General features: G+C 33.4%; 1 protein-coding gene across 1 annotated transcript; it reads left to right on the forward strand.

Moving 5' to 3' along the window:
• Window positions 1-28,090: 28,090 nt before the first annotated feature.
• LOC123536655 (ephrin-B2-like) lies at window positions 28,091-93,430 on the forward strand. The gene is made up of 6 exons (XM_045319995.2): window positions 28,091-28,452; window positions 82,685-82,790; window positions 84,855-85,023; window positions 85,338-85,451; window positions 85,962-86,108; window positions 86,469-93,430. Exons 1-6 carry the CDS (start codon window positions 28,304-28,306, stop codon window positions 86,645-86,647), a joined length of 864 nt encoding a protein of 287 aa, XP_045175930.2. The 5' UTR covers window positions 28,091-28,303; the 3' UTR covers window positions 86,648-93,430.
• The last annotated feature ends 12,918 nt before the right edge of the window (window positions 93,431-106,348 follow it).

Here is a 106,348-nt window from a genome sequence, read left to right on the forward strand (position 1 = left end):
TATGCGCTTTAAATCAGGAGCAGTGTTATAACGCAGTTTACGGGATTTCTGTACGATATTAATGCTACAGTACAAAGTATGCACTTTTGCATATTGCACTTATAGATACATAATTATTATAACGTAATTATTATAAATTATTGTTGGCGAAGATTCATCTATAGGAAATGAATAATAACAGTGCATTTTTAAATAATCTAATTTTGAAACCAGCTGTTTACTTGCAATTTAGACAGGCACCCAGTTACTTTCCCTTAGTCTTTAAGTACTGTCGATCTTGCAAGATCTCCCTGAAAGATATATATTTAATTAAGACTTTTCATTATTTATATACTTTCAAGTGTAAATGAAAATATTGTATGCCAACAGACTTGATTACAATTTTGGATTCTCTACAAATTGGACCAATAAGGCTGATGGAGATGCCTTTGAGAACTGAGATAATCTGATGGAAAACAATGAAGATTATAAGACTCTCAAAGGAATAAAGACTGGTGCAAAGAAGAGATGACATTTTAAAAAAGTTAAATCTGATTCATTTTTGACATGTTGTTTTATCTAAATGTTGATTTGTGGGAATAAATCAATATAAAATTCACTGTTTCAGAATGCTTTGAGAAAAGAGCATGTCTCCCACAACTGCCTAATCATCTAGATTGGCATTTCTTCTCCATTATGTATCCGAGTCAACCATGCACCAAGACCTGTATCACTGGCATCAGTATTTCTGGTTCATAATTCTGAAGTGCCTTTGACGATTTGGCTTGTTTTCGAACTTGGCCAAGGACTTATTGGCAAACACTTTTTGTTCAGGACAAAATTTGTGACAGACTGACGGACACACACACACAGACAGGAGTAAATTAATATGTCTCCCACCACAGTGGTGTGGGAGACATAATTCTATGACATGAATGTTGTAAAAATCCTGAACTAATTATATTTTAATCATTGTTGCCATACAGCATGAACTACAGTCAAATATGTGTGTTTATGACCACCTACAAATGAAAACCATGAGTACAATAAAATCTATTTTTGCCTCTTATTGTAACCTTTAACCTGCTAGCGGCAAGTGCAAATCCAATGCAAGCCGTGATCAGCTTGCGTGTCCAAGCAGGCTGATCATGATCATACACTGTTCACTGTTCAGTCTGTAAATTTTCAGTGAACACCCCTTTGAATAAAAAGTGGCACTGCCCATATTGAATGATGGAACAGCCCAATTTAGAAATTTAGAAGGGTACAGGTTAATCATAAAATAATGTAAATTTACCTGTGTTGAGATACCATCTGTCAACAAAAACCACCTTTTTCATTTCCCAGTGGTGGTTGTAAGCACAGGTTTGACTGTAATCAGTTTAAAATAGATTACCTTTGATCTAACACCACCTTAATTAATTAATTAATGACACAAGGAATGTGGTCAGTAGCTTTCTGTACATCAACAACTACCATTTAAACATCAGTGCATGATTATGTTTACTGTTGCAGCATTAATTTGGTGTTTAATTGCTGTAACATAAAGCCTGATTGAAACATTTACACTAATTAGAAGATCAGAAAGCATTCATTTAGGACTTGTAACCACTTCCTTATGGCTAATTAATCCAAAGTAAATGCTTCTATTAACTGTTTCTTTGAAGCACTTAATTACTGGTGACTTATGCAGGTCCTATTATTCATTAGAACTTTGATTAGGGTAACTTATGTCTTTGATGCATTAATTAAGGGCACCAGGTGATTTGATATGGTAGAGATTGTTTGCTTAATATGCATGGTTATGAAATGTTTTGTTTGAGTGCGGGTATTGTTACCATTATTGGTGTTAATTATTCCTTGAAAGTTATTCATGGAAATGTAACACATGCAGTCACCCCTGCTGTAATTTGCCATTATTGCAACCATGTGTCACAGTATATGTAAGTTGTAATTATTCCCCTACCTGAGCTGTATTATTGCTCACCTGCCGGGGTTTCCGTAAGGGCCTGGTAGAAGGTTGGTGATGCGATTTTCCCCCTGCTGTAGCTGTCTGAAGCCCCGCCTACTTTTCCTGCAGCAAATAAAGTTCTATTATGGGTCGACTCCCAGACCCCCCTTTACCTTCTACTTCATAATCAGTGACAGAACTTCCTATTTTGTGGACTCGTGGCTTCCTATTAAAAAATTTATTCCACAAACCACAAATTCATGTTGTTTTAGCCAAAACCACACAATTTTTTGATATTCATTTACAGTGGTGTATAGATTTACAATTTTCTCATTTATATTTGTGTCAGAGAAACCTATTTTGTCTGACTTTTTTGAAGGTATGTGTTTCGTTTTGTTTACCAGGGTAACTGTTAGAACTGAAGGCAACAGGTTCTTTCACTTCATGTTCAATTATTCTTGCAATTGCAGTGCTTGGCATTCATGTCACCAGACCTTTGTATATCTAACACAACTAACGAGGCTGATAAGTGAAATGTGTATCTGGATAATGAGTAATAATTGTGTAATTTATGGTACATTTATTTTACACTGTCCTGTTTCAAGATTTTATATTTTTCTCTGCAGCTACTGTAGAGTGAGTAATTTTTGTGTCATATTTATTTCAAGATTTGAAAGACAGCAAACAGTTTTATTCATGTTATTTGTCTTAAATAATATATCCCAGTGATTTTGTCATGGAATGAAATCATTGTTTGAAGTTCAGAATGATGTAAAGGAATAATCATGAGGGCTGTGCCAATATGATATAAACTCATGCACAATCTGAACAACAAACTGATTTATTCAGTTTGAAATACAATATTTTACTTAAACAAAATATAAAAGATTACTAGTCTATCTATACACCCTGACAACATCGGCAAAATATTTTCCTGTTTGTTATGCCCCCAAACATTTATGTTGGGGGCATATATGGTTGCTGCAGTCCGTCCTTCCATATGTCCTGAAATCTTGTATGTCCAACTACTCCTACACTATTAGCCTGATTTGCTTCAAACTTTCACAGATGAACAAACTTGATGTACAGATGACCATAAAGGAAGGTTTTTTTCTGTGAATATTTTTACTGCAGTTATGGCTCTTTTATTGTTTTTGCTATATGGAATATAGAGAAAAATCTTGTGTGTCCTGTTGAAGTTGAACTCCTCTCACACTATTAGCCTGATTTGCTTCAAACTTTTACAAATGAACAAGCTTGATGTGCAGATGTCCATGCATAAAGGAAGGGATTTTTTCTGTGAATATTTTTACTGCAGTTATGGCCCTTTGATAGTTTTTGCTATATTAAAGGATTAACACAGTATTTGGGGGCATCCATATCCTATGGACACAATTCTAGTTTCAAATGAGTTTTCAGCGCCCTTCTGTGAGTTTGACGCTATGATGTAATAATCAGTTATGTACAGACAGTGATTTTGTTGTATAGTAATGTCACACTTTCACCTTTGTTTCAGAGGAAAACAAATTTGGTTGTGTCAGAATAAGAATTTGCTCTTGAAAATTTACAACTGATTTTTCTTTGAATGTAATGTGTGTTTTGGATTAGTGAGCTACTTTGTTTTGCAAAAACTAGCAACATATTGTTATTATTATTATCATTATTATTATTATACCAGATTTACAGGTGCCCTTTTCCTGATAAACATGTTCAAAGGCGCTTTACATAGCGCAAACGCAGCCATTTAGGACGGGAAATTCATCCTCTGATAGTACAGACACAGATTCATCTGACCAGAGGGACAGAATAAGATAAAGCCGCCAGAGTAGAGAGAGAGAAATCCTTTTTAGATACAGGCCTGTCTGGCTAACTTAGCCTAAGCTCTTTAACGTGCCTGGTGTATAGCACTGATACCAGTACAGGCCTCTTAGTTAGGTGGGAGACACTCTAGAACATCTCAGAAATTTCCAGTGCCTGGACCGGGATTTGAACCCCGGCCCTTTGGTGTGACATTGACAGCAAGCATGTTACCACTAGACCACCATCTCATATATTATGTAACCTACAGTACTTACCATGCAATAGTTTAATGCAAAACTGTCTTACTTTTTTGCAACCTTGCATTTTATTGCGTTGCTTTTCCGAAGAACAAGTGCAATACAAGTATTTCCCAGGAACCAGTCTGGAAGTTTATACAAGTGTTTCCCAGGAACCAGTCTGGTAGGTTAACTCAATAAGCTTGACATCCTTTCTGTTACAATTGAGCTAAAATAAATACATATAGGTATAAAGTTAATTTAGAACGCAATCATATCTCAGAAGAATATTCCCAGTAGTTTACATGAATATGGAATACCCCATTTTGCATAATTGTCGAAGCTGTTTCACACCATGCAGTCTGGTGCCTTTTTGTGACCATTGCATCTTGTATCTGGATTATTCAGAAATTTTACAGTCTGCAGACATTAGTCTTATGGAGAGAACCATTATTTTTATTTATTTTGTATGATTAGGAGGCAATGTGCAAAATCTGCCAGAGATTTCAAATAAATCATGCAGTTTTAGTTAAAAGGTTCTTGCATAGTTTTGCAAAATATCTTAAAAAATGAGCAGCTTACTTGGCATTTTGTCTTCCATGCCTGCCAGAGTTCAAGGTGAATTTGACTATAGTAGGTTGTCATGATTTTCAAATATTGTAACATGTTAGCTGAGACCCCTTTTTGCAATAATTATCAAATTTTTTACAATATTTGCTGAAATCAGACATGGAATAGAATAGACTGAAGGTTTTTGTCTAGAAAGTACTGCACCTCACCTGTCTCCACAAATGGATGAGTGGTAGGTCTGGTGGAACAAACAACAAATACTTAATTTACAGAATAATGAAGAATTTCAGTTCTGAGAGAAAGTAATAAAAAATCTACTTATACCCTTAGCATGCTTATTTTAAAGTCATTTACTGAAGTAGTCTCTGTAGAGAAGTCTGAGAGATTCTCATTTTATACGCTGGAAAAGAATGTTACAAGAGCGCTTTCAGCCAAGATACATGCAGTGTTATTGTTTGCATATCTTCATTAATGCCTCATTCAGTCAGTTTCGGGTTTATTAAACTATGTCAGACTCAAAAGTTCTGGGTACATTAGGTTATAAGCATGAGTTTAAATAACAGAATGCATCAAAAGGATTTAGAATTACCAGGACAACACATTCTTACTAGTTTCGACTTTTATGTCTTCGTCAGAAATGAAAACGTACAATACAAATGACTTCACATCTGTTTGGACGCCAACGTCAACGTGACAAAAAGCACAAATAAAGAATATATTTGTATTATTGTACATATAGACAGGGATGCTTGATTCTAAGCTGAGTACAGTTCAGTGTTATGGGACTGATCAGGTCTCCAAGCACAGTTTTTGCAAAACTGTATTGTTTCTTGGTGGCATTTTGGTACCATTACCGTAGATACCCATGTATAATGCGCAGTTTTTTGACCCCCGGGACCACCCCCGAATCGTGGGTGCGCATAATACACAGGTATAGACAATTTTCCAACTTCAAAACAAGTTTGTTACCGATGTTCGCCATTTTGGTAAAGGGAAACTACTCCCCGCGCTTACTGTCTCTGCTAAAATCTAAGATCGCCGTTACGTTCCGTAAAAGATCGAATTGTTTATTTTTCTTTCAAACGAAATTAATTTCATATAAATTTAAAAGTATTTTGACGAAAGAAATGTTTATAAATCACAAAAATTATGTTACTAATTAAAGATCGAGAATTATCTTTAACCGAGATCAAACTGTGAACAACATAATTGACACGAGGTGACACGTTGATTGCCGGTAATTACTGGCTTTATGATCGTGACAAAAAGACTATCACACCTTTTGTTATCAGTTTAAATTGAGAAGCTCATGTCATTTTGAAAGGTACCATTCCGAAATATTGAATCAGCTGCTATTTATTTATTCAAAATAGTGAATTAAAAAAGGTAAAACAACAAATATAACAATAATTTACTGGTTTTATTTTCGAGAAAACAAAAATCGATAGTACCGTGAGACCGATGCTGCTCTCCGCCGTGGAGATAAAATTTATTACCGGTGTCGATGTAAACTCTACTTTCGTTTTCCATCCACCTCAAAATTGACCAAAATTTTTTTTTTTTTTTTCCCAGGATTTTGGACTAAGATCGGGGGTGCGCATTATACACGGGTGCGCATTATACACGGGTATCTACGGTATTACACTTTTATCTTGATAATCTAATTTTGACATTATTTCATGTTTTATATTGTACCTGTCTGGCTTTGGCTTCCCAAATGTGGAATCGCTTATACAATCTAATACATCTATCTGTGGTCAATATATTTTTTCTTAACATCTAATATAGACTGTATCCAGTCTGACTTGAACTTTGTCTCAAGTGATTTCATAGCTTTTCACCATGACTTATAAGTTTACCCAGTATAACATATTGTTAGTATTATATTTCTATCAAATATGACAGGTCTGCCGATAGAGGTTCCAAAACTCTTCAGTCCGTATAGTCTGCGAGACACTTGTCTTGGAAGGAATTCTTTTTTTTTCGAGATTATTTGTGTCCATGATTCATCATGGATATATTGTAAACAGCTTCATTTAAGAGCAATAATTATTCTCAGACTCAGTTATGTCACTCCTCGAGCATACTGCTCAAGCTCCATCAATTATCTTACTTGAGCCGAAGCTCAATCATCCAATTTCAAATATTTTTCATGCTATTTTTGGCACAATCATGCCTTTAATGAAGCTCAATCAAGGGCTTTAAGATTTGTTTCCTTGCACTGAATTTGTTGTTTTCTTCATGGAAATGTCTTAGAACTGTTTGACTGACTTCATTCGGCTGTCTTAAATCAGACTGGCCGAGATAAAGGGCATAGATATTGAAGTAAATAAAGCATAAAAGATCCAACGGTGCTTCAGAATAATTTGATCACGGAGGAATCTGAGCAGAAATTCAGCATCTCGTGGGGAATCTCCTGTTTGGGACGTAATTAAATTTTTTATGCCTTACGAGAACAAGTGTCACTGTAAAAGAAGTTTTTGTGGCATATAAGGTCACCCTGGAGTAATAGCAATTGTGTATGTTTTATGTATGATGCCGCATGCTTTTTTTCAGAAGAAAATCTATCACAAGTCAACTGTCTGTGACTTTTGGTCTTAAGATATTGCACATATAATTGTCCTATAGGGAAGAATTGTCAGAATCGCTTACAACAGATTGTATGCTTATGGTATATAGCCATGTCCAATTTGTTTGCCTATGACATTTTCTTCTTGCAGGAAATTTGTGATTAACTTTTTTGTCTGTAAGATATTTTTCTGCAGTCTCAAAGATACATACTGTCAAACCTTGTTCCTCGGACTCAAAGATACATACTGTCAAACCTTGTTCCTCGGACTCAAAGATGCATACTGTCAAACCTTGTTCCTCGGACTCAAAGACACATACTGTCAAACCTTGTTCCTCGGACTCAAAGATACATACTGTCAAACCTTGTTCCTCGGATTCAAAGATACATACTGTCAAACCTTGTTCCTCGGACTCAAAGATACATACTGTCAAACCTTGTTCCTCGGACTCGGATTTCCGTGGACGTATGGAGTTTAAGTGAACAAAGTTTGATTGTAATGTAGTTTTTTTTTCAGAGAAGATTTAGACATGGTATATGTTACCTCAAGCATCATGAAACACTGTTACAGCAAACATGGCTTCTGCAAGTTCCCAGGCTCATTCAAGCAGTACATTACATGAAATTAGACAATTAACTGAGTTTTCAGGATCCAGTTATGTTAAAAACAGGTTGATTACTATTCAGTTCGCACAATTTGGAAAAATAATCATCAGAAAAAAACGTAACTGCAATAATCATAGGATTGTATATTTATATTAAATAGAAATCCAATTTCACACTAATTATCATCTGTAGAAAATGCCCTGAAAATTATTTTCATTATAATTATTAATGAATGGAGAACAAATCATATGCTTCAGTAGAAATGACCCCTCTTGGGGTCTGGTGGGAGTGGCCTCTGATATTTAGATGGCAGAAAATGTATAATGAATTTAATCATGGTTAGATTGGAATGAGGGGGTCAAAGAGTGCTGCAAGAAGATTTTCCAGGAAGATAGTAGACAGGAATGATATTGCAGAGCTGCAAGAAATAGTTGTATGTCAGTTAGCCAGGCCCCTCCCCCACCTCCCACCAGAGTATGTCATAATTTGTGTAATTGTGTGTAATAACCAAATGAAAAAAAAAGATGAAAAACATAAATGAAAGTAAATTGGAAATTACATACTTTGCAAAATAAATGAATTAAGTAAATATGAGCCACGCCATGAGAAAACTAACATAGTGGCTTTGCGACCAGCATGGATCCAGACCAGCCTGCGCATCCGCGCAGTCTGGTCAGGATCCATGCTGGTCGCTTTCAAAGCCTATTGCAATAAGAATATTATGTTTAGACCAGAAATTATGCGGCAAATAATTACATGTACCGGTATGTTATAATGTCAACTTAGCTTATACCTTTACCTAGAAGCAGCATGATTTAGGAATATATTTATTGCTAAAGGTTTAACATATTTAACTTACATAATGATCTTGGTACAAAAATGAAACTGACAACAAAAATAGAGTCCACTTGTGAAGTAAACATCAACCACCTGTCATTTCATTAATTTATATACTTATCTCCAAGTGAAGAGCTGCCTAAGGGGAGATCATTTGTATTCATGTTGAAAATACAACATTGTTTGATTATTTTACTGATAATCAGTCTGAAAAATTAAATTAATAACTGTTATTGCATCTTAAACTAATGATATCAAAGATTATGCACATACATTGTAACTATACCTGAATGAGAAGTTCTCGGAATTCTAGAAACATGGTGCTGAACATAATTATCTTAACTTTTTCTCTAATTTAAAAATGCGTGTTTGGTGACAAGGCATCTTTTCTTTGTTGCTAAAATCAGTTTTTACTTCTCAAATTAAGCTCTATGGTCACTGTGTAAAAATAATTACTTCTTCCAGGGGTAACTTTGGTTTTTAATCTGTTCACTGTTGCTTCCTTTGTGTCTGCAAAAGTACATCTTGTCGTCATTTTCAAACTTATATAATGACAACAATAGCTATTACTTACTCTGGTGTCGGTGTGACGTTAAACCCAACAAAATAAAATACTTAGGGTCATTAAACTTAAAGTCTTATATAGTATAATTTCCTGCTGTCAGATCTGCCCATTCAAGTTAATAATAGATTAAAAAATATAAACTGTCTAAAACTTTAAAGTTGTGTTTTCTTTAGTGAAAATCAGGTAATAAATTACGCTTGGTATTACTTAATCCAATGGTACAATAGACAATTTATTTTTTCTAAAAGCAGTAAGCTAAGTTACAAAGTTCACAAAAGATTCTTTATCGTAAGTTGTCACTGGTGCCCTGGGGTTTGAAATCGGAGAAATAGCTGGATGTAAAAGTTGCTAGAAATTTGATCATATGAAAAGATAGGCAAATATTTTCTTTTTATTGAATTTGATGATTTGATGGAAATTTGATTATGTTGGAAGGGTAAAGTTTCATTTTTACAGTGATTTTAAATTACTGCTCATGTCTTTTCAATGAATCATTTTCCATAAAAGCTGTCACAGTTTGAACTGCCAGGGAGAAATTGTTGTAAAATAAAACCGGTGCAGTATATTTTTTTTTTAAGTTAAGATAACATGTGGAAAAGAAAACAACACCATGTAATTAGTTTAACCCTGAGCCTTCTGGTGGCAAGTGATTCTGCTTTTCAGTCAGTAAATTTTCCGTCAACACCCCTCTGAATAAGAAGTGGTACTGCACAAATTGAATGATAGACCAGTCGATTTTAGAAATTTAGCAGGGTATGGGTTAATGTAGTTTTACAGTTCTTTTTTCGACAACAGTTACTGTTTTTCAAGAATTCAATCTTTTTGTGGCTTTATAAATGTTAAATGCCCCTTTTTTTACAGTTTTTCTGTTAATTCAATTTATCTAGTCTTCCTGAGTTATCCTTTCAAGAACTAACTTGTTTTGCACAAGTACTGCATAAATTGAGCTCTGAAAATCTGATATTCTAGAAAGTGTTGCAATAAGTTAAATTGTATTTTATTTATATGAAATAAAGAAGAGCCAGATTTAGTGGTGTTCAGCCGGTACTAAAGTGGAGATGGAATCACCTGTAGCCTGAGATAAGTAATGAATGAAGAATAATGGCACATACACAGTCTATTAGAAGAAATAGATAAGGAAAGAAAATATCTGGAAGAGTTTTGCAATTTACATCTAAAACCTTGTGGACAGTGGTTATCAGTTGGTCATATTGTGACAAATTTCTGATATCAAGGGGTTTAAGTGCGAAACACCTCCTTTGCAGAGTGCTCTAACTTGATGCTAAACAAAGATGATACTTTAATAAGTAGTCATAAATATTCACAAACTGAAAAAAAGGAAACATTTTGTATGTGTGCAACTGAGTTTAATGAAAAAATTCTTCTTCTCATTTTTAGATGTAATTTAACTCCATGTCAGTTTTGCTTTCATTGTTTAACAGATGATTGAGTTTGGACTCTAGATCAGCAGTGAATGGAGGGAAAACAAACAAACAGCAGAGAGAGAATCAATTTATTTTTTATATGTATACAATCCAGATATGATTATAATTGATTATAAATTCTGGTATTTCCCAAAGGATATATTAGTTACCCTGATTTGCATACTAAACTGAGCTCTTTGTCTGCTATTGCTTCTTTAATTGACTGTGAGAAAGAAAATTTGTCTGTAAAGTATCAGAAAATGGTCTCGATTGTTTTTCTGAGGAATAAATTTATAAGTTAAATAGCTGTTTGTACGGGAGTTTTTTTAAGTGCCCAAGCCATGACCAAACTTTAATTAAGAATGGAAATAAAAAAAAAACATGTATTGCTACTGAATTGAATTTTATGACCTTTTTACAGCTCCCAAGAATCATTAAAATAGCTGCGTTTTTGTGGTCTATTTGGTGTGATTAAAATGTCTTGGGGCTCCAATACTCTGTACTGTGGACTATTATTTTCTTGTAGAAATTATAGTTCTACAGTTTGTACTAGCCAGCTGGCAAAAATGTTATCATTTGCATATTGATATTGTAGCCCTATTGTTATTAAGACATTTATCTGGTTCCAGTAAGATTTAACAGAATCGAAACAACGTCATGATCGCTATAGAGCTTTCTGAAACATACAGTCAAACTTTGTATCGCTCGAACTCAGATAATTCGAGCACCACCCCTAAATCAAACTCATCGTCATGGCCAGGCAAAGTCTCTGTATAATGTTTATTGTTCCATGACACAAACTACTGATAACTCGAACAAATTTTGCCGGTCCCATCGAATTTGAGAGAACGAAGTATGACTGTAAATGGAAGAGAAAAAAGTAAGATCTGTCTAAAAATGCTGATTACAGATAATTAAAAATCCTATTTCTAAAGCTATGATGAGCATTTTTAGACCCTATGACATCACTCTTCTTACTTATGGCCATTGCCATCTATGGTAAATTAATGAATACCAACTTCAATAACAATAAGTAGCAAAAGCAATGTTGCAAATTTTAATATATGGGCCGTTCCATGAGAAAACCTGGTATTATTATTGCATATATTATAATTAAGTAGTTTAAAATACTGGAAAATCATTGTTTTTCTTATGTTCAGGCAGAAACAAGAAGCAAGTATATTGTAATACAGTTATCTCTTGCAAATCAAATTCTACTATATTTTACTAATATTCAATGTTACTAATTGTGTTGTCTTGACAACAGAAATTCCAAAGGGCCCGGGCATCATGAAAATATATATAGGTGTGTAGATAAAAGGCCAGTGATGAAAGCAAAAATATACACTTAAGTTATGTTTCAGTTAAATCATTTTAAACTATAACTGAAAAAAGTATGATATTTAGTTGCATGGCAAGGTTATATTGCTTTCATGATGTTCTTAACATCATGTCGCAAAATGCCTTCAGTGCCTTACTTAAAATCATTTTAACTCTTAAAAATAGTGAAGATAATTACTTCAAATTTTCAGATTTGAAAGGTTAAAGAATGTTCTTTATGAATATTTTCTACCTAATATTTATGAAACCTGGTCTCAGATCAGGTGAGCAACTAGTGGAAATTGTGGCCCGCTTGTAATTCTTAATTTACTTTTGTGCAGCCAACAACTTTAAAACCCCAGAAGGTGAAAGTTAATAAATAATTGAGTGTTGCTACTGTCACTAATCAAAGCGCTGACAGCATAGAAAGGTTGGAACCCACACAAACCACTCAGCTGAAACAGTTCAAGTCACTTCCATGAAACAGTATAGCATTCAAACCATTTGCATCCATGTTACATTATATACTAGAAATTCTGCTCTGACTAAAACCATCAAGTGCCACACTGAAGAGCTGGGTAAGGCAACCCTTCATCGGCTTAATTAAAATTTACTATAATGATACCAATGAGAAATACAGTGTCTGTTACATTAAAAACACAAATATTCACAAATGTCATTTTTATTCAAATTAACATTTAACCCTTTACCACATCGATACGATTATCACCGTATCTATCGATTACCGAACAGAAACGTATTGACCCGAGTCTATCGGTTCCCCGATAGAAACGTATTATACCGATTAACGGCCATTTGAACAGAATCGTTTTATCCCGTGTCTCATAATCAATCGCTTTATTTTCGTTCTTTTCCTAAAGAAACAAATTCCGGATGTTTACTAACTCAAAATATGGGATTTCGTCATCATTATTTACGTACAAGATCATGTGGTTACTATTTAAATTTATCGAGTACTTTGCAAAGAAAGACACCGGGGTTTTTTCCTACATGTGCACGACGCTACGTCATGGAAAATTACTGAGAAAACTGCTTGCAACTGGCCGGTTCGCGGGCTTTCCTCGTTCTAAAAATAACAACCATTTAACATCAAAGTATTTTTAAATGTGTTAGGTCATGAAGGTCACGCGTGATACATGCAGATTTCCCCTAAACAACAATTTGTGTATATGATGGCTTGGAATTTATGGCCTTACATAACGGGAAGTGTTAATCAAAACAGAAGGACCGCGGCTTTCAAATATTTTATGACACCCCAAGAGTTAATTGCAGCGGAAGTCACCCGTGATGTACCGACGTTTGATCATCAAAATATTACGTAATATTATCTTAAAAACATTTTAATTTTTAGCACAAGAATATTGTAGTCGGTTACGAGTCTCGATCTCAGCGATCTTTTTGCACTTTCAGAAATTTTACGATCCGTTATTTTTGTAGTGTTATTCAGTTTGAGGGTTGTTTTTTTTTATATAAATACTTACCGATTCCGATTCGGAAGATAAGTCTATTAACTATAAATCAAACTTTCAAACATCAAAATGAAATTGTATATGAATTTCAATGTGAAAGTAATCGAAAACAGAATTTTATGCCTAAAAAAATATATTCCCGTACTTTAACACTTTATATCTTCGAAACTCAAAGAGAAACTACAATAAATTTTGTATCATCGGAAAGAGAATTTAAATTGCTATAAACTTTATATTGACAAAAATAATGTCAAACTTACAGAAAATATTAAAATAATGACATTTTTAACATAGGTGTGTGTAATCACAAAATAATGCCAACACCTCTGTTCAGATAAGACAGTCACCTTTATCAGCCATATACCGATTATTGATTATTGATTATCACTTATCAGTGTTATGTAAAAGAGGTTACTCCGGCTTCTGTTCTGTGTGGTAAAGGGTTAACAGTTAACAGAATTGAAAGATATAAACGTTACTTTATGCCAAAAATCTATAGAAAATGTTGTTTTTAAACTGCCAGTGTGTAAGTTTTTCCTTCGATTTTCTAAAGTTATACACCATTAGAAAGCTTGCGGTCTGAGATTTTCAAAGATGTATAATTTGATATAATTTCTTTTATCTTGTGCATTGAAATGATTGTTAAACCTGACCAGGAACTTTTATATAGAAATTATGTAGAGAGTCTAGCAGTCTGTATACTCGTAAATAATAAATAAAAAGTAGTGCGGAAATAGAACAGCGGATTAATCTGCTTCAGTGGAAACTGTCATTATTGGATTCTTGCAGTCTCCAGAATACGGTTGAAATAGGTTTCAACCACTACGTGGTTTCAACCTAAAAATCACTGTAATATTCATGAATGAAGCATACTTCCTTGGCAGAGCAAATTGAGTGGGGTGACTTTTTGAATATCAATAACAGTATTAGCTTAAATTAACAAAAATTCATAATCATTAAACCATGATCTAGTTGAAAAGATTTTTCTTCTGTTTTACTTAATTTTCAATGCCAGAGCAAACTGATTAAATTATGTATCAGAACACTGATGTAAAAAATGTGAAATCTCAGTTTCGCAAAATTTATTTCGTGTTCATTTGTAACAGTTTATTCTCCATTTCATATGTAAATAGATTTTTGAATGTTATATTTTATTTACAAAAAACTCATGTTTTAAATCCTTCTTCTATTTCATATGCTGATTTGGTTTCCTGTTGACATTTTAACAGGTAGGTGAACTTCACTTTTTATGTGAAAAATAATTGAAACAAGACGTGTTAGACAATTACGTAAATTTTATTTGAAAACTATGTAATTTATAACTTTTTTGCCTTTAAAGTACTTTTTCGCATTTTTGAAGACAACATCAGTCAGAAATCTTACACTGAACGCCTGTAAAATACTATTTCATAGTTACATGATGCTTCAGTTTCATTTGTGACGCTTTTATTGTGTTAATGTTGACTGGTCTCTGTGAAAAATGAGCATGGGCTGCGAACCATAGTTTGGTTATTCAGTCTCAAGCCATGGAACATAGCATAGAATAGTTTGGCGATGGTGCCTATTGTAATATATGTTAAAATCATGGTTGAGTATTGTCAACCTTAGTTCATAAAACAATGGTTAAATGATAATGATAGACCAGGCTCACTTTTTGCAGGGGAGACCACTCATATAAAATCTTTTTTCCTCCACTGTGTTACATAAAAGCTGCTCTGATGATTTTTTATTCAAAGAAGACTGGTAGTGCATCTGGTTGGTTAAAATAAAAATTCCTTCTGCTAGTACTGCAGACAAAAAAAACATACCATGTTTGACCATGGTTTGGCAGTGGTTTGATATGGTAACCATGGTTTATCCGTGGTTGATTACAGTAGACATGATCATGATGTTCAGTTTTCATAGGGAAATAGCCAATAAATTTGTTTTAGATGAAACTTTTAAAAAGGTTAACTACAGCATGGTGAATTTAGTTACTGGTATGTCATTGAATTGGAGGTACATAGAAAGTAGGTAACATAATATCGAAGAGCATAAAAGATACTTTCAAGTGCTTAGAAAGTAAGTTAATATCAAGATCATTAAGGGTACTTCCAGTGCTTTGATATTTGAATAATTTAATTAAAAATTTTATGTCCTAGAGGTGCTTGTTTTTTTGGAATACTTTGATATTTTGATCATTGTCTTAGCTTGATGTTGTGATAAGTTAAAAGTTATTGTTGATAAAAAAAATTAATGTTCTTTTGTACTTGGATACATGAATTTCTTGGAAACGCAACAAGTGCTTGATAATTCTTTAAGTTGCTTTTAACCAAATATACCCCATTATTTAAAGTACACTAGCTGATTTGGTACTAGACTCGACTAATGCAAATGTTACGATATTTGATTTACATCTGAAATTTTGCAAACAGTAGTACATCAGTTTTGAAATTACTCATACATTCATAACAACATACTTGTGATTTTTCTAATGAATGTTTTCTGGTACATGGAAAGTGCTGCCCAATTTGTAGTAATACTTTATTAAAATAGTGTTTTGAGTACTTTGATTATTAAAAACAGTGTTTTGAGTACTTTGATACTATTTTTGAGTACTTTGATTTGCTGTAAAGATAGATCACAAAACTAGACAGTGGCCAAAGGGCATGCCAGTATCAACATGTCCATCTTGGATATAAATGTCAGTAATTGTGATATATATGTCACCTGTTGTTGAATTAATTAATCCCAATAACCTGTTTGAACATAAAGAGTCTGTGGTAACAAGACACTTAGACCTTTCTTAGATTGTCTGACCATAGACCTAGTAGATAGCTACTGAGGAGTTTGACTATAAGCCAATAAAATTACTATTTCTGCATGGGTTTAGATTAAGAGCAAGTGAAAACTGGACAGATCACATTTTGGGGCTTAGCTGAAACCCACGTATTTCAGAATTTGTCGGCATAAGCCCCGTATCATACTGTTCTATTGCTGGAATAGACAAACAACTTTTATCACAAAGTTACAACAAAACTTTTCTGTGAGAAAGAATATCATGAAGAAAAAAGGTAATATAGAGCAGAGAGAGCAAATGAATTGAATAACCTTGACCTTGGCCCTTGAAATCTATGTGTTTAATTATGTTTAACTTTTTTTTTTTTCTGTAATAAATGCCTGCGCATAGAATAATTATTTCCTATTACAACAACAACACATTCCCAAATCATGTCCAATTCCGCAGTTTCAGAATGAACTGTTTGCCTTCCTGCTGACTTCTTTAGGTTTTGAAAAAACGTGATTATGTAATAGGGAAAAAAATGTACTATAATGACCTTTTAAAACAGATGTTCACTTTCAGTCACATGGTTAAATTCTATCCTGACATAATTATGTATTATGATGAATTATGATGTAGGAGCCTACATGGTCCATTTTCACTCCCATTTTGCTGTGTAATTCAGCCTGTGACATGTTGAAATGCTTTTAAGATAATGAGTTTGGTTTGATTGTTTTATGTCTGTATTGTAGACTTTTAAGGTAGCTTCATGCCACTTGCTTATTTTTTAATTAGCAAAAAATACATGATTTTTGTGGCAAAGATTTTCTGTATAAACCAGAGAAAGGACAGAAGTATTGAGAATTTCAATTAACAAACGTTTTCTCTTTTGCTTTGTCTGGAGTCAAAGACAGTCACAACTTTCTCTGCATATATGACAAGACAGTCATTACATAGATTTATAGAGTTTTTAAAGTTTGCACCCTTTTCAGCAGTCATCATGTTAACCTTTTTGTACAATACAATACTAGTATTGTAATTATTGTATTATATTGTTAACCAGTAAGTCAGTGACAAAAAAGGTAAAAGAATATTTAAGTTCCACAACTCTAGCTTTCATTGACATTAGTACTGCCCTTAGAGCTTTTTTGGTATGGAGAGTCAGTTAAGTCATCTATGTTACTAACAACTTCTTATCTAATTTGGCAATAACGGAATAATTAACTGATTTATCAGATGTTTTGCACTATGTTTTACCATTTTGACCACAAATATTCAGATTTAGTTACACTGTGACAAAAGTATGATAAATCTATTGTCCTTGATAAAGTTGAAGATGATTTATACCCAGGACTTTTGTAATTATGAATCAGGAACAAACAATACCTTTTTATCATATCTAAAACACAATTGTTAAGCCTTGAATGGACAGTTTTAAATAATCTTGAGGTTTTTTTGTTGTTTGGAAACTCCTTCCTTGGTCATTTTTTATTTAAATTTTATACCTTTTTATCTAATGAATCATTTCTATATTTGATAAAAGTACATAAGTATTCAACTTGCTTTTAAGTTCCGACCAGTTTCTTACTGAAGTTGAAGATTTATCAGGTCTAAAAATAGTGGTATCCTTAAGTATTATTCTTAAACAAGGATGCAGATTGAAATTTATCTTTTTCCTAATATAGCTGCACAAATTTGCTTCAGGATCTTACTCTTTTTCAGAAGGACAAAATTTACTGTTACGTCTTTTTTGAGTTTTTATGAAAATTATCACATAGATCTTCATTTTCTAGAATTACCAATGTTTGATGTATTATTTTTAGATAAAAATCTTTATTATCAAATATTTAATAAGTTTTACAGTTAAATATTAATAATAGGTATCAGTAGCAGTCCCTAAGGGCCAGATTGCCTGATGAGATAACATTTTTGATAAAACAATGAACATTTGAACACTTTAGATGCTAGTTATAACCCCAGGCAGACAGATGAAATTCTTAGATCAAGATGACAAAGATTTGCCACTAGATGACAAGTCATTAACTACTTAGCCCTGTCCTTTCTTATGTAATATTACTTTGTATTTTGTCCATCAAACAGGATGACAAGACTACCTTTTTTCTGTAATATACAATTTTATCTATCAATTTATAGTCAAAGCCGGTTTTAAAGACTTAAAATGTCTAAATACTTCAAGAACATTTAGAAAAAGATATTCTAATATTTTTTTCCTGTCTTTTATCATTGTAGATGATTATACCATTGGCAATAGAGTGGCAATAAAAGTTGTCTGCAGCACAACTGCAGATATTCTAATTTATTTTCAGCATGAGTTTGATATAAAAGGGTTTGGCAGTAGTAAAACATGTGAACAACTTGCTGAATAAGTTCTTCTGTCTTTTAAGTCTCCTGAGCATAGTAACCAGTTGCATAATGATAATCTTTGCATAATAACACTGCAGAAAACATCAAATGTTAAGTCATGTTGGGGATTGTACTCTAATCCCTCATTACTTGGGCTCAGTGTAGAAAATGCTGTAATTTAAGCTTCTCGGAGGTGTATTAATACGAATTATTTACAGTCTTAAAACAGTCAGACACAATCCTTTTGTAGATGAAAGCATTAATAATTCCATATTAATTCCAGCAGAATAAAGTTATTAAAGATAAAGGTTATTAAACAGCCAACAAGGTGATTATAGCTGGTATTGATTTTGTCCATTCTATACTTAACTTATGATAATAGAACATTAGTTTATTATACCTTTTTTCCTGTTTAATGTCCAATATTTTTGTTATTAATCATCATGCAGCAGACCATATAGCGGTATTTTATGACTGGTTCCAGAAAAACATTCAAAAAATTATCTTAGAACAAAGCAAATCTCCTCGGCCTAAAATGCGGGTTGCACAGGGAATAATATAAGATTCTTTCACTGGTTATAGGTGCAGATGGGAATTTCCGGCCTCGAGGGTAACTGTTTAGGCGGTAACGAGGTTCCTACCGAGTTACCGCCTAAACAGTTACCCGAGAACCGGAAATTCCCATCTGCACCTATAACCAGCGACAGAATCTTTTTCTTGCATACCGATATCAAGATATAATAATAAAAATAAAATCAGTGGAACGGCTTTCTTTTAAGAACTATTTCTTATAGCAGCGTATTTAAACAATTTAGCGCGGGAAATCAACGTCCGTAAACAGGAAAGACGTCATGACGTTTCAAAGACAAATAACAATGTTTAGTTCCGGTTTTGTTTTATCAGTTTCAGCGTAACATTATGAATTTTTGATAAAATAACGTGTTTTGAATCGAGAAATACACTATCAGGAACAATGAGGAACTGTCAAGGTATTGGATTTTTATTCCGTTTTTTGAAATAGAATATAAATAACTACACAAATCTTCTACATATATGTAGTTCGTAATACGTCATTTAAAGCACGAGAGTCATGGATTTTTCCAGCACCGGTAAAAATACAGGAAATCCCCATCTGGTATGCAAGAAATTGGTTTTTCTTAATGGGCAGGTTATTTCTGATACCTATTTGCTAAACAGAATTGGGCAGTGGGATCCTAGCTAGGTATTGTCATTGATTCCAAATCACTGCATGCGTGCACACTTACAGGTTCAAAACCTACTTGGTGTGTAGAATTCTAAGCCTGGGGGCCTCCGTGGTTAAAGTCGCTGACTTCGAATCACTTGCCCCTCACCAATGTGGGTTATTCTCAGCCTCACTCTGGCGTTGAATTCTCCATGTGAGGATTATTTGATAATAATCTGCACATTTAAATATTTTACTGTATTTTAAAGTTTACCTCCCTGTCATATTTCATAGTTCTTAAAATGATAAAAAAAAAACTTTGAAAGAAATGACTTTGTTACTATTTGAATATTATGCTGAAAGTACCCTTAGTCAGTTGAAACAAAATATTAAAAGTGCTATTGGGCTTTCAATCTTCATTAATAAGAAGTCATTGCTACTGTTTTCGGTCATTTAAGTCTTTGCAGTGTGCAGTATTTTCACTTTGTATCAAATCTGTCTGCAAGCTTGCCAATTCAAATCCCAGATGCACAAAGTAATGCATTCTGAAACAGAAACAAAAATTACACCATTTTGCTTTTTAAGTGCTTTTGCTTAAAGGAATAATAGAAAACGCCTACAGATTCTTAGGTCCATCTTTGCACGATCAGGGAGAAAAATCACGACAATTATACGAAAAGATACAACAGAGAAATGACTCAGTCTAATGTTGCTTTTCGTGTTAATGTGTAATGCCAGGATTTTCCTTAATCTAGGAATTTTCTTTTATGGAGTTTGACATATTCCACATTTTCTTCATCTTCGTGAAACACCAAAACCTCGGAGGGCAAGGATAAAGGTGTTACTGGAAAATTTTCCCCAGAAAAGATACTTCATCAAATTCTGGCTTTACCTTTAATTGAAACAGAGAGGGAATTGGGTCGTTTGGCGTGACCTTAGATTTATAAATCTTGATGGCTTATGATCGGATTTGTCATACATCATAATTATCGGGATATCTATTTGCAAGTGTCACGGAATCTTATCAAACTATCTCTGTATTTATAGACTTCCTTTATTCAAATATTGGTAACTTGAGAAAATGCATGGAAATTTCTAGTATTTCTTGCCATTATTATGTTTTTCATTGTCAGTTTTTTGTCTAATGATGTTAAACTTTTGTGATCATTAGTACATTTGATGGAAAAATAATTATCATGAAACTTGATTTCGCAAGGATGGTATTTCGAATTTTGACTCCCATTACATTTAATTGTGAAATGAAAAGTCATTTGTACATCAAACATGTGTTAAAAGAATGGTTTGAATATCAGATGAAATGGAATTGCACTTTCGTTTACTCAGTAATTTCCTGAAAAACAGTACTGTTCATCTGTCATTATGTCTTAGATATATAATATATAGGTACTGAGGGACTTGTAATGAAAACTTTCTTGATTTCTCTTTATTTGAAACGTGACTGCCACATTTTTGTTTTGAACATAAAATATATTGAATTCTCATGATATTTAAATTTCTGTTTTCAGTAATCATAAACTAAGTTATCTCAGTTTGAATATTTGATCAACTTAGTAGAATGGTATTAGTGAATCCATTTTTTTTTAATTTACCTCCCTTTATGAGTTTGATTGTTTATAGTGAAGCATTTAAGTATTGTAACTATGTGTATATACTTCCTTAGGTCAGTTTTACATAAAGGCATATTTATTTCTCTTTTTCAATAAAAGTTAATAATAATATTAAACCAATTTTTAATTCTGTTGTTTTTTTGTGATAGTATACTTAACTTTCAGTGCACCTTTTGTAAAAGATTTTGTATAAAAAAGAAAGACTGAAAGATTCTCTTCATTCTCTTATCACAAAAAGGCGCAAGTTTGGTTTTAAAAGGAAGTTGAACCTCATAAAATTTTAATTGTTTTGCAGTTTAAGTGAAACGGTCTTTTTGTTGTGTATGAAAGTCCACAAATAAATAAATCATTAGCAGTTGTTAAAATTTTTGATGAAAGATTTACTGATAGTCCTCTATTGTGTTTTGTGTTTTTATGGCTGTACGCGTTTATATTTCCATCACAAAGAATAGCCAACGTCCAGGTCACGATATATTTAAACACCAGTTCTCACATTATTCACCTTTAATAAACTCCAGTTTGTAAAACCTTAAAGTCATAAAAATGTTTTTTGAACATTGATTTAAAGTTATATGTTTGGCCTACGAATATTAAGCAGCGGACAGTGTCCCATGAATTATTTACCCTCAGAGGTCGCAAAACAGATACACATAACTTATAATGTGCAGTTGACTTGCAGTTCTGGAAGTTTCTCTTGATTTTTGTCCTGCGAGAAGTGCAAACATTCCTTAAGGTTGTACAATGTCACAATGCTTGTTTTCAATGGGCAACATTCAGTAAAATGGATGTTTCTTGTATGACATATTATAATATACAGCAAAACTCTGACTGGTCGCAGTTAGGGTTATTAGTAAAATGCTTATATGATATGTCCAGAGTTTCAAGTAATCCAAAACATGAAAAAAGACAAGGAACAGGTCATAGGACAACACGATTTGCTCAAGTGGACATGTGATTTGAAGTCAACCCTTGGTACATCATCAAAGATTGTATTTTGCATCATTTTACTGTCAGTCTAAATACATGTATTTTTTTTTTTATTTGTAACTTCTTGAAGTTCTCAATATGAACCGAAGAATTGACTTGTGTATCTGGTTCCAGGAGTCATCAGTCTTATTCCTTTTGTTCTCAGGTTACTGTCAGCAGGTGTTATCATCATCCATAATTACAGGTGAGACCATCACTAGTGGTTTATATTAAATCTGTAATGAGGGTCTTCTCATGTTTCAAAAGTCCTGATGGAAGTTTGCATGGCAATAAAATGCAGTTTGATTGTACCTCAGATATGTATTTATTGGTCTTGGATGATACCCTTATGACAGAGACAATGTTATTTGAGCCGCACCATGAGAAACCAACATAGTGGGTTTGCGACCAGCATGGATCCAGACCAGCCTGCGCATCTGCGCAGTCTGGTCAGGATCCATCCTGTTCGCTTTCAGATCCTATTGCAATTAGAGAAACTGTTAGTGAACAGCATGGATCCTGACCAGACTGCGCGGATGCGCAGGCTGGTCTGGATCCATGCTGGTCGCAAACCCACTATGTTGGTTTTCTCATGGCACGGCTCATGTATTTTTTGTTCATGAATATTAGGCTCACAGTAGAGACCATATTGCTCTTAGATAATATACTTATGTTAGAGACAATCTGTGAGCATATCCTATCGAAGAGACATTAATACAAAGCAAGAATTTGCCGATAATGTTAAAAGTCGTAGTCTTAGCATTTTGTCTTTATTTACAAAGCCGTAGGATTAAGAGCAATGTTCTATAAGCTTTCTTTTCCTTCTCTAAAGTGCATCTTCTGCAACGTTAGCAGTGTGATTGCTGCCACGGCAGCATGGTTGTCTTGGTTTTTGACTCTGATTCTCCAGAATGTCTAAGTAGGAGGAGGGAAATAAAGATGGAATAGCTATAGTAAAAACATAGACAGTTTTTTTGTCTTTTTACAGTTTGATGGTTTTTGTTTTAGTTACTTGCAAAATCTGCAAAAAATGATGTAATACAACAACAGTTTGGCATTGAGAATGCTGTAATGGTGATCACTTGTGACTTTGCCCAGACATACCTTTAGTGAAAACAGTTACATGAAGTCAGATAATGCAGTAGAGTCAAGTTATGGGGGACCTAATCATGTTACATGTCCGTCTGCTGTTTGTCAACCATCAGTCCTCCTTCATGTCTGTGACATATCGGTAGATTATGTTGAAATTCCAGTTGATTATGCCAATAAAACAGCAATAATCGCTGATATTGGGTAACCATTTTTATGTGCTGACTTTCATTAGCAGAGATTATAATTAACATGATATAACCCACCTGCCTGGCCACCAGCTTCATTTTCATATTTTATCAAGGTTTTTATCTTAGGAATTCAACATGATTAATGCTGTGATTTTTACTGCTGGGGTTTCAGCAAGTGCAGAAATTTGCATGTTTTTTGTTTATTTTCTGTTCTCTGTATTATGGGAATTTAGTTTGGCTGTGGCTGTTGAATCATCTACGTTTAACCTTGCTGCTGTTTCATCATCTTGTGTTGCATGTATTGGAATGTGACAGGAACTAATCAGTTTTATAAGTCTTTCTTTTTTTTTTTTAAAAGCATGTGTCATATGTTTTTGCTAATTGCGGCTGTGTCCACTTAAAAAACTGTTCTTGGAACTAAACAAAACTGATACAGAAGGTGTATGCCTATGATATCTATATCAGGTCAAAACATCAGCCACATTGAAAAGGTATTTTTAGAGTTGTGGCCCTTGAGAACGTAAAAGTTATAAAAAACTGACAGTGTCCGCTTGATAACTATAGAGTATCTTTTCTTTGAACAGTGGTGTATGTATATAAAGACAGAAAACCAGAGTTTTGGCCCTTGACTTAGTCAAATGCAGTGACAACACAAAACTTGAGTAATTATGTCTCCAACCACACAGTGGTGTGGGAGACATATTGATTTACTCCTGTCTGTGTGTGTGTGTGTGTCTGTCTGTCACAAAGCTTGTCCGCATTCTAAGTCGAACATTTCTCATCTGATCTTCACCAAACTTGAACAAAATGTGTTTGCCAATAAGTCCTCGGCCAAGTTTGATAACTAGCCAGATCGGCCCAGGCACTTCTGAATTATGGCCCTTGAAACTTGGTTTTGATAATCAAAGCACTCATAGTCTGATAAGGCAGTTCAGGTCTCAAAAGCAGCTCTAGTTTCAATTCAGTTTAGTAAAACTTTTACGGAATATAGATCATAGTGTAATATCTAAGACATATTTAATTACCAGTGAGTTTAGACCAGTAACCTGAGAGTTATGGCACTTGAGAATAACTTTGAAACTACATATTGAATTATTTGATACTTGAAATATTGATAGACGACAGTGAGAGTAAGCTCAAGTACAAGAACCATAATTTAATCACACATAATTATTGATTTATCTCCCCTTTTTCACATGTTTGTCTAAATGTGAAATTCTCTTTTATACTGTATACAGTCTTGATTTGATAAATCAGTCTGCACATACTGAAAGGATGTACATATTTTTATAACATTGTTGTGTTCAGTTATAACGTATGTTCTTGTTATTTTAATTTAAGGTTTAGGAGTATATCACCAAAACACAGAAATATTTTATAAACGAATAACATCGTTACCAATATTTTACTTAACCATTACATGTTCTGCCGTACTGTCCCGTACGGAAAATATTCTGGAAAAGTTGTCCCCCTTTGAAAATGAATGCCATTTGTAAAGAAATAAAAATAAACAATTGCTGAAAACTGTGTTCCACTTAATTATGTAAAATTTCAACACTCGCATGCGATTGCAAATGAATCAAAACTAACATGTGTAACAGTTCTTTGAAAATGGTGAGTTTTTGAAGGCGTTTGACTGCCCGGAAGTGGGTCCCATTTAGGAAGTCTTTTTTTCCGGAATTCAATGTTTATTTTAGTATACTGACACTTGTTGTGTTGTTTTTGTAATGATAGTGTATATATTACTTATATTACTCTACAAAACGAGTGGCAGTATACTGATATAAGCATTGAATTCCGAAAAAAGAATTGTTTAAACAGGCTCCACTTCCAGACAGTCAAGCGCTTTTAAAAACTCACCATTTTCAAGGAACTGTTACACATGTTTGTTTTGATGCATTTGTAATAGCATGCGAGTGTTGAAATTTCACATAACTAGGTGGAACACAGTTTTCAGCGATTGTTTATTTTCATTTCTTTACAAATGGCATTCATTTTCAAAGGGGGACAACTTTTTCAGAATATTTTCAGTACGGGACAGTACGGCAGAACATGTAATGGTCAGGTAAAATATTGGTAACGATGTTATTCGTTTATAAAATATTTATGTGTTTTGGTGATATACTCCTAAGCCTTAAAAAAGAATGGTCCTTGTTTAGATGTGCAGCTGGTAACAAGTAAAATTGTACTATTTATATGTCTAAAGGAAGAAAAAACAGTGACCTTTTATTATAACTTATATAACTGTGGTCTTTATTTGGAGGGTGGTCTGTGAGTACAGGTTTGACTGTACTACAGGGACCTGTCAAGTAAATCAGTAGATTATTCAGTACCTAATCTCTGTACAGATCCCTGAGGTTTTCACAGTGTGACAAGATAGCAAGTGTTTTCAACAGTGTCTTGTACTTGTTTGGAAGATTTATGAGTAAATGTCCTCCTATAATCTCTGTGTTGTATCTTTTCTGACTAATTATGCAATAATTAATCACCGGTTATCAGGGCCTGCATGTTTAATCAGGGCTTTCCACCAAATTTATAATAGCAAATGGGAAATATATTGGCAAAGTTGGCCTATTTTCACCTTCGGTATCAGTTCTGTCTGATAAGACAGACTCCTCACATTTTAACATACCTGAAATTCCTTAATTGTTGTCATTTTCTATCATATATACCTGAACAATGTATTAACTTTACTGCAATACTAAGGTCAGATTCATTTTTCCCCTTTTGTCTTCATATCAGATTTTTAAATTATTATTTTTTTTTATATTTTTTTTTTTTTTTTTGGAGGAGCGGGGTGGGGGGTAATAAAAAGTTGATTTCATTTAGTTTGAAGAATAACCCAGTTCGACTTTGATAATAAATTTCTCCACAGAAAAAGTTCCAACAGATTTTTAAATAGAACCATAGCTGTCTAAAGAATAGGAAGACTTTCAGGATTCTTTGCTGTGGAACTTGAAGTTAAAAGTTGGAGTATATTCCACTAGCTTCTATGACATGCCTCCTACCAGTAGCTGTCCTCTCCCTCTCTTTCCTGGTTATAATGTCATTTTAATGGCAGCAAAACTCATTCAGATGCATTAGTTTGAGATTAGGCTGGTGCACTTATGTCTAGCTAATCTTTTGTTTAAGTCTCTTAAGTGGCAGGAAGTTGTTGCTAATTTACCAATTAAAATAATTACCTTCCTTAATTGTAAAATATAATAGTTTTGTATAATGTATAATAATTTAAATACATCAAATAACATTAATCTAAAATATAATGGAAAATAAAGAAGAAATAAATATCTTTGTTAGTATATCATTAGATATTTAAATTAGAAAATGTTGAACAATTTAGGAACATACTTATACCGTGTTCAGACTACGTTTATAATCCTATATTAACTTGGGTTTATTTTTTAAACTCGTTTGCGTCCACACTATATGTGGTTTAAACCGTGAATTATTTAAAGGTCAAGTGGTTTCAGTAATGTAGCATTAAAACAACCTCGGGAGGTGGTTTTAATACCATATTAAAAAGTAATACTACATTATTTTACAAGTGTGAACGCAAATGTGAGTTATAACTGGTTTTACAATCCCAAATCCACAGATCTTACCTTTTGGCGGAAGAATACCATGTGTTTCTCTTTTGTATCAAAAAATTGATGCTATGGCTGGCAAAAGTAATTGGAGTGTTGATGAAATACAAACATTAAATTTCGATATGGTGTCATGCTGATGCTCAAAATGGACTATAGATGGAATGAACAGAAATTCTTAGATGAACACAGAAGTTTAAACATTGATGACTCCTTCTTGTTTCTGTTAGCCTCCTTTTTTGTTACCTTTTTTTGCTTATTGCAAAATATTTGTTAACTTCCAACATTGCATGTATATATTTAAACTACATTTCTTTGCCTAGTGTGGATGCAAACTAGATTATATTTTGATGGGTTTTAAATGTCAAATACCAACTATAGCCAATTAGTGCCTGATAAAAATAAAACAGATCTGCTAGTGTGAACACGGTATTATAGATATTTTTTTTTTTTAATTTTACTTTGCCTCAATGTTTTACAAAATGTCTAGACACAAAATAAAAAATATTGAGTCATGTTTTACTGTGAAATCTAAAGTAAAGTTTTAGACAAATCAGTTCCTTTTCACAAACAAATTTCTTCATCTCTTATTAATTATTTTCTCTTATTTTGTGGTAAAAAATGAAAAAAATGCATTTAATCACAATTAACTAATGTTTGATCATTTCTAAATAATGGGTGATAATCAGGTGAGGAATTTTTCGAATAAATAATATTATCTGTGTCTTATATCTAGAAAACTGATAAATATCTAACAAATAAATAACTGTAAAAGTCTTAAGCATTAAAGCATTTAACTGTCTAAATCTATGTGTAATTATGATTAGTCTATTGTACCGGCTAGCCACTTTTGTAACCGTAATTCATCACTATTCGATCACACAATAGGTTAAGTGTTAATTCCCCTTAGGGTTCCTCTGTATAGCAGTCACATGGTCTTGTTGATGTGTGTGCTATGTATAGTGGATCACTGTTCATTCATTCGAATCTCTATGTATCGGAGTGAGCCATTCATTTGAACGACAGTGTGTGAGATTCACATATTTAGTGGAAGTTTTGATTTTTGTTACGTTTTGTTTATTTTTTTTGTTGGCTTTATTGGATAAAAAAATTTTTTAAAAAAGATCAAAATGTGAATTGTAGAGAGAAAACGTTTACAATGCGCCTGATTAAACAGAGTGGTTTTAAGTATGAATTTAGGTGTTTTAAAGCCTAAATTGTCTCGGATCATGCCGGTAGCTTTTCAATATATTTGGATATTACCCCTTTGTATGGGGACAATGATAAGTGTTGTTGATACAGAAAAAACTGTGATTGCATGGAATAGGTCAAATCAGCTGTAAGTATTGTTCATTTACTGTTTTATGTCATTTGTTTTTCATACCAGAGAACACCTGTTATTTCAAACAGATTGTTGCCATCAAAACAATACTTTTACTTTATCGAAAGATAATTTAAGCCATTGAATTAAAGGAACAACAACATCGAATTCTTCAAACAGCTAGTAAATGAATGTGTTGTTTTAAAATCTATCAGCAGACATGTATTCTGAAGTTCATGCATACATGTAACCTGGTAACAGTCAAATTACAGGAAATTATTGAAAAAAGTTTAATGTGAATGCATGATTAAAACCAACCGTTAGTTTCTCGTTAAGAACGTTATTTGAAATAAATCACCCGTCATTAATTATTGCAGTAATTTTGCAATGTAATTAATGTAATTTTAATGGTATCTGGAAATAAAATATTGGTGTCAGAATGTGGAATCAATCAATCTGAAAAATAAACGTTTATAAACAAAAAAAAATGCGAAAATAGTGTGTTGATATTTTGCTGTAACATGAACAAGGAAAAAGATGTACCACTTTATTTTAACTCATTTGTTAAATATTCAAAGTATGCACAAAATCTATAGATAACTTTATTTACTTAATTAGATAGAAGAGGTCATAAATTTGAGAGCGCAGAGTGTTCAAAATATAATAAAATGAATACATTAGTAAGTTGATTGTTTGAACTGAGTGTTAGTTTACTAGATTAAATCTTATGTCATTCCACTCAACAAATATTTATTTACCAAGGTGCATGTTTACTTTAAAGCATTACTCTGGAATTCATATTTGTACAGATGTACTATAGTGCAAATCAATCGAGTGCAATTTTAGATAGTACTTTTTTAATCTCATTACGAAAATGAAATTAATTTTTGCATGCCACAGACAGGTATTATTTCACATGAAAATGATTTTTGATCAAATCAAAAGTAAAATATTCTGTCATTCTCAATTTCGGTTGCTAACTTTTTTGCTATTGAAATTAAGGGTATCTTTTTCATGGGACAACTTAATCACATTTATAAGGCTTCCCATATATTCACAATTTCTGCTGTTGAATATATCTGGTAGAAGCAGCAAGAAACAGTTACAATGTATTCACAATTTGTGTGGTTACTAAGAAGCCCCGGAGAAACAGTACTGAAGTTGGTTCAGCATACATTTACATAACATTCTTTGTCAGCAAAATTATTGCAAACTTACTTTATGCATCTATCACTGGTATATTAAAGGGAGAAAGTTTAGCATTTCATAAATCCGTCACATCCCCAGTGAAATATTGTACCAAACTATTCAGCCCTACATAACTACAATTTAAATTCAAAAATGGTAATTTAGAATTTATAATATGCCTCATAAATGACTGCGACCTTTCAGAGGAACCATTATTTGTAGTTTTATGAGAAACATTGTTCAAACCTTCTTTCTTTTTTTCCCCCTTCGTTGTCTTGTTTGCATGAATTATGTTCTTTTATCGTTACTTCATTTCTTACTTAATTAAGTGTGCATACAACAATGTTAACTTCATAATTCCTTTATAAAATTATCATCTGATATATTTGTTAAGAAGTGAAAATTTTGACTTGTGAAGGACAATTTGAAATAAAGCAATCGTAGATCATTGGTGATAAAAAGCGTTTTTAAAATTGACAAGTTTTGTCAACGAGGTGCACAAGATTTATATCTTGGTATGTTTAACGACACAACAATGCAAAATTTGAAATGATTTTAAAAGTAATGAAGGTATTTTGCTCGAAGCTTATTCACTCGTATTATTTACTTTCCTTCCTTTGATAGCGTTGACTTTCTATAATTTTGGGATTTTGCCATTGAAACCCTGACCTAATAAAACTTCCATTAAAAACTGACAGAAATCAGGCAAGACGCTATTTTAATTTTTTCTCTCTCTCTCAAGATTTCAATAAATGACTCTCGTAAAAATAGCAAAAGCTATACATTGCCCAACTCAATATTATCCATTGAAACATCTCGGAATACAAATAGGCAAGTTTTCAAGTGTTTATGTAAAGATATTATTTAATGGACAAATTCAATTTCTAGAGTTCAACATTTTAGCAGAGATTTTTCAATTTGAATGTTTGTAATTTATCTGTCGCCTTACATTTTACTGCCGACTTTAGAAAGTCACGCCATAGGTGATACGGAGAACTTTTGTAAGTGGCTAAGGCTCCTTATTTAGGCACCCAGCATGTGAACTCAGAATAAAATACTTCAAATAAACCCAATTACGTTCAGGTTGAAATCTACCATGAACCTAAAGGTTCTGCCTTCATTATTGTACAAAATGAATGTTTGGTCAGTAACAACTAAAACAATCGAATGTCATAAAGAAAACTTGTCTGTAACATATAACTTTTCAGTGTCAGATCTATAGCAACTAAACATTTGTAACAACTGAAACAAGAGAAAATGTTAGTGAATTGTCAGAGAATTTCAATATATGCTAACTGTAAACTAAAAGGGGAAAAAATGTCTTAACTTTATTTCTTTGAGTGTTTGGCATGCAGTTTATACTACAACAAAATACAAAAATTATACCTTTTAAAATTCCCACAATAATAAATGCTGTATTAAACAAAGCGCTGTCTTTTGAAGACAACATATAAAATGATGGAAAGGAATCAGATTCTTGGAAGGAGTGTGCTTCAGTAACTTATCAGTGTTTTTATACCAGTTTATTCTGTTTTAGCTTGACTGTGATTATAATGAACCACTCTCTCGAGTCCTCTACCTGGAAACACCTGAGTGACTGATGTCATATAAGTAGGTGTGGTTATGACCCCAGTGGGGCTGGAACCCATAGCCGCCAGGTGGAGCAACCAGCACCTAGACTACTGCTCCCCTTTTTTGCATAATATACAGTAAGCTTAATCTGAGCTGCAGTTCTGTATCAGCCGAGATCTTTGGGATCAGAAACTGACATGTCATAATTAGATGATAAAACTTCTCCCTAATTGCAATTGTTTGAAGAATATCTTATATTGCAGCACATGTTGATATTCGTGCAAGATAAATTCTTTCTTTCCCAACACAAATTTATCTTAATCTGCTATTTGTAAATATGGGTATCTGAGAAATCTCTGATAGTATGTGATAGTGGTGCTGATGTTTGTTTTCGTTATAGAGTACTGGGGGAGAATTACTGACTCTTAATAAATACTCAAACAAACTTGAGGATTTCATTAATTGGATGTGCATGGTGAGCACCAGCCTGTCTGAGTTCTTCATTAATATTTACATTCTCAGCACTATTGCAAGCATTTCCAGGGTTTGAAATTACAAATTCAAGAGCCAACATAAACATAGACACATTTTACACATTTTTCTTTTGTCTTTTTTGTTTTTTTTCAAAATAAAACAGATGCATAACAAATTTCTTAGGGAAAGATATTTATTTATGCATTTTTATGTATTTATTTTTCACATACACATAGTTTAGTCTTGTACATGTACCCTAACTCCCTTTATACATTTTCAGTTTAACTCATAATTCCATGTTTGATTTATTTGAAGATGATCAATTATGTCTCCCACCACACAGTGGTGTTGGAGACATATTGATTTACTCCTGTCTGTCTGTCTGTCACAAATCTTGTCCACACTCTTAAGTCGAACATTTCTCATCCGATCTTCACCAAACTTGAATAAAATGTGTTTGCCAAATTAAGTCCTCGGCCAAGTTCGATAACTAGCCAAATTGACCCAGGCACGTCGGAATTATGGCCGTTGAACATAATTAGGGATAGACCGGTTACTCCCAACATGTGAATACCAATTGGCCCCTTACTCCAACACATAAACAGTATATAAAGACAGACTTACTATTCAGATGATTAGGCAGTTGTGGGAGACATGCACTTTTCTCAAAAGCACCTCTAGTTTATATATTGAAACACCTTGTACTTAATCTGCTAAACCATATTTGTTTATATTATTAAAAGCTACCATTCTGTATCAATTTGTTCCACTCCAGTTATATTTTCTGGCTTTAAATAATTTAAAAGTCATTTCTCTCAGCTCAGTCTGCAGGAAAAACTAATCAAATATTGAAGAGTATTTGGATGGAGTCTGAAAAGCTCATTTCTGAAGAGTATCTGTATGGAGTCTTAAAAGTTGTAGGGATCATCAGTCAAACAATGAACAAGTTTGCCAATTAATGTCATTTTTGACAATAAAATTTCTAGGAATACCACAGAAATTTGACATTAAATTGATTACTGGCATGTTTTTCATAGACAATGGTTTTTGTATGATACTGGTGATCTTACAGTTCTTGGAACCAGGGTGATTTTCCTCATCAGAAATAATGATACAGATCTTGCTAATTAAGGGTTATCTAATGGGCAGATTTAAAACAACAACAACAAATTTTTGTGCTGTATTCATGCAAGACTTTTCAAGTCTTGACATATGGTCACATTTAGAATTTAAAAAACACCTTAGTTTATAATTACAAATTACTTATGTACTGCTCACTCAGGTACAGATATTTTAGATACTTCAGAACTTGGTTAAAACAATTAAATTTGTATGAAAAGTAAGCTTAGCTATATTCTAATTGTTTTAAGGTTGAAACATTATGATATTATTGATGCTTTTTAATATTTATATACTTTAGAGGGTTCATGCAAAAATTTACAATAGAGTACAATAACAGGATATAGAATATTGATCATAACTTAATAATAAGAACTGCATTTAAAACCTCAGTAATTATAAAAAATAACAATCACTGTGGGTTTTTTTTTTCCGTATTTTGATTTACTGGTATGTACCTATTCAAGGGCAGCAGTCAGTCATTACAATACATGCACATTAAAAAAAGATAGCAAATATCGATCATTTTTTAGTTTTATTGAGCAAATATGATTTATTTGCATTAACCCCTTGTTCAAATTTTAACAGGGTCATTTCAGACTTTCGGAAAAATAGTCAAATTGCAGAGATAAATAGATGGCCAAACAAACCAAAGAGTGGAAAATTGGCAATATATTCTTAATCTTTCCTTTTTCAATAAAAGCGCTGGAAAAATGGGAATTTGTCGAGTGTTTGTACAACGTAAGTGTGGGATGTCGGGTTAACAATGAAATGGCGATTAAATCATAATAATGGTCACCATAACGGCTAGCAGAGGTCTGGACATTGACTGAAAAGAATTTCAGGTCTAACACGTCAGTTTTATGAAACAATTGATCTTTAAATATTTATTATACTATTATTTATACCTGATACAAACAGTGGAATGCATGTAACTTTGTGGACTCGAAACTCGCAGACTTCTAAAATGTTCAGAAATTATTATGCTCTCTCTGATGGAAGGGAATGTGTGATCACACATTCATGAATTCCATTTTTAAGCTGATTTCTTGAAATGAGAGAAGCGGAGCAATTACTTCTTCGATCATGATCAAAAATCTAGTGGCTCAGTAAAATTCTCATAGCCTTGTGTCTGAAGTGAGAAGCCATGATATCGACAATGAAAACAAATTTTTAGGGACGTAGAGAAACTTTAGAAGTATGCCTTACAATTTTCAATTACTTTTTGGTTACTGTTTCATTTTAGATCAGAATCAATGATTAAGGCTGTATTAAGTGCAGTTACATTGTTACCGGTTTCAATTAAGTGATGAATTTGTAAGAGGCCCATGCTATATCTGTGACGCTGCTATGCTTTCAGTTTTTGCTGACTCATCAATTAAAATATGCAGAATTTGGAGGTTGATAAAAAGTATTTGGCTATCAACAATTTTCCAGGAATTGGCGATCAACCCACATGGTGTAATCGCAATTACTATTTATTTTTAGGTGATAAAAACATCATCGTCATATGATTTTGCAAGGATTATCATCCAATTGTGCGATGTTGACATTTAAATAACTGGGAGATAATTTCTGATAATGGGAGATAAATGTGCGATATGAAGCTGATAATGTAGTAGCTGAAAATAACTGTTATGTTGTGAATTGTTAGGAGGTGACGACATGATTTTTATCAAGTGATGATTATTTTTGGACGGCTATCTATCAACAACCTAGGAAAGGCCCTGTATGATTTCTGAAAATATTTTTCATCGCTATAGTGAGAAAGATTTTGTTATATACTGTACATGTTATAAATACGAAATTGCTTCCGTTTTTGTCTGGTATGAATAGTTTCCTGTATTACGGTACATGAAATTGATTCGGGTAATAGGGATCTATGTAAAGTATAAGTCTGAAATTATCTCCAATCTCCATATATGTTCAGCATCTATTAAGAAATGACAAACAAATAAGAAAAACATTTGTATGCATAGACACGTCTATCACAGGAACAAACTTTGATAGAATTGATAAAAGTCCTAGACGAGGCAGCCGTCGCAGATTTACTGCAATCTTCTGATTAAGTATCGCGCATTTGATGTATAGAAATTTTAATTGGATTTTGGAGTCCGCTCCAAATGTACTTATTATGTAGGAGTTAATCCAACAAGCGGTGAATGGACGTGCTTTCACCATACTAGGAAAGGTTATCGACTACAGAGGCTAGAATGAATAAGAACTGTTCAGTATTAATTCAGTGTCACCTGGTATTAAGTTATGGGCTGGGAAAAATTGTTTGGATGTAATAGGCTGAAACTCTGGTATTCTTTACACGGCTGGTATGGGATATCCGAATGACTTTTTACAAAATTGACCACAATCATCCGTTATTGATTTTGAGGCGGCAGAGTTGTTATAACGTTATTAAATGGACCCAAGATGAGAAGTTTCTCTTCGGATGGAAACAATTTTTAATATACACTTAATTTTGTATAAAATTTTAGGATATGTCAGGAAGAAAATCACTAACTTAGAAAGATTGCCAACTTACATATATTAAACCCTGGAAAACACTGTTTATGATAATTTTTATTTAAAAAAAAAACTTCAATTATCGGCTTGAACCATCAACATCACACATTGTGACCTCAAAATGCTATGAAATATAGAGGTAGTTTTTGAACTTTTGAATAATCTTTAAGTAATTATGACAGTAAAAAAACATAACATGTAAAAATTGTGGAAATATTTGATCATTATTAGTTTGTCACTGAACAAAGCTAATTGTGACTTCTGTATGATGAAGTGTTATTTTGACTCCAGTCACGCATGCACGACACGTCAAAATAAATTACTTTTTTCATTTGTTAATCAGCTTACATTTATTAGATAAAAAAACCTTGCCATTTTCTAGATGGCTCAATTTGTATTTCATTTCAAGAAATAATGGATCATCGTAAGTCATGAATTATCGGCACATTATTAAAATCAGTAAAAGTGAAAATAAGTTTGCCACCAGGTTTATTATTTTCCAAGTATTCAGTTTAAATTACAGTCTTGCATAATATTCTTGCTGTTACAATAAATCCCAGTGATTGCTGTATCTGATATTGCTATTTCTTCAACTATTTTGCAAAAATATGAGAATAACTTCTCATTCTTTTTTTTGAAACAGTTAGCATTGCAGCAATTTAGTCTGTACCCTCTAGTCGAGGTCTACAGTAAATGTTTAGTGTTCAATTTTCTTTGGAATTTGGCAACAGCCTGTTAATTATGTCATAAAATGGGAGTCTGTCTTTGAATTTAATAGACTCCATTAGTGTCCAGTCTAAACAAGGACATTTAACATACTTCAAATTAAAGAACTCTGTGAAGACGACCAGACTAAATTAAACATGTAACTACAAATATGGGATGTAATTCAGCTGGAAAGGTGTTGGTTATATTTCTTTGTATTAAATGGAAAGTACTTAAAGCTGTTTCAGTTTACAACTTCTCCCGCTGTTTAATTACTGTCTAGGTCAATCGTGTCTTTATTCAGTGTAAGAATATGGTCTTGCACAGCGGGACAAATCTGGTTAAATACAGGCTATAAAATGTAAATTGTCTTAGTCAGTTGCTGCTTTATTTGCATTTAACAGATGTAGCGGTAGAGTTACTGCCCTTTAATGCAGAGTTATTACTTTTATAATACAAATTTTATTAACAGTGATGTAATCTGTATCGTAAAAGAAACAGTTTTGTTTCAGATGCACATGAAAAGTGAAAAAGGTCAAGTTGATTTTCAACAAGTTTAGTCAAGGGAGATGATTTTTGTTTTGGAATGTGTAAGCCATGTGTTCGTTTTGAAGATCTGAAATTGAATAGAGAATTAATGGTTTCTTGCTTAAGCAGTAAATGTATTTATCTAAATTTTCAGACCTTGGGTATAAGCTTGTACAAAATCGGATTAATTTCAATATGGGCTTTTAGGTTTTGGTACAATGTAATTCTGCATGATAGAAAGTTTTTAAACACCTCTGTTTTGTCTTATTAAAGATATAGAATAGGGAGGGTCATAACTGGACTTTAGCATTTAGAAAATCCACCAACTGGTCCTTTGAAGTGTAAACATTTTAATCTGTCCTTTAAACTTTATCTGTTGAAAGTCTTTGTCACTGTGGAGCTTAATTCTTTTGATAATCCTTTCTATAAACAAAAGTTTTAGTCTTAGTACAGATTAGCTTGAAAGCTGTAATCCACTCGTGTCTTTGCTGTGTGACATCATTATGTTACATCTCCGTCTATTCAAAAGAATGACACTAGAAAAATATTTGCATGAAAGCGCCTGTCGGTTTTCCGGCTGTTCGACTGTGTGTATTGTTTTAGGTGTTATAATGCTGTAATTACTAAAAATGCATATAAATAATTATGTAAAGAGTTTTCTTTTGAAATATGTTTAACAATGACAAAAATTTGGCACTGTATTGATATTTTTGCTTAATTCATTAAGCTTTTTTGAAATGGAATTACAGATTTTTTTGTAGCCGGAAGAGGGTTTTAATTGAATTTCCTGCAGGTTAATAGCCAGTAATTAATGACCAAAATACTGAATAATAAAGCTGTTATTCCTCTCCACATTTTTGCACCATAAAATAGATTTTAGATTTTAAGATTATCAAATGAATCAAAAAAAGAACACTGTGCCAGACTGTAACAGTTTCCAACTTGGGAATGTGTAGGGAGGCAGATCAGGTGGCAATGAAGGGAAACAGAAAAAAATACTCATAACAGTGCTCTTCATGTACTTTATATGACAGAAATTGGTGTAAAAACTTTAAAGTAATTCAGTTTGCGTGTTTTTGCCAAAATAGTTTACAAACATTTTTCATCATTGTTTGAATACAGCTTAGTTTGTTTTATATAGTAATGCTTGGTCAGTGTTCGGCACAGTCTTTTGTTTTAATCGTACCTCAGGTGAAATATGAGATATGCGGTTTTGCGTTTAGCTCGCTAAGGTGTATGAACACAGAGAAAAAGCTTGCGTTAATCAGTAAAAATATCATTCTTTGACAAATTTGATGGTTTTTAGGCATTTAATTATCGTCAAACTCTAAGTAGGTTTTTTTTTGGTTCATTAGTACAACCTGCTTAAAACCTAAGATGACTATCATATTTTTACGTAAAAAATGTACGATTCAAATTGTAGATAATATCGCTTAAGCATTGTTCAATTAGTGAAATCAGGTCATAACAATGTAAAGTTAAAACTGAAAAAAGCAGTCAAATCAATACAATGTTTTTTTCTACCTTTTTTGTGCAAGGTAAAGAAATCGTTCAAAGATTGGTATCTGATTTTATCTTGCGTAAAATTTAAAGATGCCTACCTAATATTATTTTAGTTACAGTTTCAAAAGAAAGGTAACATTAGATAGTGTGCTTGGTAGCACTAAAGTTTACGTTTTATTGTTTGATCAAATCGGATCAGTGATTGATTACGTCCATTGATAATGTTGTAAATGTATTTCGTCATGAAACTTCAAATCTATAGTTACAGTAAGTCTTCTCTAAGATACTAAGTGGAGATCAACAGATTTTGAAGCCTGTCTGAAATCTTGCACTTACAACTGAATAAACTGTTAGTCATGTAAGTTTATACCGCTTGATGATAAAGTTTTTTCATTTGATAGATCTTTTTTGTCTGTTAAAATCACAGAAAAGATGATCATGGCACATACATAATTATGTCTGACTAGAAATTCAATATAAAGTTTACACAGCGTTAGTTGAATGATCCTATCCATTCAAAATCATCACACAGCAGTTACTTAAAATTTTTTAACAACATTATATCATAAGATATTTGAATTTCAGCATTTACATCAGAATATTTACCAAAAAGGATTGGCGGAAAAATATAATTGAATGACAGTCGTTTGCCTGATTTGCCTGATAATTGGCACAATGGAACAAGAGCTTGACAAGTTAAGTGTCATGTATGACTAGTAGGAATACAAGCCATGAATGAACTTACGCCAGAATTTGTTTATATAAATCATATTGTATAACGCATTTTGAATATATAACTATGACAAGCTTTGCAGGAATTTGGTTTCATGTCATTTTAATGTGGCGGTGCTGTTTACAAGGGTCGGTACATCTTTACAAAGGTCGCCATATAATGAGACAACAATGACTAAGATGGAATTACGTTACATATTTATATCAAGATTAATTAAGAAAACATGAATTAACAATGAATTGCAGATCGAAATATTGTTAATTTTTTATGAATTTTGTTAATAATCAATTAATCATTTGGAATGCTATTAATCATTTGAGCCGCGCCATGAGAAAACCAACATAGTGGTTTTGCGACCAGCATGGATCCAGACCAGCCTGCGCATCCGCGCAGTCTGGTCAGGATCCATGCTGTTCGCTTTCAAAGCCTATTGTAATTAGAGAAACTGTTAGCGAACAGCAAGGATCCTGACCAGACTGCGCGGATGCGCAGGCTGGCCTGGATCCATGCTGGTCGCAAACCCACTATGTTGGTTTTCCCATGGCACGGCTCATTTGGTTAATGATAATTTTTGCATAATTCCCTCTGTCAAAGTAGCAGTTTTCAGGTTTTTTTTTCACATATTAGAACCACTTTTATGGCCTGGTGCACAGTAAAGTGCCCAATTGGGTTAGCATCTAAGTCAAAAAATAAAGTTTTTACTTTGCCTTGAAAAATACCTTTTTTCTACACTTCAACATGTTGTGCACAAGGATCAGTACCCAAATAGATAACTTTTTGGGATTTTTTTTCAAAAAAGTGGATTTAAGTTGCCATGTCGGGTTGGGGACGGACATTACACCTTCATTTAAATTAGATTCCTACTGTAAATGTTTTATACAAAACCAGTTCTTTTATGTGTATTTTCTAATAGTTTGAGGTCACAGATCAAGAAAATATAAGCCTTAACCCTTTGCTTTTCCATTTTTAAAAAATAATAGCTAATTTCTTTGAAATTACGATTATTTTCTGTTAATCGTAAAATTCACTTTAATATAAAATTTGGAAAATTGAACATTTACAGCAGGAAAACACCTTTAAAGCAATTAATTAATACAAACAACAAAGTAGAAACATAAATACTCTCATTTATATTACATTTAAGCAGAAAATATCATAAATAAATAGTGCCGGAAACGGGGGACGGACATTACATAAAATGACTGGTTCAGCTTTTATAACTACTTTGGAACATAAATTACTCTGAAATTCAAATTTCTTAACTAAGGGAACATTTGTGTCATTTCAATAGGTAATATGTCTATAAATATAGTAAATGGTTTTACTAAATGATAAAGGAAATTCATTTCAGACATTCATTTAAATAGCAGTTAAAAAGTGAGCGAGATTGAAGTATTTCATTTTTACTAATTTGCCAAAAAAATTCTAATAGTATTAAGCAGTATTTGTCAAAATCTGCTTTATAATCAATTTTCACTGCATATTATCATAATATGCAAGTACTGTTCTGTTTCAAAGAAAAAAACATACATGCAGTACAAGCATTCCCATAAAACTAATCCATATCTAACAACCTTCCAGTAGAATACAAGCATATTAAATGTAGATGACCATAACATTACTGTATCAGTTTAGCTTTCTATTAGTGCTGTGTTAATGGTACAAAATGAAATAATGATAACATAATAATGTTCTGTCTATGATTGAAAAAATATAACACTTCAACAATTTTTTTTTTTTTTGTATACTTGTACCAGTATTTTATTTTTCACGGTTTAATTTAATATATGCTTTTTTTTTAAAGGGGGAAGTCTTTGGCAAAAAAGGCAAAATATATCCTAGGGGTTTTAATTTTATACAATACACTGGATTATAACACTTATATCAAAGAGTGTTGTTTTAGGTAAAGATTCCATAATGATCAATTAAGATCCAGTTTAGGGTTTTATGGTCCCTTGTATATTGGCACCCTGTTGAGAAAGTGTAATTTTGTGATCTTCTTTGGCCACCTGTGTTTTATGGCATGTTGTTGCCATCTCAATAGGTCACTAATTAATTATGTTGTTTTAATTAAGGAATGACTATGATGCATCTTATGACCTTTTATTGTGTAGATGAAAACATAAGAGAAAATATAAAAGATAAGAAATATACAGCAGGGCACTAGGGGAGGGGGATCAAGTGTTTATGGTAGCATTTCAAAAAGTTTTTGTAATTACTAAGGGACAAAAGAGGGGCATAGTTTTCTGGATATGATGTTAAAACCTATAAATTACAACACTATAAATTTCAAGAAGACAGAAGACTAAAACTCTACTTACTTTTTTCAGCATGTAGTTTTAGTACAAAAATGTAATGTCCGTCCCCCAACACTTTAAATGTGCTTGTAGATAATGTTTTGCAAAGTTTTACTTTATATATATACTCATTAGTATTTTTTCATGTTTTTGCATGAGTTCTTTATATGAAAGTAAAATTCATGTATGAAACTGATTCATTTTGCTGAAAATTTCAACAAATTTTGACATTTCTTTTACACACACTGTGTTTTTAAGAAAAAATGTCACAAAATAATGTATTTTACTGATTTTAAATGCATTTTTTTAAAATTTCTGTTCTTATTGGTAAATCAGAAATAAAACAAATTGAATTTGATAGAAAATAATAATATATATACAACATTCAAAATCAATGATAAGTGGGGACGGACATTACGGGGACGGACATTACAGATAACTTTTACACTTTTGTCAATATCTAAAAAACTGCTTGATGGATTTCAACAATTTTTGAAAATGTTACTCATGTCATCATATGTAATAAATATGTGCTGCAAATTTCTAGTTTTATAACAATTAATGAAGTTTATGGCAGGGGGACGGACATTACGGATTTTTTGTCACAAACTAACTTTTGATGAGATATTCGGCTATATTTATTTATAGACTTGATGTACCGAAATGATACTTTGACTATTTCAACTTACATATTTTTCAAACTTTTCAAGGCCATCTCACATGTTCTAGCACCAAAAGATACTACTTTTTTCTTCACTTTTTTAAGTATAGCATTTTCAGATTTCTAGGGCGTTACATCCATACAACTTTGGTTCAAACCATGATTCTCAGAACAAGAATTAAAGAAGAACATGATGTTATATATCAAATGAAAGCAAAGATATTTTTCTTTCACAAAATTTAATAGTGAAAATGTAAAAAAGAACAGAATTTCTGTGAGACAGCTTACAAAAATGATGAAATTTTAGATGCTAACCCGTTACATGCAAAAATGGCTAATTTTTGCCTACTTAAACTTGTCGCACTACTTTATTTCTAAATTTTCATGATAAATGTTCACCTCCACATCTACATCTGTATCATACCTTACTTATAAACTTTATTTCATAGTTCTATCATGCATTGTTTGAAAGATCGGGCTATGTACATGATTTTTTGCTGAATTGGGCACTTTACTGTGCACCAGGCCTTATGAAGTCAACTTGAAAATCTATGATTCGGAAAAATTATTCTGGTTTCTCTCTTTTCAAAATTGAATCAATCATGCAAAGTGTCGTTTCTGAATTTATTTTATTCAAATGTGAAATTTCGCTAACTGCCTATATGCAAATGTGCGATGAACTTTGTAAACGATAATCCCCGAAGACTGACACTCCATCGTATGTGCATAAAAATAATCCGGCTCGCTGCAGGTCGCCTTTCATTGAAGTGATATGCGACCAACTGTTTGCTATTTAATCATGCAAACTTCTTAATTTGGTTGTAAGTTGTTCTTTGACGACATAAGCCGATTTAAGCCTAAACTTGCAGAAAATTTAGTGTCCTTGACAATAAGAGTTTACTGAAAGCCAGAAAAAATTGAAAGTTTGAATGGAAAGAGATTGCACAAGTTTTTCCTGGTTAAAAGCAAGTTGCATGATGATAAGAATCTTGCTTTATGTTTCAATTTAATGATTATAATGCACATGACTAAAGAATAGAAACTCATGGGTAACTGTGTTAAATTTAGCAAAATAAATCAAAAGCAAAGGTGATTTTGTATTCTTTCACAAATGTTTGCTGGTGGATTCTGTAAATTTCGTATGAACATTAACTAAGACGTACAACTCTGAAAGGTATTGATATTTTGGACTTCATTGGTGCCTTGCCTATTCTGGTGCCAGTTATACTTTTAGCGCTTTGATATTTGGCAGTTCCACATTATAAAGCGACTGCCTCTGAACAGAAATATTATTACATTATCATGAAAATTGAAACACAACAAAAACAACTGCTGCATATAGTGAATTCATGCTGCTTCAGACCGTATACTTTTAATCTAACAAAATGTCTGCTCAAACAGCGCTAGGAAGTAACTATCTTCTTATTTCATTGAATTTGTGATGCTACTATGTAATTTGATGTGTTTTTTGGTTGCCAAGAGGATGTCTGGTGTACTTAAAAGCAAGGTTACTAATTGTAATAGGGTCTGCTTATTATGTGTCAATTATTTGTGTTGCCACCGGCAATGGGTAACTATAGAAACCAATCATGAAAATTGCATCTCTGTTTGAATGAAATCAGTTGTTTTGCATCAAATTTAGATTGCGTTTTGGATATAACATTTCAAATTGAAGGTTTTAAGGGCTGCTATTAAGTAAGATTGGACTCTTTTCTTTGAGAAATTTTGAAACTTATATAGAGATTTGGCATTGTCCCACACGCCTGTTGTTATTGAGAAATGTCTTGGTTTTTGTAAACTATTTGGCCAAATGATGCTTTAATGTTCTATGAATTGATTCTAAGTTCAAAATGTAAGAGAAATTGTTTAAGAAAAGTTTGTTTTGCATATGAAAACTGAAGCTATTATGTTATGGCTGACATTTGCTTGACTTAAGTCACTGTCTCTCAGCATCAAAATGCAGTTTCGCTTGTGATGTCTCTGTCTACTACCAATGGTTTGTAAGGCATTGCAGCTTCGCTCTTCTGTCTTTAATTGGTACATGGCAAATTGCGGTTTCGCTTGTGATATCTTTCTACAATCTTTGGTACATGGCAACTTGCAGTGTCACTTGTGATATCTTTCTTCAGTCTTTGGTACATGGCAACTTGCAGTGTCACTTGTGATATCTTTCTACAATCTTTCTTTGGTATATGGCATCTTGCAGTGTCGCTTGTGATATCTTTCTACAATTTTTGGTACATGGCAACTTGCAGTGTCGCTTGTGATATCTTTCTACAATCTTTGGTACATGGCAAATTGCAGTGTCGCTTGTGATATCTTTCTACAATCTTTCTTTGGTATATGGCATCTTGCAGTGTCGCTTGTGATATCTTTCTACAATTTTTGGTACATGGCAACTTGCAGTGTCGCTTGTGATATCTTTCTACAATCTTTGGTACATGGCAAATTGCAGTATCGCTTGTGATATCTTTCTACAATCTTTGGTACATGGCAACTTGCAGTTTCGCTTGTGATATCTTTCTTCAATCTTTGGTACATGGCAAGTTGCAGGTTCACTAACAGTATCTCTATCTGTATCAAATTGCAGTTTTGCTTGTGATATCTTTCTACAATTTATGGTACATAGCAAATTCCAGTTTTGCTTGCAGTATCTCTATCTGCATTCAACAGTATCCAGCACATTGCATCTCTAGCTACTATTTACGTTTGGCTTACGATATCTCTCAGCATCAAATTGAAGTTCCGCTTGTGATATCCCTATCTACGAATATAACGGTATGTGCCATTTATCTGTGGCAGTGGTTTTTCCTAATTTGACAGTGTATTGTTAGTGTTTCCTGGGTTATATGTACAAGTATCATCTTAATAATAGTACAGCAATCCCATTTTTGTAGGCAACTCATTATTGTGCTCAGTCAATGCTTGATCGGGCTCGTTAGATGACAAAGATTTTCCAGAAATTAGTTTCGTTGGCTCGGAATCAGAGTTTACTTTGTGTAGGCAGGTTATTGTTGCCTCTCTTGAATTTATGCCATTACTAATTTAGCGATTTCCGCAAACATAGAAATTAATTTGAACATATTCAGTAAATGACGTTATTTATGCCTTTGATTGAAATCACTGATTAGCTAGGATGTTTATGGACACAAAATCGTAATTTTCTTGTAAAATGAATAATTATGTTTCTCTTTTAGTTTGCATTGCATTGTTTGTTGACTGCAGGATTTTTAAAGAATACTTATTAAAGAATATTGCTTTCCTTATTCTTGGCAATGGTTAGTGCAAAAGAACTGTTGTGAATGCGGTTTAACGTCTAGAAAAATGTAGTTGGTCTTGAATACTTTGGTTGTTCGAAGAGCTATTGCTGATGTAAATATACGGATGTTAAATCAAAGACATACTACATGTATATGATGTATCAAGGAACCATATCCCATTCTACCCCTGTTGATATGTTGCATTGTTCAATGACAATGTTTTCATTAGAGGGCCATCATGTATCCATTTATCTTTGTAAATGGTAATTTTCTCGGGAGAATCCGTACAAATATGGAATACATCAAGAGTCGTTTATTCGCTTAATAGTAGAATCAATATAAATGGTCTTTCTGCTGACCAGTCGTCGTATTGATGACCGCTGTGATCGTATTGTCACTTGACCATCTCTGACCGATTATAGATTTACATGCAGAACAATACATCAGAAAAATCAGGTCACTTAGGTTCCTTGGCAAATAGGCAATTTTGTCCTAAATTTTTGTAGGTCAGTTTCTTCACTTGTAACCTTAAATGATTCAATGTTTGAATTGTCCTAGAAATCGCTATGATGATTGTTCTTGTGGATGAGGAAATAGATGGCTCCTTGGCATCACTAGTTGAATCACAGCCCAATTAAGATTTCAAGTGTTTTAATTTATTTTAGGCAGGATATTAAGAAATCAAAAATCATTGTTAACACTCAGTATTATAACTTTCATGAAAAAGCCTTCTAAGTGTCGTCATTGCCTAGTTAACAAGCACATTTCCATTGGCTGTAATACAGAGGCTTGCAAGGACTGGCATTTCGTTGGCACAGTCGATGCAGTAGACATGGACATGGCATTCCTATTTGTATTGTTGGAGTGCCAGGTGATTTGCTACAAAAGAATTCTCCCAATAAAGATAATATCTGAGAATAATACTGGTTGTTCCAGTCCCATCACAATCTCTAGATGATGGTTAATGATAGTCAGTGACTGACCAGGTGAAACATGGTCAGTTTTGTTCCGCAATTATTTTATGAGGCTTGACCGTGCCCTTCCAGGTAGTGTGATTATAATAATGATAGGGAACATTTTTCAGTTGATTAAAGTTGCTATCAATTAATGAATTAATAATGAATACAATTTGATATGACACTATCATAAAAATAGAAATTTTTCATTAATCATTTATGTGTTTAATTTTTCTTTCATGTGTAATTGCTATAAAAATGGATGTCCTTTAATTAATTAGATATATTACATTTTCAGTTTGGGGTCATAATAGTCAATTTAACAGCTACCAGGGCACATGTTTTATCCGTAAAGGCTTGAAGATTTTTAAACTGAAATCAGGGACCAGTCTTAGAATGCTACCTTGCCATTGGTCAGTTTTGTAATTGAGATTGTTGCTGACCAATCAGATGCTAGAATTTTGAGACTGGTTTTTTGTAGTACTTTGCAGACAACTTAGCTTTGTATTTAGAAGTGCTTGTAGTAGATCACCCAGACGTTTATTCCAGTAATCCATTGAACAGCATTTCATTATGTCAGGCAACATATATTTTAGCAACAATTATGGCAACAGGTATAGCAACAATTATGGCAACAGTTGATATGGCAACAATGGACTTGACTGACACAGCAGAAAACAGCACTTATAGTAAAGATGGCAGTTTTTGTGGAATATTGTTTGTGTCTCTCTGATATATTAGGAGCATTATGTTTTTGTCTGTTGGATGTGTTGATGCTGTATTAGAGAGGTATCGGAGTTGTAAGAATACATGTTTTACTGCCTGGAGGGGGTTGTAAAACACCAAGTTAATCAATTGAATACAATAGAACACTTCTCATGGCAGCTGCTTCAGATTGCCTTAGTGTTTTGTGAAAATTAGTTCCAAAGAAAAGACAAATTAAGTTTGTTTATTCGAGAATAATTTAGTAAAAATGACCCACACATTACAATCCTTATTCTCTGCACTTTCCTGTCTGTCTCCTTTACAAACAGTTTGCATACTTTAGTGAAAAATTGACATAATAGTTTTTTCTTTTTATTGGTGGTGATGTAATTCAGGTACCAGTCTGTAATATTCGCTCTTTGATGTCGTACCTCTACTTTTTTAATGGATGTATTTTACAACCATCATATTGAAATTTAAAATGTCACTCATCCATTCTGATGTGTTGAAAAGATATTATGGTTACTGCAAGTTACTGAAGCGTGCAGGTGAATTTTTTTAACCAGTGTATAATAAATTATGTATAGTGTACAAATGACAGAACCGGACAGAACAGTACATGTGAAAAACTGACGTTTGGTCAAGCATTGCATATAATATATTAAGACATACAGCTTACATTATTAAATACGCTATTAACAATTTCATTTAACATTAAATCTATGTGAAAATACTGAACAAGTACTGTTATATTCTAGCGGAGTTTATCCATTCTGTTTCTTTTATATTCTAGCGGTGTGTATTCAATATTCATAAAAGCACAACAGTGTAGAAGTAACATTTTATACCATTATCTTAACATAAATCTTTTCGCCCTTGATGTACGCCATCTATTTTGATTTCATGACAAAGAGTCGTTCGTATATGGAAACGTTCAATCACTGAAAATAACGTCTAAGGCAACATGTTTTCAACACATATTTTTTTGTTATTGAGGGCTGTGTTTACAATATGTTATGCACCTATATTCATGCAAATCATAATGGATTGGTCTAATTAAGTAATTGCAGTGAGATTTGTTGCCATTAACGGGTTTGTTTGATCTTTAAAGACACTGGAAAGTTAAGCCGCTTCATTGAATTAATGGATGTTTCGTTTCCATTTGAAAATGTTTTATCGCTTTCCGTTTCCATTATAGCAATTTGTGTTCAGCATCATGAAATGACCATTCTGAGTCAGATTCCATATTTTCAATTCACAGTTCACAAAATTATGCCCCTTTTTCAACTTAGCAAGTTTTGCTAAAGCTTTCGTATATAAGCCAGTTTCACTGCTGTCAGTTATTTAGAATATATGGGTGGGGTTTACTTGTATTCTTACGTTGTCTTTAGTAGTAGAAAAATACTTGGCACCAAACACGAAAAACTACAATTTCTATATATATATATTGACGTTTCACCGAAAGGCTTCATCAGGGTAATACATAAATAGCGGAACTATTTTTATGTTGTCTTCTGAAATTCAAACATAAATGAATAATTATCAGTTTTAAATGAAGTTGATTGTGAATTTTGTATGGAAAAGATGTGGAATTCTGACGTGTCAGGTGTAATGGTATAATACTTATATTATACTGTATAGATATAAAAACAACTGTTTACCATATTTGACACTTATATTCCGATAAATGACATTATTAAATGGCTAATTGTCTCGGCTGCTGTCATATCTACCTAAGGCACAGTGGATATATTACTTTGATAAACCAGCAAGTTGTCAATCTGATCAACATTGTCATTGTAGGTTTGTCCAGCATTAATAGTCCACACAGTTTGTTTTATGAGTTGATGGACATCTTAAGATAATAAATAAAATATTGTCAGTCTGGGTGACTGTATCAACTATTAACTTGCTAATTAATCATAATTCTGTCTTATTTCCATTGGTAACCATAATTATAGGTCAGTTTAGATCATTATGAGTTATAGAGAACTAATTTGTTTGCTTTGCTGTGCCATTGTCCGCAAAAGTTCATTTAAATCTGATAGAGTTCCCCGTTTAAACTGAAGCTGATTTGACCGAAACAACATTTTTATGCCAAAGCTATTTAATGATTGCAATGAAGTTTTTCATATATTTTTTCATTAATGTGTCATATTTTGTCATCAAGCAGCAATAATTATAAGTTATGAGTTACTAATGAAATTTTATATTTGAATATCGTCATCTTTATACACTTCTCTAGTCAAAATAATTCGACGTTCAGATTGTTTTGTATTTTTGACGGGGGAATCTAAACATCAAAACTTTGAAGGACCAAAATAATGGAGGATTAATCACAGTACACTGTCATGTAAAGTTACTGTATTGGTTTTATCGCTTGCGCATATTGGCGTGTAGACACGGTAAACGTTAAGCATGTACAGTACATAATTTATTACATAGGTTTAAATTACTAAAAAAATTGAATTTTGGATATTATTTGATAAGTTTTACAACGAGGAACTGAATCCCCTTTCGATACATGTAAGTTTTATTTGAATTTATGGCCAATTCATGACATAATCGGCATTTAAACCTATAGCATGTAAAGCGTCGGCAGCGATGAAAATTTCATCGGAAATTGCTTCCACTATATTTTGGTCTTGCGAGTGTTTGACGTGAGTTGGGATATTGCCCATATGAAAAAATTATCTCAATATTTCCTAGGATCACGTCAAATTTGTTGGACTATACATTTCTCCACATATAATATAGATTCATAATGATACTTCAGAAAGTTTACGTTAAAATTAAGTTTCTTCTTTCTTCTCATTTTACGGTCATAAAATATGGAACTAATTCTTTTTACCACTGCCAATCCAAATTATTGCATAATAAAACCCTCGACAAATTTAAATATGGGTGGATTCTCTCTGGAATAATTGTTACATGGGTAAAATTGTCAATAAAATTGGTGTCAAGAGTAAAAAAGAAGCAATTGACAAAAAAGTCATTAATTTATGTCTCATTTGTATAATTATCCCATGCAGTCAGTCAAGTACTTAACTTTGCGTGATCAGTAGCAATAATGCGGGTAATTTGTAAGGAGGTTTTTAAATCGCGGGTGGAATAATGTCAAAATGTGGTAGACTTACATTACACAGGCTTTTCTTCAGTGTGCATGGTGTCTCAGTTTTTCTCCTGTCATCTTAACTACAAGTCTTTTTCTGTAAAGATGCGATCAAAATTTCAGAGACTAAATTAATATTAATCATGTCGTGAAAAAAATACGATGTCCTTATTCTATACCGGATGCATTAGACGCGATTTCATTGCAGAAATTTAAGTAGTATAAGTAACGGATGCATTTAATGATGGAAATTTTATTTTTCAAGTATGTGCATTCTCCCTTTGAACATTAAAACTGCTCAAGGGATGGCAGAAACCTATCAACAACAATTATGTTGCACAGAGAGCATCTTTTGATGTTGCTAATGACATCACATCATTTCACAGTAAGTTAGCTTTTCCCTTGCTTCAAATCTTTAATAGAAATTTTGTAGCATTATTATGCAAGGAGAGTTCATGCATACAGGAATATTCTAAAAATCACATGGTGCAGTTGACAGTATTGAGAATGTTTTCTGCCTGACTTTGAGGAAATTTGACAATTAGCACAGTCCATTTGCATTAATTTAATTTCAAAGTTGCTATGCAGTAAAACACCAACTGCTTGTCATCATTTTGTGATAAACAAATGCTCCAGTTATACAGGGTTAGGAGCCATCCAGTTAAATACAGAAAATGTAAGGAAAACAACAGGGAGACTACATCAATTCTGCAGTGAGCCTGGCTGCATGAGCAACTGGTGTTTGGGCCACTGAATTTATCTCAGATTCACAAGCCCGGATCCAGGGCTGGATCTGGGGCTTATGCCCCCCCCCCACCCCGCATAAGGCGGCCGAAAAGTGACCTTTACTCATCGAAGTTGCACTCAAAATTTAGACCTAAAATTCATCAGTGGCCACCGTTTCATACCTATATTTGAAAATTTTCCAGGGGGAGACCCCAGTGACACCGCCAGCAGGAGGGGGTATCCCCCTCCCGTACTTAATCACTTGACGCTAATTATGATTGAGTCTTACCGATGAACCTTTATTCTTAACTGGTGTCAACCCCAACCCCAAGGTTACTTCAAACTTGATGAAAGTGTGCATTCCAGTGACTAAATTCTGTTAAAAAATTTCCGCCATTGAAAAGAAAGTAATTTCGGTGTATTTTCTTTAAGAAAAAAGGTTTTTGTAGCCATCGCCATAAAATTTGAACAAGAAAAAAACATATTCAGATGAAAATAATGAAAATCGATACAATCATTTTAGGCATAAGCAGTGTATATATTTTACCTTTTATCAAAGAGAATATCAAATTATCCATCGACAATGGTTAATGATTTTCTGACGTTAACAGAAAAAATTAAGATTGATCTACCATAAATTGTTGTAGAACACATTTAGTTTTAATTTAAAAAACTAAGTTTGGATGTAGTTTTGAACCTTTGCACTCCGACAACTAACAGCCTGATAAATTTAAAGGGAACTAAAACTGTAATTTGCTTGAAATAATAAGGTGACAGTGTCATTACGGAGATAGATAGTGATTGTGTCAAAGGTCATGTGGGGTTTAGTCTGGTCATGGAGCTTGATACCATGGTCCAGTGACCCGAGACTGAGAACTAATGACTTTATGTTGATCAAAGTCTTTTGGGATCCAATTACTCGATTTACTGTAAATTTCATCTAAATCATGTAGTAAAATGATATGGTTTTGTTAAAAGATGTAGCCTCAGGTGCATGTCTCATGACTTATTTATCGATTAATTTAGTGGACAATACATTATTTTACGAAATTGATGAACCTCGGGGTAAAATGTTGAAGACCATTTAGGAGAACAAAAGGAATCGTGTTTGTACGTATGGCATAATATGTGACAGACAATGGAATGAACTCGAAACAAACCTTGTCACACCTGTACCCATCTTGACGGATGAAAAAATGCGAACGTTATTAGTTTAACACTCTGAAACCTTATATGGAACACAAAGGTTTTCTCTGCTTGTTTTTAATATAAAAACCTGAAGACAGTACTGTCTTGCCTGGAAACCTGTTTGACATTTAGATTTATTATCATTAATATCCTTGTTTTGCCTAGAAGAAAAGATTGCAAAAGAAATTGGAAAACAGAGGTGATAATATTTTTTTAAGAGAAGGTAAAGAAAGGTCTGATTTGCTAAAGGCCTGTCAGAAGCTTTTATTTTTTGAAGGCTTTTTAATTTTAGTAAATTGTAAGAACTGTTATAATGCTCAGTTTCATAAATGTGAATTTTGTATTGTTTTATAGAATAAATTTGATATCAACACAAAATGTAAACCTCTGTTACTTGGTCAGTGCGAGACATTCACATGTAAAACCAAGTCAGTTCTATGTAAAATTATAACAATCATGAAATATAATGAATATAGTTCAGTACTCTGCTGATTCCCATTTTTCAAATTTTCTTCAGTCTCTAATACCATACTTTAAATTAAGGAAATTGTGACAGTACCTCACATGTTATCTAAAATCACAGTTGTCAGTATTGTAATTCGAATTCTACTCAGGGTTCTTCTCTATTTTTATGGAAATGTTTTGATAAGGTGATAAACAGAAAAGGTGTTTGAAGGAATGTGACTTAATTGTCAGAAAGGGTCTTAAGCAAATCCACTTTTTATCAGATTCGGTCACCAGGCCCAGTACATTTTGTGTGAATGTGGATTAAAGTTTCGATTTATCTGTCAGACGGCTTTATAGGCGCTAAATACCTTCCAAAATGATAGGAAATTTAAAATACTTGTTTTTCTTTAAAGTCTTAGTGTAATGCCCTGCCTGATATCGATTTAGTTGTTGCTACGACTTTAAGACTAAATTTGCATTGACTTTAAAGACAAGATTATTCTTGTCAGAAGAATTGTTTACGATAAGTATGCATTTACACAGGTCTTAATTTTTTTACTTATGTAATTTATCAGTACATTTCACCAAGAAAAAGAAAATGTGCTCTTAGTCCAATAGCAGTTTAAGACATAAGAAATTATCAAATGTTCAAAATATAGCCCAAAAGACTTAGTAAACATCAAGAAGAATTTTGTACCATTGGAGTGCAAGTTAACATTATTATCACAATATCAAAACCCCATCAACATTCTAAAGCTATTTTCAACAGATGTCTTGAGTTCTCCTTAAAACCACTTTCACGCCTTCGCCTTTCTTTCTTTTCTTTGTATCGAAACAATTAATAGTTGACCACAACCCTAAATGGCATTCAAGGACTTGACAACAATGCTATGTAAACAAAATCTCAACTCTGTCATGGAGTTATCTTTATGCTGTCCGGAGTTGGAAGCTCTGAAATTTATAGAAAATAATTTATCGTTCTGATAATGTTCAGTTTTCTTTTTCCATCATGAGCATTAGATTTATCGCTAATGCTGTTTAACAATTATATTTGGACATAACCTGAGTTTAACAGGTCTCCAAATCGATTGAATAAGAATTTGTCTTGTCATGTGGGGTCCACAAAGGTGGTAGACCGATAATAGGATGAGCATTGTTGGCGGTAATTTAAATGTCTAGGTCATGTTCATGGCCTTTTTTGAAAATTTTGAGTACAAATAGTACGTTTTCAACTGATAAAGGTGCAAACATCAAATCAGATGATGTGCTAAGTAAAGAATTTTGATTAGGTTATGAGATACACAAGTGAAAACAAAGAATAAAAGGCGCTAGAAAACAAGTTTGCATTTCTCAGAGACAGGAAGTTGTTGTTTTGTGTTTTGTATGTGTACCACACTCAGATTTGTGTTGATTTTACCATACTGATTGTTTGTATCTTGTCAAAAATATCTGTTAAATGATTTACTGCCTCTGTGATCATTTAGTGCAAAATACCAAATTACAAACCTATTTTGTACTCATTTTCCTAGATAAATGAATTTCCCATTCATCCACTTGATGAATTTTCCTCCTGGATGTTCTGAGTTTCTGCTAGATATGCTGATATGCATGCAAAAATGTGCAAGACATGTCTGGGCAGCATAAAAAGCCTATTCTTATTTATGAGATGTTGTCAACTTGTTTATAGCAGCATTAGCATTTAATTAGCTGCTAATTCCAAGCCCAGTAGACCTTCAAGGCAGAAAAAATTCTTTGAATTGATGCTAAGCTATTTGTGAAAGTAAGAACTGAATGTGATCAAATGCTTTTCACAACTCCATAAACTACCATTACAGCTTTCAAAACATTTTCAAGGTTTTGTTGTTTAATTTTTTTTGCAATGACGTGGGTTGCGATTTATATCTTCAAACATGTTGTATACTGAGTTATGTCCCTTTGCTTTGAAGACTTGTTTGATCACATCCTATGCTGTTTTTGTGCTTGACATGAAATACAGACTGCTTATAATTGAAGAATAATATTTATTTGTGTGATAGGTTTTAATAATCTACAGAAGCTAAAACCCTGCAGCTAAAATGATCTTAGAGTCGAGATATTTACTTTGTGGGAAGTTATGCATAATGTATATTTCCAAGGCATACTCTCATGATTGTTTCTTTTCTATTTTCATATGCTGTTCCTTGTTAACCTTTGTAGGTAAGTAAATTTCTTTTACAAAATCAATACATATTTCTACTTATATTACAATGGATTCTACAGAAATCTTTACATATATTACAAGTAGAGGGAGTTTCTGTGGCTGAGTAGCTAAGGCCACTGAAACGCCATCCACCACTGTAGGTTCAAGTTCCCCGTCGGGATTTATATGAAAAGGTCCATGGTAGTGGCAAAAACTTGCAATCGCTGTCTTGATGTAACTTTAAACCAACCAAGCACACATAGGCATGATAAATTTTTAAATTATCTTAGTTAAGATTTATTATTGTTCTGTACTTTTGGTTCAAACTCTACAGAAATGTTTGTAAGGTACAATTTTGATGTCCATAACAGTTGCCTTCATAAAAATAGCCTGGTGCTTTTTTATTGAAGCAGTGTTATATCCCAGGGTGCATTTCAGTTAAGGCATGCAAGCTTTCCAGGTGAAATACACATTTTAGATTATGAGTTTAATAGAAGAAGCTCCATCTGTATAATGGTGTTGTAAGATTGTCAAATGATTTTCTTGGGACTGTTTTTTTTTTTATTCATTAAACAAAAATAAAATCGAGTAGACTTTTCAATTCAGCCGCCACTTGTTTCACTTGCTGTAATTGTATTTCAATGAAATTAGAACATTTCAAGAAGCTTTGAAAGAGGGTTTTTGCACTGTTCTGAATTATTTTATACCGAGAAGTGACTGCTTGCGGGTATTGTTACTTCCAATTTGCATTTTCAATCTTGATCCATGCTGTGGAAGAATACACCTCCATCTCAGAAGGACTTTAAATGACAACTTTAATTTTCAACAAATTTCTCTGGTAAATCTGCATCTGCATGTCTGCAATATTGATAAAAGGTATAGCTTCAGCTGCATTTAGCATTTCATTTCCCTCCAGCAAAACTGAAGAGATTTATGTTTGCAAGAATTAAGTTAACAATGAAACTTGATATATTTTAAGAATTAACTTTAAATCATTGTAACTCTTTAGTCATCTGACATACAGAAGACTTTCTCTGTTTCCTGTAATATTAAAAAAATGGAAGACATATACATGTAGTTTGAGTTTTCTTCATATCAGTTTTTCATGGATTTGCGTAATGCAAAAGATTACTACTATAATTATGCCAGTGCTTTTTAAATAACACATTTTATTATGAATTGGATAAATTGTGAGAGCTATTCCGTCTCTTAGAAGGGCGTCGGTGTCAGTTTCGGCATCAGCTTTTGGGCAAAAGCCGTGTGTTACAAAGCAATCATAGCATGTATTGGATCGAAGCTTCACACAAGGCTTCCTTAGTCATCAATCCAACTGAAATAACCAAGTATGATAACTCTTGGATAGAATGAATTCAAATTATGGCACTTATTTGACATAAAAATTTGGTTGAAGTTTTATTTACATTCAGTGCTAAAATCAAATTTTATTTGTGATAATATGTAATTAAAATACTTAGTTATGTATTTAAAGTCAAACCAAGTTATGGCCCTTGTTTGACTGCAGTGGAAGCAGTTGAATAGTCAAGCGTGCTATCTTATGGACAGCTCTCAGGTTCTTCAGAGTTATAGTCTGAAATTTTTTATGGAGCTATGGTTCTTTTCCTACTTATTTTACGTTAGGTTACAGTTTGTTGTTCATAATGATCAAATTTCATTGTGCATAATAATGGTCAGTTTCCATTGTTTACAACAACTTTAACATGGTCTTTTACATTGAAATACTTCCTGGTGTAGGAAGGGTTTTTTAGGGTTTTTCAACTTTTAGTTTGAATTTTTTTTTTAAAAACTGCTGCATCCGCTTGTTAAAGTTTCTCATTTCAGTGTATTTATAAGGTATAATTTACAAAATGAGAGGTATCAAATGCTTAAAACTGCACCATGTGTCAAGGTACTATGTCATATTTTAACATAATTTGTAAATCTCAGGTAAAATGAGGGTTGTAATAGATAACTCATTGTAAAAGTGAAACATCTTTATAGTGGTTGTGACAGTGTTACAAAATGCGACAATGTTATAAAGTGCGCTCATTTTTTTCTGTGTACAATATCTTGTCTGTGGGACTTCAAGTTGGTTGTATCTTGTCATAAATGATTTGTGGTGTCAGCGCAGGTTATGCAGGGCTTTGTCATAATCCATCAGGACACGAGACTCCTTTGAAATGATTTAAATTGAAGAATCTTGTTTTAATAAGACTTCTTATAATAAATAACAATCACATAATTTAAGGCTTTCATTAAAATGACTCATTTAATGTTTATTTACAGTATTTCTGTTCCTGTTAAAACAATTTTAATAGAGACAGAGATCGTAAATTAAGATTTTGATATATAAATTGCATGTTTTCTATACACAGTGTCCTAAAGTTAAACTTCAAGTAGACTTTTGTAATTACAAAATTCAGTCATAGAATCTTAGAAATGGTGTCTGAGTGAATGGTGGTTTTTGTAAATGCATTTTAGTGTTTAATGAATTATCATCACATTATTTCTGGCTTTGAAGCAAATTTCATCAAGATATATAGACTGAAATGAGATGTTATTGCATTGATAGGAAATTGCATGAAAATATGCAAAATACAGGTGTTCTTGCAATTTACTAATGGAAAACCCAGACAGACTAAATGGAAAAAACATAAGAGGCATGTTTAAACAGGAGATATCTGATATAATTGGATGTCAGCAAGGAAATATTGCTGGTTTTTGCTGTTTTACCAAATGATGAAGGAATAATAGTCCTTTAAAGGGTTATACTGCCTTTTAAAAAAAAAAGTACCAGTTACTGTACAAAATTTATTACTTCCCTTTGATAAATCTTATTACCGTATTTTGGGGTGTATTGGTCGCGGTAATGTATAGTTTGCACCCAATTTCTGCCCTGGCATTAAGTGTTGGATTTATCTCACTTAAAACAGCAACTTAAGTCATCTCTAAAGTAATATTTGTACATGCCAATTTCATTAATGAGCCGCACCATGAGAAAACCAACATAGTGGGTTTGCGACTAGCATGGATCCAGACCAGCCTGCTCATCCGCGCAGTCTGGTCAGGATCCATGCTGTTCGCTTTCAAAGTCTATTGCAATTAGAGAAACTGTTAGCGAACAGCATGGATCCTGACCAGACTGCGCCGATGCGCAGGCTGATCTGGATCCATGCTGGTCGCAAACCCACTACGTTGGTTATCTCACAGCACGGCTCATTTCTTCTTTCTAATGCCAATGATTTCCTGTTAATGCTTTTATGTTTTCCCCAATGGAATTTTCTTTTCAAACTAAGGATATGGTGTTAAAACCATGAACATAAATAAGAGTGTAGCTATTTTACCTTATACATTTTTTCGTAATTAACTTTGCATTCGTTCACGGTACTTGCTTTAGGTAGAGAAAGATTAATAAAACAAAGTATAGAACAGTTATCACGCGTGCTATATATTCCACGGAGAGGTGACAGCCAGGAAGCCATGCAAATGTCTCCAGGGCTCGCTACTTGCTAACTTTCCTGAATACAGAAGTTAATTTCCCATTGAATTTACAATATCTAGGGAAATTGGAAAACACCAGAAGCATTTGAACGGCTTTGAAAATTAAGTTAATGTCTGGCGGGCATGTAGTTTTTTTGCAGAAAATTATGGTTTGTCTGACATCTGCCAAAGAAGAGACATTGATGTGTTAAAATATTTTTTATGCCCAATTTATTAACTAATGACAGCATTACCACAAATGTGATTCTTTTTGCCCAGATAGATGACTAGTGAAAAATGTTTTCAGATGCATTAACAGTGTAAAATATTTCACTTAGATCGTTACAACCTCTGGATTATTTTGGGATTTACTGCTTAGGTTATCACTTTATTTCCACAGACATCATGTCAACAGTTCCTATGCATGACAACAGTTTACTGGACAAAGCCTTTGCAACAGTATTAATCTTTTTAATTTTTTTTAATCATTATAATATTCTGACCATTCTTTCTTGGCTCTGATTATCCAGTGTTTTGAGAAGAAAAGGGACAAAATTATACAAAATTTGAATAGCCTCAGAAGTTATCTCTGTGAACAAAACATAGAGTCTGAACACAGACACAAACAGTATATGCCTTTTTTCCCCTATTGCACTCCATGTTTCAGAATTCTCAGCAGATAGATTTCAGAATACCAGAAATGATAACAGAAGTATAACCTTCTCCCAGCTATTGCAGAAAATAAACTTTGGGGGAAAAAAAGTAAAAACAGATGAGGAAATGTCTGCTGCAATTTTGGAGAAAAAATTAGAGCTGTGATGTATGGGCCATCAATCGCAATTGAGATGTTTATCTTTATGCCTCTTATCATGCCAGTTGATGTAATCCCAACTTGGATCTGCCTAGTTAGCATTGCATCAACTGTATCAAATACTCATTAAAGGGAGATAATAAAATATCCCAGAGGACTGATAATCTTAATTATTTAGGTAATTAGACTAACTGTGTGCATGTTATTTGCTGAGGTTATTCATGTCTGGTTTGTTTTACGTTAATTGAAAGGGTAAGCCTTTATGGTATAATCGCTTTTAGTCTGTGGTCACAAGGAAGATAATTGAAATAAATTGAAATTTAAATTACAGAATATTCTGCAAAAATAATGATTCAGTCTTGTGCCTTTTAAAAGCCCCAGGTCATGGATCATACTGGCACTGGTTACAGCAGGTTGGACTGTATTAATTTGTTCACAAGTTGCACGCAAATTCACGTGCCACGTGAGGCTTTGTGCATGACACTGGTTTTATGCATTATATTAATCTATCAATTGGCTCTTCTATAAATAGATGTTATAATACCACACAAGTTGCGAAACCATCTGCACAGAATAACAAAGATCTATTGAAATTCATTAAAACAACTTTATTGAATTTATTTATTTAAATCAAGTCTTGCGCAACGACTTGTTAATATCGCAATCAACTCTTTTCTTTGGAAAATACATATTCCAATTTTGCACTTTCTAATTAAGAACCTCAGCATGCGTTCTGATATTTGGTAATCAATAGATAGAAATGATATGATCGGAGCAGAAAAGTTCCGAATATCTACGTAATGAAATAGCCATGTATCTCACGCAGCCATTATTATTCCATATCCTATAGCGGAAAGAATCCATGTTGGCTTGTATACTGAGGTATTCATCTGGAAATATTAAGTGTCCACGATTTAATACAATATTCCATTGAATAAACCGTCCATATTGTAGATGCATAAAGAGCAAATTAGGTGTCGAAGGTCAATGCAGTTTAAGGTTCTTCCGCAAATTGAAATTAGAAATTCATGTGAAAAATCAGAATCCTCGAAACAGCTTTCGAAATGCAATAACACAAAAAATATATGATAAAAGTTGAAAAGATATATCTGTAGGTAAACTTGCGAGCATGAAAGCTACGTTGAACCCTATCTCCACAGTGCTTTGGAAGAAAATGAGTGAACATTTTTGGTGCAAAATTTCGGTATCGTATGCAACCTAAATTGCTATAAAATATTTACTTTCAAATCAAAGAAATGCCAAAATAGTGCACACGAGCGTTACTTTTTCAAGAAAATGTCGTTAAACATTCTAATGCGCAAAACACGTGCACAGTTTTTCTAAAATATTTCGCCGCCATGTTTATTTCAAGGAATTAAATATATGATTGTTCTTTTACCTCAGATTTCCTTACTGAAATATATATGCCTCCTTATTCATTGTTAGAGATATCCAGTTAGTATAGTTTAGCACTGCCCGATCTCCTTGATCTGTTACCGATCCTTTACATTTAAAGAATAAACGCAATGTGTAATGATAGTTTTTCGCTTTACACACCACCTTTGGACAAGAAAGGCGTTTCACTTAAAATGTGTAAGCATCCGCTGGCAAAATATTATTGAAAGATCGGAACTTTTTCTAAAATTAAGTTCAATTTCAATCATTTTCAAAAACTGGAAATATTGCACATTGTGTTGAATACATAAATAAAACAAAAATCCCCAAAATAAACCATTTCAGAACTTTTCCGGGAACTATAAGTTTCAGCCGAACAACGCATTTCAGGATGACACAAAACTGGTTTCTCTTTTTAAAGTTTGTAAACAGTGTCAAAGTTCACCTGAGGAACATTGCTGAAAAAGTAAAAGTGCTTACTTGTTTCAGTTTTACATCCTGTAGAAAACAATCAACGTTCAACTTTAAATGCATAGATGTTCTAAAATTATTCCAATATCAAAAACCGTCCGATCTTTTCCGTGATAAATAAAACGACGCAAATTTAACTATTTGTTTACACTTTAACCATGTGAAATTAAAGGCATGACTATCACGAGACTCCCGTGCATTTTGAACCTCGTGGTGAATAAACTGAATTTACTTTAAAGTATGGTGTCTCAGTTGAGCCAGTTATTTGTTAATTTCAGAGAACATACATTAAAGAAGTGTTTATGAGATTATGCATTTGTATGGATATTTACTAGTCTGCTTTATATTAACGACGATAGAAAACAAGTGTGCACTCGGCAAATAGCAAGTATAATACTAGTATACTGAAACTGATCCCAATGTTCGTAATTTTCAGAATGATAAAGAGCTCGTTATCCTTGGTTTCGTAGACAGTGTTAGTACTGGACCGCTGCTTCCGCTGTCAACACCGCAGTAATCACTAATGTAAAGTCAGTGTCCATTTCTATGCCTGAATTTCAATACACATTTATTATCAGTTTAAATCTATGAAAGTGTGAAAAAATATCGTTGTTTAACGAAGAACCAAGAAACAGAAAGGTTACTTTTGAGATACTGCTGATTTTAATCATCAGGTTTTTGCGTGAGAAGTTCAACTGATTGCATTTTGTAAAATGTTTCGTAGTTATCTACAATTGTATACAAATTGTATTACCTCCTAACATATTTGGCTGTACATTTTTTTCTGCGATTTATTCTCACTATGTTTTTAAAAACATGCTGCATAAATTCTCATATTGTATAAAAAGCCGATAGATCAAAATTGGTTAGTTTACGACGCATGAAACATCTAATAAGGAATCAATATACACATCGAACTTGTCCCGGACCAGTATGCGGAAATACTGTGGCCAAATGTTTCAAGATTGTCTAAAATATTTGCATATATCATGATAAAGCAAATATTTTGATTGTTTTTTTATAATTTATAGATATACAAACAGGTATGTGTGAGAAAGTTACGTTAAGTAATTTCGGTAGTTACAGAGGGGGTGCCGAAAATTCTATTTCCACCACATTTTCCGTGAGATAAGCAGCGCGTAAGTACATAAATTCCGCTATAATAAATTAAACCTTTATGATACTTGCACAATCCTTGAAAAGAATTTTGGATCGTTGCTAAATCTTGTTAACATTAAGTCTGAGACTTGTCTTACAATTTTAGGCAGTCTGGTACACCATACGTAAAAAAATCATTGCACGCACATTGCACTACTTTTATGTATGCTGAAAATAGCAATATGTACAGATTTATTTTCGTTTTAATACATGAGGTGGTCAGATTTGAAAACAGATTTTGTACTAAGTTTAGTTCTATTCAGTAAGACAATTCTCCTATGCACTAATTGAAACTTTGAACTAACTTTTGCCATTCATGAATTTTTAAAAAAGTATTTTGAAAGGATTTATAAAGCTAACCAAAAATTTGGAAAAATGCAGGTAAAATATCTTCTTTGTTTATTTCCAAATTTTAGTTTTACTTTTTATACACCTTCTTTTAGTTCAAGTCTTGCAAACTGAGCTGTTTTTATACTCTGGAACAGCTGCATTTGAAAGCTTTTGTTCACTATATTTTCACACCTCAAATGAAGGTCACTCTAAATTCAAGATGGCGGAAGTACCTTAAAAGGTTTGTCATTCAGTACACTGGAATAAATTACAGTTGAATTGAAAAAGTTTTCTATATGTCAAATATATATATACAGCCAGAGGTTTCATTAATTATTGAAGTAGAAGGTGAAAGTTTCAAGGTAGAGGGTGGTGTCTAGGGGTCCATCAATTTAGAACTTTACTTGCTAGCCGGTGCTGCAGACTGACTATAGTAGGGGAAATCCTGGGACACCCCTGGCCTTATAATGAAACCCCTGATATTAACGTTTCAGGAAAAAACTTTTTAAGTTTCTACAACTTTTACATGAGCTTGGTATGAATTATAAAAACCAGTTTCAAGCTTTTTATGTCTTTGATGGGAGTGTTTTTTCATACATGCTGATTTTATCTCTTTCATAATATAACATTCATAAATTTGAGACTGAATTTCTCAATATTTCAAAGGGCAACCTTCATTAAAGAGCAATAAATACTTTATAGTGGTATGATGGATAATTTATAGCTGTTTTATATTTATCTGAGTAAAAAGAAGAATTTGTTAAGATACTTTTGAACAGGGGATGTATTCTAAATTTTTATTTTGAAAATTTTGAGCTTCACTGTCACTATAAAAAGGCTTGTTTCATTGTAAGAATTTAAATGTCTTTGCTATTACACTGTCACTGTGCATGGGAAGGGTGAAAGTTACTTTAAAAGCAATATGGGTGGAGAATAGTATTAGTGACACAGACATTTTTAGTGGCCCACCCCCATAAATGCGATCGCATAGAAAGATTCATAAAGTACTAAGCCTATTTGCACTGAAAATTGGCCAGAACTCTAGTTGCTATGTCAGAACTTTGAGTTATAGGCCTTCTTTAATAAAAAACACATAGGGAAGGCACCTGATTCTTTAAAGTACATTTACTTGATATGCAATCTACTGTCAATAGGACAAGGTCCAAAACACTTTCACACATTGTCTAAAATGGTCTTTACACATTATTTAAATAAGAATTTGAAATTTTGTTTAAATTTCTAAATAGCTGTAAATGGACATCAAGTACATAGGCTTGGTCAGCCAATCCAGCTTTATGCCTCAAGTGTTTAAATTTATTCAAATTAAATTTCATATTTTGTATATTTTGTAAGGTCTTGAAATTCCTTAACAGATCCTTGTACTTAATATATACTGTGTTATTTTTAGTACTTTAATGCTTTACTTGTGTAAGTTCGAAAATTTTGACATTCTTATGAGAGAATTGAAGAAGTACTTGAAATTGATGATAAATTCCAGTGACATTTTTTGTGGTAAATGACATTAAATAGATTGATGATATATTAAAAATCTTCCTTGTGTCGTGCCATGGTACCAAAGTTGCAACGATATTGTTCATATAGATGAATGTTGAAGCACAGTACAGTCAAACTTTGTTCACTCAAACTGGGATAATTTGAATACGACCCTTCGCTCGAACTCACCATCAGTTCCTGGCAAGATCCCTCTATAATGTATATTGTTCGATGGCTCAGACTACCACTAACTCGAACAAATTATACTGGTCCCGTCAAATTCAAGCGAACGAAGTTTGACTGTATTTTGTAACATGAAAATATAACATTGAACACAGATATGTAAACTGGATTTTCAAATAAATATCAAGCATTTTGTCGAAGAATTTCTCTTTTATTTGCAATATCAGATGATTTGATAAAAATAATTGTATATTTAAAAGCCTTATGTTTGCAGACATCTAGATTAAGCACGAAACCTTGTGCAGTTTTTGGTATGTACTGCATAATATATTAAAGTTCGTAAAATGTTATAGAAATTATTTTCAGGCCAATGCTCAGAGACATGTTAACAATACTATAATATTATAAATTGATATGTTATGCATACATGAATACTTAATTGCTTAAACAATTTATTATGAGTGAGCTTGCAAGGAAAATGGGATACAACTAATTCACAGACCATTTAACAAGCACTCTTAAAAGTCCAGAGTGGGTATTGTACCAAAGTCTATTTGTATTAAGTTGTTACAGTAATCAAAAGGTTGCCAAAGATGTATATTTTATGGAACAAAACATCCATTAGTCATGACTTTGATACCAATATCTACAAATATTTTGTGGCATGATGTTGTTTCTTGACATTTTATTAAGGACTAAAAATGTAATTTTTCAGTTCCTTACTGTCTTAATTGTCTGTTTAATCCTTACCTAAAAATTGCTAAATTTCTAAAATGGACTGGTCCATCATTCAATTTGGACAGTACCACTTATTATTCAAAGGGGTGTTCACTGAAAATTAACTGACTGAACAGCAAACAGTGCAGACCATGATCAGCCTGCACGGATGCACAGGCTGATCTTGGTCTGCACTGGTCGCAAAGCCAACATCACTTAACCACCAGCAGGCTTAAGGTTAAATGTCTGAATTTCATGCATACAAAGCTTTAGGTTGGCCATTGGGTACAAACATCTAAAAGATTGCCTAGAATTATAGATTTTCCGGTTAAAGGAAGACTGAATACACCATGATAAGTAATTGAATGAAGTGTTTTACACCATGTGTAAAATGTTTTTTAAAACTGCCAAAAATATGATTGGAACCACTTAAGAACATTGTCTGGTATATAATATGTGGATGGTTTTTAAATGGGAAAACATAGTAGGATTTGATCCATTTTATTTCTTAATTTCAGTAATGATGCAAAATAAACTCGCGCAGGAGGTAATCTAATTTATGTTGCAAAAAACGTACGCATATCTCATGAAATATTCATATCCGTTGAATCTATTGCAGATCTCACGCCATCATACCTGCATTCCTTGCGGACAAAAAACAAACACAAAATTCTGATGAAGTATTCATAAATTTTATAGAAATGATCATACCCTAGATCTTTTAGGAGAAATTTTCTTCTAATGATTCAGTTTAGAGTAAACAGAAATTGAATAGAAATCAATGATTTATGATCATAAAACGTAAATTGAGCAAACAGAAATGGGCAGTCGTAACAGTTGCGAAAATTGTTAATGCAAATGGCAATTAAGGGAACAGATTAGATTCTTTTGTACTGTGTATTCGTAAGCATGTGCGACTTTGTTGACAATACGAGACTTATACAACAAAAGAAGTAATAAACAGAGTATGGATTTGTGCAATGTCTTGTCAAAATAGTTGCCCATTCCTGCTGATAGTGCGCGATCAACTTAGTGTCAGTTATCATTAGATTTCGCAGCTTGTGACCTATGAACTTACAGTTTGTAATGTGTATGTCAGGGTTTTGGAACCATTATTGCATCTTTAAATGGCACATTGCTTTGTCACTCAAATACATTGTAACCAGTGGTATGTTGTCAGTCTCTGTGACCCAGTGTGATGGAACTGTTCTTGTCGTTTTGTCGAAGGGTGTGCATGTGTCAGTCCCAACTTTTCATCTGTACATGGCAGAAAATCTGTTGTGTAGTTTTCAGACAAACCTCCTTGGTTATTTATAGGAGAAGTTTCTAATCTCTTTAATTTAAACAAGGGTAGTGATCGCAGGTTCTTACAACTCCTTTTCTTTGGCCATGGCTGTATATGTGACAAATGTTGGTTGTTTCTGTCCCAAAAGTTACGTGTATCGTCAGCATTATAGTACCTGCCAGGTATATATACAAAATCTAATATGAACAAAAGACTGCAAAAATAGTTCTGTACTGTAGATTTTCGTGCCCTTGTTGATGTATAACAACTGATGTGTTGATGAAAAGGGAAAAAAGAAAGTTGTCGTACAATTTTTAAACAGTTGTAAGCTACTCATGATGATGGATTGTGATTAGTTAAATCACAATGTTGTTTCAATGTTTCAGTATCTAATGATAATGTCTCACTATTTGCCTTCATCAAAAAACTTTTGTACATTGTGGCGCTTATTGATGAACTGTTGACACAAAAATTCATTTTATTCACCAGGTTTTTCTTTTTTTCTACTTTCATATGCTGTGTCTTTCCTGGTGATAAATAGGTAAGTTATTTTGATATTTTTTAGATTAATTCAATACTGCACTTGTAATAGATGAGATATCATATCGTAAGTCTGAGACCACAATGTTAAAGCAACTTGTGCACACGACAAATCATAAGATTTGTTAAACAAAACGCACGTTCAGAGACTGCATGGGTTTAACAAGCAGTTCATACCAGTTCAGGTTCTACATGGGTTTTACAGGTATTAATACCAGGTTACATTCTGCATGGGTTTCGCATACATTCGGTACCAGTTTCCACTGATTTTCTGTCTCAGTGTTGAATATAATCAAATATTTCCGAGCATGCTGTTGTGAAGCATATGTTAGCTCTCTGCACAGACCTTACATTGTGTGATATCATGTCTACAAAGCTTATGCCATTGTTAATTACGTTTTTATGTGATATTTATTCAAAGGATGTCAATGACAGAAATCATTTTCGTTTAAGCCCTATTAAATAGAAATAGCACATGAAACAAGATTGGATAGACAATATAATGTTGATCAATATTATGATAGGTCTGTATACTGTCTTTCTGAGACAGAAGTGGTCTTAAAACGTGCTAATTTCTCATTATTTGGATGTTATTGGGCCCTGAAAGTAATTACAGGGTGATACTTCTTTTACTACACGGTGATAATAAAAGGGTTGTGCTTGTAGCTATACCGAGCCATTTAACGAAGACATGTTAAATGTCTAAGGCATGAAAATAGATGTTATATGGATCAAGGAATATATTGCTGCCGTCAACAGAAACAGTGTGCTGATAATTTTTATTCAGTCTTTAAGTGGTTACAAATGAGTTTAGAGTAACCGTTCTTCCAATATTAATGTAAATTTTGCCCCAGACAGCTATCATTCTGGTATTGTTCTGAGGATAGGGTTCTACAAAATTATATCATTATCGTTGGTCATTCTGATATTTAAAGTATTAAGATTTGCTAATCAAATTGCTTACTTGCATGTTTACAACTATTCTCACTTTACTTTGAAAGCATTCTAAGCTGTAATTGCAAGCTTGAAATTGTGTTTTTTTCCTCAAATATTTGTTTGTATTTAAAATATTGAAGTTAGTAGGTTTGAGTCATAAATAATCTTATTGTAAATACCAGTTTTTCTTTTTGGAAAGGTAAACAGAAGTACTGGCAATTATTTTTGCTGCCAGCAGAACAAGTTACTAGGTGGCTTTTGAATGCAGGAATTTACATACGTTGGCCCGCTGGTCATAAACATCTGTATGCTGGAACATTTTTATTATCTCAGGAGACAGTCTGCCTTGCAACACTCTTGCAGACGTATGTGCATTATTAATCATGCATACGACTGACTATAACACATATTTTCATCTCAGAGCGCAAAATGGTATATTAATATCGGTATTATCAATAAATATTGAAGTTTGTCTCAGAACATCAAATTATTCTGTCAGAAATAGGATAAAAAAACCTCCATACTGAAATTAACAATCATTTTCTGTCCAGAATTTGTTTTAAGTTACTTGTTCCTCATTCTATCATGTTGTTACTTAAGAAATAATATATCTCATCCAGTGATTTGTCATTGAATAAATCATTGTTTGGAGTTCAGATGCGACGGAATTATATCACGAGGGCGCAGCCCGAGTGATATAATAATACGCATCTGAACGACAGTGATTTATTCAAGAGCAAATCACTGGATGAGATATATTATTTCGATTCTAACACGTTAACAAGGATTTTTAAGTATATCCTTGATGACATTCATTAAATATTTGCCCGTTTTCAATCGGTTTCTTTTCTAGCGCGCCGCTATGCCGTTTGACGCCATGACATAATAACTGTGACATCAGAACAGTGATTTGTTGTATTATAATTCACTGTTTTCTGCCTTCTTTGTTTAATAAGAAAATGAATCGGATCGTGTTAGAATTGTAAGTAACTCTTCCCCCTCATTGTACAATTTTAGTTGTATTAGTTATTCATCCTCATATTACCTTGTGAGGTGCTTGTAAGTTACAAATGTCCCACATTTTATCATGTGGGGTAGTTGTGTATTACTCAGAGGGGTAGTTGTTGATTTCTTGTTGTTGCAGAGTACAATCCAAGACTGGTTTCTAATCCAAAAACTCAGCTTGAGTAATACTAAGTTTTGTTGAAGGCATAACTAAAGTATTTTAAGAGAAAAGCTTTTTTTTTAGTTTTGAGTTCGGTTGGGAAAAAAGTGTACTTTAAAATGTAAAATCATGGAATATTTCTCTTCTATAGAGTTTGATTAGTCTATAAGAGGTTCTTACTCATTGACATATAACACTTATCAGTTTTTACTTCCTCTTGAAAGACTTGCCAAATTATGTGTAACGGGCATTAAGGTGAAATTGTTCAAATTCTACTATAAATTAACATTTGGAAAGGGTACGTAATTACTTCAGAAATCCACAATTTCAGAGTTTTGAGAGAGAGAAAAGATGCCTGTTTTGGGTACAAACAAAAACTCTCTCTGACAGTGAGTTTCTAGAGAGAAACATATCACACTCTGTTTAGCAGATCACAAGACAAGGCACTTATTCATATATTGTCAGTTATTGAGATCATGTTAATTGAAGCTAGAAAGAACATAGGATTCCTGTCTTTATTTTCAAAGGTAGTGAACAGGAGATTAATGCATTCTGTCAGTCAGCCAGTTCTCTTTGCCTATCATATTTTGCTGGTCAAAGTATCTTTCTTGATGGTTTGTTTATTGTTTACACTTTTGTTTGGATCTTTCATGCACATCAAAATTACAAATTTGTTTTGGGAAATTTATCACTTCTTCAAAATATTTCTTTCATGAAGTAGTCATATTGCAGAGGATTTTTTTTTATCATATTTGGTAAATTATTAAAATAAATTATGTGTTTGACTTCTGATAGATTAAATCTTAAAAAGTTCCATAACTGTCAGTAAAATCAGACAAAGAAGCTTTTGATTCTGTTTTTGTTAAGCAACTTTCAAGGAGATATTAATAAAAAAATATTTTAGCCTTTTTTTTTATTACATTAATTTTCTAGACAAATCGACTAACAGTAGGAAATCTTCCATGAATGTAAATGACCCTTGGAAATAAATATGACAATGAAAATACTTTAGGGTTTGTGAACATCCTTTTATAGGCATGTGGCACTTTTGGTTGCATGCAATTGCCTGGCTTTAATTGTTGCTTTTATTGTTTCTTCTTGACATAAATGTCAAATATCATAGCTGCCCAGTTTGTAATATCTCTGCTTGATTTACTTTGTAGACATTAATGATGCTGCATGCTTCTTTATTCCCCAGTCCCCCAGGAAATTTGACATATTGTTACAGTTTCCCCAAATATGGAAAAATTGATTATGATACCTTACACCTAGTGGTTTCTCGGTGTTTCCTGTCAGAGCATCAAAAATGTTTGCAATCCCATGAGTCAACTTCCTGTCAGAGATAGACTGCGTCCAGTTTCTCCAAATCTGAACTTGTTCATGAAGCAGAACTATTAGTGCCCAGTCTACCAAACAAGGAATTCTCCCTGCTAATCATAGTAATTGACAGAGAGAAAATTGTTTCATCAATCAAGACAATAGAACTTGCAAATTTGTTCAGTTGTCAAAGAGCTTTTAATAGGAACCCTTTATAAATCATAGCTATAGCATGATTAGCACTGATTATTTGCAGAGCTTTAGTTTTATGTCCAAACAGTGTCCATATTTGTTTATATTTGACCACATAGCTCCAAGGACCAGTTTATTTCAATTCTGGTGGAAATTTAATCAAGCGAAAACAACTTAAAATCAAAACAGCTAAAAACAAGTTGAAAGCAAAACTGTTAGCTTATCATTGTTTCAACAAATAATACAAATAATAGTCTAAAATGTCTGAAGTTGTTTTTAAAAAAAAATTGTTATCTGTGTATCTTTAAAACAAAACTTAGCAACAAACACTTTTATGAAAATAAAGTTGACTAGCATTAACAACAAAAATTTTTAAAACAGTAAATTTTTCTAATTATTTATTATTGTTACGGTTAATATAATTAATGATATGAAAAAAATGTACTATTCGGACAGAAAATTGAGACAAAAAGATTAGATAGAAAGTTAATTGACTGTGTTTGCTTCGTTATTTTATTGTCTAAATTTCTATTGAATAATTCATTCTTTCCTGTAAAGCTAAAACTCATTTTATGAATTTTATTTTCGTTTTATTGTTTTGATCAAATTTTGCAATGTTAACCGGAGACATAAAATATCTGCTGGAAAATTTTAATAAGATTTTAAAGGCACATGGATACCAATTCCTCTATGGTGGCTGAAATCTATTTACTCTCCTGGCAACTTGTGGTGAATTCTAGTAAAATGTATTAACTAAAACACATATCGTCTCACTATACAAATTTGATCAAGCTCTCTCCGATAGCAGAAATACGTAGAGTGCCTCGAGAAGCAATCATCTGTCTGCCGCCGATCAATAACGAATGTTGTACGACACGATAATAGAGGAACGAAATGAAAGTTGCAGGGGTTACATATTCTTGGGAGCGATTACCGTTTATTCCGATGAAAATAGCTTTGGACATGGGAGAATATGCGTATCTTTAATCGTCTGGTATTTTCTAGTAATAGGCTATTCATGCTGGTCAAAGGCGAAATTAATTTTTTTTTCATGTGATGATTCCTGGGGAAAGAATATCTTTAATAAATAGAGAAATTGATGATTATGTTGAACATTCACGATTCAGTATCCGCTTACAAAGTATTATAGTATCCTCATTTCTCACATTCATATACAGAAAAAATATTTCCTTAGTCTAAACTTATAGGATGCCTAGATTATGTGTTTGTAAGTTTAAGGAACATCAACAAGTCATGGATGTGTCACAATGAAACATTCAGTTTTTAGCTCACCTGACCACGAAGTGCTCAAAGGTGAGTTTTTGTGATCGCCATGTGTCCGTCATCGTCTGTCCATCCATCGTCGTCAACAATTTGACTGTTAACACTCTAGAGGTCACAATTTTGGCCCAATCTTAATGAAACTTTGTGAGAATGTTACCCTCAATAAAATCTTGGATGAATTTGGTATTAGGTCATCTGGGGTCAAAAACTAGGTCACTAGATCAAATCAAAGGAAAAGCTTGTTAACAATCAAGAGGTCACAATTTTGGCCCGATCTTAATGAAACTTGGTCAGAATATTTCTCTCAATAAAATCTTGCACGAGTTTAATATCAGGTCATCTGGGGTCAAAAACTAGGTCACCAGGTCAAATCAAAGGAAAAGCTTGTTAACACTCTAGAGGTCACAAATTTGGCCCAATCTTAATGAAACTTGGTCAAAATGTTACCCTCAATAAAATCTTGGACGAGTTCGATATTGGGTCATCTGTGGTCAAAAACTAGGTCACCAGGTCAAATCAAAGGAAAAGCTTGTTAGCATTCTAAAGGTCACAATTTTGGCCCAGTCTAAATGAAACTTGGTCAGAATGTTACCCTTAATAAAATCTTGGATGAGTTCGATAATGGGTCATCTGGGGTCAAAAACTAGGTCACCAGGTCAAATCAAAGGAAAAGCTTGTTAACACTCTAGAGTTCACAATTTTGGCCCAGTCTTAATGAAACTTGGTCAGAATGTTACCCTCAATAAAATCTTGGAGGAGTTCGATATTGGGTCATCTGGGGTCAAAAACTAGGTCACCAGGTCAGATCAAAGGAAAAGCTTGTTAACACTGTAGAGGCCCCATTTATGACTTTATCTTCATGAATCTTGGTCAGAATGTTAGTCTTGATGCTCTCAGTGTCCAGTTTGAATCTGGATCATGTAGGATCAAAAACTAGGTCACCAGGTCAAATCAAAGGAAAAGCTAGTTAACACTGTAGATGCCACATTTATGACCTTATCTTAATGAAATTTGGTCAGAATGTTGATCTTGATGATTTATAGGTCAAGTTCAAATCTGGGTCATGTTGGGTCAAAAACTAAGTCACTAGGTCAAATTAAAGGAAAAGCTTATTAACATTCTAGAGGTCACATTTATGACTGTATCTTCATGAAACTTAGTCAGAATGTTAATCTTGATGATCTTTAGGTCAAGTTTGAATCTGTGTCATGTGGGTCAAAAACTAGGTCACCAGGTCAAATCAAAGGAAAAGCTAGTTTACACTTTAGAGACCACATTTATGACCATATCTTAATGAAACTTGGTCAGAATGTTAATCTTGATGATCTATAGGTCAAAAGGTCAGGTGAGCAATACAGGGCCTTCATGGCCCTCTTGTTATAAATTACTACACCAGTCATATACATTGAAGCTGTAAGATTTCAAGATATTTACTAAGCAGGGGACAAGACCAGGCTGCATTCAGTTGGAACAATTTCCCTTGCAGTCTGCTGCAGACATTGTCCAAACAAAGAGTCTTAGTCATATCACTTCTGTGTAGTCATAGTCTGTTTGGCTACTGGTCTGACAGTGTAGTCGCAAACGATAAGAAGAAGAAGAATATCACTTCTGTCACTGAATCTTTTGATGCATGATGATGTATGTCTTTATTTACCATTCTGTATTGGTTAGACAATATAGGCTTGATATTTGCTGTTTTAGATATGAGAAAAAACGGGATTCATTCCTTACCCGCATAGCTCAATAGGGAGAGCGCAGATCTACAAATCGTGGGGTCGTGAGTTCGATCCCCAGGCAGGCCATATGTTCTCCGTGAAGATTTGATAAAAAGACATTGTGTCTGAAATCATTTGTCCTCCATCTTTGATTCATTTGGGGAAGTTGGCAGTTACTTGCGGAGAACAGGTTTGTACTGGTACAGAATCCAGGAACACTGGTTAGGTAAACTGCATGCCGGTTAACTGAATGCCATTACATAACTGAAATACTGTTGAAAAACAGCGTTAAACCAAAACAAACATTTCTTACCCTGGTGTTGTCCTGTATACATCATTTTTCATTTTACTGAATGAGATGTGTGAAAGATTCTAAATGACTTTAAAACAGTAACCAATCTGTATTCCAGAAAAAAAATGTTTATTATTTACTCATTATTCAAAAATACTGTGATGTTATTTTTTCTGAAAAAAAAAATGAATAAAGCTTTGTAGAGCTTTGATGCTTTATCAAACCACTTGTGAAGTCATGCAAGAGGAAGTTGAATAAAGATAAGGAAAATTTCATTTGCAATTAGCGGAGATCAATAAAACGTGGGTCATATAAAGTATGATAATCATAATGGCTTTTGTGGATGTTTTTTGGTTTTGTTTTATTTTTCAAACTTTAAATCTGAGTGGGGATCTTGGGAGATAATTTAGATGATATTACTTTACCAAACATCATTATTTTGACATAGGAACATGTTCTTAAATCAAATTGAAACATGAAAATTTTTGTACACTTCAAACATGGAAGAAATTAACCAATGATTTCGATAGGAGATGAAAAGAAATAGATCTAGTCTGGGATCTGTCAGTTGTCGTGATTGCTAGATTCCAGTGGGATCCCAGGAAAGCCAGCTAGATTATCTGTATCCAGATTCTTTTAAACATGAAACCAGTAATTAAGGTGATCTAATAATGCAGATAGATAATCTTCATAAAAATTGAAGGTTTGTGTGCAAATTGGGGGAGAAAATGCATCCAGAATTTCTCTTTAATTTTATCGTTATGCCAAAGACATTTTTATGTGTATGTAGGAAAGCTTGCATGTTTATGTGAATATTGCATGTTTATTGGCTATTAAAGTTACTCTTTTCCCTGGATAAGTATCTTGTTGGTGATTTTAGTGTCATGTGGCTGATTCCATAGTGTTTCGGCTCCAGACTGATTACTGGTTGTCGCTGCCATGTGGAGTTAGATGACTGTTATGTGTCAGTAACAGTTCTTGAATTAATGAATTTTGAAAAATTCATTATTTTTTTTTGTTTCAACACATTGCTGTATATTGATTACTTTAAATGAGACAGCAGTAGCAGACTGAGACTGAGGAAAACTTGTGGTTATTGTTTTATTGTGAAAGTCATTGTCACGTAACCACATTTGTATGGCATGCCCATATTTCAGAATGAAATACTATAATTCTCTTGTGTTACCAGAAGTATGATCTGACTGTTTCAGATTCAGCCATCAAAGCTTGTGCAAAAAGCATACACATATTAAGATAAATTAAAAAAAAAAAAAAAAAAAAACAACAGAAAATTCGGACTTGAATATTTTTGCAGGAATGACCACTCAAAAACCATTACTCCATTTCTATGATGTAATTAATCATTGCCAAAAAAGTAATAAAACTCTGACCATTTTCTGTTGTTTTTTTTTTCATTTATCAAAGACGTCAGATAGTAGTAAACAGTTTCCTGTTTGTTGTGTTTTCCAGGTCTCCTATTTCAGAGTAAAATTCCCAAAGATGTTTTTGCATTCTCATTAATCATCAACCATGTTTCAAATACCATTGATATTCATTAGGCGTATTTACTTTACTATTGTTTCATGATCAATCAAGCATTTTCATTGGTTATCAGACAGAACCTTTTGTGTCTCTAATGAAGAAGATCTCCCATGTGGAATCATGGGATATGCTGGTCCATGTGACTTTATAAGGGTCTTTCCTTTTGCTGGTATATATTTGTCCATCAAATCTTTTGTTGTCATAATTCATTAATTCATTTGTGTGTAAACAGTCTCATGTAGAATGTAAGTTTTGGTAAACCAGAAGCAGCCTGCTGCCAGCAAACAACTGCGTGGAGGAGAGTGGTGACCATGTATGACCGGTCATCAGACAGACTACATATATAAATAAGCCCGCCCGCTTAGCTCAGTAGGTAAGAGCGTTGGTCTATGGATCGCAGGGTCGTGAGTTCGATCCTCGGGCGGGGCGTATGTTCTCCGTGACTATTTGGTAAACGACATTGTGTCTGAAATCATTAGTCCTCCACCTCTGATTCATGTGGGGAAGTTGGCAGTTACTTGCGGAGAACAGGTTTGTACTGTGGTACAGAATCCAGGAACACTGGTTAGGTTAACTGCCTGCCATTACATGACTGAAATACTGTTGAAAAACGGCGTTAAACCCAAAACAAACAAACATATATAAATAAATGAAAAAAGCAATACCATTACAACAGCCACTTTTACCTTGTCAGTAGGATACACTCAAAAAGCATCCTAGACTAATTTTATAAAGGCTGTAATTTTGAATGAAGTTTTGCTTTAATGTTTTTAATGCAGTTCATTGTTGTACACTGTATTTGTCTACATTTTTCTGTTTTGAAAAAAAGTTTTTCTTGATAAAGAGGAAAGAGTTACATCATAACATGTTAGTTTGACAATAGAACTTTTATATTTAAGAAAAACAGTTATGTACGTAACATTCAAAACAACTCTCAGATATACGAAACGTGCAGTTACACGTGTTTTCAGACTAATTGATATGCTTATTTTGAAGTGGAGAACATCAAACGCCCTACTTATATCTTGTCATCACTAATGCTCGGAAGTGTGAAACAACAATTATTTGCTTCTTTGAACCTGCATCAAAATTTTGAGATAGCTGCGTTGGTTTTTCTAAATTGTCATTAAAATTGCCATCTCTCAATTATTTGTGTTATACGCTGATTATTAAAGGTTGTTAAAATCTTTTTTTTGTTGTTGTCATGGTAAAAACTAATTATTCAGATTGATTTTTGGTCTGTCTTTTGCTTTGTTGCTATGGTAGTTGTTGTTTTTTTTAGATACATTAGGCCAAGGAAACTTAAATGTAAGGTATTATGTCTCCCACACCAACACCACTCTGGTGGGAGACATATTGATTTACTCCTGTCTGTGTGTGTGTGTCCGTCAGTCAATCTGTTACAAATCTTGTCAGCACTCTAAGTCGAACATTTCTCATCCGATCTTCACCAAACTTGAACAAAATGTGTTTGCCAATAAGTCCTCGGCCAAGTTGGATAACTAGCCAAATTGGCCCAGGCACTTCGGAATTATGGCCCTTGAATTACAGATAGGCTGCTACCCATGGGCCGCTTACTCCAAAACTATCAAAGGTATATTTTCTGTGAGTAAACAGTATATAAAGACAGACTTACTATTCAGATGATTAGGCAGTTGTGGGAGACATGTGCTTTTGTCAAAAGCAGCTCTAGTTTTAAATTGAAAAGATGCTTGGAACCTGGTGATATTCATGACCATGCAGTTGAGAACCATAATGAAGCAATGCATTTTGTAAAAGTGTTGAAATTGTAAAAAGGTTTTAATTGGAAGCTTTTGTTACTGTTATTAGAGCTTTAGGGAATGATATGGCAATGTTTTTTTTGGCATGACTGCATGCAGCAACTTACCAGTTACATATAGATAACAAATTTCTGTTTAAATTCAGAATGGGAATTTTTCGCTTATTTCTCCTGCAAATGTGAGAAAAAATCGCTTTCATCAGAAAAAAATAAATCTTTTCTCCTTTTGATATATTAACACTGTTGTTTCCATGTAATGGTTTCTAAAATGTGTTTCTTTGCCCGTAAATAACTGTCTAAATTGTACAGTGTTACGCATTTACAAATGGAATCCAATTTAAAGGTCTAGGGCTATACAATGGGGGTAAAAACGTTGTTGTAAAATTGAATCACTAGAAACATGAAATTAAAAGGACGCAATCTACACAGATAACAGGAGTTTAAATTGATTTCGGTAATAAAAATGAGACATTTGTATAAAAATGTTACAGTAAGAAATTTGACAATATTCTTAGAGGAAATTTGCATTAATTGAATTGATCTTGAATTTTCTTTGGGATGACAATACAAAAATAGGAAGTTCTAAGAAACAGTTGTCTTTGAACATAAGTCACCTCCCTTGTTTTTGCTTTGAAAATTGTGCAAAAAATCATTGAATGGTGAACAACATAATTATATAAGAGGATGACTTTATTGTAAACTTTGGCATTTTCCTGGATATTTACAAGTTGAAAAGAAAAAACAGATATTTTCACATTTTGAAATTTGTCTGTTTAAATATTGGAAAAAAGTCAACGTGTGTGTTGGGGTGGGGGTTTAACCCTAAATGCGTATTGAAGATGTTAACCATTATAAAGATTGTTGTCAGATCCTTAAACATAAGATCTGATTCTTGTTTATTTCTTGGATATTTGTATCAGTATGAAGCCACATCAAACATTATAAATCATAATTGATAGGTTGATATAGCAATTCCGAAAAGATGAGTTTTCCTCCTTTGATTTAAATGATATATGACAAATGATTATGCAATATTAAATTTGTCTGTGCCTAAGAGAATGAACTTAGCTCAAATTGTCTTATTTGGTTACCTAATACAGACAGATATCTGTCTGTAGTGTATGGTATAAGGTAATGTGATGCAAAAAGGCGGCATTTTGGAAAATTTCCCATGGTAAGGGGTTAGGGGTTTGATCATGTTGAAAGCTTTATATATTTCATCTCTGTGCTTTGATTATTTTAAAATCCCACCATGGAATGTGTTTTTTTGTGTTTCCATGATAGTAGTTACACATGATTTGCACAGAAAAATTGAGAAATACAAGTATCTATCCCTTTTTTTACAGTTACAAATTGACAATGACTTATAGGACCATATAAGACCATATGTTTAATGCCAAAAAGCTTTATTGAATTAATGCTGCGGTATGTGCAATACTGGATGCACACAACTGTTTCTTATTTCTACCCTGTAAGATGAATGTTTATCTGTATGTTACACTTTAAAATATATATCAAAGCAACTGACTGAAAAAGCTAAAAGGAGTTAACTATCTCTATTATGGTGGTATTATACCTGTATTTTATTAGAATAATTTACAGCAAAAAGTAGGTCAGTACGTTGTAGTGGGTCTTTAAGATGTCATTATTTGTGATTCTTTAACATCATCTTTTTTCAGCATTCATACTAAAACTGAGAAGATCTAGCATAACATACTAAATCCAGCTTTTTGGTAGATTTTGTATGCTCAATCAGGGCCCAAGTCAGTTTCATTGGCACTCGCTTTGCTGGACAATATAACAAGAACTTCAGCTTTAGAATATGATGTCTACAAATTTGAATATTGAGCAAACAAGCATTTTAGAAAGAAGGTTTATGGGTGTTCTATATCTAAACATTTAGGTGATACAGACTAATCAAGCACATCCCGCCAGACCAGAAATTCATTATGGAGGCTTATGAGAACCACGATGAAAGACACGACAAGGAATCTCGGGAATTCTTTCTTATTTCATTTATAATTAAAGGATTTGTTCAGGGTTTGAAAGTGTTTCTGGCTTAAGTATAGTGCTTGACCTGCAGTTTAAGTTATATATAAAAAGTAAAAAAAAACAACTTCTATTTAAGCCTGCAGATGTTCCCAAGAGAGCTGAGTGTATAATTACCTGTTACTACCAAACCAAACTGAAATAACATGTTGTTTTTGAAGGATATTATCTGATCTATTGATCAAATCAATCACTTTCTGATGAAAAGTACATTATATTAATAATTTCAGTTTCTTTTAGCAACATTTATTCCTCTACTTGCGTTAGTTATGATCACAAATGAGCAGTGTTTTCAGTTTTTAAGGTAGGCCTACATTATCGTAAAGTTTTGTTCGATAACTGATAGAAACGTAATTATCATTTAAATCAGGCTTTTATGTTACCACCGGAAACTTTTGCTGGTGACCCTACAAGCTTAATGCAGGGCTTTGTCCAAATGTGTGAAAAATAATAGAAACTTTCTCGCCCCCAATGGCAACTGCTGCCAACCCTGTAATTTTGGCGATGATGATTTGACCAAGTCCAGTATCTGCGTCAAAGAAGGCAGGTAACTGAGAGGTGAGATCTGGGCAGGTAGTGATTAACACCCAGGTGTCGCTATGGTGACTGTAGCACAACTGTCCTTCCTCCCTTGTGACTGCATGCAGATTAAATACATTTGACAAATCAGATCTTTCGACTGATAATGAGCTGTTGTTAATTTTGTTGGTTTTTCATTAAAGCAAAGTTGATTTTTTGTGGTGAAAGGTCACTGAATAATTTACAGACTTTAATTTCTCCCTAAAAACACCATTGCATTATCTTTAAAACCTGCCAGTTTTATCACAATTTAGCGTAAGGATTATTATAGCATTCACTGCCTGTTTGAAGCCTCAAAATTACCTTAGTCAACAATTTTTTTTAACAAATTATGCAGAAGTAATAACATATGCCAGGATGGAGCCTTAGAGAATTTTTTTATAACCCTGATGTTTCCCCATTAGCAGCATATTATCCATATATAGACTTCGTTTCCACGTCCTTATCTCTCATAATGGGTTTTTTTTTAGCCTCATTTCAGATGTGCGATTAACTATCTTGGACAGCAAAATACACGATGTGGCAATCGCAACGAAAACACAAGTATCTGTCAGTAATTGCCGTCATCATTCATGTGTGATAAAACATTAGTCATTGAAAATCGTTAATTCAGACTTAATATTTTGTTAATCTTCATTCTCCAGCGGCATCCGCTAAAAGAACTTGTTCAAGCGGCAGCAATATTCATGGAGATTTAACTCCAAAGATCCAATTTTGCTACAAGACATTTGGGTCTGCATCATACAAATTTAAATGAGTTGGAGATATTTCTCTAACTCGTTGAATTAATTACCTTACTCGGTCCTTTAATTTGGTGCTAATTACATTATGGAGAATGAACAGTCGCATATTCTCCCTTATTTGCATTGATTGTTCGAGAAGTCTGTGTGTTGTTATTCCTAAGGGATTTGGTTTCTTAAAGTTGTTCTAGTTGAACGTAATTTATTGAAGGTTTTTTTTCTTTCTCTCCATTTAATGGTAGGGTTTATTTTGCACCCATGAAAGATTAGTCCCATTACAGGGTAACTGTTGATATACCTTAGGTTGAGAATTCAAAACAGAACTTGTTTTGTTGGGTTTTAAGTCACTGCTGCAATCAAAGGTCATAGGATGGCAGAAGATCCTAGGTGCCACTACGGGCAGTATTTCAGACAGGAACAGGTGCTGCCTGGGTAGAAGTTCCGATGTTCAATAAAAATAAAAAAAGCTGGATGAATTCTGTGGGTTTCAAATCCATGGAGGTGAAGGGCAAGTGATTTGAAGTTAGCTTAACCACTTGGCCATCACCAGGAGGCCTCTTTTAAAACTGGAACTTCTGATTTAATGCAGATTACAAGTAAAAATTGTCATCTATATAAAACTACTGAAGATTACCAAATTTAATTTTTGCAGTAACCTTATATAATATGTGATGATAATAAAAAAGTTCTATTCAGTTACATCTTCCTGGTGTGATTTTTGAGAATTGTTCTGTGAAAAATAACTTAAATATATATTAAGCATGCTGTAATGTTTGCACGGTAAATATTATCAAAAAAGCACAAACTTGTAAGGTCAAGGTCATGAGTGATTGATGGGAAGGTCACATGACCTGATGGGATATTGACAAAACATCAGGAACTGAATGTGATCAATTGTCAGATTTTGATGAATTCTGAAATAATGGCAGATATAATGAAATTTTATAGAAGATTGTATTTTGTAGAAGTAATTTTTACTGATGTTTGCCAGAATTCTCCTGATGCTGTCTGTATATCTGATAAGTTTTATTTACACTTAAATTCCAGATTTTAGTTTTGCTTCAATTTCATATCCTCTATTATCTCTTGTATCAAGATAGTCATTAAACAATTTTGATGAAATTAAATAAGTTCTGATAATATTGTTCATGCAATGCTGGAACATATTCTTGCCTTTTGACGTCTCTTGCACACTACATTTTCTTTAAATTTTGAATTTGTTAATATTGTCTTCTTTTTTCCTTCCCATATAAATAAAGTTGGTTATTTTTCATTATTTGGGAAGAAATAAACACATTCTATAGAGAATGATAAAAATAGTCTAGATACATAAATCATTTTCAGACTGCTAGCAGTCTGTCAAAGATGAAACATGTTTTATATGAGTGTTATTACATTTGCATTGGTAATTGCATTTAGTTGCCAAAATTTTCGGAGAATATTGTTGTATTGGTGCAAAGATTAACTTCAAAGTGATGGAAAATAAATATAGTTTGTACAATTGACAAACTTCTCAATAAAAATGCATGGTCTAATTTGATGGAGAATATTTCTAGTTCTTAACAACATAAAATTTAAATCCATGATTGAATGTGTATTCTTGATAGTTTCTCTGGATCAGATTATTCTCATCACTACAAATCCTATTTTAATTAACTTTATTGCAAAAAATATTTAATCGAGCATTTTCATCTAGTTTGATGTCAGTTTAAGTCTTAGCCTTATTTAGTTCCATAAAATTCAGAATTACTGTTGTCAATAGGGTTAATATTTTATGTTTCATCTTTATATTGCCTTCATCAAGTTGGATATAGTTAACTTCATCTAGATGAAAAAAATTGACGTTTTCCTGACATGCTGACAGTCGGTCTGAAGTAATTTTTCTGCTACCATTTCGTCATTGAAAATCTGCCATTACATACAACGCTTGGGAATGTTTCTTACAAATCGGTGTCAATTGATTAGTTGACCCTTCTTATTGTGAAGAATATTCTATATTTCTGTATGTTTTTGTGTTTCCCTAGTTTTTTACATGAAAATGAAAATGTCATATTATTTTTGAGTCACTCATGATTTTCAGAGTTTCAGAGAAGCTTTCATTTATCTCAGTAAAGCCTCTGGGTGACACTGCTCAAGATTAGCTCAGAATAAATCGCTGGCAATTCAGACAAATCTGACAGGACCGCTTTAAAAAGCAGGAATGCTCTATCTTAAAATAGCACAAACATTAGATACAATTATTTTGTGCTTGCCCTTAAAGGAGGGCTTGATCGGAAAATTACAAAAAAAAATATCGGATGCAGCTAAACTTGATTGCATAATGGGCAAATTAGGGAAGTGTGAAACAGTCACTGTTTTCCAAAGAAGAATGTTAACTTAAATCTGTGAAATGTCACTGAATTTGAAGAAACTCATATTCTTGCATCTGTCATACTCAGTATGCTTGTATTCATTATTTAATGGAACTTGTTCATTTTGGTAAATATATGAAGTCCTCAAAGGATGTGTACAAACAAACTATTAATTAACATATGAAATTTTACCCTTTATAGTTCAAACAATGTTGATTCAAACTATTCAGTTAAAAAAAAAAAGAATTAAATAAAATGTGTTGAAAGATAATTGTACAGGTAGTGAGTAGGAGAATATTATGTACAGCTGCTATATGGTTATTTTGCTTATTTCATTTTGTTTTATAATATAGCATTGATTTGAATTTTCTGTAATTAGTTACCTATTTATTAGCAGTTGCAACTGAATTGTTTTAAATCAACCCCTAGCATGACATTAGCAATTAATTTTCATCAAGCTATCCCAAAAGCAAGACAGTGATTTTCTCTAAGACCTATCTAAGGGAAGCAATTTCTCAGTATTTTATGAAAGTTAAAAATAGTTCACTCCCTTTAAATCCACTTTGTTTCATTTCAGGTTCCAAACAGAAGGTGGTGCTCATTTGACGCTTCCAATACTTACAAATCTCATGGTACTATGTCCGTGTAATACCACACCTTCTGAATACTACAGAGTCTACTGGGTAAGTGTTCTCACCATGGTTTGATATGAGCCTTTTCTGCTTCACTTCACCACAGGGGCTGGTATCGAACTTTTTTATGCCCCCGAAGGGAGGCATATAGTTTTTGAACCGTCTGTCAGTCTGTCGGTCTGTCTGCAATTTTCGTGTCCGGTCCATATCTTTGTCATCCATGGATGGATTTTCAAATAACTTGGCATGAATGTGTACCACAGTAAGACAACGTGTCGCGCGCAAGACCCAGGTCCGTAGCTCAAAGGTCAAGGTCACACTGAGACGTTAAAGGTCATTTTTCATGATAGTGCATTCGTGTCCGGTCCATATCTTTGTCATCCATGGATGGATTTTCAAATAACTTGGCATGAATGTGTACCACAGTAAGATGACATGTCACACGCAAGACCCAGGTCCGTGTCAAGGTCACACTTAGACGTTAAAGGTCATATTTCGTGATAGTGCATTGATGGGCGTGTCCGGTCCATATCTTTGTCATTCATGCATGGATTTTAAAATTATTGGGCATGAATGTGTACCAAAGTAAGACAACGTGTCGCGCACAAGACCCAGGTCCGTAGGTCAAAGGTCCTAAACTCTAACATCGGCCATAACTATTCATTCAAAGTGCCATCGGGGGCATGTGTCATCCTATGGAGACAGCTCTTGTTTAGGGGGGATATACTGTATTATAACATATAAATGTATTGTTTTAATAAGACTAAAGCGTTTCATCATTAACAGGCTGCATTAATTCAGTATAAAACTAGAGCTATCACTAAAGGTGATGAATGTACCCCCCGCATGCACTGACACAGTACATTGCAATTTGACGCACACAAGATTGCATAATTATGTGGACTGTATGTATATAGACTGTATGTATACATAAAGTAACAAAAAACAAAGTCCAAACTATGCAGAATATTTATCTAAAAGAATGTACATGCACCATGCACAACTAGGGTTGGTACTAATCACTTGTGTGAAGTTTCATTAAATTGTGTGTAAGGGTTTGGTAGATTAGGCATGCACAAGATTGCATATGCAGACTGTATGTACATAGTATGTTAACAAGAAACAAAGTCCATAATCTGCAATTTTTGTCGCTGAAAGAACCTAACATGCCCCATGCACAAACTACTGTTGATATGATCACTTGTGTGAAGTTTCATTAAATTGTGTCAAGGGATGAGGAAGATGATGCGCACAAGATTGTGTCTATGTATATAGTACAGAAACAAAAAAACAAAGTCCCATAACTCTACAAATTTTTTTTCTGAAAGAACCTAACATGCCCCATGCACAACTACTGTTGTTACTGATCACTTGTGTGAAGTTTCATTAAATTGTGTCAAGGGGATCAGGAGAGATGGTGCGCACAAGATTGTGTCTATGTATATAGTATAGTAACAAAAAAACAAAGTCCCATAACTCTGCAATTTTTTTTTCTAAAAGAACCTAACATGCCCCATGCACAACTACTGTTGTTACTGATCACTTGTGTGAAGTTTCATTAAATTGTGTCAAGGGGATGAGGAGAGATGGTGCGCACAAGATTGTGTCTATGTATATAGTGTAGTAACAAAAAAACAAAGTCCCATAACTCTGCAAATTTTTTTCTAAAAGAACCTAACATGCCCCATGCACAACTACTGTTGGTACTGATCACTTGTGTGAAGTTTCATTAAATTGTGTCAAGGGGATAAGGAGAGATGGAGCGCACAAGATTGTGTCTACGGACAGACAGACAGACGGACAGACAGACAGACAGACAGACAACCTGAAACCAGTATACCCCCCCTTAAAACTTTGTTGTCAGGGGGAACAATAAAATGATAATAGCGAAAGTTGAAGAGTGAACTGAGATTATACGAATAAACATACTAAAGACTACCTGTGAATTGAGGTCCTCATTGTTTGCCATAAGAATTGTCTTAATACAGAGGCTTGACTGTACTTGAAAACATTACAGTATTTCTCAGTCAGGTCAGCCCTATTCTTCAGACAAATCAGTATTTGTTAAAAAAAGCTGCATTTCATTGTATAAAGTATAATTTGGTTATTTTTCAGGTTGCGGAGGAAGGATATAGAAGATGCTTTCTGACGCATAATGACTCACAAATGATGGTGGACTGTGTAAATCCACATGAGAAAGTAAATTTTACCCAGGAGATCAGAACGTTCAGTGGAGTTCCTGGTGGCAAAGATTTTAAGATTGGATCAACTTATTACTTAGCAAGTAAGTGTAGCAGTTTTTGGATAAATTTGTTGGAATTGTCTTGAACAAATAATTCTATATTCATTATGTTTTGTTGATAAACTCTGTGGACTTTTCATTGATCTTTTTGAACTGTAAAGATCCACTTGAATTTAATACACAGAAGAGAATAAAAAATGTAATTTAATCAAATAGCATGTCACTCGACTTTGCACACTTGTTTATCAATATTAGATGAGTAAGTAGACCAAGAACCATAACTCTAACCTGCATTTTGCAAGAATTATGGCCCTTTTTGTACTTAGAAAATCTGAATTATCACTTTTTTCTTGCAGCTTTCTCAACTGGAACACAGAATGGTTTATTAAATGAAGAACATGGTGCTTGCAAGGACCACAATCTTAGACTGAAAGTCACAATAACTGGACAGATAACTCACAGTACTCAAAGTAAGTAGACGGATGTATTTGTCTTTTACTAGAAAAAAAATATGTCCATGATACTTACATCAGTTATTATTTGTTTAAGGCCACTTCAAAGAAGTATTTTAGTCCCTAATGTCAGCTTACATAATCAGTGTTCTTAGATTCTGTATCAGTCTTGGCTTATTCTCTAACGCACACATTTCCCATATGAATCAGTGTTAAATTTTGTGGGATCAAACATATTTTTCTCCTGGCAGATCATCACAGAGAACAAATATTAAATACAGTTTCTTCCTTAGCTTTCATTGAGAATGAGGGATTAAAATGGAATTTCTTTCAAAACATTATTGAATCATTGACTGTATTTACACAAAATTAGCTAAGAAGTACCAGTGGTATGATAATATCAGGCAAGATTCACCTTTATGAGGAAGGGGCAGGGTGGGGATTGGATTGGAGGGATTAAACGAATGTCATATGCTGATAAATTTAGTGTGTTTTTAGTGGAATGCTAAGTTTACTTTTGTCTATCAGAGCCAACAAATACACCAGCTTCGACAACAAGAAAAAGCACGCCTTCTCCAACCACAAGGACGACGAAATATACTACACGAAGCACAACAAAAACAACAACACAGAGTACAACGACAAAACAGACGACACAAACACCTCGAACTACAGGTAGATATATTGAAAACTGTGGAACTTATTTAAATACTAAGAAATAATACAGAAAAGTCTTGTGTGACAAGTTTATTCTTTCCTCAATCACTCTTGTAGAACTGTAATTGATTAAAATGTAATTACTTTCTAAATTGTCTGCAATATTGAACTTCTCAAAAAGCTTTTTGTTTCTAAAAGCCCAATAGGGATTAATGGTTGAGATTAATTGTCTGCATTTGTTTCTTTAGGGATGGAGGTTTCTTTTATTTCCCTGAACATTTTAGCTTATTCAATCACTGTGTCTGGTATTAAAGGTAATAGCAGGATTTGTCTGATTCATTTTGTTGTACTTCAAAATCCCCTTTTATTTTGTTTCAGACATTCCCGATTTGACAGATATACCTGTCATCAGTGTACCGGACACTCCCGGAGGAAATACCGGAGTTATAGATATTTCAAGTGCACAGACTTTACGAGTGTCATTGACACTCGTGCTCAGTGTTTGTCTTTCATTATTACATATACTGTACCTAAATGTGCCGTTGATTCAGCGGTAGCAGTAGCTACATTACACATAGCTATTTTCATCTGTTTGAATGATCTGTTATTGATTTCACTGCAAACTCATCCGTTTGTTCGTTCTGCTCATCTTTGAATGGATGGATGCCAAAAAAACTTGGAATAGATGAATGTGTATGAAGTCATTCCATTGATGGTGATTTTATGCAAATGGCTATAAATAATATCATTAAAAAGCTGTGCTTTCTGAATTAATCTTTTCAAAAGATGCCAGAAATTGACTGGTTTACATTCATCTGCTTCACTTGCGGTTCAGAACTGCTTTTTATGGCTGAAATATTAACCAGTCTATGCAGACTGGATCACAGTTTCAGCAGCAACATACCAAATGTGCTAACCTAAGAAGAAGTTATGGACACAGTCTGTGACAAAAACCTAAAAAATTGTGATATGTTTAAGAATAGCAGTGCTCTTGCCTGTACATAGCCATGTTTATGGGTTGGAGGTGCAAGAGGACAAATTGACCTCATTGGAAAAATTAGCTGGAAACCTACTGGTGGGAACCAGCAGATGGACAAGTACTTCCTCGATGAGAAATGGACTGGTTTAAGTGGATGCATTCAAGATCTTGCCTCATTTTGGACTGTGCTTCCAGCATCAGATTTTATTTCACATTTCAAGCGGAACTGGAAGGAAGGTTCCGTGAAAATTATTTGGACCGATTGCACAGTTGAGGTCATTGAATAGATCTGCATTTTTCATTAAAATTTATTGTCTGTGATTTTGAAAACAAGTAAAAATGCCATAAAAACGAAACTAGCAGGACATGACTTTTCAATTCCTTTTCAGATTGGAGACATTTCATTAGTAGTTATATCTGGCAAGATGTTTTGACTAAAACTGAGATTTCTTTTAAACGTTTTTTTTAAATTTAATTTTGAACTATATCCACTCATTATAAATGTGCAAATTAAGAATGAATTTTTCCACCACTTCAAAATTACAACTGAAAAGTCAGTCTTGCGTCATTGTAAGTAAGCCATATACTTGTCTGTCGGGAGAAAACATGTCTGTAAGTTAACGTATATTTAAAGGTTTGTTTTTGTTATAACAGAACATATAGCATGTTCTCCTTCCTTAAGACAATGTTTTTTTCTGTAATGTAAACTTTAATCAGTGTTAAGGAATTTTCATTTGATGTTCAAAGTCCCGATTGTTTCATGTTGGTTATGGTTGAACTTTTGTGTTCTAATATTTATGATAGTCATTATTTTTATTTGTCTCAATTAATTTCGTATCAGTTTGAAAGTCTTACATTCATAAGGTTCTCTATTTTGATGATTTATTTCAGTTGAGGTATTTGTTATTTCGAAAGTCATAACTAGATCAGAACTTATCCTTCATGGAAGACAATTTGACTTAAAGTTTGCCACTTTTAGCTTGAAATTTTCATTTAAGTCATTGGTCATAAAATGATCATAGATTTCAGTATTAAATACAGGTAGAACATTCCAAATTTCACAGATATTTGTGTTGATAGGGCTAGTCCACTGCTTGCAGATTTATCTCCCCTTTTTTAATAAGTTTGGGATACCGTAAAATCTATATATTGAGACCACACTTGAAAATGAAAAAGTCCTTGTTTACAGTTGGTCTGTAATACTAGGTAAAGTTGAACAGTTAGAGGGAATGGTAACCTTTCAGTGTATGTAAAAAAAGTTGTGGTCTTAATTCAAGGGTGGTCTTTAACTATGGGTTTGACTGTATTGTATCTTCTCAACCATACCGGTAAGTCCCAAATATTTGCACAAATTTTGTACAAGAAGTAATATATTAGGTTTTTGGCTGTTTCTTCAAAGAAGAAAAATATTTATTCATTAGAACAATAGTTATTTCTCCTGTACTAAGATTTTACATAAAAAAATATTTTTTGTTAAAACTTATTAAAACTGATTTCAAATATGATATATCTTATATGAGAAAAAAAACAACTCCAAACAGGAATTATGTTATATAAAAGTTCAGTTTTAAAGTCTTTTTGTAGAGCCTTATCCCTGCTGTATGATGCTTGAAATATTTGTGTATTGCAGTGCAAGTTATTTTTCTATAAAGCCTTGTGGTGCTGTAGTTTTTTTTCAACTGGGTAAGAAAATTCTTCAATTTAAATATTATAATGTAGTGTAACATTTCTATCTTTTTGGGGGGTGTTTTTGTAGCATCTTTTTCTCTTTGATGTTGATTTTTTTCGCAATATTTTTAATGATGAAATCATATGATTTATAAGTAGTGTGCACAGTTTTATTTATTTCACATTTTTATCATGATCTTTAATATAAGCAACAGAAATTTGAGCCGCGCCATGAGAAAACCAATATAGTGGATTGGCAACCAGCATGGATCCGCACAGTCTGGTCTGGATCCATGCTGTTCGCTTTTAAAGCCTACTGGAATTGGAGAAACTGTTAGCGAACAACATGGATCCTGACCAGACTGGGCGGATGCGCAGGCTGGTCTGGATCCATGCTGGTCGCCAATCCACTATGTTGGTTTTCTTATGGCATGGCTCATTTATTTGAAATTATATTTTTTATACATCTACAGTCATTATATACTCATTAATCACTGTAATGACTTAAGTTGTCAATCATTGGAGATAACTTTTAATTTAAGTAATTTAGAAATATTTTTTGATGCTGGTTCCCTCATCTGACACCATTGCGCAAAAGACACAACTTAAGTGGAATTTTCTTGAAGTTGGTTTGTTGCTCAGGGATGGCAGTGTCCATATATATTGAGGGAGATATTATACTGAAAAAAAGGTGATCTTCTCTTGTGTTTTTGTATCTTTATTAACCAGTCCCTGCAACACTACCCACCCTGCTGTAAATATATACTAAGTTGTTATTGTTAAAAACTATAATCTCATTAAAGTTTCTGTTAAGCCTATGATAAAAAAATTCAAGAATTTTTAGAGAGTATTCAATATGCTTGTTCAAAATTTTCATACTAACCTTAAATGAAAGATTGTTATTCGTTGGTAGTTTGAAAAAAAAACATAATAACATTCTTTTTGGCAGTTGTTATTGGTGAAACCAGAGTGATACTGATGCCTGATTGGTTACAATAAAATAAATAATGCTTTTATGAATTTACAGCTGGGTTAGTTCTATTTTTATGTTACAATTATTTTTGATTTTTTGTATATACATGTATAGACAGTGGAGTTACCTTCACTCTAATCATTTATTTAATATGTTAATATCGTCATAGCAACAAATTGAGTAACAAATCTGAAATAAATAGAATAGTCAGTGGTCATACTAACATCAGTGTTGAAATGTTTCAGAGAAAGTCTTCATGAACTGCAGATCCAGTAATATTTGTGATTGTTTTATATTTGCTCATATTCCTAAAACAGTGTGAACACAATTGAATATGCTTTGAAGCACATTCTTAAGCTTTACCCTGCTAAATTTCTATAATGGACTGGTCCATCATTCAGTTTGGGCAGTACCATTTATTATTTGAAGGGGTGTTCACTGAAAATTTATTAACTGGATAGCGAACAGTGAAGACCATGATCAGCCTGCACTGAAAGCAGAAGGCAGAAACATTCGCCCTGTTTAATTGCAAAATAAAATATCACAGAAATTGCTGAATCTATAGTTGCTTTCATTAGTCAGATATTGTTGACAGTTGCAATTGATGCAATACAACCAGTTTTCATTTAAATTAAAAAAAAAGCATGAAAAATATATCAGTCATAACTAATACGTCAATATGGAAAGCTAAATGATTTTTTACTGCTCTTCTAAGTCACTTGGAAATTAAACAGAAAATTCATTTTGCAGAGAATAAAAATTCACTGTTATGCTCTTGGTAGAGAAAAGACGAACAAAGTTGTATAACTGATATTGGAAGGCCTTTCAATCCAATAAAATCTTGGGTATTTGAAGACGTTTTACAATATACTTTTAGTTTATACTAATTTGTTTTAGCTCAATTGTGATGAAAGCTTCAAGCTTATTGTAACCACTCTCAAGTCTTCTTCCTGGAAAAAACAAGTACTGGTGTCATATGAGAAGTCGTGGTCGTGACCCCAATGGGATTCGAACCCATGACCTCTTGGTTGAGCGGCCTACACAATATACTTTTGCTACATGTAATTTTTGTTCTTTGCAGTTTAAAGTTTATTGGATGATTAAGAATTAAGAAGAACAGAATGTAACTATACTTTTTGAAGAGCATGTCATTTTCATTTTTCAGATACCTGTAATGGCATAACATTTATAGTAATTTATATACATTTTTGCAATATTTTCTCTTACATTGTATACATTTTGATATAGAAATATCTACTAAAAGCAATTTTTAATTATCTCTTTATGATTTTAAGTTATTGAATACCTCGATATACAGTCGGCTCTTTTGAGTTGGAGAATGAAATGTAATTACTGCAATCATGAATTTGACATTGTTAGACTGCAGTACAACTTGGCATCCTTCAGGCGTTTTGACCTAAATGGCAATGAAATTGATAAAACTCTCTTTTTAAGAAAAAGTCCAAATATTTTTCTGCCAAGAGTAGAAATACAGATACTGATTACTGCAGATGGCTTGCGGAATGTTGGTGGTTCTAGTCTGTACGTAAAATAATCCCCGAAAGAGCACATGGTGTTTACAAACCACTGAAGCTGCACAGTCTCCGTAATTATGACCAAAATTAGTTCAAATTGTCAAATAAGCAGCCAATTAACAAAATTAATCTGTAATATGAGAGTGCTTTGATGAATTTCGTTTGTATATAATTTCATATACAGTATTTCGGTGATACAACTGTAACTCTGTAAGGTTATAGACTTCCTGAGTGAGTAAAATCTGAATGAAAATTTTTGTAAATTGAACAGAAACTGATACAATAAAAGCAGTTGATACAGAATGTAGAATCGTGAAGTTTTGGGAAAGTTACATGTGTCGGCATGCATTGCTCTGTTGCTCAGCACTGTTTTATGTTAAGAAAATCTCTAAAACATTATAAATTTGTTGTCGAGAACTATTGTAACATAGTAAGAAATTGTTAAAACATCAAGAAAATTCACGTTTTTTCAACTATTTTTCAACTCATATTTCATATTACATAATTTTGATGTCAGAGACAAAAAGTGTCCGCAATGCAAGAATTTTTAGAATATTTTTGATGGGGTGAGTTTCAGTTCTGGCAATAAATTTATGAAGTTTTTCTGAGGTCATGTTTCCTTGATAACTTACAAATATTGTATTAAATAGCTGTACATTTTTGGAGAAAAAGAGAGAGAGATATATATATATCCTGTAAATATGTACAGAAATTGTAAATATGATAAAAATGAGAGTGTTGTGTGTATATCAGAAAGAGTAATTTTCTATAAAAATGGTAAAAAAAAGTTGGACAGATATAAATGATAAAATGTTACATGTGTTTTTACTTGCATAATGTTTAACTGTTAACTCAAAAACTGAACTTTCTGTTTACTTTATGTTGGGGAATATGTTGTAATCCAAGTGAAGAGGCAATTTTTGATTGGTTTCTGATAGATTCCAGAAATTTGGCTTACTGTGCACTTACAAAAAAATGGCAAACAGTTAATAATTGTCACTTGTCAGAATGTAGTTCAGAAAATTGCTTACTGCACACTTAAAAAAAAAGCAAACAGTTCATAATTGTCTTTTGTCAGAATGTAGTTCCAACCATTTACTTTAAGTTAATGAATTGTAATGAAATTAACCTTTTCAAAATTACAGAAACATTCTTATCTTTGCTTGATGAAATAACAGTTAAAACGTTTTCTCTGAACGCTTATTTCTTAAGGCAACAAGGCAACCATAAAAGTTCTAGAAAATTGCAGTTTATGGGAGTTCAGTATTAACGACTTGAAAGTTTGGGCTGTTTTGTGTGTATTGGGATGTGTAACTTGTGTAGTTTTAAAGCTTTACTAATCTGCATACCAAATTCCATCGACATAGGCTCAATCAAATTTTGTTCCAATTTGCATAATGTCTCTGCTACTTCCTTTTATTGTAGTATTATAATGATACCAGATTTCTCAGAAAAGTTTATATAATCAGTTAATCAGATTAGATTGATTTACTTGATTTATAATGGAAATCATATTTTATAAGTGATGTTTTTTCGGAAGAATGTTTTTACCAAGAGTTGTCATACCAATAGCAGCTTTAACACATAGAAGCTACCAAATTACAGTTGGAGTGAATAATTGTAACATATTTATTTATGCTTAGTTTCATATAAAATATATATTCAACCTAACAAAAAAAACAGAATCAAATATTTATGAAAACTCCTGCATAATGTTCTATTTGTAAATTATTTCAAAAGCATTCATTTGTCCAAATTGCTGGTTTTACACAATACAGCTTTTAATAAACTTTGACAGGATGACAGACCCCCCTTCTAACACTAAATAAGTGAGCATTAAATTGATGAAGAATATTTAGAGTACACGTAAAACAACAATTTTGATTTTTCTTATTGTTTGACAACTCTTAGAAAAACGAAGTCTTATAGAATATTACATGTAGTTTGAAAATGAATGGTACTTGAATAGATCATAATAATTGTGCATATATATCAATCTGCTACTGTTTCTTTCATCATAAAACTTCTGATCTGTTGACTTAATGTATTTGATGCTTGTTTTCTTTAATATACATGTACTGTTGATTTTGTAATAATGATCTAATGAAATTTTTAATTGTGCAATTGTTTTGTACTTCATTATGTATATTGAAGATTTTCATTAAAAATCTCATGAAACTAAAAAGCGCTTTTCTTTTTTGTTATACAACCATGTCTGTCTAACCCTCTGTCAGTGTTTCCGGACTTAGTCACAAAGTATAACAGCTATAAGTTTGAAACTTTACAGGATGACTAGCACCACTTGAGGAGGATCCCTATTATTTTTTGGGTCATAGGTCAAGGTCACAGTGACTCAGAGTCTGAAAATGGATTCTAGATTCTAAGTCATAACGTATAACATCTACTGTTTTCACATTTCACACGATGAGTGAGTACCACAAGAGGAAGATCCCTACTGATTTTAGTCAGTGGCACAAAGGTCAAGGTCAAAAGGGACCCGACTTAATTTCTGGATTTCTTTTTCATTTCCAGGCTCTTAATCACAAGGTACAATAGCAATTGGTTCTGCCTTTGCAACCAGTGTAGATCATGATCAGCCTGTACATCCATGCAGTCTGATCATGATCTGCACTCTTCGCCATTCAGTCAGTATCTTTTTGGTAAGCACCCCTTTTAACAGTTAATGATACTGTCCAAATTGAAAGATGTATACGAGTTCATTATAGAAATTTAGTAGGGTAAGGGTTAACACAATGATTGAGTAGTGTGGTTGCATAAATCCTAAACACAAATGAAATTCAAGTCTCCCCTAAAACAGTCAGCATGGCCAAAACCAGGAAATTTCTTAACCAGAAAAACGTTTTCAAAGACCACTTAGTATAGTAAAATTCCAGCACAGTAACCCTGTCATAGCAAGACTGCCAATTTTTGTAAAGTATACCATGAAATTCTGAAAAGCATTTTCTTACTTATAGAACTTTCTTTCATGCAAACGTCAATTAGATGATGTTCAGATTTGCATGCTAAGTTACCAGATTCTGAACTTTTAACAAACTGAATTGAAAACTAGAAAGTCACCATATGAACTGAATGGGGTCTATGTGACTTCTGACTCGACAAAAGAGTAAGAATTCTGTTTTTATAATAGACCAGAACTTTTAACAAATTGAATTGAAAACTAGAAAGTCACCATATGAACTGAATGGGGTCTATGTGACTTCTGACTCGACAAAAGAGTAAGAATTCTGTTTTTATAATAGACCAAACGTGGCTACACATCTTACTGCGGATTTACCCATTTTAGTTACAGATTCTGGTGCTCGAGGTCTTTTATCTGGTTCTGTCCTCATTTTGCTAGTGAAAACATGGTGTAATGTTTTTATAATGAATACAGGTCTTTGCATCAGAGCCATCTTCCTAAGTGTTTTGATTCAAAAGATGGAAAGCCATGAAATTTGTGTGTGCTTACATTCTAACAGGCATTTTAAAAAATATATAATTTTTGCAATTATTATTTATACCAATGACAAACCTGTTTTTAAATGGATTCATGTGTCAGTATGATTTATACGTAAAACATCTATATATCATTCAATGAACAGATATTTTTTTAAAATCTTGTGTATTGCGAGAAGTTTCATAAATTTTTGCTAATCGTGTGGTCCCATCTAACGTGCAAAGTCTCTTTCATTTGTACATACTTTTTTAAATGCGTCTCTTCATTTATAAACATAGATTCAATAGAAAACTGACAGAGCGATATTTTTCACTCTGATAAGAGTCCATTTATGGTGGTAATTGGTAAGATATGATCAAAAAACATTTCTTGTGTATGCGACCAATGAAAAATCAAAATACCATGACAAATAGATAAATATTTCAAGTGAAAGATGGCTTGATAAATTAATGATTTATTAAGGCGGAGATACTTTTTTCAAAACCTGATAAGAAACTATTCAAGTAATGACAAAAAGATAAGACGCCAAAATGCAAAATGCATTTCAAAATGATTTTTTTGATAAATTGATCAATCTAACAGACATAGGTGCATTTAAGTTCAACAGTTCTTTTTTTGTTATATCTGTTTAATGGTTGATAAAATTATGTTAGACTGAAAAAGAAGGCTTCTAAGGTCTATATTTCAAATCTTAATGAAGGTAATTAATACAGGAATTTTATTCTTCTATTTTAAAAGTATTTCAGCCTTTGGCTTTTCAACACTTCAAGTAACCTACAAAACAAAAAAGGTTACATTCCTAACACTTCCTTTTGTACAAGAAATCATTTTTTTCAGATATACAATTTCTTAGTAATTTTTTGTGTGTTTAAATATACATAGAAGCATGTCCTATCCCAAAATTTTTATGTTTAACCCTTAGCCTGCTGGCGGCAAGTGTTTCTGCCTTTGCGACCAGTGCAGACCAAGATCAGCCTGCACATCTGGGCAGTCTGATCATGGTCTGCACTGTTCACCATTCAGTATCTTTTTGGTAAGCACCCCTTTAAACAGTTAATGGCACTGTCCAAATTGAAAGATGGACAAGTTCATTGTAGAAATTTAGCAGGGAAAGTGTTAAGCCTCCCTCCAGATTGAGGCAAGCAGAATGATGTAATTGCTGTTTATAATGCTACTTGCATGATATTCTTAGTAGCAATGTTGCCTTTTTAGCTTGACTATTTGGAGAATAAGTAGAGCTATCCTACTCAACCATGGCGTCGGCATCAAACCTTGGTTAAGTTTTTCATTCCAGTCCACATTTTGAGATAAAGCTTTGAAACTTTTAACACTTGTTTACCATCACTATGTCCAGTTTTAGGCAAGAGTAAATAACTCCATCAAGAATTTGGTTGAATTATGGCCCCTTTTAACTTACAAACCTTGGTTAAGTTTTTCATATCAGTTCATATTTTGTGTAAAGCCTTTGACATATGGCTTTGAAACTTTTATCACTTGTTTATTGAAACAGTCTCTATCTGCAGGCAAGAGTACATAACTCTGTCAACTATTTTGACTGAATTATGTCCTTTTTTGGACTTGGGAAATTGGTACAATTTTCGTACAAGTCTGTGTTTTGTCAAAACTATTTGACATGTGGCTTTGAAACTTTGAACACTTGTTTATCATCATGATTTCCATCTGTAGGCAAGAGTACATAACTTTATCAACTATTTTAGCTGAATTAAGGCTCTTTTTGGACTTGGAAATCAGTTAAATTTTTCATACCAGTCTATATTTTGCTTAACCTGTTCGTCATATGGCTTTGAAACTTTGACCACTTGTTTACCACCATAGTATACATATGTAGGCAAGACTACATAACTAGGACGAGGTCTTTAGCTCAGTTATGGCCCTTTTTTGACATAAAAATTAGTTACGTTTTGCATACCATTCCATATTTTGTCTAAACTGTTTGATATATGGCTTTGAAACTTTGACCACTTGCTTACCATCATGCTCACACATTACCATATAGCGCAAGACTTATCCAGATCCACAAATACAGGTAGATTGTTCGTCTTATCTATTTTTTTTTTTTGTCTGAAAATCTCTGGTAATATTTTGACCCCATATTTCCATCAATTCTTCGAATAGTCGAGTGCGATGTCAACAGACAGCTCTTGTTTGCTAAAATGGTTGGTACTTTCTATCCCAAAAGCTCCAGTTAGATAAAAAAAAACAACTAACAATTCTGATAAAGATTTACCTGGCAAATCATTTTATGTGAAATTCTCAAGGTGAGCTATTGCAGTCACCCTTAGTGACCTTATGTCCGTCATTGTGCATTATGTGTGTCTGTTGCCAAAATCTGACTGTTTACACTGTAGAAGTATTAATATTGGCCCAGTCTTAATGAAACTTGGTCAGAATATTACTCTCAGTAAAATCTCACGAGAGTTAATCACTGGGTCATCTTGGGGTCAAAACTTGAAAGTCACTAGGTTAGTTAATAGGCCACATTTTCTTTCTAATTTTCATAAAACTCTATTAAATACTTCTATGAAATGTATGTCAGCTTTGAAATTGGGTAATCTGAGTTCTTAAATTAGGTCACTAGGTCAAATCATAGAAACACCTTGTTAACATTCTACAGGCCACATTTTCTATTTGATTATCTTATATATTTTTCAGAATATTTGTCTCCATGAAAAAAGAGGGTAAGATCAAAATTGGATTACATGAGGTCAAAATATAGGTCACTGGGTCAGATTATAGAAAAACCTTATCAAAACTTGGAGGCCATATTTTCCATTTGATCTTCATACAAAGTTGTCAGAATATTTGTCTCTGTAAAATTTTGACCAAATTTAAAACTTGGATACCTGAGGTCTTAAACTAGGTCACTAGGCCAAATCATAGAAAAAGCTGAATATCTCTTTAGATGCCATATTTTATACTTGATTTTCATAATTATGTTTGTCTCTAAAGCTTAAAACTAGGTTATCTGAGACTGTCTTTAACTAGGCCACTATGTCAAACCATAGAAAAACCTTGTGTACACTTTCCATGTGCGACCCATGTACTGTTATTTGAAAACTTCAATGAAAGTTATAAAATCTCCTTCAGCAACACTACCATTATTATACACTGCATAAAAATTTAACTAGATCAGTTTTAGAATTTTACAAGACGTTTTCCACTTAAATCAGTACACTAAAAAATTTAAATCTCTGAGAGCATGCACAAGAATTTATAATATGTGTGCATGGCACTATTTTCTTCAATTTTTGTACACATTAAAATAGGTTACAAACTAGACAGCATAATGCTTTGGCTTTTGAAGACTAATCTTTTATAAAGAAGTATGATGCAAGTGGTAAATGAGCGGCCATGATATAACATTTCTTGAAGCCAGTTAACAAATATTTGTCATTTGGTAAAAAGGCAATATAAGTGTTGTTGATGACATTTAGGAAACATTTCAAAACCAACAGTTGCAACACCTATGGCGATTAAGCATATGGCTTCTATGATCTTCAAAGTGGATGTATCCATGTACAAAGACAGATGTCTGTCAGGTAAGGAGTCTCTCTTGGAACTTTTTGTCAAACATTCCTCATATAAATTATTTTAGGCAAAGTAACAGTAAAGGTGCATCAATTTAAATGCACAAATCAACCATGGACATGTTCCTGCAGACAGTAAAGGAAATTGTGCAATCAGATTTGGTAAAGCTTTATTTCTGATGAAGCTATGTTCTGGAAGAACCTAGTGGCACAAGCAGATTTGCTCTGAAATAAGTGGCGGCAAAGACCATGAGCAACTGAAGATCGATCTTTAAGCATGATTCTTTCACTCAGCAGAAATTTATTACTTGCACTTGAGTCTTGTTTTAAGGCAATACAGATTTAGAACACAAAAACAATTTTAAAATGCTATAAAAGAAATATTTTAAGCATTTTCTAGACAACTTGTAGAAAAAAATTGTCTCTTTGAACCGCTTTCTGTTACTGTCAATGTTTCTACAACTTAGATTCTCGTTCTGTAAGTGTCAGTGTTTCTACAAAGAAACCTGTATCATATTAGAACCTCATTCTGTTATTGGCACTGTTTCTGCAAAGCAGCATGTCCTATCATAGAACCTCTTCATATTAGCTGAATGTTTTTTGGAAAGACAAATACCTTTCCCAAAACCTCTTCTTTTGCAAAAGGTAGAACCCCTTTAAGATACTGGCATTCTTTGCATAGACATGACTGATTGTAGAAATGTTTTAGGTAGGTTATTAAAAAAAACATGAAAGAGCTGTAGCAACTCACCCATCCGTTTGGCATTGGCGTCCATATCAGCATCGTCCTCAATATCGGCGTCCCAATTTTATTATCTCAGTAACTACCAGATGGAATCAATTAAAACTTCTCACACTCGTTCATTGTGAAAACGTGATATGCACTGCACAGTCTTATCTATTTCGCTTTTACCCAGTTTATGTTCCTTTTTGACTAAGCAATGTTTGTTAAAGTTTATTTATGTAAGCTGGAATCTTAGGAATCATTTATAATATTGTGACATGCATCATGCAGGTTCCTGAAACCCTATTTTGCATTTTAGCTATGCCCTTTTTTATCTTCTAGCAATTTTATGTAGCCTGGTATTTCTGTAACCAATGGTAGGAAGGGATTGAACTTTACACACTTGTTTCATGTGGTATTATTTCATGAAATGGACAGGTTCCATAACTCTTCCTTCTTGACAAAGGTATGCCCACTTCAGACTTTTTCAGTTATCTCATTTAGCATCAATTAAGAGGGGAAACTTCTATGACTCAAAAGTTTTGTCCCTTTTGTACTTGTTTCTCATTGCTTTAACATTTTTTATGGTAGTCAATGTTGCTGTCGTCCTCTTTCTATGACTGGCATTTATTTTGACAGAATCATAGCCTGTCCTAGAACCTTTTTCTGTTACTAACATTTCTTTTGCAAAGAATTATCGCATATATCCTAGCACATATTCATTTTACAACAAATGCCTTTGCAAATAAAGAAAGTTCTGCTATAAAACCTCTTTATATTACTGGCTTTTCCTTTGCACTTAAAAGTGGCTTATCATAAGACCTCTTTCTACTGCAAGGACTGTTTTTGCAAAGTAGCTTCCCCATTCTTAATCTCTGCATCACCTGTTAATGTTACAGCACCTAAGTTCTTTTGTTAGATAGATATTCCTGTCTGAGATTTGGATATTGAAGCTTCTTTTTGCAAACAAGCATGGAACCCCTTTATAACAAGCCACCATACAAAAGGAACACCTTCATATTACTAGCAATTCTATTAAATGATATATGATCTATCAAAGAACCTCTTTACATTACTGGTATTTCTTTTGGAAAGAAGTCTGATCTATCTTAAAATATCTTTATATTATAAGCACTTATTTTGCAGTTATAACGTCTCTTTATGTTTCCAAAGAAGCACATCTTCTGGAACATCTTTCTGTTACTGCCACTTCTTTTACAAAGATTCAAGACTACCACTTCTGTTGGAAAGAAGAATGGCCTATCCAAGAAACTCTTTATGTTACTGGCACTTATTTCTTAAGATAAATTCATTTTTATCCTAGAACCTAATTATTTTACTGCAAAATAGTATGGCGTATCCTAGATTTTTTTATATATATAATTGATATATCCTAGACCCTTTTTGTAGATGGCACTTTTGCATTGGAGTATATTCTATCCTAGAGCCTTTTTTTCACACGCACTTCTTTTACGAGGAGCCATTGCTTATCCCAGGACCACCTTATATTACTGGTACTTATTCAAAGAAATATGGTATATCCTCGAACATCTTTTTGTTACTAACACTTCCCATTCCAAGAAGCATAACATATCATGGAACCTCTGTATATTTTCGATATTCTGTTGCAAAGAACCATTAGCTGTTCAACCTCTTTATGTTAGTGGTATATCTACATTTTCTTTTGTTCAAAGAAGCTCATCATATCTCATGTATTCTTTGTATTCTAGAATCTCCTTATGTTACTACTAGAACCTTTTTATATTACTACTGCTATTATTATAATTATTTCTGTTATTATTATACCACATTTACATGGAACTCTTTTTATGCTCATGTACACCTTTTCAAAAGTGCTTTACATAATACATTCAAGAAAATACTGAAAAGCAACAAAAAGAAACTGCCTTTTCGTTATTTTTACATTGAAAAAAACAACAACAACAGGAATATAAAAAAAAACATAGATATAACCAAACAAGACAAACATATACACATACTAAAAACATAACTGACTTTAGGATAAAATACTGCTCTAAGCTTTCATATGAAAAATAGTATCTTTCAGTTTGCAAAATGTCGTACAAAGAAGTGGGTTTTAGCAGGATTTGAAAGAAGCCATCGTGTCAACTTCTCTAATATTGACGTGGAATTCCAAAGTTTGGGAAAGCCTCTGACTGTCATACATCAGTCTGTTAGTCTTCGGCACAAACAGGGACAACTTGTCTTTTGATCTTGCCTTACAGTTGTCTAATTACGAGGCAACCATGCAATTGACAATGGACTTTGTGGGATCACTGATAAGAAACCGTCTGTTGTGACCTATTCTGCACACTGTACATATCTAGCCCGGCACACAGAGTTGATTTGCTGTTGCATTTCCATATTGGCATCTTATACTGCACCAAAATTCCTAAAACATTTTGTTGATTTCATCAGTCACCGACCTTGAGCGTGACGTCTGTCATTTGTTTGGAGTTATGCTTTGATGTGAACAACATTATTTCTGTTTTACCAGCATCGAGCCTCAGCATGTTGCAATGCATCTACGAGACAATTATTTCAGTCACTACTGACAATTTCTAGCCTACAAGAACCTCTTGAGGTTATTAGTACTTCGTTTGCAAAGCAGCAGCGTTGCCTTTCCGAGAACCCTTTTGTATACTGGTGCATTGAAGCCCGCCCGCTTAGCTCAGTAGGTACAGCGTTGGTCTATGGATCGCGGGGTCGTGAGTTCGATCCTAGGGCGGGGCGTATGTTCTCCATGACTATTTGATAAACGACGTTGTGTCTGAAATCATTAGTCCTCCACCTCTGATTCATGTGGGGAAGTTGGCAGTTACTTGCGGAGAACAGGTTTGTACTGGTACAGAATCCAGGAACACTGGTTAGGTTAACTGCCCGCCGTTACATGACTGAAATACTGTTGAAAAACGGCGTTAAACCCAAAACAAACAAAAACTGGTGCATTGTAGCAAAGAAATATGACCTGCCATAAAACTAGCCTTACTCATCTGGCTTATCGCGATGACTTATTTTATGATTTTATATTTCATAATTGTCTTCTCTCTAAGGGATTGCCCTCTGAAGGGATAGCGACAGTCAAATATTATCATGCTGTCTCAAAACGACCTATTATTTCGACTAAAGATTATTTCTGTCACAAAGAAGCATGCCCTTACCTAAAAGCTATCTATAGTTCTACATTCTTTGAACATGGCTTTTCCTGTTGGACTTTTGTTCTTGTTATCTTTATACAGAACCTTTTTATGTTACTGACCATTGTTTGGCAAAGGATCGTGTTATAGAGGCATGAAAGGCATTGCAGAGTCCAATACCTACCATAAACAGACACGATCAAATTAAGTATGATATTATTTTGTACTTTCAAAGGTTTGTCTTAAAGATTTTAAAGTACAGTGTAGCGGCAGTAAAAAGTATCTCCATACATAAACCCAGTCGTTATATTTTGTGGTCCTTTGGTTAATGGAGTTTATTCAATTACGATACTAGTATAATAGAATTCTACGTAAGCCAGTGCTTGGAGGCGGGAAGGTGTTGCACATTTCATAACCTTTCATAAACAGACTCAATCAAACTGAGTCTGCTATTACATTTTCCAAAGCGTCTTCTTACATATTTCAAAATCTTTATATTACTGGTTCTTCCTTTACAAAGCCTATTCTAGAATCTCTCTTTTGCAAAGAAGTTTGTCCGATCCTAGAACCTCTTAATATCTTCTTCATTCCTTTTGCAAAAAGGCATGTCGACACCCTATAATATCTAAAGTTATGCTGGTAGCTCTTCTACTGCAAAGAAGGTTTTAAGGTAAAGGTGGAGCTAAGCTTTATTGAACGTCGCTTATAACCAATATACAACATGAGATACAAAGCTCTTGTTCGATAACTAGGTATCCAGTAACAGATACTTACCTGGGCTTACTTGACCTCCTGGTACAACCATTTAAATACTGAGTGCCAAGCAACGGAGCTACAAGTTCCATTTTTCAAGTCTTTGGTATGACACGTCCAGGGATTGAACCCTGATTTCCCCAGTCAAAGTGGACAATCTATCATTGAGCTATTGAAGCGATAAATCTCTTTACAATTCTTATCCTTACAAAAAAGTACATATAATCATAAAACTTTTATTTCTGTTACTTCCGCTTGCAAAGAAAAATGACTAATCCTATTTATTGTAACCTCTGTATGTTACCAAAATTTCTTTTGCAGAAAGCATCATCTTTCCAAAAACCACTTTTTATCATTGGCAATTCTGATGCAACTTTTCAGTCAGAGCTGTTATATTTCGATCTCTTCAGATCGTTCAGCACGACATTCATGTTGTGTTAATGTACTGTTTAATTTTTCAGCTTGTACATTTCGGCTTTGGTGGTTCAAATACTCTCGCTTTAATAGCTTTGGGTATTGTTTAATCACTTCTTGGATATGGTGCCTGCTTTCTAATTTTTTCTTTTGGCAGTTTCTGAGATGCACGTTCTATAACCTCAGATCTTAGTTCTGCTCATTGTTTTCTCGTTTAGGTCAAATACATTATTTTAACTGGGAATCATAGCTACTTTTCATGGAATTGCACTCTGTGTATCATTGAAGGTTCATGTGCACCGCCGTATGAATACATCTGCGGGTGTCTCTAAATTACAGTTTGGTACTCATATCATGTGTAAATGTTGAGTTCTGCTCAAATCGGGGCTAGAGGGCGTAGACGATAGCTTACTTTTCCACTACCGCACATGAACATGCTCAATCAAACTAAGCCTGCAACATTTTCATTCATGTCGTGTTGGACGACCTGTGGTTTCCCACTTCGCAAGGAGTTTGAGTTATACTGGGTGCGCGAATGTGGATTTCAATATGTGGATGAGGTAATGGTGATGAAATTGACTAGATTATATTTGAAGCAGTTGGAGTTTTTGCCTTAGATATGATATTGTTGATATGGGCTCCAGTTTAAACCTTTAGAGATTGTCACCCCAATGTATTTAACGGCACTGGTGCCTTTTAGGTCAGTGCCTTTAAAAATGTTTTGGTAAATATACGGCTTCTTTGTTATTTGTTCTAATTATCTGCAATATCTTAGACTTTTCAGGTTTGAATTCCATGGACATGACCATTTCTGCTGTTCAAAAGCATGCACAATCCATTTGTAAGTTTTGGGAGTCTGATGAAGATTTGACTGTGAAAAATACAAATGGATCATTTGCAAACAGTCCTATGCTTTGTTATTATGGGATCCGGAAGAGAAAAGATACAAGGGTTGAAACAGAGTCTTGATGAACCTCATATAGGATAGGCATGGTATCTGTGAAGCATCAGCCCTCTTCAAGTGATATCCTTTAAGAATAATTTAAATTTTGCACAGTGGTGATACCACAGGGTGGACTCTCATTTGTTCAAGCTCATATATTCAGTTATTATGATTAACCTTGTGAAATGCTTTACTAAAATCCATAAAAATAGCAACCATTTGTTTACCACTTTCAATGTTGTCAAAGACCTAGCTCTTTTGTGGAACTGGTAAACTGAATTTCACAGCTATGTTTAGATCGCAAGCTTTATGCTGGTAATGGAAATCGTTATTTAAGTAATGCGTCATAATATCTGAGACCTCCAACACCGCCACCACCACCACCATCATAATCATTTACATCATATGCAGCAACGGAAATACATAATGGCCATGTGTGAGGGGAGGGGTAGGAAAAGTAAAGACTGTCAGGTTTCCTAGGCTACTCAATCCACCTAGTGTTTCCAAACAGTTGTGAAAAAATGTGCAAAAACCTTTAGGTAACACCTTAAACATTAAATCCCCTAACTGCAAAGTATATACACACATAACCTGTTGTACAGAAAGGAAGATGTTAATAGAGTTAAAAACTGGATAAAAACCCAAAGATTCAAACTGGAATTATGGTGTGAACATCAATGTAGCCAGTGCTGATTTAAATCCTGGGACTGATTCAAAACTGACTATCTGAGATGGTAATGTGTTCCACTGAACAACTGTTCTAAATGACATTTTTGTAATAATCAGCTGTAGTAGATGGTATCTGGAATGCCAGAAGATTGTAGGGTCTGGACTGTCTAATGTAAACGAAAATGAGCAGGCACCATATCCAAGGGGTGATTAAACAATGCCCAAAGCTTTTAAAGCGGGAGTATTGGATCGACCCAAGCCGGAATGGTCAAGCTGAAAACTTGAACAGTACACTAACACAACATAAATGTCGCGCTGAACGATCTCGAGAGATCGAAATACAACAGCTGTGACTGAAGGTACGTGGCGACTTTTTACGGCGGCCAAACAGCACAGATTTTAACAACGCTGCTGTGATAATGAAATAGAAAAATTGGAAAAACACAGGTCGTCCTACATGACATAAACAAAAATATTGCAGGCTCGGGTTTGGAAACCCAAGCTACCGTCCACGGCCTCTAGCACCGGATTGAGCAGAACTTAACATTTACACAGGTTATATGTACCAGAATACAATTTAGATACATCCGCAGATCCATTCATACGGCGGTACACATGGAACATTCAATGATGCACAGAGTGCATTCCATGAAAAGCGGCGTATGGTTCCCAGTTAAAATAATGGCTTTGTCTTAAATGAGAAAACAATGAGCTGGAATTTAGAGAGGGGATCTGAGGCTATGGAGCCTGCATATCACAGAAATTGCCAAAAGACAAAATTAAAAAGCAGGAACCATATCCAAGGGGTGATTAAACAATACATAAAGCTATTAAAGCGGGAGTATTGGAACCACCCAAGCCGAAATGATCAAGCTGAAAATTAAACAGTACACTCACACAACATAAATGTCGTGTTGAACTATTTAGTTAGTATACTCTATTGTCTTCTAATTTGCAATGAGTTCTAATTTAAGTCATTCATTATATTTGAGACTGTGCCCAGGATCTTGCTATAATTGTTTGTTACAAATCTTTCATTCTCTTTGAATATTTTCTAGTTTGTCTATATCCTTTTGATAGTAAGGATCCCACGTACTAGAACGGTATTCTAAAGTTGCTCTGTTATGGTCTGGATCATTTGTGAAAACAGAAGAAAATTGTCTTTAAGATTTCAGACTTATCCTTGGAGCTAGATTTTAAAACACCATTTTTTTCTAAATGGAGCAATGCCACAAGAATCATTGCATATACTTTGTTCCGAATAAAACCTAAGAAACGTTTGGTTGTACCATGTTTATGTTCTTCAGAACTAGAAACAACATTATTTATGTTATCCCAGTAAGCATTTTGAATTTTCTTTTGAATAAAAGATGTATTCTTTTTAAGTGTAGAGAATAGAGTGAGATTTTTACCTTTACTATATAATCTGTCACGTTT

Source organism: Mercenaria mercenaria, chromosome 17, assembly GCF_021730395.1.
Source record: "Mercenaria mercenaria strain notata chromosome 17, MADL_Memer_1, whole genome shotgun sequence".
Classification (NCBI taxonomy): Eukaryota; Metazoa; Mollusca; class Bivalvia; order Venerida; family Veneridae; genus Mercenaria; species Mercenaria mercenaria.

Bases quoted from the DNA above. Each gene is read 5' to 3' on its own strand.
- LOC123536655 (XM_045319995.2), top strand. From the start codon at position 28,304: ATGAATTTAGGTGTTTTAAAGCCTAAATTGTCTCGGATCATGCCGGTA. The intron at 85,024-85,337 runs GTAAGTGTAGCA...TTTTTCTTGCAG, and splicing joins ATCAACTTATTACTTAGCAA to CTTTCTCAACTGGAACACAG. The intron at 86,109-86,468 runs GTAGATATATTG...ATTTTGTTTCAG, and splicing joins ACAAACACCTCGAACTACAG to ACATTCCCGATTTGACAGAT.